The sequence below is a fragment of the Mesoplodon mirus genome (genome assembly GCF_964341445.2).
Source record: "Mesoplodon mirus genome assembly, chromosome: 10".
Classification (NCBI taxonomy): domain Eukaryota; kingdom Metazoa; phylum Chordata; class Mammalia; order Artiodactyla; family Ziphiidae; genus Mesoplodon; species Mesoplodon mirus.
In genome coordinates, this window is record NC_138986.1 from 98,711,713 (window position 1) to 98,855,891 (window position 144,179).

General features: G+C 40.2%; 1 protein-coding gene across 2 annotated transcripts; it reads left to right on the forward strand.

Moving 5' to 3' along the window:
• The first annotated feature begins 25,185 nt into the window (after positions 1 to 25,185).
• On the forward strand, positions 25,186 to 119,860 carry CYB5R4 (cytochrome b5 reductase 4). 2 transcript variants are annotated; one of them, XM_082634366.1, is made up of 16 exons: positions 25,187 to 25,537; positions 30,532 to 30,685; positions 60,942 to 61,042; positions 65,938 to 66,019; positions 79,196 to 79,225; positions 81,398 to 81,458; positions 82,858 to 82,915; positions 84,523 to 84,616; positions 86,427 to 86,459; positions 88,625 to 88,747; positions 101,642 to 101,782; positions 103,378 to 103,530; positions 106,526 to 106,676; positions 106,985 to 107,071; positions 116,020 to 116,184; positions 118,368 to 119,860. In XM_082634366.1, exons 1-16 carry the CDS (start codon positions 25,463 to 25,465, stop codon positions 118,420 to 118,422), a joined length of 1,563 nt encoding a protein of 520 aa, XP_082490492.1. In that variant the 5' UTR covers positions 25,187 to 25,462; the 3' UTR covers positions 118,423 to 119,860. The 2 variants fall into 2 exon arrangements, with proteins under 2 accessions (XP_082490493.1, XP_082490492.1); XM_082634367.1 differs by lacking the exon at positions 79,196 to 79,225 and having other exon boundaries at positions 25,186 to 25,537.
• Positions 119,861 to 144,179: the final 24,319 nt, after the last annotated feature.

Sequence of the window (144,179 nt, forward strand, 5' to 3'; positions counted from 1 at the left end):
CTCATTTTCTTTGCCCATTTTCCTTTTTCTATTAATTTAATTTCTTCTTCAGTTTTGGTTTTTAAATAAAAAGTAGATGCTGGTTATAAAAATTTAAACAAAATAGAATTATGAATAAAAATATGAAAATTACCTTCTACCCACCTCTCACTAGTATAGTTTATTTATATATTTCTTATAGAAATTTGCTTTTACAAAATACACAGGCATACATATACATCTATAGGGTGTTTTTTAAAAAAAACATAAATTAGATCATTTGCTTTTTCACTTAAAAGTATATTATAGAGTTACTTATCAGTGTTAATAGATATCCATTTTTAAAAACTCTATAGTATTCTGAAATTTGGGGGCTGTATTGCATAATTTATCTCATCATTTCATTATTTCTGTACACCCTTGTGCATATATTTTTATGCTTACTGTGAATGAGGCTCTGGCCCTTTCTATGTATCTTCCCTCTAAATGAATGCAAAATATGGATTTGATTTTCCATGTCTTTTTCTCAGGGAAGAGGCTTCTGTCCTACAGCTGAGAACATAGTTCTCATCAACTAGTCAGAAGAGCCAAGGGCAAAATACAGTGCTCTGATAGGCCCTTCTTTGTGCTCAGAAATGACAGCACAGGATTCCTGAAAAAACTGCAGAAGATGTCTGACAGACTTTTCGCATCCCTATTCCAAAATCAGAGAACAGGAGCACAGCTATTCATGGCTCCAGCAGGGAGGAGAGGGGTGAGTCACCATCTTGCAGCCTGTCCTCTGCTGAACTGGTGGCTTCATGCTTGTAGCTGTTGAGCAGGTTGCCACTGGCCACACCTAGAAGCCAGGCTGACCCCTAGGTACCTAGGATAGAGAACTCCAAGGACAGCCCCCAAAGCCTGTGCAGCCAGTAGGCTCTTGGTTTCTTCCTCCAGGAAATAGCCCAAGGACAGCTAGTGTCCAACAGCTGAGCATGGCCAGCCTAGTACCCAGGATTGCGGGTAGGCCTCCAGCCTATGCAGAAGGCTTCTTTACCACGAGACAACGAGGCAAGCCTAGGAACATAGTGTGATGTCTTAGGGTTGAAGACCAGACGCTCAGAAAGGCCATGGATTGAACCCACAGTGGAGATTCATTTGACCTTTGTCTTTGTTTACATTTCCCATAAGAAGACCCTGAGACAAAGCAAAGTTTTCTGCAGAGGCAGAATGAAAAGCAGATTTCTTGTATGTAATTTTGTGACATCATTATCTCCAGTTCCTCCCAGGTCAGGGGTACAAGTGGGGAGATCAGGATCCATACCCAGCTGTGGATTCAAAAGGCCTGGGTACCACTGCCAAGGCTAATAGTAAAGAGAGAACCAGCAAAGTGGTTTAGGACAAGAACCCAGTCAAGTTGAGGAATTTCTCAGAGGTAATACTTTACTGTTTCATTTTATGAGGAAACTACAGATATTAAGAATTTAAATAAGTTGGGTGTTCACTAATAAAATTCATCCTATGTTTAAAATTAAACTTCAGGTACTTCCCTGGTGGTCCAGTGGTTAGGACTCTGTGCTTCCACTGCAGGGGGCACGGGTTCAATCCTTGGTCAGGGAACTAAGATCCCTCAAGCCGTGCAGCATGGCCAAAAAATAAAGAAAGAAAATGAAACTTCAATCTATTAACAAATTAAATTTAAATAATTGAATCTAATATTATGGAGTGCAGAGAGCAGAGTGTGGAGCCTATTACTTCTCACAGAGGGAGGACTCCCACACACCACTCATTCATCTGGGGACACAAACCTCCCATTGTAAAGTCAGCATTGGAGGCAGAGAGACATTCCTGAGGGTCCTGGAGCCCCTAGAACTTGCGGCCAGACCTTCAACAGTGATTCTTACACTGTGGTTGGAGGGGATAGAAGAGGGAGGGGTTGAAGCTGAAGATGGAAAGAGCTTTGGGAACTGTAACAGTTTCCTATTGCTGCTGTAGTAAATTACCACATGCTTAGTGGCTCAAAACAACACACTTATTTTCTTACACTTCCGAAGGCCAGAAGTCCAAAATAAGTCTTATGGGGCTAAAATCAAGGTGTCTCAGGGCTGGCTCCTTTTAGAGGCTCCAGGAGAGAATACATTCGTTGGCTTATCCAGCTCCTAGAGGCCTCCTGCTTTCCTTGGCTCATGGCCCCTTCTTTATAGCACTCCGACCTCTTGCTTCCATCACCACGTCTCCTACTACTGATATCCTTCTGCCTTCCTCTTACAAAAATGCTTGCGATGATCCCGGGCCCACCCAGATAATCCAGGATAATCTCCCATCTCAAGATCCTTCATCACATCTGCAAAGTCCATTTTACCAAAACAGATTCACAGGTCCTGGGGATGAGGATGTAGACACCTTTACAGGGTGGGAGGATGCATTACTTTTCCTACCATGGGTATCATGCTGTTGAGTGCAAACATATCTATGAGATATTGAGAACTATTGTAAGTTTCTACTCTGTAGAATGACTTGGACAGATTTTCATGTTAGAAGATATCAGTGACTGTGTAGCATAGATGCAAAGACTCTGGACAGGTCCAGGTGGGAGATGGTGAGGCCCTGAATGGTGAAGGGATAATGTGGATGGAGAAAAGGGGACATGAAAGAGTCATAGCAGAATACAAATATTCAGTCACCCTGAAGGTGAAAATTTGACTGCTTTGTTCTTTTTCAGCCTTTTCTTTGCTGAATGAGAGGGATGGAATGTAATTACTTCTTACCCCTGGGAGGGTTCAAAGACTGAGCCTTCTGTTCTCTTGGAGAAACGGATTTGACTATTTTGGCTGCTTTTGATTTAGACTCTAGATTTAAAAAGTCTTTGAAGTCTGTTGTAAAAGAACATGGGGTATGGAGAGGAATAGAGGTTGTGGGGATGGGGAAACTGAAGAGAGGAGCAAGAGATGAGCAATACCAGCTGGGACCTGAGAAGTCTGGGAATTAAACTGGGGCAAGTGGCCCAAGAAGGGGAAAAGCCCGGTGCCATGAGAATGGGCCTGAAAAGGGATCTGAGTCCTCCTCCATGATGGCCCAGCAATCACTGAGCCAGAGCCTCCAGCCACAGGAGACAGAGACACTCCTTAGCTCACCAAGTCATTTTGTTTCCCTCCTGGGCACACAAGGAGTCTGCAGTCTCCAGCCCAGAGCATCTGGGTGGGACCATGTGACTGGTTCTGGCCAATGGGATTGGATGGAAGTAGCACGCACCACTTCCAGGCCTGGGATGCAAGACATCATCTACGCTTGATCCTGCTTTCCCTTTCACTACACCCTGTGAATCGACAGGATGGCGAGAACTTGGAGGACACCCGTCCTGGAAAGCTGCTGGAGTACGTGCATTGGACTTTGCAAAAGTAAGAAACAAACTTTCCTTGTGTTAAAAGCCACTGAAATCTGGGGCATGCGTGTTAATGCAGCACTGTCATGACTAAAACACCAACTGATTTTGCTGTTAGTCCCCAAGAGAACATCACTTAGGGGGCACTGGCACCAGACCCACGGAGTGTAGAGTAGGAGGGATATATTAGAAAGAAAGACTTTTCTGGGGTTCCCTCTGATTGTTCCCTGGTTACCTACCTCCCCACTGCGCCTCAGGATGCCTGTGAGTCCAAGAGGTGTCATATCCTGGACACCTAATAAGATAGTGCGGTGGTGAAAAGGTCTGGCTTGTACTAGGGGTACTGAACTGTACATGCAAGGTCTGTCCACAGCAGGGACCGCTGAGATGGGACCACAGTTACCGACACCTTGGACACACCGCGCAATTATTTTTCTAATATTTAAAATTAGAGTGACTAGGACCCACACAAATGCTGCTTGCTGTTTTCATGGATATAATCCCTGAAGCCAGCTTTGTTTTGGCTCCTTAGCGCTTGCTGTGTCTCAACCTGGCTTCCCTGAGAGCAGAGACTGAAACAAAGGCTTGTGTGCAGGCTGTTTATTTAGCATGTGATCTTGAGGGGCCAGAGGAAGGAACCAGAAAGTGTAAAACAGGGAAGAAGGAAAAACTACTACAAGGCTATTTTATCAAGTTATTCACCACGGTGGGCAACTGGGGCTTGATCCCATCAGGGCCTGCTGAGGAGTACATAGATAGTGTCAGAACTGTCTACTGAACAATTTGACCAGGAAAAATATTTCTCCATCACCCATTGGTTGAGGTTGGCCCCAGGAGAAAACGACCCTCCTGACTTCAGGGCTGAGTCGTCTGCCCTGGTCCTGGAACAGTGGCCCCGGGGGGCAGGCAGCAAAGGACGCTCAGAGTGTGCTGGAGGCCAGGGGCTCTCAGTGTGAAGCCACACAGTAATTTGCCAAAGTCACGGCTGTGAACAGTGTGAGGCTCAGGGGCTGTGATGCAGAGCCCAGCGGGTGTCTGACACACAGTCCCCTGCCTGCCAGCACCCTGAGCTCTTATGGGGAATTCTTGGGGGCAGGAACTCCTGGCTCTCACCTCCCGTTTCCTAGAAGCTGAAAGCCAAGAGTATTGATCTGTCCTCTGCCTGACCTAAGCGTGAATGACCTTCCTTGGATGGCATGCTAAAGAGGGAGTGGAGGCGAGGAGAAAAGCTCAAGGGCACTCAGCAGCTGCACCAGCCAGATCCAGTGACGCAAGTGGAATTGGGGGGATGTTTTAGATGACAAGTTTCCTTTCCTCTGCCCTGTAAGACACTTTGTGTCTTCTTTCTCTCCTGTTATGTTCCAGCTCTCTCTGGGGCCACACACATCCCTGGTATATCTTCTGCCTCTTTCATTGCTCTTCTATGTTTTAGGCGAAGAGCATAGAGTTGGGAGAAGTGTTGGGACCTTGTCACGGGACAGAGTCCCCAGGGTTCCTGTTCCTGCCTCCTTCCCGAGCCTCATGTGTGTATATCATTTCAGTATTTACTGCTAAGGGAGGGGGCTTACTTTTTTTAATGACTTAGTTTTTGAGCAATTTTTATTTATAAAATTTAGGTCCTTACCCTTCTTTAGGGCTGGAACAGAATTAAATTTGTTTGGAAAAAAAAAGTACCGTGTAGTTTGGCCTGCTTCATTCTCTCTAGGCTTGAATTCTTGAATCCATTAGAGTAATACCCCCTTCCCTGCTTTTTTCTTTAAACCAAAACATTTATTTCTCTCTCAGTTAAAAGAAATCTGGCAATAGGCAGCCCAGGGCAGGAATGGCAGTTCCACCACGTCGTTGGGAACCAGCTTCCTTCCAGTTCCCCATTCTGTCATCCTTAGGAGTGGCCCTTATCATAGTCCAACATGACAGCAATACTATTCTAATAGCGTTACTAGGCTAAAAGGCCAGAGAGAGCGAGATACTCAGTTCCACTCATGGGTGAGTGGACGGCTCTGGGAGGCAGGCTGTACATGCCCTGGAAGGTCCTAGCAGGATCAAGTTCAGTTTCCCATGGCTGTGAGCAACTTGATATCATCACCCTGTAGTGGCTTGGGTTAGACAGAGGCCATTCCCAGACCTTGAATCCTGAGAGGGTGTAGCAAGGATGGGGCTCTTTGACGATCATTCTTACACAGTGGCAGCTTCAACAGCAACATTCTGACCTGACTGTTCTGTGTGGGTGATAGTCCCTCTGAGCTTCCTTGTCCCTGTCATTCCCTCTCTTGAATTTCAGCCTCCTTTTGCATCTATGAATCCCTAGTAATCTTCCAGTAAATTCCCTTTTCCTTAAGTTAGCCACAGTCAGAACGATCACTGAATGAGACAGAAGACAAGGTGGGGAGTGGGAGGGCTGTGGAAGTAGTACCATCCCCCCCAAAAAAAACCCAGTCAATGTGAACTCATCGTGCGACCCTCCACTAATTTGTGTAATAAACTACTGGATTCAACATCGAGTATGCATTATGTGTATCATGGCACATTTTTAAATAGACTTAAATTGTCTATAGAAACCAGCTCTGGAACAATCTTGTTAGAATTCACATTCAGTAGGAAATTAACATTCAGTCAGAAATTAACATTCATGCAGCAGCTTGTCAGTAATAGTCTTATCAGAATAAGAGCATGTCCTTCTGAATTTATACTGACCTAGAGATTGTTCTTGGTCCTGTTTCAATCCCACTTACCTTTAATGACATAATTAAAGAGATATCTGGAAATGTGGATTGAATACACACATTTATCTCAGTTCTCTCCTAAAACCCTACTCAAAATGATGGTAAAGGAACCAAAAAAAGGCATCCATGCTCAAGGGCAAAGAGAGAGGGAGTGAAAGGAGGATTAGTAACTGACTCATCAGTCAGAAGAAAGCTGACACCTAAACCAGCAGTGGGAGAGAGCAACAACCTGACAACAGAAAAGCTGATTCATGCTACAGAACCCCAGAGGCATCAAGCATTGGAGGTACCAGGTCCCTTTGAAGATGGGAATGTAAAGAGACGCTGAACACAGAAGAATTAGTTGAAAGTCTGGATTTGCAGCAGCCAGACACTCCCTTCTCCAGCACATGCACCAGGCAAACACCTCTGCCCTGCCACAGCTGAAGACTGGGAAGGTCAACCCTGACAAGTTTTGGATCTGAGGACAACAGACGCAGCTGAAGCATGAGTGAGGAGGCACTATACTGAAACGACGGGGGATTAAATGGACCTGTTACAAAGGAGCGCCTGACACTCTACAAACTTTAGATAGACTGTAAATAATCAATTGCCATATAAGTTCCAAAAGTTTTAATATCTAAGTGTCTATTTTATTTTATTTTTTACATCTTTATTGTAGTATAATTGCTTTACAATGGTGTGTTAGTTTCTGCTTTACAACAAAGTGAATCAGCTATACGTATACATATATCCCCATATCCCCTCCCTCTTGCATCTCCCTCCCACCCTCCTTATCCCACTCCTCTAGGTGGTCACAAAGCACTGAGCTGATCTCCCTGTGCTATGCGGCTGCTTCCCACTAGCTATCTATTTTATATTTGGTAGTACGTATAAGTCCATGCCACTCTCTCACTTCATCCCAGCTTATAGCCAGGACATGGAAGCAACCTTAGTGTCCATCGACAGATGAATGGATAAAGAAGATGTGGTACATGTATACAATGGAATATTTATCACTCAGCCATAAAAAGAAACGAAACTGAGTTATCTGTAGTGAGGTGGATGGACCTAGAGTCTGTCATACAGAGTGAAGTAAGTCAGAAAGAGAAAAACAAATACCGTATGCTAACACATATATATGGAATCTAAAAAAAAAAAAAAGGTTATGAAGAACCTAAGGGCAGGACAGGAATAAAGACGCAGATGTAGAGAATGGACTTGAGGACACGGGGAGGGGGAAGGGTAAGCTAGGTGTCTATTTTAATGTAACCTTTCTTAGCTATCACGTAGAAATAAAACTTCGGGCCCTCCTAGGACTGAGGCCTGCCTTGCTCCTGATAATCCTCTGCTCTGCAAACATGATGAGTCCATGACCATAGACCCCGGCCCAGGAAAGGAAACCTACTCTTCATAGACCAGCCACCCAGCCTGTGCATTCTTCTAGTGAGTACTTCCAGTGGTCAGCTCTGATCTTTGACTCTTTATAACACAGGGGTTATAGAGCACAATCTCTGGAGTTGTGTTGCTTGGGTTCAAACTTTAGCTCTGTCAGTTACCTGCTAGGCGATTTTAGACAAGTTACTTCCCAGTGCCTCAGTTTCTTTATCTAAAATACATTTTTAGTTATATAATGATAGTTATAATACGCCTACGACTTACCTTGGTCACCTATAAAAAACCATCCATCAAAATTACTTTGTGCTCAAAGACAGAATTTCAAGACTTTCATGTTATGAAGTGAATGTTTATGTCTTCTGAAAATTCATATGTTGAAGTCCTAACCCTGGTGTGATCTTGCTGGGAAGTGGGGCTATGGGAGGTGAATAGGTCATGAGGGTGGGGCTCTCATGAATGGGATTAGTGTCCTTATAAAAAAGACCCCAGAGAGATCCTTAGCTCTCTCCTCCATGTGAGAACACAGCAAGAAGACAGTTGTCTACGTGCTAGGAAGAGAGCCCTCATTAGAAACTGACCATGCTGGCACCCTGATCTTGGTCTTCTAATCTCCAGAACTGTGAGAAATAAATTCTTATTTTTTCTAAGCCACCCAGTCTGTGGCAATTTGCTATAGAAGCCTAAACTAAGATACTTCATTTACAAAACCATAAATTACTTTGTTCTTTTCCATGCCTATAGACTTAAATATCAAACAGAATTCTGACTTCATAATTTCTATGAAGTTTTCAGGAATAATTTACTCCATGAGGCTGGATTCCACCGATGTATCTATCTAGAGCCTAGCATATGAATATTTTTAGAATGAATGAAGAGTTTTTTAATAAAATCAACTCCAAAATGTTGTCTACAACATTAGAAATTCACCTCAATTTGGTATTGTTTTGGTTATAATAATTTGCTTCAAAGGTCCCATTAAATATATTTCTTTCCTGGTAAACCTTTGGTCAAAAGCAATACAATTCTTATCTGGTCTTGCAGCTTGTTAAAACTAGAGAGAATGTTATGATTATACTGTTTGCTTCCTTGGCATTCTTCATTAATGGATCAAAAAGTAAAGTGAATCGGGCAGCACAGGCTGTGTTACATCACAGGAACAAACAACTCCAAAATCTTACTAGTTTAAAACCACAAAGGTTTACTTCTGGTCAGTGGGAGGTCCTGCTCCATATCTTCCTTATTCAGACCAATGGAATCTCCTCCATCCAGACAAGGGGGAAAGGAACATGACAAAGTGCTCATTGGTTCTTGAGGCTTCCATTCAGAAATGAGACATATCACTTCCACTCATATATCACAAGGCCACACCTGACTTCAGGGGACAGGCAGAAAGGGCACCTTGCCATGTACCTAGGGTGAGCATTCCAGAATTACTGGAGGACACTAATGACTACCAGATAAAACATTTCACAATTGATTCTGAGCTCAAAGACAGAATTTCAAGATTTTCATGTTATGAAGTGAATGTTTATGTCCTCTGATAATTCATATGTTGAAGTCCTAACCCCGGGGTGGGGGGGTTAGGTTCTCATCTCAGTCTTCTCCTGAATTTCCTTTCAATAATTTTTAAAGTTAAGACAGATTTGGTTGGTTAATAGAATGAGCCATTTATCATGATTATGGAGAGTGAAATTTTCCTGAAAAGACAGAGGATTGGATCTAATTCTAATCTACCATGTTTGCTTGTGACTACCTGATAATGGAAAACAAAACAACATGGAATCTCAAAGTCTTGTCAGTATAGTCTGACCATGATAGATCAGTGGGTTACGAAGTGTGCAGGACTTCTGTGGAATCTCTAGAATGCAGTTAAGGGTTCAAAAAATGCCTTCTTTTCCAAGCATATCTGTTTGGGACCAGATTTTCTTCATGTACTTTCACCAAGACAACATATTGCAACAGATTGAATACAGAGCAGACATGAGAATCCAATCATTTTTCATTAAGTCAGACATTAAAGAGATTTGCCAAAGAAATTAGTTCTGGAAAATGTAGTTATTTTTATAAAAATACATATTTTTACATTAATGTGCAACAGGTAATTGTTATTCTAAAGGAATTAATAAATATATATATAGTTTAAATTTTTCTCACTTTTGATTTTTAATATAGTAAATGTTGATAGATATAATCCACACAAACTAAAGGTCTTTGGGGCCCTCAATAATTTTTGTTTTAACTTTTTATTTTGAAATAATTATCTTCAATAATTTTTAAGAATTTAAAGGGGTCCTGAGACTAAAAGACTTAAGAACCACTGCCTCAGAAAATACCCTGCTTGGAAAATTTCAATTTAATCTTTCAAAAGAGAGAACTACTAAACAGCATTTTCTCTACAGTGAAGATTTTAAGGATCAATGAGATAATGGTAACAATTTGAATTTACCTACAAAAGGAGCAATTGCATGGTGAATACTCATCCCATTGCTGGGAAGCGTAGTTTGACCTGTCTGTATTGAAATACCAAGTCAACTGTATATCTGGATTACAAAAGAGTATATTCTGTTAATTTACTAAATATGACCTGAGAATAGAACTAGTCACTGAATGAAGATACACACAGCTGCAAATAACTAAAACTCATCTAAAAGAGGCTAAAATTAAAATAAGAAAATTCCTATTTTCATATAAGAAGTCCAGATGTTGGATATTTCCACAGATGATTATTTGATAACCTCAGCAGCATTAAAATGTTCCCAGGATCTTTATATCCTTCTAACCTGCTAGTTTCAGGATCCTGGTTCATATCAGTTCTTATGAGCCCCAAATCCTAATATCAAAGGTAAATATTATACAAGGTCAAGAGGTAGAAAATGGAGGAGTGGCATGCTTATTCCCATGCTTTTCTTTTAGGCAGCAAGAAAGACTTTTCCTGGAAGCACCCTGCCACCATAACACTGACTCCTTTTCACATATCATTGGTCAGAATTGGATCACATGACTGCTCAAACCAATCCCTGGCAAGTGGGATGGAGGTTACCATGATTAACTTAGACCAATCATGATTCTCCCTTTGTGGGTGACGAAGGGCTTAGCTTTTCCAAAATCATTTGACTTCTTGATATCTGCACAAAATTGGAGTTCTTTTAGCAAGAATGAGGGTGGGGATGGAGAATAGCTATGGACTAGGGAACCAGTAGGTTCCTGCAAAATCATGACAACTGAAATGTCTCATTGTGGTAACCAAGACTGTTATGAGATAATAGATAAAATTCAGAGACGTTTTATAAAGATCATAGTTGCCTGTTTTCCTTCTTTTAATTAATCAGTTGTCATTGAGAGCTTAATGAATGCCTAGCAGCATTAAACATACAGTCTCAATTTCATAAATTTTTATTGATAGTTCATTCTTAGCTTGTAGTCTATAATTTATTCAATAATAACAAAAAGTCAATTCTACTCAATTTAATACTACAACATTTTTGTTTCCTTACTTAAATTATTATGCATGTGTTATTGCTGATACATTATAGTATCACATCTTTTACACTTAATGTTTTCAGTTAAAATTTGGCTCCCCATTAAGCTGAGAACATTTATATATTTAAAGAATGTAAATTTCATTCCATAAGCCAAGTAATTCTCTAAGTAATTAGTAAAATTCAGAAACAAATACAGAGAAAATACTATTCAACATGTCCTTCCTTTTCTAGAGCAACCCACACACCAGCTGTCTGGTCTCCCACTAATAGTATGAACCAACAAGAGCAGGTAGATATTTTCTGCTACGATTCTGTATGGCCTGGCTATAGCAGGAATGATTTATAGATCATTTAGGAAATAGTCCTCTGTCATTTATCCTTCAAGCCTCAGCTTATATGTCATCTCTTCAGAGGCCTTCCCTGACCACCCTGTTTAAAAGAGGCCTCATCCAACTACTTTGTATTAAATCACTCTTCTAATTTCGCCTATAGCACTCTTGCAAATATCTGTCATTATCTTGTGCATGCATTTGTTTATTTTCTGTTTCCCAACTAGGATATAAGCCTCATGAGAGCTGGAAAACATGTTGGCCTTATTTTACACTGTATGCTCAAAGCTTAATACAGTTCTTGACACATAGTGGCTGATCAATAGATATTTAATTGAATCTAGTTTTCTTTCCTGAATCATCTATTTTATGTTATATTCTGAAAGCAAAATTTAAAATTAAATCTTGGTGCTTATCATATTTTGACCATTGATATGTAATAACATAGGATATTACAATTGTATAGTTAATGGATATTTAACATAAGGTGTCAGATGTGGTGAAACATTGTAAAACATAGTTATACAATGGGACAAATCAATCTTATGTCAAACGGATACTTTTTTATAGATTGTATTTTTATTTCATACAATTTATTAAGTATGAGAAATTAACCTATTTGGGGCTAACAGAGAAGTTTAGAAATGTCAAGAAATGAGGCCATCGAGAACTCACAGTACTCTATTTGTCCAAATCTAAACTTCAGCAAATATTTTGTATCTTCAGTATACTTTGGGGACCACCTCTCATGAACTCTCATTGTGGTTTTAATAATATACATCCAGCTGTAACTATAATACAAAGCATGGAATATTTTAGGCCATTAAATATTATACTTTTTTGTTATTAATGAAGTAAGCAAGTTACTGAAGGGGTACAATGGAATCTGGCTGTTTTCAATGGAGATATTCCCATGTATGAGTGTGATTAGCACAGACTTGCTAAATCTCTCTCTGAGCCATCTGTGAGCACCTTCTTGGTTTAAAACAACACACACTTGCTCTGCTCACTTCTTAAGTTTTTGCCAAAACTGTTATCTTTATCTTACACCTGGGAAGATTCTCAAATGCCTGAAGTTTGGAAACACCACCTTTCACTAAGCATCTGATCCTCAGACTGAAAAAAGACCTCTATTAAAGTCAACTATCTCAAATGAGATTTTATTGGCATAAAATGTTGACCACAGAAGTGCCAGTCCAACTGTAAGGGGAAGAAAAGAGAATTTTAGCTTACTGTTAGGTTGAGAACACATTTATGTGTTTAACTTCCTAATAACGCAAAATAAAATTCCTGGTCACTTGAGTACACTGGCTTGTTCTTTGGTTCCATCTCAAGTTAGGGTGATTCACATGCTCCTTTTTTAATGGCCTCAGTGTGAGGTCCTAGGTTCTGGCAAATCAGCAGTAGTGGAGACATTGCTGACAAAGGTCTGGCAGATAATTTGTCATTGCACTCGATGCTTTGGAGGCTGAGGTCCTTACTGCAGACCCAATACAATCTTTTTTAAAAAACTTGCTCTGATCGCCATGGAGCAGGGGTCCTCAACCCCCGGGCCACGGACTGGTGCTGGTGAGCGAGCGAAGCTTCATCTGCCACTCCCCATAGCATTACCACCTGACCCATCATCCCCGCCCCTAGAGGAAAAATTGTCTTCCACGAAACTGGTCCCTGGTGCCAAAAAGGTTGGGGTCCGCTGCCATGGAGGATCCATCCACATGGAGCCTCAGGGAGACTGCACTGCAATAAAACTACCTAGAACTGTCCAGAGACCTGTGTAAATACAAAATCTGCTTTAAAACAAATTCTAAAGTGATCATAGACATTATAGCAATCACTTTTTCTACCAAAGATGCATGTTTTTGAAAACCAGCCAATCAGAAACATCTAAAATAAGCTTCATTCTGACCGCGGTATTTAGTTCTTCAAGTCTAGACTGAGTATGGTTAGGAATCCGTCCTTTAAGGTCATATTTAAAGTGGGGGCTTTCTAGGCATTTCAAGGTATTTATTTCTCAGCGGAAGTTTAAGCATGTGTCATAATGATGGCATTTCCATCATAATATATGTTGCTTCATACCCATCTCTGCAAACCCATCAAAATCTGCACAAATGACTGTGGAATGGTAGAATAAGAAGAGTCTATCAAACACACTTCCCTCTGCTTCAATTCCAAAAGTTCAACTTTTATTATAAATCAAGCAACCAAAAATCAAAGTTCTGAAAACTTAATTGCCTTCCTTAAATCTTAGTTTTAGTTTAACCTTTAGAATGATCTAATATGCCATGACATAGGCATTTCCATTTTCTATTGTATTTGTACACAATTCACCCATTTTAACTGTGCAAGTTAATAATATTAGTAAATTACAGAGTTGTGCAACCATCACTACAATCCAGTTTTAAAACATTAACACCCCTTCAAAAAGAGCCCTCATATGTATTATGTTCAGGGTTTTATATTGCCTTTTTCGCAGCTTTTCTGTGTGAAAACATAATTACATCATTGAAATAAAATACCCAAAATGTTAATAAGTTTGATTCTGTTGGCATTCAGACACAAATGAATCCTTTTCCCAGAAAGGAACACATTTTATATGTACAATCTTTTAAAAAGGAGTCTAGCTAGGTAGGCAGCCATTATCATTTAAAAATAATAATATTCATAAGATCACGGATAAAAGGGGATGTACAGGAACTGAGACTGGCCCTGTTTTTGTACGAGCAAAACCAGCCTTATTCTGGAGGCACATGGTGGCAATAGCAGCTGTGAGTCACTCTCTTCCCTGCATCCCTTCACACTGCTGCTTCTCACCTCAGTCTCTAAGTGGAGAATAAGTCATGCCCGAGCTGAGGTTATCCTGTCCATGGAAAAGATCAGGGAAACATCAGGTCACATTCAAAATGGGAAACTAGTTGAAGCTCTAATTTTTCTTTTCATTGGTTATTATTTTCTGGATAAGATAGAAGCCCTTTTCCATTGTTTTTATGTGGTCTTGAGTTTTTCCATGCTTCCTCCTCAGGGACTTTCACCTAGCACCCTCTCTCCAGGACATGCTCCCTTTCTTTCATCCTGTAGTCATTCAAAAATCCAAAGATTAAAAATAAAGCATGTTGCGTACACATGCACCATGTGTAAGGTGAATTTATAATCCTTTCTTTTTAGTAAAATATAAAAGTTGGTGGCTTCAATGTCTGTTAGAATGTAAGCTCCATGAAGGTAGGGAGTTCTGTCTGTTTTGTTCACTGATGTATCCCAAGCTCCTAGAACAGTGCCTGGCACACAGTGGGTGTTCAATAAACACCTGTTGAAGGAATTAAGGTTTTTATATTTTTAATCTAATTTTAATCCTCATTGTTGTGCTATGGAAAGCATATTGATATGCTATATACAGCACATATTTTAGGAATGGATAATTTCCTAGAAACATACAACTTACCAAGACTGAATCATGAAGAAATAGAAAATCTGAGCAGACCAGCTACTAGTAAGGAGGATGAATCAGTAATCCAAAAACCTCCCAATGAACAGCTATGAAAATAAAGGTAATCCTTTGCAACATTTGCAACAACATGAATGGACCTTGAGGATGTTATGCTAAGTGAAATAAGTCAGACAGAGAAAGACGAAAGTACTGTATAATCTCACTTATATGTGGTATCTGAAAAAAACCCCAAAAGACAAAAAAACCAAACTCATAGATACAGAGAAGAGAATGGTGGTTGCCAGAGGTGGGGATTGGGGAGGGAGGTTGAAATGGATGAAGGTGGTGAAAAGGTACACATTTCCATTTATAAAATACATAAGTCCTGGGAATGTAATGTATAGCCCGGTGACTCCAGTTAATAACACTGTATTGTATATTTGAAAGTTTCTAAGAGAATAAATCTTAAAAGTTCTTATCACAAGAAAAAAATGTGTAATTACGTGTGATGATGGATGTTAACTAGACTTATTGTGATGCTCATTTCACAATATATACATACGTTGAATCATTACGTATGCCTGAAATGAATATAATATGTCAATTACATGTCAATTTAAAAAGCACATAATTTAAATGTACCAGTGATCTCATACAGACTTCTAAAATAAACTTAAAATGTAATAAGAATATTGATTGGCTTTTGCCACACGGGAAATCAGCTTCAACGTCTGTATAAATAGGTGGCAGAAGTGAAATAAATGTATAAATGGAAGATTTAGGATCTTCTATCTCTAATAGTCCATATTTCTATTTCTCAGTTTGTCTGAGTTTGACCAAGTATAAATCTTGCCCTATTTTCATTCATTGGTTCTCCCCTTTTTCCTTCTAGGAATTCATTCTTTTTTTTTTTCCTTCACAATTTTAAGACAACTGATGTTCTCTTGGATTTACGTCTCATCATCACAATACACCCATCCTTCCCCGCACCATTTCTAGTCCCCTTGATTAAAATTGTTTCTCGAGTGTTCCCAGACATGGATTACTATCATCACTGAGACACACTTACAGTCGCATGAGAATCCTCCCCAGGGCTATTGATCTCATTGCTTCCTTCCCCCCACAGCACCATGAGCCATTGTCCAGGTCCAGTGCCCTCTCTCTAGACGCTTCTCCTCCCCTGCTTCCTCTCTTCATCTTATCAACATTCTCCTGTCTCAGGACTTCCCTGATGGTGCAGTTGTTAAGACTCTGCGCTCCCAATGCAGCAGGACTGGGTTTGATCCCTGGTCAGGGAACTAGATTCCACATGTATGCTGCAACTAAGAGTTCGCATGCCACAACTAAGGAGGCTGCCAGCTGCAACTAAGACCTGGCACAGCCAAATTTAAAAGAACTATTTTGAGCTCTGGAAGACCATTAACTTCCCTTTAAAAAAAATTCTCCTGTCTCTTGCACACTAAAAACAAAACCCCTCTACTGACTCAGGCTTCCCCTTCTCTCTCTTTTCCTGTAAAATGTAGCATCATCTCACTGTTTTTATTTCTTTACCTCTATAGCTCAACTAACTGTAAAAAATCTTTCACTCCCATTCACTCAAGATGGTGTTTTAAAGTCACTTATAACCCCTTAACTGCCAAATTCAATTAACACATGTCCTTATCTTGTTTGACCCCTTGGTAGCATTTAATACCTTGGACCTTTCCTTCCTTGTTAGAATTCTTTCATCCCGTGTTTCCACCACCCCTGCTCTATAAATGCACCTTCTACCACCTTCACCATTCCTTTAAAGTGAGGGTTTTTCATTTGTTTTGTTTTTGTTTTATTTTATTTTTTGCGTACTCTCTCATTTTACAAGCAAATGTTGCTTTCCAGAGCTCTGTCCTTGCTCCTGTTCTCAAGCTTACAAAATTTCTGTGGGAAAATTATCAACTCCTATCGTTTTAATTTCTACTTTTTTTTAATGATTCCCACATTTAAATCTTTAGCTGTAAACTCTCTGATAAACGCCAGATCTCATATTTCTGGTTGTCCTCTGGATATCTTCTCAATATATGTTTTCCTAATCCTTCTAAAATCTATTAATTTTATTCCCTTCTCTGTGTTATGACAACCGGCCACGTTCTAGAGGAAAGAGGCTCCATCACCTTTTATCCTTAAGTGAAGATGATGTGCAGTAGATCCCCCACCAAACAAAAGTGAATATATGACCTGAGTGAGAAGTAAATGTCTATTATTTTAAGCCTGTGAGAGTTTGGAGTTATTTGTTATTGAAGTCTAGCCCAGCCCGACTTGACTGATTCAAGATCTAAAACCAAATTCATTTTTGCTTCCTTGAGCACTATTAACAGAATGAAAGAACATAAAAGCATCTCACTTGCTCTTCCTCCTATATTCCGTTCTCCTCATCTTTTTTGAGCCATCAACCTCAACCCACTTAAGCAGGCTAGAAACCTGGAAGCATATCTAAACTTCACGTTCATGTCCACCCACATTTTATGATTCAGGTAGTTCTGTAGATTCTATTTCTAAGTATCCGTCAAATATATTCTTTCATTCCCATTCTTAGTATACATCTTCTCATTATCTGTTGCCTGAACTATTGCAATGAGTTTGTAAATGATTTACTTGTCTCTAGTGTCAGACTTCCCCAAATCCATATGGCTGCCAGAGTAATTTCTATAAAATGAAAACTTTGATTATTCCACCCTCCTGCTTAAAATCTCTCACCAGGGCTTACAGAATAAAGCTTAAGTGCTTTATCATGGTATATTAGACTCTAAATAGTCCAAGCCTTTTCTCCCTTCTCAGCCACATCTCGGCTCCAGCAACACCTACTCCCTAGAAGCACTGCCCCTTCTCCCACTCCTGCACCCCCCCCACACACAGACTCCACTATTTTTGACTGATTCTTCTAGAAATCCCAATTTTGGTTTCTTTTGCTTTAAGAAGGCTTTCCTGGTTGCAACAAACAGACTTATCAATTCCCTCCCTTGTACTACTTCTTGGCTTAAAATGTGCTTTTGTTATTGAACGTGGCAATTTAAAAGAAATCTTTGCTCATGTGGCCACTGTGATGGCCATAGATGGCAATGACTGCGATCCTCTTGAGAATAGGGGGATATCTTATTCACAATTATATCTGGAAAGTGCAGACCTTAGCACATTACAGATACCCTAAAAGATGTTTACAAAATGGATACGATAAACCATTTCATCAGATAGCTTAGCATCTGTTAAGTGTTTAGATTTTTTATATAACAAAATTTACTGAGAGTTTACTATGTGTCAGGCACTGTAGCAAACATTCTATAAGTTTTATTTTATTTAGCCTAACAATACTTCTAGGGCATTGAGACATGTATTAGATACCCATCCTCACTGATTTCACTAACTGAAGCAAACCCTTTCTCACCTTCCTGATAGGTAGATCATTATAGGCCCTTGGGTATTAATTAGATGGATTTCTTTCCTACACAGTAATTGAATGGATAGCAGAAGACATTATAGCCTACATTTGGGGTTCTTCTCTACAACTTTCAAGAGGAAGTTCAGCTCTATTATTTAAAACATTTTGACAAAAATCATGACATTTATATATCATCTTTTCTTGGAAGCATAACTTTTTTTTTTTTTTACCAAGATTCATGGACCTCTGTGATAAGTAAGGGGTAACTTAAATAAAAGAAACAGGCACAGAGAGGTTGACTAAGTTATTCCACATCATAACTTTCCAGGATTTCATTATTATTCCACACATACCCAACACCCACAAAAGAAGTTTCTAATTATCACTGAGTGACAAAATGCCAAGAGTGACAGAATTGTATAGATGACACTCAAGACTTATCTTTGGAGGACACTGATAAGATGTTGTGGGAAATCGCAAAGACGAGAAGACAGAGTAGAACTCTATGCCAAAATCCTATGACTCCAGGCTCTGGTCCTCTAGGTTGGAACATTCAGTCTTTTACAATTAAACCCTTGTGAATCTTTAATCTTCAAATACTAATAGGCAGATGGAGGAACCTAGTCTGTCAACACATTAAAAAGCAAACAAGTCCTCCCCAAACCTATATTCCTTTCGTAAGGAGTGCACAACCAGTGGCATTTGCTGAAGGCGAAAAGCCGTGAGACTGTCGAGCAGTGATGACACGCCACTCGGCCTTTTTTTGCAGAAATACACAAAACGTGTAGAATCGCTTAAGTTTAACCCGTCCTAGCCTCTTCACTAGGAAACTGGCCGCTCGGGCGAATGTTGTTTTCCACCCCCCGCAGACAAGTGTGGAAGAGCGATTAACACTCGCTTGACAAACCCGCTCCCCGGGCCATTTGGGAGTTGCACGCGTTCGCCCCCGGGGTTCGGGCCGCTGCGCCTTCACGCGCAGCCTTTTTGTTTACGCGGCCGGCAGGGGAGAGAGGGGAGGAGAGGGAGAGGACGTGTAAAGATGTAGCGGGCCGCGGGGGCTATATAAGGCTTCGGTCTCGGGCCGGGTGGATGCCAGGGGCCAGCCTGCCCATGGAGATCGCGGAGACCACGGAGACCCCAGGCGGCCAGCGCGCGCGCTACCGCCTCCAGCTGCCCGCCGCTCCCGAACGCCAGACGCGGCGCGGGGGCGCGGACTCCGGGTACCGCGTCTCGGCCCCGCCCTACGCCTCCCCCGCTCCATCCCTCCCGCCTGCGCCTCCCCAGCTCCTCCCCTCCGCTCTCTCACCCCCGCACCCTCCAGGCCCTCCCTCAGATGCGGTCGGTTCTCCTGGGTCGGGGCTCACGGCTCCTCTGCGCGCCTTCCGCTGCCCACCTCGCAGATCCGCAGGCTTCTGGAGACCGTGGGTGGAAGACAGTGGCGAGGAGGAGGAGGCGCCGCACCACGCCGCGGAGGCGGTGAGTGAGCCGCGCCTCCCGGGGTCGCTGTTCATCGACCAACGCCGGCTACGCCGGGCCCCAGGGAGACGCGCGCCTGGCCTTCCCCTCGCTTAAGATCGCGCCTGCTGGTGGCCATACCGGTGGCCCTGTCGGTGCTGATGCGACGAGTGCGTCCTCCACAGCTACTGGCACGCACAGATCGGGCCGGGAGCGAGGCTACTGAGAGCCCGCGGTCACATTCCCTGCAGACGAGAGGAAAGCCTGGTCGCCAGGGTTTGCAGTTTTTTTAGAAGGTGAGTGCTAACTTCGATCCATTTCCTTACACCCCCAGATGCCAGATGGCCCCGGAATAACGGACGCCTCAGGAAAGCTTTCCCAATACAGACACCCAGTCAGGTGAGTGACAGGCCTCATCGAAGGTCTGTCTGCAGCCACAGGGAAGAGCCGGGGGCCTCGTCCAGCCCTGCTCAGCAGCTGGTCCTGAAGTTTTTCTCTTTTGGAAAATCTATCTTTAACGTTTCTTTATCTTCCTCGTCCCAGAGGTCCTTTACTCATCGAACTGGAAAATGTAGGAGCTCACGCTGTCCCCTAAAAGAACTGTTAGTCAGTGCACACTTAGTAAACGCTTAAAAACTATATTATGAAGAAGGAAAGTGGGCGGTGTTAGTAAAAGTAGAACGGTGACATCTTGTGCCTCCCAAAGAATTTCTTTTTAATGCCAAAGGGTTCAAGTGAAATTGACTTCACACCAGGCTTAGTGTGTATATTCTTATTCTCTTGCAAACCAGAAGGAAGAATGGTATTAACAATCATGGTTTACAGCAAACCGAACAAATCGAGCTTGACGTGTAAGAGAAAAAGGAAATATGATGAAAATCCTAAAGAGTGCTAAGGATCCCAAAAGGGACCAAAAGTTATTTGACCTAACAATTAGGAGCTGGTTTACTGTTCCTAGCTACTGGGAAGTCAGCCTTCCTGCAAGATTCTTTGTAGCTTTTAATCAGGTGGAAAGTTAATTCTGCTATTTGCCTGCCTTAGAGAGCTGTTAGATGAAGAGCTATATAATGTTTGTAGAATGTGTATATGTTTATAATAGCACATAGTAGTCGATACATGTTGATTAATTTCCTATCCTTTGCTAGAACTTGTGAAGGACAGAGAAAAAAATAATCACAGCCCTTTGGAAGTGTTTTAATAGTTTAGCTTGGTCAATTTTATGCCTAACTCTGTCAGAGGGGGTGGAGAAGGGTCAGGGAAGTGTGAATCATAGGTGTGATTACCTGGCTGAGTCTTGAAGTTAACCAGATGGATGGTAGGTCGGGAACGTAGGAGCAGAAGAAATAGCTTAGAAAAAGAGAACAGCATGGTTCCTTCTGGGAGCATCAAGGAACTGGCATTTGAGTGTGTGAAGCTGTGGTCATTTCACCAGGGAAGCCAGAGGCCAGGTACACCTTGGTACAAGAGTTTTGTCCCGATCCTGTATGTGGCATTGGGAACTCATGGACTTTATTCTGTAGGTAGTATTGGGGATTACTCAAAGGATTTTAACCAAAAGAGTAATGTGATCAGATTTATGTTTCAGAAAAATCACTAAGGAAATGGTATATAGCTTTAGTTAGAACACCAAAAGTGAAATTGGAAGTTATTGCAGTTCAGGCATTGGAAGCGAGGTTGGGACTGGGTGAATCTGGGGAATACTTAGTTGACACAGTAGATTAGGCTTATGATGTATTGGATATGGTAGGTAAAGTAGAAGTAAAAAGACAGAATGACGCCCGAGTTGGTGGAACTGTAGATCTGGGGAGCAAGATACTGAGTTGAATTTTCCATTTGTCATATTTAATGTGCCTGTGGTGCCTCCAAATAGATATTCCAGTAGAGAGCAGCATATACAGGTCAGTGGTCCAAAGTCAAGTTCTTAAGTGGAAATACAGACTTGGGAACCTTTGGTAAATGAACAATTGGGGAAATCATGGCAGTGGGTCAGGTCATCTGGAGGAGTGAGAGAGGAGAGATGATCACTCTTGATAAAATGGTGGGGGAAGGCCAGCCTCTAACCTGTCTACAGAGAAAGAGAGGTCCACAAAGGTGACTGGGAAGAATCACTCAGAACAGGGAAGAATTCAGTAAAGTATGAAGTCTCTGGAAGAAAAATGGCCAGTGAGAGATTCCGGGGGAGAGAGAGTGTGATAACAATTAAACAACGTTCTTTGGGTTTGGCAGTTTTACACATTAGATAATCAATTGCTTCCTATATAAGCACTTCCATTTTTGAACTACTGTGGCAGTTTCTTTGTATTTCTCTTAAGTTTATTGTATTTTTATTAAGTTCTATCTTGAGTAGTAATGTGTGTTCCTGATTCTTTTTACTCAGTTGTCAACTTCCTGAAGGTAGGGACCATGATTTATTCATCTTTGAATTATGAATTATGTTTGGCACAAGAGATCACTAAAATATTTATTGAATGACTGAATTACTGATGGTTGTTTATTTAGGCACCCAGTTTATAAGCTTAAAAAAAAACGATTTGGCTAGAAACGTTTATAAACTACACGGCCTACTTTTTTGCCTTTTATAATAGAGTATAGTGAACATATGTAACTTTCTCTTTGTTAGAATCAGTCTATTATATGGGTATGTGGGGCTATTTATTGTATACTAAAATACTGTGTACTGTAGCTGGTGATTCAGCCTTGTCCTTTTATTTTACTTGGATGAAAAATAATAGAAGATCAGATGGCAAGATTAATATTTGTTGGAGATTTGAAGTTTTGAGGTAATCACGTTTACATACACATTATTTGTTTAAAACCAGTCTAATTCTCAACATCTTAATATGGTGTTCCAAAATTTAGTTGGGTGGGGAAAGGGGAGAGTGATGGGCTCGAGGTTGGGGTCAGAGGTAGCCTTCTGAAAAGGTTGCTTTTTGTACTTTTCTAAACTTGCTTTGGTTCCATCTGTAACTAAGAGCTAAGTCTGAGTTTCAAGCAAAGTACTAGGTAATTTCTGCCTATGTGTAAGATGCATAATATTTTGACGTCTTTATAAAGTTGGCTATCGTCACAATTTTTAATGTCATGGTAGGATTCATTTTTTTTCCCAAAGGAATTTGGAAGACAAACCTTCTTCTGTATTTTGTAAGAATAAATATATCCATAATGCCTGAAGTAAGTTAAATATTGATCTTATGCTTACGAAGGGTTTAGTGTGAATTTGTTTGGTCCAATTTATAGCTTGGATAAAAATTTAAAGGAATTAACCAGTTATTGATACTTTGTCAGGTAGACTCCGTGAAAGCTGTGATAGTAGCATTTTAAACTATCTAAATGCATAAATCAGTTGTTAAATATATGGAGATTTTGAAATTTGAACGTTTCATGAGTAGAAGGATTCTGAATGTGAAAAAAATAAAGCATATTATGTTGTCTGCTTCTTTCAGACTATTTTGGCCAAAATCAAAGTGTTACGATTACTTATATCAAGAAGCAGAAGCTCTTCTGAAAAAATTTCCAATTCAAGCCACAATTTCATTTTATGAAGATTCTGATAGCGAAGAAGAAATTGAGGAGCTGATCTGTGAAAATTAATCTGATTACTTTTGATGACATTCAAAGCTTGTAGGTACAAATTAGATTAGTGTACAAATGTATCATAATCCTTTTAAATTAACTTATTTGTATATAAATTATTAATAAAATGAACTATTTAGTAATTACTATGGTAGTTTGGCCTTTTTTATCCCTACACTATAATTCAATGTTGGAATTTAAGAATGGTTTTTATTTATAATGGAACCTTGATTGTATTATAAACATTTGGGGCTTATAAAAGATAATTTGGTTCTCTTCATCAAATTACAAATTTATCTTCAGTTATAATTTTGAAAATAAAACGTTTCAAACAAAGACAATATTTAATTTTCAAGACTGAATCTTGTAACACCTGATAATTCCTACCGATCCCCATTGGATGTTGTAGTTACAGATGAATATTATCTTACTAGATAATGAGGACAATCCCCTTATGTTTCCAATCACACATTATTATTATGTATTAGCTAGCAGATGGTGAAAAATGTTGTAAATCATTGTGTATAACTGAGATTAGGAATCAATGTTAGGGCTATTAAATTGTAGGGATTTTAATGAATGATGAGTCAAGTAATTCTTACTTTAATACCCTTCTGCTGTCCTCAAATCCAGTAGTAAAATAGCATGGGTGTTTAGTATTTATGGCGCTACATTGAGGGATCCCCCGAATTAAAACAAAACATTTAAATGGATGTGACTTACATGGAGTCTAAAAAAGGGGAGACAAAAAGCCAGAATTTGATAGTATTGTTTTTCCATTTCTGTCCACGAGGGAGCTAAGAAGTTTGGCAGATAGGAGACATTCTCCAACAGCATCACCTTGCATCGCTGCTGTGGTTCCCTGCTCCTGATACTCATGTAACAATTTTCACATAGGAAGTGAAATAAGAAATTTTTAGAGATTAGCTTTTTTTTTTTTAAACATAGACTTATAGAAGAATACATCATCTTTTAATGAAAGAGAAAACAGGAGTACTTTGCATGGGAGAGGTAACATAGTAAACTATGATCATGAAGTTCTTTTAGCTCAAATACAGTCTTTGCAGTGGCAAGCAATTGAAATATAAGCATTGATTTCCAGGCACTTTAAGGACAAAGGAATTGAAATAGAGCAAGTTCAAACCATGTTTCAGAGTCAGGAAAAGTTAGTAATGGCAGGAGGATGGAGAGTTACTTAGAACTATATTTCTTTTCCTGAAAACTTCTTCTTTCACTGAGTTCTGCTCTCAGGATATGTGTGTTTCCCAAGAGATATGCAAAAAACCCACCAGGTCACCAATCTGGACCTTGAGCATTAGGGACTGGTGTTTACCTGCACAGTATTTGTGCTGCTATTATTAATATGGTAGAATAGTATGAAAAGCCACAGCCACATTTATTGAGTGCCTACTATTAGCCAGGCACTGTGCTAGGTAATTTGCACTTGACGTCTCACTTAGTTCTTACTAAAACCTAAATCCATGATGCAGATGGGAAATGAGGCATTGAGATACTAAAGTAACCTGCAGAAGGATGCTCATTTATTAACTGCAGGGGTGGCATCCAAACTAAACCTATCTGCCTCTTAAACGTGGCTAGCTGTTCAGAGCTACATTTGGACGTAGGCTGCATCAGTTCCCAGCCCCCTTTATCTTTCAGGGAAGAGAGGAAGTTAGATGAGGAGGAAGAACTTGTGAGTGGGTGAATGGAGCAGAAAGAGACTTTACTAATCTCTGCGACTCCTTCGTTAATCATTAGCGAGAGTTCTTAAAGGGGAAGTGTTCTCTTCACCTAGCAGGAGTGACTGTTTGCATTTGACATCTTAACTCTTAAAGGTTCTCTTTCCTGTACAGCGTGGTGCCTTAGAAGAGAGAGTTTCTGAGAAATCAAAATGCCTTAATTGTATTATTTTATTCCATATTTCAAGCAGTGTGATGGTAGTTCTTCAACAATGGGCAGACACGTGTTCTGGGTTAACAGGCGTCTCCAAGAATTTATTCTCAGATTCAGTCAGCACCAAGGCTTAGGAACAGCTTCACCCTTTAATCTTTCCACGGAATAGCTGTCACCTCTTTGCGGTGCTGAAATTCAGGGTGCGGGACGAAGGGAGCATGCGTACTTTGCCCTGATTCCACCCCCGCCGGCTCTCCGTTGGTCTCGTTGGCTCCGCCCCTCGCGTCCTCGACGTGCTGCGTCATGGCGCGCCTCACCCCGGGCGACCCCGGAAGTGGGTCGGGGGCTCGGCCTCTGCCCGGCCTCGGAGCCGGAGCCGGAGGTGTTACCTTAGAGGGGTCGCGCCGAGCTATCCCGTCGGGCGGCGTACCCCGGGCAGGGCCCGGGCCAAGAGTCCAGGATGCTGAACGTCCCTTCCCACTGTTTCCCGGGCGCCAGCTCGCAGCAGCGCGTCTCCTCCGGGGGGCGTAGCAAGGTAAGCGGGTGACTCCGGCGGTCTCGTGCCGCAGCCCTCACTTCCCGCCAGCGTTTCATGCTCCGGCACAGTCCGTTCTCTCCTTCCGTACCCTCTCCCACCTCCTGTCCCCACCTCTAGCTTTCGTTCCCTCCCGCCCTCGCTGGCGATCTCTCTCAGATCCCATGCCGTTTCCAGCCCTCGAACTCTCCTAACCTCCCTCCCTCTTACGTACTGGCCCCTTTTCTTTCCCATCCCTTTATCCCGTTCTGTCAGTTCCCTTCTTCCAACTCTTTTCCCATTAATTAAATTCAGATGTATGGTAGGGCCAGGCTCTGTGCGTCCCATATTGTAGGAACTCAGTATTAGCTTCCTTCCTTCAACATAACCTCCTCTCCGTTCTTTTGTTCACTTTCCGAAGGGGTTGTGAGCGATGTGAGTTCCCTAGAAGAGAGGAAAGGCTGAGCACTAGCGACAGAGACCAGTCATCATCCCGCCAAGGGTGGGGACTCCGGGAGCTAGGGAAGATTGGAGAAGCGAGAACAAGTGTCTGCAAACCTCCAGTTAGGTTTACGGACACTTCTCCAAGTCACACTGCCTTTCTCTCTTCCTCTGGTACCTGATTGTTTTATCAATGCCTTTTCTACTGATGTTATTTGCTGACTCTGAAGCTAATATAATACTCTTTAACTTTTTGTTGCACGTAGCTTCTGTTACCAACAGGTGGAACACAAATGTGTTTTATATTTGCAGAATTTAATAGAATTGTCTCCTGTGTTTATTGCAACATGAATGTTGCTTGCTTCTGTTGATTATTAGTTCCTCATTCAATAACCACATCTTCATGTTTTGTTTTCAAGACTTCCACCTACTCAGGCCACTCCTTTTTCATTTCTGGGCTCTTGAGCCTTAGCATTGACATCATTTGGGAACTTCACCAACTTTCTCTATGTTCTCCACATGGACCTGGAGTTTGACTTTAGATCACAATTATGGGTTCAGGGATCTGTAGCTTTCATTAGATTTTCAGAAGTCTATAACCCCAACTGTAATAATCATAAAGCTGAGATTTAGTGCTTGCTGAAGACCTCAGTGCTTTACATGTATTAACTGTTTACTCTTTCTAATGATCCTGTGAAGTGGGTGCTTTCGTTTTCTCCATTTCACAGAAAAGAAAACTGGTTAAGAAATGCTGCCTTGGACCCAGTAGGCTTGATGTGATGTGACTCTGACTGTGACTTTTCACTTATTGCTGCATATATTATGCAGCCATCCAGTCGTGTGTCCTCGTCTCCTTGGTGTTTGACCTGCTTCTCTCCTTAAGCTAAGTGCTTGGCTGAATAGTAGAGCCTTTTCAAAGGAAGCATCTCTGGATTAGAGTATGAGAGTTGCCGCCCTTCTCCATTAAAACTACCAGCCATGTGCTCGGTATCATTTAAAGGAGAAAACTTAGAGGCAAAGACGGATGTTTCCCCAGGTGGTGATGGAAAGGGTGAGTCTTTGGGTCCAGAAAGGGAATAAAATACGACTATTGTGCAATTCAAGAGAAAACTCAGACGATTTTTTCCCCCTTTGTGAAATTGTTGCCGAACCAAACTTGAGTTTGCTTTCTTGACGCGCAGTGAAGGCCATCTCCTGATACTGGGTTGTGGTGGAGGAAAGTGCAGCGTTTATTTGCAGGGTGCCAAGCAAGGAGAACGGGCAGCTAGTGCTCAGAACACCCGGACTCCCCGATGGCTTTCAGACAAGCGTTTTCAAAGGCAGCATTTGGGGTGAGGGTCCAGGGAGCATGATTAGCTTGTGGACATTCTTCTGTTTGGTTGGTGGTGAGGTAACAGGGTGATATTTTGGAAATCTCAATCTGCAACCTTCTTGTTCCAACCAGGCTGGGGCCTTTGTGTTTGTGGTCAGCAGTTTCTATCCCTTAGGGTCCTGGTTGCCGTAAAATAACTCAAGGATATGCATCATGTTGTTTTCTGTATCTCTTCAGGAGGGACTAGGAGTCCTGTGACTATTGTTCAAGTGTTAGTAGTTTTCTTGCTGGACTACTTTTCCTTGGTTTCTGCATTTTCTCACTTCTGTAGTCATTAGCTGTTTGATTCTGCTCTTTGGAACTCTGGGAAGGCCTAGGAGACTGAAGCTTTTTCTACAAATAAGAAGCAGAGACATGGAGACCCTACCATATTTGGGTCTCAATACCATATTTATTGAGACCCTACCATATGATGGAGATGTGATCTCTGTTGGGGAGGGGGAAACTTCTGCAAAATTGACACAAGACAGATTAGCAGGAGACAAAGAAACAAACTTAATTGGCATGCACAGAAGTCTTGTAGAAATGGGATCTAATGTTATGAGTCTAAGCTTGTACTGCTCGCAGCACGACAGGCCAATAAGGGGGAGACGAATTGCTGGGGCAAGGAATAATGACTTTATTTGAAAAGCTGGCAAATGGAGAAGCTGGTGGGCTCATCCCTCAAAGAACCATCTTGCCTGAGTTAGAATTCAGGCTTCTTTTATACTAGAAGGGGAGGAAGTAAGGTCAGGCATTCCCTGTTCCCCATCAGCCTCCAGAGAGGATGTGTTAATTTCTTCCTCTCTGCAGTCATTCGCAGGTGGGCCTGGTAGGGATGTTTCCTGTGAGCTAAACGAAGGTATTTTAGCTTAATGCTCATTACCCGGAGAGCCGGGTTCCCAGAGATGGGCCGTTACGTATAATTTAAACTTATAGGCGACATCCCTCTAGTGATTAACTTGTAATAGATTCTTCCCTATTACACTAAGGAGTGGCCAAAGCAGGCAGCTTTTATACTTTTTAGACAGACAGTACATTTGAGAGGAATTGATGGGACAAAGAAACTTAGGTCTGGATACTGAATTGGTAAGGAATTTGAGCAAAGTTTGGGCTTGGGTGGTAAATTAGTAAACAAATAACAAGATTTGTTTACAGGCTTCTTGGCCCTGAATTTCCTATCTCTGGTGAGAAGGATGTGTTTCTACCTCCCAGTACAGGGAGGGCGCCTTTCACATGGGAGATTTATTTGCTGCTTTCAGGGAGACAACGAGGACAGTCAAAGTGTTCCTCTTTCATGGCCTGCCCTGGGCCCCAACATCTCTGTTGTCAAAGAGTTTAGTCCCGCAGGCTTCACAGACGAGTAAAGAGGCAGTTATAAATGCCATAGGGACTGTAACGGTCTGTTATGACCTTGAAGGAGTCGGGGTCAGAAAAGGCTTCTGGAGGAAGTAATGTCTGCGGGGGAGAGAGCGGAATCAGTTTCCATTTACCTAAAAGCATAGAATGGGAAGGGGCAAAAGTTAAAACGTGGAGCTAGTGAGGTAAACTATGACCAGATTATGAAGGGCCTAGTAAACCACTCGAGGGCATTTAGAGACATTATTATGAGGAATATGAGGAGCCACTGAAGGAGGGAGGGTCCTAGCTTAGATGTGCATTTCCAGAAGATTACTTTTAACTACGCTGCAGGTGATAGAATGGTGAAAGAAGTGGTTTGGGGTGGGGAAGGTCATATGTATTCTCACACTTTACTTCATTTATGAAGACCGAGAGACCTAGAGAGTTTTAGCGACGGCAAGAATGGGATGATGTGGACTGGTAAGAAGGAATGTGAAGTTGGAAAGGCACCACACACCTATTAACTTGGTTATTTTGGGGGCAATTGAATATCTAAAATAGATAGGATTCAGGAAAGTGAGATGTGTGTTTTAGTACTTTCGGGCTGCTCTAACCGAATATCATAGGTGGCTTATAAACAACAGAAACTTATTTCTCGCACTTCTGGCGACTGGGAAGTCCAAGATCAATGCACTGGCCAATTCTGTGTCTGGTGAGACCCCGATTCCTGGTTTGTAGCCATCTTTTTAGTGTCCTTACTTGGTGGAAGGGGTGAGGGAACTCTCTAGTGCCTGTTTTATAAGGGCACTAATCCCAACAACTTCATCACCTACCAGAGGCCCTATTTCCTAGTACCATCACATTGAGGATTAGGATTTCAGTCTGTTTTGGGGGGACACAAATAGCAATAAACTTCCTTGGATATGACTGCTTTTATGTTCAACAGTTATCTGGTACTATGTTACAAACTAGTTATACAGGTTAGATGTCTTGAAAAATTTCCACTAGGGTGTCTTAACTGGTTAAAACACTAATTGTACCTCTTATCTAAAAGCTTTGAAAATGTATTTTGTAAAAAAACCCCAAACCCACAAAATCCCAAACATACTGTTTTTAAACCCTCTAGGCAGGAGAAAGCAAAGTTTTGTGCAAAGTCCAGGTAATAAATAGCTTAGGCTTTGAGGGCTTCAGAAGGATTCAGTCTCTTCACCACCACCACCACCACCATGGGTGGAAATTACTCGTAGCTCAAGGGCTATACAGAAACGGGCATAGGCCAGTTTGCCAACCCCTTCCCTAGAGTGTGACAGTTTAGAGACATTATTATAAGGAACATGGGGAGCCACAGTTTTATTATTTTCCATTATTTGATAACCTTTGTTTCTCGGTGGATTCTTAGAAAACATATTACCATCTCATGTGATTTCTAATATTCTGTGTACGTTCAAAATCCGGAAAATCAGCTTTAGCCAGTTGTTTCTGTTTTCTTCTCTCAAATCCCTTGATTTTTAAGGCAAAGAAGTTTTGGTCCAAATTGGTAAGTGACTAGAACATATTAGCCATAGAGCCAGGACCAAAATTTGTTTTCTGACTCTGGGTTCAGTACTGTCCTTGTACTGTGATACCATTTGGGTGCGCATTTGTGTGCCAGACTTTCTAAGACCCACCTCGTGGCTCAGGTACTTTATATAGGGTTCCATTTATAATTCTAATACCACCTCCTAAAGCTGAAGAAGATTTTTAGAATTGTTATATTTGAGTTTTCTTACCTTTTGGAGTGGGAATCAATAATGAAGTGGCCTGAGGACCAGCAGCAGGAAGGGGAAGGGAAAGCAGCTTATTGGAAAAAGCCACATTGAATTCTTCCCTTTTCCTTTTTGAGGTCCCTCTGAAACAGGGCAGAAGTCTTATGGATTGGATTCGACTGACCAAAAGTGGAAAGGACCTAACAGGATTAAAAGGAAGATTAATTGAAGTAACTGAAGAAGAACTTAAAAAACACAACAAGAAAGATGATTGTTGGATATGCATAAGAGGTAGGTGGTATTTATTATGTACTGCAAAACATTTTGGCTAGGATTTCCAGTTGTAATGCTATACAACCCCTTGGTCCTGTTATTTGGTGATATGATATGCAATTAGATAACAAAAATATGCCTTACACTGGGCAATAAATTCTCTAATTCTGAATTTGGGTCTGAATTAGGGCAGTATTTCTTCTCTAAGTCACTGTTCACATAGCATCCCCGTACTGTATTCCCTTTGAAAGAAAACAAGTGTTTACCAGGCAATTTAATCCCAAAGTAATAAAATTATTCAGTAACACCTAGTTTATATGGAATAATGTTCCACCTTTGTGCCGTGTAACAGAATTCTGTAGGAAAAAATGTCTCTGAGAATCTAAAGTAAATCAGAAAACCCACATTAAAGCCAAATCTTTAGTTCTCACTTGCAGCACTCTTTATTACTTAATCCACGCTTGTTAGCAATATGAGTTACCTGATTTTCTAGCCCACAGCAAATTAGAAGCCCCAGGCTAGACATGGACAGATGGGGGGAGAGTGAGCAGAGAAAGAATGATAGTTGATGGAAGTAGATCTCATGGTGTCCTACAACCTGGTGTCTGAGAGAGAAGCAAAAACAATAAAGGGCTTGCAGCTGTGCACTGGGTCTCCATAGCAATGTCCTGAGTCATCCAGACGGGGTTCAGTATACCCACTATCCTCAGTTTAAAGAAGAAAGGAAGTGTGTCATTTATGGCTGTTATCGCGGTTGTAATTTTATCATTGTATAATTTTGGTTTGTTGTCAGTTATCCTGATGACACTGTCACCTGTATGGGGGCAGGGACCATGTCAGTCACCTGCTGTGTCCTCGGTGCCTGGCACCTAGAGGTCATCAGCATGTGTTTGTTGAACTAGTGCAACACATGTCATTCTTTTTTTTTTTTTTTTTTTTTTTAGTTTCCGCTTTGTAACAAAGTGAATCAGTCATACATATACATCTGTTCCCACATCCCTTCCCTCTTGCGTCTCCCTCCCTCCCACTCTCCCCATCCCACCCCTCCAGGCGGTCACAAAGCACCGAGCTGATCTCCCTGTGCTCTGCGGCTGCTTCCCACTAGCTATCTACCTCACGTTTGGTACTGTATATATGTCCATGCCTCTCTGTCGCTTTGTCACAGCTTACCCTTCCCCCTCCCCATATCCTCAAGTCCATTCTCAAGTAGGTCTGTGTCTTTATTCCTGTCTTACCCCTAGGTTCTTCATGACATTTTTTTTTTAAATTCCGTATATATGTGTTAGCATACGGTATTTGTCTTTCTTTTTCTGACTTACTTCACTCTGTATGACAGACTCTAGGTCTATCCACCTCATTACAAATAGCTCAGTTTCGTTTCTTTTTATGGCTGAGTAATATTCCATTGTATATATGTGCCACATCTTCTTTATCCATTCATCCGATGATGGACACTTAGGTTGTTTCCAGCTCCGGGCTATTGTAAATAGAGCTGCAATGAACATTTTGGTACATGACTCTTTTTGAATTATGGTTTTCTCAGGGTATATGCCCAGTAGTGGGATTGCTGGGTCATATGGCAGTTCTATTTGTAGTTTTTTAAGGAACCTCCATACTGTTCTCCATAGTGGCTGTACCAATTCACATTCCCACCAGCAGTGCAAGAGTGTTCCCTTTTCTCCACACCCTCTCCAGCATTTATTGTTTCTAGATTTCTTGATGATGGCCATTCTGACTGGTGTGAGATGATATCTCATTGTAGTTTTGATTTGCATTTCTCTAATGAGCAAAGATGTTGAGCATCCTTTCATGTGTTTGTTGGCAGTCTGTATATCTTCTTTGGAGAAATGCCTATTTAAGTCTTCTGCCCATTTTTGGATTGGGTTGTTTGTTTTTTTGCTATTGAGCTGCATGAGCTGTTTATAAATTTTGGAGATTAATCCTTTGTCAGTTGCTTCATTTGCAAATATTTTCTCCCATTCTGAGGGTTGTCTTTTGGTCTTGTTTATGGTTTCCTTTGCTGTGCAAAAGCTTTTAAGTTTCATTAGGTCCCATGTGTTTATCTTTGTTTTTATTTCCATTTCTCTAGGAGGTGGGTCCAAAAGGATCTTGCTGTGATTTATGTCATAGAGTGTTTTACCTATGTTTTCCTCTAAGAGTTTGATAGTTTCTTGTCTTACATTTAGGTCTTTAATCCATTTTGAGCTTATTTTTGTGTATGGTGTTAGAGAATGATCTAATCTCAAACTTTTACATGTCCCTGTCCAGTTTTCCCAGCACCACTTATTGAAGAGGCTGTCCTTTCTCCACTGTACATTCCTGCCTCCTTTATCAAAGATAAGTTGGCCATATGTGCGTGGGTTTATCTCTGGGCTTTCTATCCTGATCCACTGATCTATCTTTCTGTTTTTATGCCAGTACCATACTGTCTTGATTACTGTAGCTTTGTAGTATAGTCTGAAGTCAGGGAACCTGATTCCTCCAGCTCCGTTTTTCGTTCTCAAGATTGCTTTGGCTATTCGGGGACTTTTGTTTTTCCAAACAAATTTTGAAATTTTTTGTTCTAGTTCTGTGAAAAATGCCAGTGGTAGTTTGATAGGGATTGCATTGAATCTGTAGATTGCTTTGGGTAGTAGAGTCATTTTCACAATATTGATTCTTCCAATCCAGGAGCATGGTATATCTCTCCATCTATTTGTATCATCTTTAATTTCTTTCATCAGTGTCTTATAATTTTCTGTATACAGGTCTTTTGTCTCCTTACGTAGGTTTATTCCTAGATATTTTATTCTTTTTTTTTTTTTGCTGTACGCGGGCCTCTCACTGTTGTGGCCTCTCCCGTTGCGGAGCACAGGCTCCGGACGCACAGGCTCAGCGGCCATGGCTCACGGGCCCAGCTGCTCCGCGGCATATGGGATCCTCCCAGACCGGGGCACGAACCCGTATCCCCTGCATCGGCAGGCGGACTCTCAACCACTGCGCCACCAGGGAGGCCCTTTTATTCTTTTTGTTGCGATGGTAAATGGGAGTGTTTCCTTGATTTCACTTTCAGATTTTTTATCATTAGTATATAGGAATGCCAGAGATTTCTGTGCATTAATTTTGTATCCTGCAACTTTACCAAATTCATTGATTAACTCTAGTAGTTTTCTGGTTGCATCTTTAGGATTCTCTATGTATAGTATCATGTCATCTGCAAACAGTGACAGCTTTACTTCTTCTTTTCCGATTTGGATTCCTTTTATTTCCTTTTCTTCTCTGATTGCTGTGGCTAAAACTTCCAAAACTAGGTTGAATAAGAGTGGTGAGAGTGGGCAGCCTTGTCTTGTTCCTGATCTTAGTGGAAATGGTTTCAGTTTTTCACCATTGAGGACAATGTTGGCTGTGGGTTTGTCATATATGGCCTTTATTATGTTGAGGAAAGATCCCTCTATGCCTACTTTCTGCAGGGTTTTTATCATAAATGGGTGTTGAATTTTGTCAAAAGCTTTCTCTGCATCTACTGAGATGATCATATGGTTTTTCTCCTTCAACTTGTTAATATGGTGTATCACATTGATTGATTTGCGTGTATTGAAGAATCCTTGCATTCCTGGAATAAACCCCACTTGATCATGGTGTATGATCCTTTTAATGTGCTGTTGGATTCTGTTTGCTAGTATTTTGTTGAGGATTTTTGCATCTATGTTCATCAGTGATATTGGCCTGTAGTTTTCTTTCTTTGTGACATCCTTGCCTGGTTTTGGTATCGAGGCGATGGTGGCCTTGTAGAATGAGTTTGGGAGTGTTCCTTCCTCTGATTTTGTTTGGAAGAGTTTGAGAAGGATGGGTGTTAGCTCTTCTCTAATTGTTTGATAGAATTCGCCTGTGAAGCCATCTGGTCCTGGGCTTTTGTTTGACGGAAGATTTTTAATCACAGTTTCAATTTCAGTGCTTGTGACTGGTCTATTCATATTTTCTATTTCTTCCTGAGTCAGTCTTGGCAGGTTGTGCATTTCTAAGAATTTGTCCATTTCTTCCAGGTTGTCCATTTTATTGGCATAGAGTTGCTTATAGTAATCTCTCATGATCTTTTGTATTTCTGCAGTGTCAGTTGTTACTTCTCCTTTTTTATTTCTAATTCTATTGATTTGAGTCTTCTCCCTTCTTTTCTTGATGAGTCTGGCTAATGGTTTGTCAATTTTGTTTATCTTCTCAAAGAACCAGCTTTTAGTTTGGTTGATCTTTGCTATCGTTTCCTTCATTTCTTTTTCATTTATTTCTGATCTGATCTTTATGATTTCTTTCCTTCTGCTAGCTTTGGGGGTTTTTTGTTCTTCTTTCTCTAATTGCTTTAGGTGCACGGTCAGGTTGTTTACTCGAAATGTTTCCTGTTTCTTAAGGTGGGATTGTATTGCTATAAACTTCCCCCTTAGAACTGCTTTTGCTGCGTCCCATAGGTTTTGGGTCATCGTGTCTCCATTGTCATTTGTTTCTAGGTATTTTTTAATTTCCTCTTTGATTTCTTCAGTGATCACTTTGTTATTGAGTAGTGTATTGTTTAGCCTCCATGTGTTTGTATTTTTTACAGATCTTTTCCTGTAATTGATGTCTAGTCTCATAGCATTGTGGTCGGAAAAGATACTTGATACAATTTCAATTTTCTTAAATTTACCAAGGCTTGATTTGTGACCCAAGATATGATCTATCCTGGAGAATGTTCCATGAGCACTTGAGAAAAATGTGTATTCTGTTGTTTTTGGATGGAATGTCCTATAAATATCAACTAAGTCCATCTTGTTTAATGTATCATTTAAAGCTTGTGTCTCCTTATTTATTTTCATTTTGGATGATCTGTCCATTGGTGAAAGTGGGGTGTTAAAGTCCCCTACTATGATTGTGTTACTGTCGATTTCCCCTTTTATGGCTGTTAGTATTTGCCTTATGTATTGAGGTGCTCCTATGTTGGGTGCATAAATATTTACAATTGTTATATCTTCTTCTTGGATTGATCCCTTTATCGTTATGTAGTGTCCTTCTTTGTCTCTTCTAATAGTCTTTATTTTAAAGTCTATTTTGTCTGATATAAGAATTGCTACTCCAGCTTTCTTTTATTTTATTTTATTTTATTTTTTATTTATTTTTTTTTTTTTTTGCTGTACGCGGGCCTCTCACTGCTGTGGCCTCTCCCGTTGCGGAGCACAGGCTCCGGACACACAGGCTCCGCGGCCATGGCTCGCGGGCCCAGCCGCTCCGCGGCATGTGGGATCTTCCGGGATCGGGGCACGAACCCGTGTCCCCTGCATCGGCAGGCGGACTCTCAATCACTGCGCCACCAGGGAAGCCCTCCAGCTTTCTTTTGATTTCCATTTGCATGGAATATCTTTTTCCATCCCCTTACTTTCAATCTGTATGTGTCTCTAGGTCTGAAGTGGGTCTCTTGTAGACAGCATATATATGGGTCTTGTTTTTGTATCCATTCAGCCACTCTGTGTCTTTTGGTGGGAGCATTTAGTCCATTTACATTTAAGGTAATTATTGATATGTATGTTCCTATTCCCATTTCCTTAATGGCTTTGGGTTCGTTATTGTAGGTATATTCCTTCTGTTGTGTTTCTTGCCTAGAGAAGTTCCTTTAGCATTTGTTGTAAAGCTGCTTTGGTGGTGCTGAACTCTCTCAGCTTTTGCTTACTTTGTAAAGGTTTTAATTTCTCCATCAAATCTGAATGAGATCCTTGCTGGGTAGAGTAATCTTGGTTGCAGGTTTCTCTCCTTCATCACTTTAATTATGTCCTGCCACTCCCTTCTGGCTTGTAGAGTTTCTGCTGAGAGATCAGCTGTTAACCTGATGGGGATTCCCTTGTGTGTTATTTGTTGTTTTTGCCTTGCTGCTTTTAATATGATTTCTTTGTGTTTAATTTTTGACAGTTTGATTAATATGTGTCTTGGTGTATTTCTCCTTGGATTTATTCTGTATGGGACTCTCTGTGCCTCCTGGACTTGATTAACTATTTCCTTTCCCATATTGGGGAAGTTTTCAACTATAATCTCTTCAAATATTTTCTCAGTCCCTTTCTTTTTCTCTTCTTCTTCTGGAACCCCTATAATTCGAATGTTGGTGCGTTTAATGTTGTCCCAGAGGTCTCTGAGACTGTCCTCTGTTCTTTTCATTCTTTTTTCTTTATTTTGCTCTGCATCAGTTATTTCCACTATTTTATCTTCCACCTCACTTATCCGTTCTTCTGCCTCAGTTATTCTGCTATTGATCCCATCTAGAGTATTTTTCATTTCATTTATTGTGTTTTTAATCGATGCTTGATTCATCTTTAGTTCTTCTAGGTCCTTGTTAACTGTTTCTTGCATTTTGTCTATTCTATTTCCAAGATTATGGATCTTGGAAATAGAATCTTGGATCAGCTTTACTATCATTATTCTGAATTCTTTTTCAGGTAGACTGCCTATTACCTCTTCATTTGTTAGGTCTGGTAGGTTTTTATCTTGCTCCTTCACCTGCTGTGTGCTTTTCTGTCTTCTCATTTTGCTTATGTTACTGTGTTTGGGGTCTCCTTTTTGCAGGCTGCAGATTCGTAGTTCCCGTTGTTTTTGGTGTCTGACCCCAGTGGCTAAGGTTGTTTCAGTAGGTTGTGTAGGCTTCCTGGTGGGGGGGACTAATGCCTGTGTTCTGGTGGTTGAGGCTCGATCTTGTCTTTCTGGTGGACAGGTCCACGTCTGGTGGTGTGTTTTGGGGTGCCTATGGCCTTATTATGTTTTTAGGTAGCCTCTCTGCTAATGGGTGGGGTGGTGTTCCTGCCTTGCTAGTTGCTTGGCATAGGGTGACCAGCACTGTAGCTTGCTGGTCGTTGACTGAAGCTGGGTGCTGGTGTTGGGATGGAGATCTCTGGGAGATTTTCGCTGCTTGATATTATGTGGAGCTGGGAGGTCTCTTGTGGACCCGTGTCCTGAAGTTGGCTCTCCCACTTCAGAGGCACAGCACTGGCTCCTGGCTGCAGCACCAAGAGCCTTTCATCCACCCGGCGCAGAGTAACAGGGAGAAAAAGTAGAAAGAAAGAATTAGTAGAAGAAAGAAAGAGAGAGAAAGAAAGGAAGAAGGGAAGGAAGAAAGGAAGGAAGGAAGAAAGAAAGAAAGGAGGGAGGGAGGGAGGAAGGATGGAAAGAGAGAAGGAAAGAAAGGAGGGAGGGAAGGAGGAAGGAAAGAAAAAGAAAGTGGAAAGAAGAAGGGTGGGAGGGAGGGAGGGAGGAAAGAAAAAGAAAGGAAAGGAGGAGCGGAGGGAGGGAGGGAGGAAGGGAAGGTAGGAAAAAAAGAAAGAGCAGGTAAAGTAAAATAGAATAAAGTATGAAATATAGTAGCGTTATTAAAATTAGAAAGTAATTATTGAAAAAAAAAAAACGGACCGATAGTACCCTGGGACATATGGTGGAAGCAAAGCTATACAGAGAGAATCTTACACAGAAGATTACACATACACATTCACAAAAAGAGAGCAGGGGGAAAAATCAAAAATCTTGCTCTCCAAGTCCACCTCCTCAATTTGGGATAATTCGTTGTAAAAAGAGGAAAAGGGCGAGAAGTCTGAAATCTTGCTCTCTAAGTCCACCTCCTTAATTTGGGATAATTCGTTGTAAAAAGAGGAAAAGGGGGGAAAGTCTTAAATCTTGTCCTCAAAGTCCACTTCCTCAATTTGGGATGATTCGCTGTCCATTCATGCACTCCACAGACGCAGGGCACATCATATGGACCGTGGAGCTTTAATCCGCTGCCTCCGAGGCTGCACAGAGAGATTTCCCTGTCTCTGCTCTGCTCTCACAGCTCCCGGGTCTCAGCCTTGGACCTGGCCCCACCTCTGCGCGTAGGTCACCGGAGGGCGTCCGTTCTTCGCTCAGACAGGATGGGTTTAAAGGAGCCGCTGATTCGGGGGCTCTGGCTCACTCAGGCAGAGGGGAGGGAGGGGCGCGCAGTGTGGGGCGGGCCTGCGGCGGCAGAGGCCGGCGTGACGTTGCAGCAGCCCGTGGCGCTCCGTGCGCTTTCCCGGGAAAGCCGTCCCCGGGTCTCGGGACCCCGGCAGTGGCGGGGTGCACAGGCCCCCTGGAAGGCGGGGCGGACCGTGACCCGCGCTCGCACACAGGCCCCGCGGCGGCGGCGGCGGGCGGCGGCGGCGGGCGGCGGCGGCCCACGCCCGTCTCCGAGGTCCGCGCCTTACCCGCGGCTGGCGCCTGTCTCCGGCGCTTCCCCAAGCAGCCCTCTTAATGCCCTCTCCTCGCGCACCAGGAAACAAAAGGGAAAAAAGTCTCTTGCCTCTTCGGCAGCTCCAGACCCTTTCCCGGACTCCCTCCGGGCTAGCCGTGGTGCACTAACCCCTTCAGGCTCTCTTCCTGCCGCCAGCCCCAGTCCTCTCCCTGCGCTCCGACTGAAAGCCGATACCCGAGCCTCAGCTCCCAGCCCCGCCCGCCACGGCTGGCCGAGCAGACAAGCCTCTCGGGCTGGTGTATGCCTGAGGGCACCGGTCCTCTGTGCGGGAATCTCTCCGCTTTGCCCTCCGCACCCCTGTGGCTGTGCTCTCCTCCACTACTCCGAAGCTTTCCCCCTCCGCCACCTGCAGTCTCCGCCCGCGAAGGGGCTTGTAGTGTGTAGAAACCTTCCCTCCTTCACGGCTCCCTCCCACTGGTGCAGGTCCCGTCCCTATCCTATTGTCTCTGTTTATTCTTTTTTTCTTTTGTCCTACCCAGGTATGTGGGGAATTTCTTGCCTTTTGGGGGGTCTGAGGTCTTCTGTCAGCGTTCAGTAGGTGTTCTGTAGGAGTTGTTCCACGTGTAGATGAATTTCTGATGTATCTGTGGGGAGGAAGGTGATCTCCGCGTCTTACTATTCCGCCATCTTCCTCCGGGCCCCCACATGTCATTCTTAAGAAATTTGATTACTTGAAGAGGTGTGTGGTTGTCACAGTAGATCAGTAGTATAGTAAATGGAAAGACACCAGTCTCACTGTTAGTTTGCTAGGGATACCCAAACAGAATTCAACAAACCGGGCGGCGTAAACAACAGAAATGTATTATCTCACAGTTCTGGAGGCTGAACTTTAAGATCAGGACATCTTCTTTGGGCTTGAAGAAGAATCCGTTCCATGCCTCTCGCCTCTCTTCTGCTGGTCTGCTGGCAATCTTTGGAGTTGCTTGGCTTGTGGTATCATCACTCTGATCTCTGACTTCATCTTTATATGGCATTCTTCCTGTGTGATTGTCTGGGTCCAAATTTGCTGTTTTTATAAGGACATGGGTCATATTGGAGGAGGGGCCTGCCCTACTCTAATATGACCTCATCTAATTACATCTGCATTGACGCTGTATCCACATAAGGTCATGTTCTGAAGTATTGCAAGTTAGGATTTCAATGTATGAATTTGGGGGTATACAATTCAATCCATAATAGATATAATTAGAGTGTGGAATGCTTTTCAGTGGCAGAGGGTATGGAATCTTCCAGGAGGGGATGACTTAGCTTGTTCTGAGACAGAAGAACAGATGCTCAACGTTTCAAAGTTTCTCAGGGAAATACACTGTGGATAGACCAGTAACTTGGAATGAGGATTCTGCCAGACACAAAAAGCTCCTTTGGCCATTTGATAGGGTTTTTAATACCCTCCTTGCTTTCTCTCTGTGCTGCGTACCTGTTTACCAGGTGCAGGTAACTGGCACAAAATGACCTCCCCACTGTGCCCAAGTGTCTTCTGCTGGCCCTCCTTGCTTTCTCTCTGTGCTGTGTACCTGTTTACCAGGTGCAGGTAACTGGCACAAAATGACCTCCCCACTGTGCCCAAGTGTCTTCTGCTGGCCTGGGTGAAGTGGAGGTCAGTTTCCCTCAAGGATTTCTCAGCTGGTCCAGGCTACGGGCGTGTCTGAGCTGTTTCTGCAGTAGGAAGCCACTTTTTCAGAAACCTCTCTCATGTGAACCCTCACATCCTAGCGCTATTAGATAAATGAGGCATCGTTACAATACAGTCATACTTTATTATTCATTTGATGTACTGATGGAGGTCAGGGACGGGTTTGCTATGTTTGAAAAGTAATACATGTTGCTCCCAGTTACATATCTCCTGTAATGATTTGAATGGATGATACTCTTCTGGTAAGGATGTTGATTTAAGGATAAATTCTTTTAAAGTTTCTGTTGGAGAATGTATTCTACCCTAGTAATAATTAGGCTTTCCCCCGCCGGTTGCAAAGTAAGATGTGTCTTTTTTTTTTTTTTCCCTTTTGACAGAGTTTGGTTTTTAATTTTAATAAAGAAACATTTGATTTAGGCCCTGCCCTGGGACCCTCCACTCTAGGAGGAGAAGATAAATAACTGCTAGACAAGTCTGAGTGAAGTGCCCTACGAGGGCTATAAAGAAAGTGATGTCAGATTGCAGGGAGGGAGACATGTGGGTTAGGAAAATCAGAGACGCTTTTGTGATAGAGATAAGCCTTGAAAGGGTGGACAGGATTTCAACCGGAAGGGAGGGGGAAGTACACCCAAGCGGAGGGAAATGCTAACCAAGGGTCTAGACACAGAAAAGCTGGAGGTATGTTCTGGAGCTTAGGCTGCCTGTTGGAGAATTATAAGAAAGAAAACTCTGAAGGCATGTTAGGGCAGATTAGGGAGGACCTTGAAAGCCAAGCTGAGAAATGTGTTCTTAATTTTGATGGCAGTGTGAACTGTTCGAGGTGCTTGAATGTGGGGACAGAGAAGGCCTTGGAAAAGGTAGTCTGCTGGTGGGCATAGTGAACTGAAATGAGACTAGGAAAGCATTTAGTGGCTGGGCCCGGGAGCCATGGCCGCTGAGCCTGCGCATCCGGAGCCTGTGCTCCACAACGGGAGAGGCCACAGCAGTGAGAGGCCCGCGTACTGCAAAAAAAAGAAAAAGAAACAAAAATTTAGTGAATTCAGTTCCCCAAGTGGGATTTAATGGATTTCATTTCTAACTTGGAAATGAACATACTTTGATTTCTTCTAATGCTGATTGTCATATGCTAGTAAATTGAAGAGGCCTGCTTGAGACCATTGTAAAAGTGACTTTTAATGGGTTTGTATTTTCCATGTTTCAATAACTAAAAAACCTTGGCAGATTGATTCCAAGAAATGGTATTTTTCCATTACCGTTTCCTAGATTTCTAGGTTCATTTACAGTAAACTTTAAAAAACTTTACTCACATGACTGTAGTGTAAATTTTTGAGTGCATCAATCCTCATTGTTCCTGGGTTTCAAACTGGCCTACTCACTGACATTGATTTGTAGCCCCCAAATCAGCGCTCATAGTGCTTTCATAGTAATTTGAAGACGTGCACAGTGCAGTGAAAACTTGCTGCTGCCCGAGCACATGTTCCTAGCCGAGGCCCGACAAGGCAATGCTCTGCCTTCTTGTTCCAGCTCTCTTACAGTAACAAGCGTCTTTTTTGCCGTTCTCTTAGTGCGACATTTTTCACATCCTGTGCTTTTCGTTGGTGATTTCACTGTATACCTGCCCCCCGCCCCGCAAGGAGAGTGCTGAAGGGCTGTCCCAAGAATGCGGTCACGTGCCTTCTAGAGAAAATATCTGTTAGATGAACTTTGCTCGGCCATGAGTCATAGTGCTGTCGGCTGTGAATTCAGCGTTCATGAATCTGCAGTATGCATTGAATAAGATGTCAAGCAGAACATACATTAAACAAGGTTATGTTTTGATTGGTTGACAAAAATGTGACCAGAAGCTTACAGGAACCTCACCTTGTATTAATATTTTCCCTTAGGAGCAGTGGTTCAATGTTGGCTAATTCAGTGTTTGAAGTGAGTTTGTAGAACGTAACTGCCTAGAGTAATGAGAACTGACTGTAGTTCTTTAGGTTATCTTTTATTTATACTTCAGTAATAATAAAGTAAAATAAGTTTTATACTTTCTAGGTTAGATTCAAACCCACCAAGAAGAGAGCTGACTTTTTTTAACACCAAGTTCTTCTCTCCAGGTTTCCTTAGCTCCCTGCTTCAATGCTGTTTTGAGAAACTGTAGTATTGGTCTCTAGCTGAGAAACTTTTTCTATCTGAAAATTTTCTTCTAGAAGCAGTTTTTCAAGTTTGGAACTAATGCTTTAATATATAATAGAAGGTATTATTACAGTAATATAGAGCACCTCTAAACAATACTGTATTGTTATTCCAGTTAGCTCAACCATTCTGTACATTGTCTGCTTTGTGTAACAGCCTCCTTACTTGCTTCTTGACAGTTTGCAGATTCTCGAACAACTCCCTTCTGCTATTACTTGCTTGTTTAGCAAATACAAGCCAACATTTTTTCAGGTCTATTTCCCTTTATTCATCCATTTCTAATCTAATCTGTAGGTTCTCAGGTTGCCTATTATACACCATTAATGCAGGTAATCTAGTCTGTTGATTTTATTCTGTCCTACTGACATGTGAGACCATTCGATTTCTTTTACTCTGTCTTTATCTCCTTAATTGTTATTCAATCTCTTCTTTCGTTTTTTTGACTCTTCCTCTCTCTGTACCACTCTTCCATTCACTAAAAATCCACTAGAGGGGAAAAAACTGGTGTTCTGGGCGAGGGCTGGGGGTGGGGGAGGGCCTCATCTAACCCTCAGGTGTTTTGCTTGATTGACACAGTGGTTTACAGACTTCAGCCAACATTTAGAAATTTCCTTTGTAAGAAAGGTTTTTTTTTTTTTTTTTTGCGGTATGTGGGCCTCGCGCTGTTGTGGCCTCTCCCGTTGCGGAGCACAGGCTCTGGACTCGCAGGCTCAATGGCTCACAGGCCCAGCCGCTCCGCGGCATGTGGGATCTTCCTGGACTGGGGCACGAACCCGTGTCCCCTGCGTCGGCAGGCGGGCTCTCAACCACTGCGCCACCAGGGAAGCCCTGTAAGAAAGTTTTTGATTACAAATTCAATTTTAAAGAAATTTATAGGGCAATTCAGATTTTCTCTTTTTCTTGTGTCAGTTTTTATAAGTTACGTTTCTCAGTATATTTGTTAATTTCATCTCTGTTATTTACCATATTGGCATAAAGTTGTTTATAACATTCTCTTATTATCTCTTTAATGTCTTTAGGTTCTATAGTGATAGACCCTTTTTCATTCCTAATATTGATAGTCTTTGGTTTTTTTGTTTTTTTCTTTATCGGTCTTACTGGAAGTTTATCAGTCTTAACTTCTGGCTTTGATTTTCTCTGTTCCTTGTCCATTTTCTATTCACTGATTTCTACTCTTGTTGTTACTGGGGAGGTGACAGTTTTAATTTCTCTTCTTCAACATTGGCATCTATACTTCTGTGGTGATAATTTGCTTGCAATAACTCTTGTTATAGTCTTAGTTAATGTCTGAATTACCTGGTAGCAGGAAACTCAGTGTTGGGATTTTTATCCCAATTTACATTTTAGCTGTTGCCATTATCTTCTTACCAGAGGTTTTTGCTCACTTAAACTTATTATCCAGTCACATAATTCTCAGATTTTTAATTAAAATCACATATATAGCTCAGTATTCTTTATAAGAAGTGTTTTCTGTTTTTAAACATCTCAGCAGGTTGATGATGTGTGAGATCTGTGCTATGTGCTAAGTGTTTACTTTTCCCAACAAACCTATGAAGTAGGTATTCTGCTTCACGGATGAGGGCACAGAAGCTTAGCAAATCCTCATTTCCCAAACGATGAAACTGCAGCTGAGAAAGTATATTAGTGGGGACTCATGGATGTAAGTGGCAGAAACTCCAGCCTAACTTGGTTTAAGCAGAAGGCTAACAAGTTGCGGGTGGAGCTGACTTGAGGTGAGGATTGGTACAGGGGCTCATGTGGTGTCCTCAGGATCTGCCTTCACACTGTCTGTCAGCTTCCCTTCTGGGCTTGCTCCATTTAGGACTAACTCTTCATAGCAGCCGCAAGATGACCACAGCAACTGTAACCCCAGTTATGTTCAGGTTCTCTTCCTTTTATCTAATAGCTAAAAGAAAAGTCTTGGAATTGGCCCTGATTGGCACAGTTTTGATCATACTCTCGTTGCTGGAATTGTAGTTCTGTTTAGGGGGAAGTGGTGTACTTAATCCCTTGTTCATCCTGTAGCCTAGAGAGGGGCCACACTGAAGAGTCAGGGAGGAGGATGTGCCTCCTTGAAGAAAAACTGCTGCTGTTGCCGTAAGGGGAGTGGACGCTGCGTAGGGAAAACATTAATGCCCACTGCAGAGCATAGAGTAACTTGCCAAAGCCATAGCTGATGAGAGCAGAGCCAGTATTTTAACCTAGGCAACCTGATTCTGAGCTGTTATGCTTAAACTGCACCGTACTGCTTCCTGTTTTATCATATTCAACTCTAGATTGGATCCTGGCTTAGCCTTTATGTATAACTCAATTTGAGTGCCGTTCATGAATTAATTTATTATGAAATTACGATGGAGTGCCTATTACTTGTAGCTCTTCCCTTGTGCTAAATAGCATTGCTAATTAACAGTCATACAGGATAGCCTTCTAAGACAATTTTTATTTTTAGTAATTTAATGAAATATAGCTTTTGCTTTCTGTGTGACTTTGTGTGTAGTTGTCATTCATAAAAAATAGAGACTATAGGTTTTAACTTTCTCTTTCTCTATATTGGTTCACTCGTTTAATCAGTATTTCTTAGGGTCTGCTATGTTTCATGCATGATACCAGGTTCTGGGGAGTGACATGGAAATTTAAAACAGAGCTGGCCCCTGCTCATGGCATTCACAATCTGGCAGGGAACACAAAGTGCTACTCAAGTCTGAGGAGTATTGTGAAGGAGAGGTCTGCTGTGCTAAGAGTGAAGATTCCAGGAGATTGAGTAGAGATGAAAGGTAAATGGGCATTAACCAGGCAGAGAGGAAGGGGAACAATATTACAGGTTCCGGAAAAAGCACGTGCGAAGTCTGGGTGGTGTGATCGTGTGAGAGAAAGAGCCCAAGTGCAACACATAGGTGTTCACTGTGAATATGAGGAACTTCAAGTTAGTGATACCTGTATTCTTTCTTCTCAGTTTCTTGTATTGGAAAGTCAAAGACATCATTCTTTCTAAGGCACACTCTTTTCTAAGGCTTGACCCTTTATGTGCTCTTATCAGTCCTCTCCAGTGTCTTCTGTGACCTCAGGTAGTTGTTTATCCTACATTGTTGAAACACCCTCAGTGCTTTCCTTTCTTTCTTCCAACAGCTTCTTCCTTTCAGTCTCCTCATTTTTTCTGGTCCTCTTTTGACTTTTCTTCTTCCCCTGGACTTTCTTACTCAGTATTTGATGTATGTCCTCTGTTAGAACATCTATAATGTTTTTGGGCCATTTCTTCTATTTTTGTCTTTTTATTTAAATTAAGTTTCAGGGTATTAATATGCAGCTTCTCTCCCTACCCCTAGCATCTAGTACAGGGCATGGCTCATGGGCAGTGTTCAGTAAATATCCTTTGAATCACATGTAGGACTTTTAAACCACATATGGTAGGGATATTTTAATGATTTCACAAAATAGTGACCAGTTGAGAGACTTTCATTTTTGCCATTTCCAGGTTATTGGCTCTTAGAGTTAGGGAATATATCAATTCCTTAATCAAAAAGTTTGTTATTTCTGGACAGTTTTCTGATATATACTCATGGTCAGTTATTCATTTTTGAGCTCATAGAATGTGAGCTGCAGCCTGATGGGTATCCTATGTTCTCTCTCCTTTGTACAGCTTCATATTTCCTTTTGCAGACTTTGCACACTGTAGGGGTTAAGTAAATATTGGAGATTTCTTCAGAGCCATTTTTTGCCATTAATATTTTCAATTAAACCTTTTATTTTGAAAAAGCTTCAGACTTTCAAAAAAAGTTGCAAAAGTGATGCAGTGAACTCTAGAAACCCTTTGCGTGGCTAGATTCACCCATTGTCGACATAGTCATCATTATAATTTAATGAATCCATTTTATCTTCACTATTAACTTATTCTTTATACCTTTTTGTCATCTTTGTTTTAGTCATTGCTGTAATTTTAATTTATCACAGTCTACCTTCAAATCATATTATACCATTTTACATACAGTGTAAGAATGTACTTCCATTTCCTTCTCCAGTGTCTTGTGCTATTATTGTTCTTCATTCTGCATATGCTATAAATCCTGCGACATGTCACTATTTTTGCTTTAGACAGTCACTTATCTTTTAAAGAGATTAAGAAAATAAAAAAAATTACCCACATTTTTACCATTTTCAGTGCTTGGTATTTCTTTGTGTTGATCCAGATTTCCCTTAAAGAACTGACTTTCACATTTCTTGCACTACAGATTTGCTGGCAATGAATTCTCAGCTTTTGTTCATCTGAAAACATCTTTATTTTGCCTTCATTTTGAGGATATGTTGTAATTGGGTATACAATTCTAGGTTGACAGTTTATTTTCCTCAGCACTTTAAAAATCTCTCTCCATCTTCTAGTTTGCATAGATGAGAACTCTGTTGTCATTCTTTTTTTTTTTTTTTTTTTTTTTTTTTTTTTTACGGTAAGCGGGCCTCTCACTGTTGTGGCCTCTCCCGTTGCGGAGCACAGGCTCCGGATGCGCAGGCTCAGTTACCATGGCTCACGGGCCCAGCCGGTCCGCGGCACATGGGATCCTCCCAGACCGGGGCACAAACCCATGTCCCCTGCATCGGCAGGCGGACTCTCAACCACTGTGCCACCAGGGAAGCCCTTGTTGTCATTCTTAACTGTTTTCCTGTAGAATGTAAGGCTTCTTTCTTCTCTGACTGCCTTTAAAATTTTACTTTGCTTTTCAGCAGTTTGACTATGATGTGGTTTTCCTTTTATTTTTTCTGCTTGGGGTTCTCTAAATTAATTTTAGGAAGTTTTGGGCCATTATCTCTTCAAATACTTCTACTCTTCTTTTGGGATTCCAGTTCCATATATGTTAGCCTGTATTGTCCCACAGCTCTTAGATGCACCATTCTGTTTTTTCACTCATTTTTTTCTTTGTGTTTCAGTTTGATCATTTTTGTTGACTTTTCTACAAGTTTACTTATTTTTTCCTTTTTTATGTCTAGTCTGCTGATTAACTCATCAGAGGAATTGTTCATTCTGATAATCATGTTTTTCATTTTTAGTGTTTTCATTAGGCTTCTTTGTATAGCTTTCATCTCTGTGCTGAAATTTCCTATTTATTAAGTGTCAACCTTATTTTCTACTAGATCTTTTAATATATTAATTAGAGCTATTTTAATGTCTCTGTCCTATAAGTTCCAGTATATGCACTATCTCTAAGTCTGGTTGTATTGCTGTTTTTCTCTGTTGACAGTGGGTTTTATCATTTTGAAAAACGTGTCTTACAATTTTTTGATTGTGTGTTACACATTGAATATAGACGAACAGTAGAACTTGAGGTGTTTATACTCAGAGATGGTACACTTTTGGATGTGAGGGTGATCTGGCTGAGACATCTGTCACCCCATTGATCACCAGGGTTGATTTGGCTGATCTGGATGGCTAGGCGGGTCTCCCCTTTCTCCCTCACCACTCCATGTGCGTCCCTCTTGAAGCTGCATGCTTGGTTGAAGAGGATGACCTTGCCCGATAGAGGGGGACTGTTCTTCCGTCAAGGGTATATGAGTAGCTGCGCTCCCCTACTAGAACCTGCAAACAAGCTCTCAAGGTCATTTGTAGGAGAACGTAGGGTAGTCAAGCTTCTAGTACTCCACACACATCCAAATGAGCTGCTGCATGTGGCAGTCTGCCTTTCTTTAACAGAAGGGAAAAAAAAAGAAATGGTACACTTTTTCTGGCAATTAGGTTGAGTCAGCTTAGTTAGTAGTTGGTCTGGGTTTGGGGTGGTTGTTATTGTTATCATCGGTGCACCACTGACTTCAGATTCCTCCAACAGTAGGTGACTACTGCCTTGTTTTTGATGCGGGGCCTTAGTGTTGGAGGGTTTTTTCATTGTCCCTATTCTGCTCTTCTTAGCTGACAGCTTGCCCTGTATGCTTGCATAGGGTCTCTCACCATGTTCTTGCCCCTCTCCCACTGGCAGACTGCTCTTACTTGTTGTTTGATGTAAGTCTTGTGGTGGTAGAAGGGGTTTTGCAGTTTTCCTGTTTCAGCCTCAGTCTTAGGCAGGTCCTGTTACCTGAGCCCCATGGGCTGAGCTTTCTCAGCGATCCTGTCGCTTTCCCACTGCCTCTTACTCAGTGCAGGGTTTAGAATGCAGGCAGCTTTCTTGCCCATGGCAGCTGAACTTTGCCTTATGTCAGTAGGGGAGGAGGAGGACAGGGCAGAGGGCATGGGGTGTGAGCAATTACTCTGCCTGCCTTCCAGTCCTAGAAGTCATCTGTTTCATATCAGTGTAGGATCTCGGCCTGAGTGGGCTTTCTGTCCCTCCTCTAGTACTTAGCTTCCATTTGCCTCATGTCAGTGCAGAGTGAAGGAGGATGTGTGTTTCCTGCCCTATCCAGCAGCAGCTAACCTTTGCCTGATATCAGTGCAGGGACTTGAGGGTGGGAGGCTTTACTAGCCCTTCCCAGCAACAGACTGCGTTTGCCGCGTGTCAGGGTTGATCTGCAGCATGGGTGAATTTCTTGCTCCTTCCTCAGCAGTAGCTGATCCCCACCTTGTACTCCCGCAGGCCCAAAGTATAGATGGCCTTTTCTTGGTACTCCCACTCTACCCTCAAGTCTTGGAGCAGGTACTACACACCTGGGCCACCTATGGACCTTTCTCAGGTCTGCCCTGCTCACGCTGTCTCCCATGAGCATCTCATGAGGTGCAAGACTATGAAAAAAGAATTGACTGGATGCAGAATCCCTTTGTACGTGAGCCTCTTAGCCTTCTAAATTGGCACTAGTGCACACTGGGCCCTAAAAGAGTTTGTTAAACTTTCAGTTGCTTTATAGCAACATCTCTTTTGCCTGTGCTCTGTCAAAGGTGAAGTTGGTTCATATGTCCCATTTCCTCAGAGGGGCTTGTCACGCTGTGGAATTTAGATATTTGGTTGCCTTACCACGTCACCTCACGGATGGACTCAGAAACTTGCAGCGTTTTGGGACTTCACTGGTGGCGCAGTGTTTAAGAATCCACCTGCCAATTCAGGGGACACGGGTTCGAGCCCTGGTCCGGGAAGATCCCACATGCTACGCAGCTACGGAAGCCCACGTGCCTAGAGCCCGTGCTCCGCAACAAGAGAAGCCACCGCAATGAGAAGCCCGTGCACCACAAAGAAGAGTAGCCCCAGCTCGTGGCAACTAGAGAAAGTCTGCGCGTGGCAAGGAAGACCCAACACAGCCAAAAACAAATAAATAAAATAAATCAATTTATATATAAAAAAAATCCTCAAAAAAAACTTAACAGTGTTTTTGGATTATCTGGCTTTTTTCTTTTTGTTAAGGGTGGGAGCAATTTTTTCTTGGGGCTTTCTACTTCTTAAGTTCATCATTACACCTTTGTTTTTTTTCTTTTCCCAGCCATGCCGCTCAGCTTGCAGATCTTAGTTCCCCGACCAGAGAATGAACCTGGGCCCTCAGCAGTGAAATCGCAGAGTCCTAACCAGTGGACTGCCAGGGAATTCCCCATCATTACATCTTAATTAATCTTTGCAGCTGGCTTGTTTTGGAAAATAGGAAATAACTCAAAGCTTAAGGACATATTTGGGTTTTTTTTTCCAGGTAACTAATAGCAAGGCAGTTCAGTGTTGGTAGCTGGCATTGGTAGCCCTAAGGCACAGGCAAACAGAGGGAAATGCTCCCACGGTATAGGAAAGAGTGGGGTAGTTGGAAAACTGATCTTTTAGAGATAGAGTGTCTTGTTTATTACTGGTGTAAGTTGTAAATCCAGTTTAAGAATAGTAAGGTGTCTGGTGCTAGTAATGTTTGGTCATTATTCTTTCTAGGAGAAGTTTGTGGATTTTTTTCAAAATACTCAGAGTGTAACTGACTGCTCAGACCGTTGGTTAATTTTTCATGCTTTTACAGGTCAGTTTCCTTTTAATGAAACTGTTAAATGTCACGGCTCTTTTTCCTAATACTAATAATGTAACATAAGATGACCTTTGATAATTATGGCCAGTCAACCTTCTGAAGTGCTTGGAGGCCTTTATTACATTCCATTTAAATTTTCCTGGGCAAACTGAGGCATTCAGACCAGATTCTTTTAGCTCTTTTGTTAATTAGACTGGCCATCATTGAAGTCATTTGGTGCAGTTTGAAGCTCGAAGTTATATTCAGGACAGTTGCTGTCTGGTTCTCATTTCTCTGAGGTAGCGCTTGTCTCATTTCTAGTCTTTTTTTTTTTGTTTCCTCTTAAAAACTGCACCAGAACTAGGCAATTAATAAGTACTTAAGATACTAATTTTAATTTTAGAGACTCTTGTCAAACGTTCTGCCTCTTCATGGTGAGTGATGGCCCAGAAGGGTGAATGGAAGTCCCACGAGTATGGGCAGAACATTTTTCTATGAATTGACTGGGGGCAGTGGCAGGGATCCCCAGCCTACTATATGGAAATCTTTGCTTTTAGGCTACAGTCTTCCAATCACCTGCAAGTAACTGTTCTGCTGCGATGGGTGGTAGGAGGTGGATCTTAGTGTTCTGACACGTAGACTTTTACTTCTCATTTTTAGTTCAAGCCCCTCCTCCACTAATTGCCGCTTCCCCGAGTATAACGTGTCTGTGGTTCCTTGTCTCTGGAGAGTAAACCTACACTTCTTGTGGGTTGGGAAAGGGGCTTATTACTTGGTTGCCTCCTGTACCCTCACTTTCAGAACTACCTGGATTACTGATTACTGCACCTTTTGGGGGTTCTGCTGCACATATTGGCTTTTTTATAGGTTCCCCTCCAATTTACACATAGGCCTTATTTCACCTTTCTTCACTCTGCTAAGTAAATTATTGCTTATCATTTGGCTTTCAGTCTTCCAAAACTTTACTGCACTCATGTCCTCTTCTGATTTCTGTGTCTCTGTGGTTTTATGTCTTATTTATTCTTTGTAGTCATTAGGAAGATTGCAGGAATGTGAGAGGCAAATGTGTGCTTTTAATCCCAAAGTCCTGAGATACTCTATTATCCAACACCTTGCAAGCCTACATTCTATTATATTATTCTTAAATACCAAGGCCACATTTACTTTAAATCATTATAAAATCCATTTATCTTTCATTAATATCTTTTCCATTTGTCTCTATTGAAATTAGCAAGATAATTGCCTAGTTTTCTAAAATATTAGGCAGAATTCTGCTCTTAGGTGTAACTGATTAACTAACTCCTTTTGGACTAAAACTCCAGCAAATACTGAGTATAAATTGAGGACAACATACTAAAAAAAAAAAAACTATCTAAAAACACTGGTGAGCAACCAAAAGCAGACAGAAACTAGAGGGTAAGGGTCATCTATATTTAGAAGAAGGAACTGTCACTGGGTGAATTGCCATTTCCTGTGGCATTTGACTTGAAGTCATGCCCAAGTTGGTACTGTGAACAGTGGCTAAAATTCAGATGGAGACGCCCAGTCTTGAGTTGAAGAACTAGATGACAGGATTGGGCTGGCCTGAAGAACTAGATGACCGAGTTTGGGGCATTTGTACTAACTGAAAAATGAAGAAAATCCGGAAAAAGAGATCCAGAGAGGGATATAAACTGTCTAAATCTTGCATACGGACAAACTCTAGGCAGCCTAACTAAGGCTAAAAGGATTGATCAGAGGTTTTAGTTTTCATTCCGCCAAAGGGGAAACAGAGTTTAGAGTTTAAGTCCAGTCAAGTTAATTGCCTACTAAAACAGTCAGTACTCTTTGGAGGAATGTAACAGAATCCAGAATTTCTACAACATACTATTTACAGTGGCCAGAATATAATCCAAAGTTTCTAGACATGCTCAAGAGAAAAGGCAGTTATTAGAGACTGACCCGGAAATGATCCAGATGTTGAATTTAGTTCACAAGGATTTTAAAGCACCTATTACAGCAATACTCAAGGAAGTAGAGAAACATAGGTATATAATGAATGAACAAATAGGAAATCTCATCATTGTTCATAATGAATCAACAAATAGGAGACTATAAAAAATGGGAATGTACAACTGAGAAATACAATATATGAAGTAAAACATTTTACCAAATGGGCCTAATAACAAACTGGACCTAATAAAAAGGAAGCTTAGTGAACTTGCGGATAGATTAATAGAAATTATCTGTAGAACAGAGAGGAAAATGACCCAAAGTAAAATGAATGGAGGCTCAGGGACCTCTGGGATAAAATTAAAATGTCTAATATATATTTATTTGGAATTCCAGAAGGAGAGGAATGGCAGAATGGAACAGAAAAATATTTGAAGAAATACTGGCCAAAAATTTTCCAAATTTGGTGAAAGACATAAAATTGTCAATTCAAAAGCTTAGCAAATCCACACATGATCAATGCAAAGAAAATCACATAGGGACACATGATATTCAGACTGCTGAAAGCCAAAGATAAAATCTTGAGAACAGCCAGAAGCAAAACACCTGGACGCTATAAGAAGGACTGCTGAAGAGAATAAAATAACACCATCAACTCTGAATTCTATATCATTAAAGATACTTTAAGGATGCAGATGAAATAAAGACTTTTTCGGATAAATGAAAACTATGAATTTAGTATCAGCAGACCTATACTACAAGGAGCCCTAAAGGAAATCCATCAGGTTAAAGGGTAATGATACCAGATGGAAACTCAGATGTTTAGGAAATAGTAAATATGTGAGGAAAGAGACAGGATTACTTTTTTTCCTCTTATCTTTTAAAAAATACATGACTTTCTAAAGCAAAACTATAACATTGTATTGTGGGGTTACATAAAGTATCAGAGATGGAGGGTGGTAAATTGTTCTTATATTACATATGAAGCGGTACAACATTAACTCAAGTAAACTGGTTAAACTTAGGGATATATATTGTAACCCCTAGAACAGTCACTTAAAATATAATGCAGATAGGTATACTAAAAAGCCAATAGATAAAATAAAATGAAATTTTCAAAAAATATTTGGTTAGCCCAAAAGAAGTCAGAGAAAGAGGAATAGAGACACAAACAGAAAACTTGGAGGAAAAAAAAAGAAAAAAGAAAACTTGGGGCTGAGGAGGGAGACTAATAAGATGGTAGCTCTGAATTCAATCACATCAGTAACTAATTTAAGTGTAAATGGACTAGTTATTCTAATTGAAAGATAAGAGATTTTCTGTGTGTATATGTATCAAGACCTAACTACGTGGTATCTGTGAGAGATACACTTTAAATATAAAGACACAGGTTGAAAATAAATGTGTAGGAAAAAGTATACTATCTAAATAGTAAATATAGGGAATTCCCTGTTGGTCCAGTGGTTAGGACTTGGTGCTTTCCCTGCCCTGGGCCTGGGTTCAATCCTTGGTCGGGGAATTAAGATCCCACAAGGCACATGGCATGGCCAAAAAAAAAAAAAAAAAAAAAAAGGGCTATATTAATAGCAGATAAAAAAACTATTACCAAAGAAAAGCCTCTTACTAGAGATAAAGACATTTTATAATGTTGAAAGGGTTATTAGGAACACTGTTCATGCCTGATAACAAAGATTCAAAATACATGAAGCAGGGCTTCCCTGTGGCACAGTGGTTGAGGGTCCGCCTGCTGATGCAGGGTACATGGGTTCGTGCCCCAGTCCAGGCAGATCCCGGGAAGATCCCACATGCTGCGGAGCGGCTGGGCCCGTGAGCCATGGCCACTGAGCCTGCGCGTCCGGAGCCTGTGCTCCACAATGGGAGAGGCCACAACAGTGAGAGGCCCGCGTACCGCAAAAAAAAACAGAACAAAAACATGAAGCAAACATTAATAGAATTGAAAGGAAAAATTCAAATCCATAACCATTGTGTATTTTAACACCCTTTTCTCAGCAGTTGTTAGAACTAGATAAACATCAGACGTAAAATAATGAAAACAATATGCAGTTTCTTTACTGAACACAAGATGGCAAAGTAGTCGCAGTACTTGCAAAAATGGATCTGTGTATTTGAATACAGTGAAATATGCCATGATTTTACTATGTGAGCACACCCTTTTCCTTCATTTATTGTAGAGCCAACAAAACGAACAGTGGTGATTAGTGAAATAAACAGGAACACTGCAGTATGGCAGCATAATACTTTGTGTATACATGATAGACGTTAAATAAACTTGTTGAATTAATGTAATGTGGGGCTTTGGAGTTACATTTGTGTTTGAATTTTAAAACAAATTATTTTAAAGGCTAATTATAAAAATACCACTTTTACTTATAGCAGTAGTTCTCAAACTTTTTGGTTTTAAGATCCCTTTACTCCTTTAAAAATTACTGAGGACCCCAAAGAACTTCTATTTATGATGGTCATATCTATTGATGTTTACCCTTCAGAAATTAAAATTGAGAAATTGAAAGAATTTTAAAAATTGATTTAAAAGTAAACTCTCTATGTTATCATAAATAATAATATTTTCATGAAAAATAACTATATTTTCCAAAACAAAACATAGTGAGAAAGTGACATTGTTTTACATGTTGGCAAATATCTTTAATGTATGGCTTAATAGATAACAACCATATTCTCATATCACCTTCTGCATTTAATCTTATACACTTGTGAAAGAATTTTTTAAAAAAGGCAGGCAGCATCTTAGTATTGTTATGAAAAAGTTTTGGCCTTGGACCACCAAAAGAGTCTTGAGCTTTGCAGGAGCCCCTGGACCATACTTTGAAACTCTGACTTACAACATAGAACAAAGAAAAAGTGAAAAATTACTAGTTAGTGGGTGTGTGGCCTGAACCATGGGGATGCCCTTACCTCCTTATTAGTGGGCTGTCAGGGTTCACATATATGGGTACCTAACCTGAAAAATTGTGGGAGCCCCATCTGGGAGCTAGATTAATAGATATAAAAAGTCCACTTGAGTCTTCCACTGTCCTGTGTCATCTAGAGCTGGGGGTTTAGAATAGTTTGGGTCATGCTGCAATCCAGTTCTGAGTTCAGTTATCTGAGATATGAGGTGTGATTCAGGTTCCACAGGTGGCAAAAGGCTTTTCCTCTCTAAGGGGAGTTGGAGTAGTGACTAAAAAATGAGCGGTCTGGAATTGGAACCTTCACATATTACTGCAGAGAATGGAAAAAGTTCCTCAAAAGGTTAAACATACATTGCTGTGTGACCCAGGAAGTTCACTCCTTGGTATATACTTAACAGAAATACAAATATATGCCCACACAAAGCCATGTGCACAAATGTTCATAGCAGCATTATTCATAAAAGCTAAAAAGTGGAAACAACCTAAATGTCTCCGAGCTGATGGATGGATAACTAAAATGTAGCCCATCCATACATGAAATATTATTCAGCTGCAAAAAGGAATGAAGTACTGATAGATGCAGTACCATGGATGAACCTTGAAAATAGTGAGATATCTAAGATATCTCATATCTAATATCTAAGTGAGAGAAGGCAAACACAAGAGACCACAAATTGTGTGATTCCATTTATGTGAAATGCCCAAAATATATACGTCTGAAGAGACAGAAAGTAAGTACCTTTGTGGTTACCTGAGGCTGGAGAGGATGGGAGGAATGCTACCTGAAGAATGTTTCTGCATGTTGTTAAATTGTACTATATGTTATGTGGTCCACGGCCCCTGTATAGGGGCTCAGATCTTTGCAATATCAATATCAAAAACTCGAAGGGAGTCTTCTGCCTTTAAAGAACTAATGAGTCTCTGTTTGTCTGTTGTTCCGTTTTAATACTTTTTAAGATCTGGTAATGAGACCACTGTAACTAGTATCTCCTTTGGCCTTAGCTGCTAGGAAGTTCAGGACCACATTTAATTGCTCTATCGTAGTAACACTGTTAGCTAGGCTAGGCAACCGGTATATTTTCTTTTCTTTTACACGTTTCAGTGTGTGTTTTTAAAATTTGTACGCACAATCTTACACAAACTTAAAGTTAATATATTACTGTAAGATGCCCATAGTCTTTATCAGTAGCAGTTGGGGTTTAAATTACAACAAATAAAAATATTTGTGAAAATATTTGTGAAAAACTAGAGGCAGCGTTTGCCAAGATGGAAGAGTTCTTTGTGTGTAAAATGGCAACATTAGTTTTCAGGTTATATCTGAAATGATATTGATCCTTGAACTAAGCTTTTCAACAAGCAGTTTTAAACTAGACGTTGGTACTGGATGGATCCAAGCAGATGCTGGATGATCCTATACGCTGTGTGCACATGCTGTCTATACATCCTGTAGAGGTGAATCCTGTACTGGATGCAAGATCAGACTAAAAATTGCCTGTAGAATTCTCCCAGTTTTAAGACTGTCATTCTGTGATTGAACTGGTAATTTTGAAGTGGCTGATTTTTATTCTAGGAACTTATTGGAGAACTCCAGAGTTCCAGACATATAACAGAAACAAGATAATTTAGTGTGAAAATGTTAGAACAGGTTCTACCAGTACATTGCCTACAGAGCTCAGTTTAGCTGTTGTTCTGACTGTGTGCTTTCCATTGCACTGCAGCTCTGCTAGGATGAATTAGCTATAAAATATACCCCTGAATATTGCTAGGACATTTTAAAATAATGTATCGATATTTTAACACTAGAGTATATATTCTTAATAGAACTGCCGTATTTCGGTTTCAGTAAGTTGCTCCTCCTCTTTTTTTTTTTTTTTTGCGGTACGCGGGCCTCTCACTGTTGTGGCCTCTCCCGTTGCGGAGCACAGGCTCCGGACGCGCAGGCTCAGCGGCCATGGCTCATGGGCCCAGCCGCTCCGCGGCATGTGGGATCTTCCCGGACCGGGGCACGAACCCGTGTCCCCTGCATCGGCAGGCGGACTCTCAACCACTGCACCACCAGGGAAGCCCCTCCTCCTCTTTTTTTTTTACCCCAGCTTCATTGAGATATAATTGACCTATAACATGGTATAAGTTTATGGTGTATAACATTATGATTTGGTGTATGTATATATTGTGAAATTAAGTTGCTTTTCGTCACAGTACTCAGTCAGTCCTTTTCTTGTATCTACTCCTGATTAGAGTTTAAAGAAAAAAACTACAAAAAATAAAATATAAGCACAAAGGAGGAGATAGATAGATGGGTAGGTAGGTAGGTATCCTCCCTAAGTCCCCCTCTGCCACTGAAAGTCATCCATGTAAATGATCTAAAAGCAGCAGTTGGGCTGTGACCAGAGGATCTTGGTCCCAGCCTAGTTTTGCACCATTTAGGATTGATGTTTCATGAATCCATTCCTGCCCATTTTTGTTCTTAATGTCATTATTAACATTTAGGTTTTGCAGAATTTATTAATAGCCTAGCATCAAATTGAGATTATGTCTGTTGGTTCATAAATACTATTTGTTTATATTTAATGGGCAATCAGTTGTGCAAATCTGCCACACCTGAGCAATTAGAGCTGTAGGAAGAAGTTAATTGAATCACTGCAAAATTTGGAACGTTGTAAAATTAGTTTCTAAAAATCAGGTGGTAAGAACTCATAGGAGGCTGGAAACTTGCATGTGAGAAATTACTATCTAAAAGCCATGTATCAGGGCTTCCCTGGTGGCGCAGTGGTTGAGAATCTACCTGCCAATGCAGGGGACACGGGTTCGAGCCCTGGTCTGGGAAGATCCCAGAGGCCACGGAGCAACTAGGCCCGTGAGCCACAGCTACTAAGCCTGCGCATCTGGAGCCTGTGCTCCGCAACAAGAGAGGCTGCGACAGTGAGAGGCCCGCACACCGCGACGAAGAGGGGCCCCCGCTCGCTGCAACTAGAGAAAGCCCTCGCACGAAACGAAGACCCAACACAGCCAAAAATAAATAAATAAATTTAAAAGCCATGTATCGTACAAATAGAATACAGTAAAGCATGAGGGAAAAGCATAAAGCTAGGTTCTTGTTTTCTTCAGCTACAATCAGAGGTGCAAATTTTAGTTGTTAGGAAATGCTTTTGAAAAGGCAAAAAGGAAGGAGATAGGGGAGGAAGAAAAAGAGGGAATAGCGAGCCTCTGGACCAGAGGAAATGCACCTGTTGCATCTTGGGGCTGGGTTTAAAGTCTCATAATTAGCAAATTACTGACACTGCCAAGTGTGGTTGGAGCTAACATTTCTTGGGCTGAGACACTAACAATCTTAATTCCTTAAAGTGAGGGATTTTATAGGCATTCCTGACTTCGTGCATTTGAAGAGGATGGGAAATTCTTCAGGTCCAGAGTGATCCTAGTCCATCAGAAGGAAGATACGAGAGGACAAGGGTTGATCTAAAGGATTGGCGGGCAGCAGAGAACACCCGTGGGATGTCTCAGGCTTTCTCTGGTGATCAGGGTTAGTTGTTAAGCTGCCTGGTCATCTTTCAACTGGTTGCTGAAATACATGGGATTCCATCACAGAAAGTTAGATGATCGTGTGTTATAGATTTCACATTCCTGAGAAACTCTAGAACCCAAGTCAAGGTTTGGTTGCGGAGAAAGTTTGGAATTCTTTTGTTTGGAACGCATTCTGTATCTTTAAAAGCCTATTGGGAATAATTCTGATCCTAATCATTACTTCAGACATTTGTGGTCTCTGGAATTTGGAGCATTAAACAATAGCAACAATTCCTTCTAAATTTGGTGGGGAAAGGTGAATGGGGAAGGAGAGACAGGGGAACTCTGCCAGTTTTTTTTTTTTTTTTTTTTCTTTTCCTGACTTTTTTGGAGGACTGCTGGAAGAGAGATTTTGTGAATTTATTTCTTTTTGTGAATTGCCTTTAAGCAATTTTATAAAGAAACCTGGACTGCTTGGTTATTTTCCAAATTAAACTGGTGGAAAAATTATAGTACCTTTCTTGAGTCTGAAATTCAACTACTTTCCTTCCAAGATTATTATATAGGATGAACATTTTAAATTATATGAGGTTATTTAAATTCATGGAAGTCATTACATAAGGAATAGTTTTGGATATAAGAAAATCAGTTGTCCTCCTTTCACTCTTGAGGAGTCTTGAGGGCTGGATTTGTCTGCTCTCTAGTTTACTACAAGTGAAGGATTAAAAAGGAATTCACTTCCTTGGGTAGGCTATTCATTGAGCTATTCTCCTGTATTTCTTTTTTTTGTGTGTGTGGTACGCGGGCCTCTCACTGTCGTGGCCTCTCCCGTTGCGGAGCACAGGCTCCGGATGCACAGGCCCAGCGGCCATGGCTCATGGGCCCAGCCGCTCCGCGGCATGTGGGATCTTCCCGGACCGGGGAACGAACCTGTGTCCCCTGCATCGGCAGGCGGACTCTCAACCACTGCGCCACCAGGGAAGCCCTCTCCTGTATTTCTTGTTCCCTATCCCTCCTTCTTAAAAGATAAAAACATAGTTAAATATATGAACAGATAAAGTAAATATTGGGGAAGATGAAAGGATTATTAAGATCTAAATAATAATCTTGGTTCCTTGGGCAACTGCAGAAAAGAATTGTGCTTGCTTTCGCAGACCGTGCCTCAGTGGCCCAGTCACCATCTCAGCCTTTGCTGAGATGATCAACATATGGGTGACGGCTCCATTCTTTTTCATCAGATTCTCGTGCCAGGGCAGTAGAGGACGATAAAGTGGTAATATGAGAGAGAGAGGTGAGGGGAGAGAGAACTGTTAAATATTATATATGGTGTTTCATTATTTCTTTGCCTTAGGAGGCAGTTCTCTATAGGTCTTGGCACACCTGCATGGCTTGCGAGCAGACGCGCGGACGCCCGTTGTTCTAGGCAGTCTTTTCAGGGATGTTTGCGCAGTGCACAACCTCAGATGGTACAGCTCGTGTCTCCCTCTAGAGCAAAGGACAGCTTTGCTTACTGTTCAGTATAGTAGAGATCATGTCTCTCTCCAGAGCAAAGGGCCAGGTGTATTTACTGCCCTTTAGAAAAGATTCGAGCTTCCTAAGCTCAAGGTTGCCCTTCCGTCATGAAGCACATCGAGTTTACAGGTGTTATCTGGCCCTCTTCACATAGCTCTGTGGGAATCGGGGTTCAGGGAACTCATGCAGTTGCTGATATTCTAGTTGCCGCTACTGATGTAAGTACTAAGCTGTCCTTTGTTTCTAACCTGGGAGTCTCGTGTTTTCTGTCAGAACCCATGAAACTGGCCGGCTAACTTGTTAGCTTGCAAGTACGGTGAAATCTCAGAGCCCTCATGTTCTTAATACTTCTAAATAATGGTTTGTTAAATGGAATGTATTTGGGAAAAATTATTGAAACTTCGATTTCTAATTTGTACAGTTTGTAAGAAGTTCACTTAGGGTGTTATTTCTCCTTATTTGATGTAGGGTTTGTTTATAATGTCAGCCCGTACATGGAGTATCACCCTGGTGGCGAAGAGGAACTCATGAGAGCAGCGGGTTCAGATGGTACTGACCTTTTTGACCAGGTAAGGGGCCAAGAGTGACTGTCCCCTCACAGCGGAGGAGTGCTCTTAGGTTCAGCAGTGCGACAGTGGTAGAAAGAAAGAAAATAGTGGCATACATTTCAGATGTGTGGCTTGAATTTTGAAGGGTGGGAAGATGCTCATAAGTAACAACTGTTCATTTAATTTGCCTTTGAATTATTTTACGAACATTTTAGAGTTGCACTCAGATCTGTATCTGGGAGTTTACTCTTAAGTGTTTGCTGTTCCTCTGCTGGCAACTGTTTACTCAGTTTTGATCCATCTTGATAATGGTGATGACTGACTTATAGGAGGCGGTGACCATTAGAGGAAATAACAAGTCCCTTAGCTTCTTTGCTCTTAGTCTTTGCTCATTTGGGGATTGTGATGTAATCAGCCTGTCTTGCTGTACTAAGTCTGCATATTATGTAGAAAGATCATCAATGAATAGAAAACATATTTTTCCTAGAGATAGCAGAGACTCTGTAGTATGTGTCAAAAGATATTTAAATTAGTCACTTTTCCCCCTTATATTTATTAAAAACAATGATTAGCTCTTATACTGTTTAAAAATCATGTAGAATATGATAATTACTATCAATTGGCTGAACTGCTATTTTGAAACAACTATCCTGAGAAGAATAGAAATTTGCCTTTGTCTCACAAATGCTTTATTTTGTATTTTAGCGATGATTAACCATGTTGTAGTATTGGGTTTTTACCATCTGAGATACCTGAATCAGATTGGGTTATTTTTAGAGTTGCATTCTGAACAAATGAAATTTGATTTCTGTTCCTCTTACCTTCTCATCCGTTGTAGGATTTATTTTTTGACCAGGATACCAGAAATATAATTTGTTTTGTATTTTAATGTACTTACATGCATCTGCTTAAATAACCGAATCTCATTTGCTGTTAATGTTTTTCCTGGGTTGGAGAAAAGTCATTTTTACCCATTGGTGATAATAGGATTCTCCTTGGGAGGTCCTCATTGCTGATTTAAATTCCCGTGGTCATTTGATATTTGTTATTGGCTAGCAGTGCAAGCCAAATAGAAAGTTTGGGAACATTTGCCGGAAAACTTGTCTACCATACTTTTATCTGTCCTGTGTCACCTGAAAAAAAAATTCACAATGTGAGAGTTGTGAGTTAAGTTTTATTTGGGGCGAAATGAGGACTATAGCCTGGGAGACAGCATTTCAGAGAGCTCTGAGGAGCTGCTTCCAAGAGGTAGAGGGAGAGGTCAGTGTTGTATGATTTCAGTGAAGAGGGGTACGTGGAGTCAAGCACCCGTTTTGGCAGGTGCTTACTGCTCGTTACGAGGAGCAGATGTCACCTTAAATGATCTTAGTGCTTTTCTAGATATGAGAAGATGCAGGAATTTGGGCTTATAAAATCATCTCCTGAAAATACCTAACTCTCTGAAGGGCTGTTCTGCCAGTTTTTCCCAGAGTACAGAGTGCGTCTTTCCTGATCTCCACCCTGCACTCCTTTCAGGGGGTGTTGAGGGTCAGCAGCTGCAGTGGCTCGTGACTTAGTCCTTGAAGGGGCAAGATGGCAAGTACCAGTTTTTAGCTGGCACCTATAACCTCTTGATGATGAATGTACGCTTCCACAAGAAGAATTTCCGGTAACATCTAGTCCTTTTCATATTTCTTAGCGTTGTGCGATTATATGGACCTTATTGAAATAAGCTTGTTTTGGGGAAGTCACAAGAACTGCTATATTGTTAAATTCTTTAGCAGTTTCAACAGTACTTTTGTTGACCAAAAATAAAAAATGCACAACCTAAAAGTTGAGAATTATGTTTTATTTGAGGCATTACTGAGGACTGTTGTCCGGAAACAGCCTCTCAGATAGCGCTGAGAAACTGTTCCAAAGAGGTAAGAGAGAAACCAGGATATATAGGAGCTTTTGCTGGGAAAAAAAACATATAGTAGAACATCAAAACATAACTACTAATCACAAAAAGCAGGCATCTCAGTTAATTATTTTAGTGCTTTTCTGTGTATGGGAAGATGCAAGAGTCTGGGCTTGCTGAAATTGTTCCTTTAATATGCACCTTAACTCTCTAGGGCCAGTGTCCTCTTTTTCTCCATCCTGAATTCCTCTTAGGCCACACCATAGGGGCCGGCTGCAGTGGCTTGATGGCTTTATGGCTGCAACATCCTTTATTACTGAAATGTCAGGCTACACTCTTTGTCCACACTTGAGTTACCAGATTGCTGCATTCCCCTTGGCTTTAATAAGACCAGTGATGTTTATTTATGACTTTTACTCACCACAGAAGTAAACAACCTCATAAAATTCTAGAAACAGTGGTGAAGCTTCTTATATCTTTAATATCTAGTATTTGAGTTGTACAAAGAATATTAAGTAATCTCTTTATTGTCACACTTCTGTCTCTAGTTTTCATCTCACTTCTGACTTCTCGTTTCGTATTTCCAGTTGGCTGATGGGCAGTTTGAAAACCTGTTGGCAGTTGAACTCAGTGTGCCCTCAAATAATATCAACTCATCTTCTTCCCTTGTTTTTTACTACTGTTTCCTGTTTCTGGAAATGGGAACTTGAAACCACTTGAGTAATCTTTGCCTTCTCTCATTATGTTATTGAAGTGGTCACCTGGACCTGTGCCAGGGTCTTGGCCCAGGTCGAGATCCCTTGTCTCAGCCTGGGAGGTTCTTTTTCTGCTTGGATTCGTATAGCCAATAACAAAACCAGTGCTGGGACTGGAACAGCACAAGCTTTATTCGGTGGCCAAAGAATGGAGAAGCAAGAACTGGTTCGCAGATTAACTTTTCAACCTGACTCAGGCTGAGACACCATATGTATAGGAAGGTTGAGGTAAAATGGAGGGAATTGAGTAAAGGGTGGGAGGAATATTCATGACTTATCCTAGAACTGGGGTGTGGTTTGGACCAGGAACTGAGGCAACACTCCTTTTCAGTCCTTTTTTGGGCTCTTCTGGTTGTTGTCATGGCAGTTGTCAACTGTCATGGCGCTGGTGGGTGTGTCACTTATAGCATGCTAATGTATTACAGTGAGTGTATAATGAGGCTCAAGGTCTTCTGCCATTTTGGGCCAATTAGTTCTAACCAGTTGTTTAGAAATTTCTTTAGGAGCAGCTTCCTCCTTTTGTATTTGGCCTGAAACTCGATAAGGGCAGTTAGTTTCCGTCTGAGGGAGGGGCAGGAGTATGGTTCTGGGGCAACAGTCTTGGTAACATATGTGCCTCAACATTTAATCACTGGTGAACTTCTGTGATGCTGTCTTTAAACATTGCACCTTTTCTTTCTTCCCACTGCCTTGGGTCAAGTCATAATCACCCTCTCTAGCCCTAATATTTTAATACTGTCCTGGTATCTTTACCTTCAGTACCAATTTAGATAACATGACAGCTAGAATAGTATTCTTAAAGACAGTCATCTTAGCACCTTGCTCTACAAGTTTCAGAGGCTCACCAATGACAGTGTAATAAATTCAACGTCATTAGTCTGGCATTTGAGGGCCTAAAAATAATGTATCAAGGTAAATATTCTCAACATGCAACTTGCTTTGGAACTGAAGTGCTTTGAGCAAATCACCAGTTCCATGATTGACAAACCCCATACCTTTGTCTCTTTGAATATCCTTCTCCTTCAACTATCTGTTAAAATTCAACCCAACCCCATAACCCCAGAGGTGGTGCTTTACACATTACTGGAGACTCCATAACTATTTGGTAAATAAAATTTCAATTTATATTAATTAGTGTGCATTTATAATTACATATATTTTTTTTTACATATTTGCTATTTTATTTGTATATTTATTTACTCAGGAACATAAAGATTCTGGTCTCAGTATTATTTGACCTGATTATTTAGTGATTATATAGCATTTAAGGAATAATATATTATGATTTTCCTTTACTGGTCTTTTACAATTGGACTTTTAGGTTGTTCCCAATATTTTGCTAATATAACTAGTGCTATGATGAGTATCCTGGTGCCTGCATCTTTGTGTATATGCAAATATTTTCTCAGGTAAATTCCTGAATTACTGAGGGGAAGAGCTGCATATTTTAAGGCTCTTAATATATATCGAGAAGATGCCCTCCAGAAAGGTTGTTTAAATTTAATTCCCACTAGTAATTCTGGCCACAAATACTGTCAGTTGTTTCCCTTGAAGTGACAGTCTCACTTTGTTCATTTAGAAGAAAATGTCTATCAGATACCCAAGTCTGAGTAACTAGTTTATAGGTCATTCTTTTTCTTTCACGGATAAATAGCCTTTCAAGAAAAAACACAGTTTAATAGGCAAATCAAACAGTTGCCTAAGTGTTTTTCCTCGCAGCAACCATCTTACTTAGCAGCAGAAGTGTTTTTGAGAACTTCCCATTTTGTCACACAGCATATAAAAAAGACCTGTAACCAAGGGTTGAGGTTTAAGAAAATTAATTGTTTTTTTCTACTTCATGAAGGATATTCTTAAATGGAACCAACTCCCTCCAGCCCCGTGGGTCTGTGGTGGTAAGCAATGTAATGTTGAGACCACTGCCTTGATTTGTGCTAAGATGCAAACTGGTTTACCCACCATTGCTGTTTCAACATCACTGCAAATGTCAATACAATGAAAAAGGCAAATAAAATCTTAGTATTATTATGAAACTAATTGAGACCTCGTGGGTATCTGAAAGGGCGTCAGTAACCTCCAGAAGTCTGTAGACAACACTTTGAGAACATTGTTCTAAGGTCCCTATATATGCTCCCATTTTGTCACTCCCTTGTTGGCTAACTGAATCTGCTTCTTAGTTTTTCAGAGCCATGTAAGAATATTTAGTTTTCATCAGAAAAAAATTAGGGCATCTCATGGAGTTAGAGTCATGTTGCTTTTCTGCTATTTTTCTCCCACACCAGGTTCATCGTTGGGTCAACTATGAATCCATGCTGAAAGAATGCCTGCTTGGCAGGATGGCCATTAAACCTGCTTTTCCTAAAGGTACGTGGAGCCAGAGCTAAACTGGCATTGATGTGTGATACACGTGGACTGTCTTTTAGGTGGGTTTCAGAAAATAGATTTAAAGAAATCACTAAATTGTTCTCATTTCACTGGCCTCCTGTTCTAGCCACTGTAAAGATTTTACTTTAGTTCTTTAGAATGAAACAATAACTTTACCTTAAAAATTTGGCATGTTTTGAGAGAACATTCATAGTGTGGAGAATAAGCATAACGGAAGTGAAAAAACTTTACTTAGTTTTCATTAGTCTTTTATTCTCTTGTTACATAGAGTAGCTCGAACAGTTGGTTAGAGGTGACTTTTAGACTAGTTTCCTAAAATTTAATTTTTTGAATATGTAATTGTATTCACATGGCTCAAAAATCAGAAAATATAAAAAGTTATACAGTAAAATTTCCCGTCAGCTTTGTCTCCCATTTGCCTTGAACTTTTCCACTCCTTGACTCTTTACCATAAAAACTGATTTTAAAGTATTCAAAAAAAACAATTGCTTGGGACTTCCCTGGTGGTCCAGCAGTTAAGACTCCGTGCTCCCAATGCAGGGGGCCTGGGTTCGATCCCTGGTCAGGGAACTAGATCCTGCACGCATGCCACAACTGAGATCCCGCATGCCGCAACTAAAGATCCCATACACTGGAATGAAGATCCCACGTGCTGCAACTAAGACCTGGTGCAGCCAAATAAATAAATAAATGTTAAAAAAACAAAACAAACAAAAAAAGGACGATTTCTTTCCCTTACCTTCCAAACTGCCACTCTACAATCAGCATGGTGTTGGAGATCATCTTTTTCCTCCTAAGCTTCTTTTGGAAGAGCACCCTTTGAAAAGTTTAGACAGGCAATTGGAGTAGCAGGAGTACTTTGATTAAATCCTTTACTGTGGATGGAACGGAGTCGTTTCTTTTGAACAACTCCTGATTTTGGCATCCAAATTAGGAATACATTGGCTTGTTTGAGCTGACTCTGCTACTATTCATTTAGTTCAGTGAGTTTTGTATTTCAAGGCCTTATTGTTAGAGGCCTGTGTCAACTGTGTAGAACAAGCACAGGCGTACCTAGATTTGAACCCTAGCTCCGTGACCTGTTGGCTGTGCCATAAAGATGGCAGTTTCTGTCTCTGAGCCTCAAGTTTTTTTGTCTGTACACAGATTCATAGGGCTAAGAATTAATGTGAGTAAATTAGCATGAATGTAACAGAGGCTCAAAAAGGATTTTTTCTTTCTATTGCTATAAAACAAATAAGCAGTACATGCATACAGGCATACTTCGGAAGTATTGCAGGTTCAGTTCCAGACCACTGCTATAAAGCAAATATTGCAGTAAAGCAAGTCACATGAATTTTTTGGTTTCCTAGTGCACATAAAAGTTATGTTTACACCCTACTCCAGTCTATTAAATGTGCAATAGCAGTATGTCTGGAAAAAACAATGTACATACCTTAATTTAAAGACACATTGTTACTGAGAAAAGGTAACCATCATCTGAGCCTTCAGAGAGTCAATCTTTTTGCTGGTGGAGGGTCTTGCCTTGATGCTGATGGCTGCTGACTGAGCAGGGTGGTGGCTGCTGAAATTGGGGTAGCCATGGCAACTTCTTAAGATAAGACAGCAGTGAAGTTTGCCATGTTGATTGATTCTTCCTTTCATGATGATTTTTCTGTAGAATGCAGGCCTGTTTGGTAGCATTTTACCCACAGTAGAACTTCTTTCAAAATCAGTCAGTCCCCTCAGATGCTGCTGCTGCTTTATCAGCTAAGTTTCTGTAGTATTCTAAATTCTTTGTTGTCATTTCAACAATCTTAACAGCGTCTGCACCAGGAGTAGTTTCCATCTCAGGAACCACTTTCTTTGCTCATCCATAAGAAGCAACTCCTCATCTGTTCAAGTTTTATCATGAAATTGTAGCAAGTCAGTCACATCTTCAGGCTCCACCTCTAATTCCAGTTCTCGTGCTGTTTCTACCATGACTGCAGTTACTTCCTCCACTGAAGTCTTGAACCCCTCAAAGTCATCCAGGAGGGTTAGAATCAACTTCTTCCAATCTCCTGTTAATGTTGATATTTTGACCTGTTCCCATGAATCAGGAATGTTCTTGATGGCATCTAGAATAGTGACTGTTTTCCAGAAGGTTTTCAATTGACTTTGCCCAGATCCATCAGAGGAGTCTCTATCTGTGGGAGCTATAGCCTTACAAAATGTATTTTTTAAATAATAAGACTGCAAAGTCTAAATGACTCTTTGATCCACAGGGCACAGAATGGATGTCGTGTCAGCAGGCGTGAAAACAACATGAATCTCATTGAACATCTCCATCAGACATCCTGGGTGACCAGGTGCATTGTCAGTGAGCAGTAATATTTTGAAAGGAATCTTTCTTTTATGAGCAGTAGTTTTTAACAGTGGGGTGAAAATATTCAATAAACCATATTATAAACAGATGTGCTTTATTATTCCATTTATAGAGAACAGGCAGAGTATTTTAGCATAGTTCTTAAGGGCCCTAGGATTTTCAGAATGGTTAAGTGAGCCCTGGCTTCATCTTCAAGTCAGTAGCTGCATCAGACCCTAACAAGAGAGTCAGCCTGTCCTTTGAAGCATTGAAGCCAGGCATTGACTTCTCCTCTCTAGCTATGAAGGTCCTAGATGGCATCTTCTTCCAGTAGAAGGCTGTTTCATCTACACTGAAAATCTGTTGTTTAGTGTAGCCACCTTCATTAATTATCTTCCTAGATCTTCTGGATAACATGCTACAGCTTCTACATCAGCTCTTGCTGCGTCACTCTGAACTTTTATGTTATAGAGACGGCTTCTCTCCCTAAACTTCATGCACCAACCTCTGCTAGCTTCATACTTTTCTTCTGTACCTTCCTCTCCTCTCTCGACCTTCATAGAATTGAAGAGATTAGGGGCTTGCTCTGAATTAGGCTTTGGCTGAAGGGAATGTCTTGTCTGGTTTAATCTTCTATCCAGATCACTAAAACTTTCCCCATGTCAGCAGTAAGACTGTTTTGCTTTCCTGGAGTAGCACTTTTGATTTCCTTCAAGATCTTTCCCTTTGCATTCACACTTTGGCCGACTGTTTAGTATAAGAGGCTTAGCTTTCAGACTGTCTTGGGTTTTGACATGCCTCCCTCACAAAGCCTAATCATTTCTAGTTTTTTATTTAAAGAGAGAGTCGTGGGACTCTTCCATTCATTGAACACTTAGAGGCCATTGTAGGGTTATATTAATGGGCCTAATTTTAGATTGTTGTGTCTCAGGGAATAAGGAGGCCCAAGGAGAGGAAGAGAGATGGAGAAATGGCCAGTCGATGGAGCAGTCAGATCACACATATTTATAGATTAAATTTGCAGTCTTATGTGGGTGCAGTTTGTGGTGTTTCAAAATAATTACAATGGTAACATCAGATCACTGCTCACAGATCACCATAACAAATACAATAATGATGAAAAAGTTTGAAATATTGCCAGAATTACCAAAACGTGCCCTAGAATCATGAAGCGAGCAAATGCAGTTGGAAAAATGGCAGCAATAGACTTGCTCAATGCAGGTTGTCCCAAACCTTCAATTTTTAAAAACGCAGTATCCGTGAAGTGCAGTAAAGCAAAGCACAATAAAACGAGGTCTGCGTGTATACCAAAAGCAAACTAGTTTGAACTTTAGTGTCTGGCAGTTCTTCCAAACCAGTTTACTTTTGTAAACAAATCCTGTTCTTCTCTTAATTGCTCCTGAGTTCACCTATTCACTGCCAGCAGGGGCCATGTTCTTAAGGAAAGCTTCTAACTGACTAATTTTACCTCATCCTGAACATTACATATCTTGTTTACACAGTCCGGTACTAAAGGTCATGTGCTTCTCTGTAATACTGTTCAGTGTGGTCAGAAAGTGTGCCAGCTCCTTAGGCTTCTGTGTCATAGGAGACATGAAATTAATAAAAGGATTTTTCTGGTTTCCTTCCTTCCTCCCTGGAAATGAAAGACATAATCTTCAAAATGTTTCATCAAATACAGCAAACACCATTTAAAATGAGCAGATTCCACAAGGAAGTCCCCAGATATTTAATTTAAAAAAAAGGGGGGTGGTGCTAGAAGCGGCGGTCCAGGATGATAAGCTAGTTCTGATGCCTCCATTTCCCCACAGCACTTATCAGATACTTAGAACGTAGAGCCACATGGGAATTTTAATGGTCACATAGGAAATGGGAGACCGGATCTTGGGTCTGTAAAGGCCAGGAGTTGGAGCTGAGATCCCTGCCTGTGGTTTGACTCTTGAAGTCTTTATGATCAGTGAAATGGGAAGGCTTGAAAAGAAATCTGTGCAACAACAAAGGGAGTTGTCAGGATAGTCTGCCTTGACCTTGTTTATGAGGTGATGGAGGAGAGGAAAGAGAAATCTCCTTTGAGAATTTGTAACCACAGTCTTGCCCATGTAAGAGTTGGGAATTCAAATATACATACCACCTATGTAGTCTTAGAAATCTCAAACCGAGAAATAAAGTGGTTTCCCATTACTGGTTTCCCTGCCTGCTTGGCAGATTTATGTACACATTTTTAACAGTGGAACAAACTTTCAACCTAAAACCCTTAAAATTCCCACAGGGACATATCACCAGTTATTAGTGTACAGTAGAAAAATTAAACACACTTGAGGAAGCAAGTCAGCAGAAACAAAAGCAGAATTTCACCCCTTGGACTTTATTATTTGTATACAAGTAATTATAAAAATAATTATGAATAAAAATAATTATGTTTGAAGTGATTAGGAAAATAAGAATGAATCGGTAACATGAGTAAAGCAAGAGACTGCTAAAATAATCATGTAAAATTGAAAAAAAATAGAACTCCTAGAAATGAAAAATGGAGCTGGTGAGATTAAAAAGTGCATAGCATGAATAGTTAGAATTTAGACATAGTAGAAGAGTTGAGTGAACTGCCAGACTGAGCAGCAGACGTGGAACAGAACGTGGTGCATAGAAACAAAATGATAGAAAAATATGCAAGAGACGCGGAGGATAGAGCAATAAGATCTAACACTTGTCATCAGATTTCCAGAAGGAAGTAGTAGTGAGAATGAGGAAGAGGCAGCATCTGAATGGCCGAGACTTTTCCAGAATTGGTAAATCACAAATCTCAGATTTAGCAAGTTCAGCAAATCCTCAATCAAGATAAATAAAAAGAAATCCACACATAGACTATTCATGGTAAAACTGCAGAACACCAAAGACAACAGCCAGAGAGAGATAGGTTTACTAACAAACCAGTGATTAGTAAATTGACAGCTAATTTACTAGTGTAATTTACTTGCTGTTACTGCTGATTTACTAGAACATCAATAGGAGACAAAGAGAGCAGTATCTTGGAAGTTCTGAGGGAAAACAACTGACAGCCTAAAGTCATTCAGTAACAAGGCTGAAATAAAGATAGTTAAGACTAACAAAAACAAACAGATTTATGAAACCAAAATCAGAAGGGTTGAGGAAACTGGGATTTCTGACTAAATTCTAATGGTGAAGAACTAAACCACAATGAATATTCCTTCTCCTCCTCACCACCTGGTTCAGGGAAGTGCAAACATATTTCTTATCCAGAATGAGAAATGGACTCTGAGATACTGTGTATTCATAAATTAACAGTTTCCTTTTTCACACTGTCTCTGGCCCTGGGATTGGCTCCTGAGGCTGCATGATCTGTAGAAAGAGCACAAGTTTCATAGAAACTAACATGGCTTCAGATCTCATCTCCACCTCAAATTACACTCATGAGCTGTTGATCTTCAGCATCAGTTAACAGATCCGAGTGTTTTTGCTCAGCAGTGAAATGGGGTCTAAGAATGAAACATCCCAAAGTCATTGTGAGGATTAAACGATGTTTGCTGACCACCGGATGCATTAGAAGCAAGAGGTGGTGGGAATAGTAGAAGTGGTTATTGCTGTGGTGGCTACTTTTGCTCTTTTGCTCCTACAATACTGAGGCTGCTTACGTTTTCTATTCCTTTGTATCCCTATAATTATCAGCATGTGTCTTACCATGGCTCTGCTTCTGGGAAAAATTAAGTATTATCATTATTATTGACAGGGCATGTGAGAACGTGTTTATGAATCTCTGTTTCACTATAAAGCCTTTTTGGATTATAAGTGTTTTGCTAGGATGAGGCCAGTAGCAGGTAGTGATGTGAGAGAACTTGCAAGGCATTAGGAAGCAAAGACAAGAATTTTACACATCAGGAAAGTTGTTGACTGCAAGTAAATGGATCGGGTTTTTGGAACAGTAGAGACTTAAGATCCAGCAAGATACAGTCTGAACTCCAAGCTAACCAGAACTAGGAGATCATAGAGAAGGGACAAAGTAAAGAGAAAGGTTTAATGTGTCAAGAATGTTCATGATAATTAGAGTGAATGTTGTTTTAACAGTACCTCCTATGCCTTTCGTCTGTAGGCAGAGATTGATCCTTGAAGTCTGCTGGCTTGAGACTTAAGGACAGAGACTATATTAGATGGGGTGACCATGTAATTGTCCAAACTGGGGCAGATTGGAGAATGAATGGAGCCTCTATTAGTAGTTACACTGAGATAACAGGGGGCAGGCAGTAAACTGTTAACTGTAGCAAACTAGAGACTATGTTCACTCCACAACTAGAGCTTCTAGATGAAATGGGAACAGAAGTGCAAACAGAGATGAAGTGGGAATAGAGGATGAAAACAGATTAAGTAGGAATAGAGGGTGAAAACAGAGACGAAGTGGAAACAGTAGGTGGAGACTTGCTGACATGCGGATTTATAGGGGGTTGGGGGGGTGATGGATATACTGAAGAGAAATGTTATATATGGGCTTCTTTCAATACGAGATCCTTGACCCCATCTTTTAGGTGGGGTGATCTTCCAGACCCCAGTGCAGGGAGGAGCCAGAAGTAGCATTTTGTAGGCATCCCCACAGCTGAGCAGTCCTGGGAGGACAGTTTTCCATTTATCTCCTGGCTTCTAGGGTAGGAGTGATATCTGGGAAGAACACAGAAGAGCTAACAGTGTCAGAATATAAAACACATAATACTAGTGGGACCTTATCAAGAGAAGAATCAGTGGGTTTTTTATAATCCTTTGTTTAAAAAGTATTGTGGTTTGTATTGTGCTTTAGAAAGATATCAATAATGAATAAAGGGAGAAATTTTGCTTGAAAAGGTGAGCTTCAGTTATTGATTATTTATGTGGAACACTTCACTCTCTGGCAAAGATGACAAATGTTCTTTTTTGCCCTTTTTTGAGTCCTTTGCTGTCGTTATTATAGCCACTGGCCACGTGTGGCCGCTGTTAAGTATGGAAATACTCTCCAAATTGAGATGTGCTACAAGCGTAAAATACTGCATTTCAAGACTTAGGATGAAAAAAAGAATGTAAAATATCTAACAACTTTACATTGATTACATGTTGAAATGACAAGATTCTGGATATATTGCATTAAGAGAAAATATATTGTTAAAAATAATTTGACCTGTTTCTTTGTACATTGTTAATGTGGTTATTAGAAAATTTTAAATTATATTTGTGGCTTGCATTATGTTTCTTCTGGACAGCACACTGTTCCAGATCATAAATGCACTCTTAAAATTTTAATATATTTTTTAAATAGTCACATTTTCTTTATATATATATTTTTATTGAAATATAGTTGATTTACAATATTGTGTTAATTTCTGCTGTACAGAAAAGTGATTTAGTTATATATACACACACACACACATTCTTTTTTTTAATATTCTTTTCCATTATGATTTATCATAGGATATTGAATATAGTTCTCTGTGCTGTACAGTAGGACCTTGTGGTTTATCCAGTTCTATATATAAAAGCTTCCATCTGCTAAACCCAATCTCCCACTCCATCCCTCCCCCACCCCCTCCCCCTTGGCAACCACCAGTCTGTTCTCTATGAGTCTTTTTCTGTTTCATAGATAGGTTCATTTGTGTCATATTTTAGATTCCACATATAAGCGATATCATATGGTTTTTGTCTTTCTCTGTCTGACTTACTTCACTTAGTATGATCATCTCTAGGTCCATCCATGTTGCTGCAAATGGCATTATTTCATTCGTTTTTATGGCTGAGTAATATTCCATTGTATATATGTACCACATCTTCTTTATCCACTCATCTCTTGATGGATATTTAGGTTGTTTCCATGTCTTGGCTATTGTGAATAGTGCTGCTGTGAACATAGGGGTGCATGTATCTTTTTGAATTAGAGTTTTTTCCAGATATATGCCCAAGAGTGAGATTGCTGGATCATATGGTAGCTCTACTGTTAGTTTTCTGAGGAACCTCCATACTGTTTTCCACAGTGGCTGCACCAGTTTACATTCCTACCCACAGTATAGGAGGGTTCCCTTTTCTCCACATCCTCTCCTCTCCAGCATTCGTTATTTGTAGAGTTTTTAATCATGGCCATTCTGTAAAATAGTCACATTTTCTAATGGCATAGCCCAGTGTCAGGAATGTTTCTTCTTAATTTCTCATTGTTTTATCATGGTTTCTAATACTTTATGTTTTTAGTTTTCACAAGCACTTGCTGACTATAAAGCACTTAGAACCATAGATCAGTAGAATACTTTTGAGGTGGAAGAGGGATTTAGAGCTGTTCTAACACCCTCAGTTTAAAAGGGAAGATCCTGAGGCTTGTAGATATATGTACTTTCCTTAAAGACTACAGTTATTTAATAGGAGAAGCCCACCATTGAGAGAAATCCTGGGTGCTTCCTTTTGTAAGGCAGAAAATCACCTCATTAAAGTTATCCTCTTTCAAATAATTTATCTCTCTTTGGTATATGCCAGTGGTTCTTAACCTGGGTTGAGTTTGCTCCCCAGTGGACATTTGGCAATGTCTGGAGATGATGTGGTTGTCACAGCTGAACTAGATGCTACTGGCATTCCCATGGGTAGAGGAGAGGCCAGGAGTGCTGCTAAATACCCTACAAGGCACAGGATACACTCCCACGATGAAGAATCATCCAGCCCCAAATGTTCCTAGTGCTGACATGGAGAAACCCTCATATATGAATTAGTTTTTTATTCTTAAAAATGATGGTATTAGTGGCATCACTAATTGGGTGGGCTGGCTGCCAGCTGGGAGGTCAGCTTCTGTATAGTCAGTCAAAGTTCCCTCTTCTAGGAGCTACCGTTTCCTCATTGATAAAATGGGGACAGTTCAGGGCTCAAGTGGGTGGACAGAGCACAAGCTCAGAGGCTCAGTATGGGGGAAGCAAGACAGTTACTAGTGGAGAGAAAGGGGCGGGTGTCATGATGAAGTGGACTTTACTGGCCGAGCAGATTTGCTTTCTCAGCCAGGCTGCCTTCATTTGCTTTTGTGCTATAGGTCCCACTGTCTGAGTGATTCCTGCCAGAAAGATATAAGGGACGGGTAATTAAAAATGGGGGGTGAGAAGTCCCTGGTCAGGGGGCAGATGCAGGCCTGAGCAGGAAGTGGGTCTTGCTGTATGATTGTGACTGGCCAGTGTTTGGTTTAAGTTAGTATTTGTTTGGTTTTCAGAGAGAAATGATTGTTTTTAACAAGCTTTTAAAAAAATATTTATGTATTTATTTGGCCATGTCGGGTCTTAGTTGCAGCACGCGGGACCTTTAGTTGCGGCATGTGGGATCGAACCCGGGCCCCCTGCATTGGGAGCGTGGAATCTTAGCCACTGGACCACCAGGGAAGTCCTGAAAAATGATTTTTGAATGTGTGTATATTTGTGTATAGGTCATACCAAATAAGGAGGAGTGGTTAATCCCTCTGAGGATAGGACAAGAGTAGAAAATAACTAATACATTGGAGAATTGAATAAAAAATGACAAGTACAGACTTGAAAACAGAAAATACAAACTTCTAAAAATGCAGTATTTGTTGTGATTAGTTAAATGAATCGTGGAGAGAAAAACTGACCAGGAATAAGTAACTATATACTCTGGTACTTTTAGAACTTTTTAATCCTGGAATTTTTCAGAGTATGTGTTTGAACTATTAAACCTTTATTTTAATTCTGCTAGTAGACTACTTCTAGGATAAGGACTAAACTTCTGGGCCTTGAAGTTTGAGAGATGTACAAAACTTGAAGATGATTCAGAAGATACTGACAAAGATATATTAAGGAGAGTAAAAGAGAAGGATAATAATACATAAATTATTATTTATGTATTATTTAATAATGTATTTAATAATACATAAATTATTAAATTTTATAGAATTTGAGAAATGAGTTTATGACTTCGGAAACAAAACCAAGAATTAGGCCTCAGTTGTGTTATGAAGAGTTAGTTCTCTTTAGAGATGAGGAAGAATTTCTAGAGAAAAATGGTTATTAAACACATTGTAGAGAACCAGGGAGTCTTCTGGCCAGGCAAAGCAGTAAAGGGAACATGGAATGGTACACTTTCGATTTTGTGACTAAGATCCCTGGTAATAAGACGGAGCTCCTATCTGATGGTTACGTGACGTCGGCCTTTTGGAGTGAGAAAGGAAGATGGGGTATGTAGCTCCGGATAAATATGACATTCAGGTATAAAAGTGCAGCATTTGTCTTCCTAGAATGTCTTTGTTCAGGGCCTCCTGACAAATGCTTACATATTTTCAAAATGTGGCTAAAATATTATTTCCTCAATGAAGTCCTTTCAAATTCCAAGTAGCAATGCCCTCCCTCATCCCTGTGCTTCCATGCCACCTTCTATATATCTCTTTTAAAACACTTACCATATCATATTGAAAAGACCATATTGAAGTTTCCAATTTAGTTTATTTAATTTTTTCAGTAATACATTCACATGATTCCAGAATGAGAAGTGCCATGGTCATACCTTTGTCTCCCACCTACCCTTTTCCCTCCTGTGCACAGATGCAGGTAACCGTGTTATTGTGTATCCTTCCAAATCATCTTTACGCATGTATAAGCAAACTGAACATGTAGCCGTATTTTCCTAACTTTTTATCCAAAGGGTTTCATATTGTGTCACTGTCCCTATTAAGATGATGATCAACAGGTATTTGTTAAATGAATGAGTATACTAGTAAGACAGGGTTTGTTTGTTTGTTTGTTTGCTTGTTTTTTAACTTTCCCCATCCCAGGGGATCCTTCTGTGGCTCCACTTAGAAGAGGTAAACTAGATTGGGGTCACAATTAAAAATTGTCACCAACCCTCTTACCAAAGAAGACTTGAGTGCTGATAGATCACAGCTCCAGCCTTCTAAAGGACTCTGACCTTTCCAGAAAGCAGAAGCTCTGATCAGAGTAATGCAGTCTAACCAATATTATAAGAATGCAAATTTTCTTGGCCATGGAGCCAACCGAATGATGGAATTAGTTATCAAGACAGAATGTTAGATTTCTTGTTAGAGAGGAAAGTATCTCATGTGCCTAGAGTAACTCTGATGTAAATGTGCTTAACAATAAAAAAAAAAAATAGCCTCTCTTATTTCTGTGACTCAGTTTTCAAAAAGAGTTGCAAAAGTACACTAGTGGAGTTTTAAAGATATTTTAGATCATTTAGGTAGATGTTCTCTTCCTACTGATACTTCTTGTATTAAAGAAAAAAAGACTCAGAAAAAAATGAATGACTTAGCAGGATCCATAAAGTTCTGGCAGGTTCAAATCAATTCACATCAGACAGGAAGTAATCATATGAGATGACATATTTTTTCCCTAGAAACAAATACCCTGGGGACAAGTTTTCAAAATCTGAGCCTCTTAGATAAAAACAAGTTGTTTTACGTGATAAATGAGATTCATCAAACTGCCAACCATGTTGTACACTGAAACTAGGTTTAATTTACTTATGTTACTGTGAGTTTGCTATTTGTTCTAAGATATTGATAAAACAAATGATCACAACTGCAGCAGCAAAGACAGATGCAATTGTATGAAAGTAAGTCAGCAAGCAGGGACATCAGTGATCCCTTGCAAACTAATGACTAGACTTTCATCTGGCAGTTGAAAAACAAAGCTCATTTTGAGGCATAATTTAAATGGTTTTTAGGTCCTGTGTCTTTTCAGAAAGTATTATCTCTCACAATGACATGTTAAGGAAAATGGTGCTTAGTTTCAGGGGAGATGAAGTTTAATCTTGGCTTTGCTGCTAAAGAGCTGTGGGGTTCATTCAAGTCCTGACCTCTGATTTTCAGCCTTTAATGAGGGGAGCGGATGCTAATTTGGTGTATGTTGTTGAGATCCCTTTCAGCTATGAACTTATTTCGGTAAAAAGGGGAAAATAAAAAGAATGGTTATCTGACCTCCTTAATCATGGGTATTTTATGGCATGTGAGTGAAGTGGTAGTAATTATGGGATCTCCGGTTGATTGAAAATCAGAACATAAAAAAATTTGAAAGCTTTGATATACATACTTTGGTTTCTTTTTCTACAAAACAAGATGATGCCACCTTAACAAGTAATGTCTGTCAATTTAGTTTACTACTTGAATATTTTGTGTTAGCTTGGCATTCTTTTTTTTTTTTTTTTAAACTCTGGTAACTTGCTGAGGGTTTTATTTTGACATATGGTTATAAAACTTGTGGTGATCAAAATATAATATAGATTTGTGAGCTGGCTGCCATCCTGAAAGAAGACACCCATTAAGTTTTTTTCTGGCTTGTACCCCTAATGATTGATTGCACTGATATACAAGTGAAAGTCTTAACATATTTTCAGCATTTTGGCCATTTAAATTTGGAGTAATAATAATCATTTTAACTGCTCACCTAGATAGGAAAGATAATAAGGAGTCTTTCTTTGGGTTAATATGTGTGTTTCATATATAAAGTGTAATCTAATAAACTTTGGATAGTTTTAACTAATTTAGAATATGATGACCAGGACAAAACTTGGGTCTTTATGTGCTTTCTCAAGAAATTAACCAAGATATTAGAACAAAAATGTCCAAAGAAGGAGGAAAAATCCCAGTGAAATGGGAGACAAACACCCGCAGAAATGGCCTGCAGTCTTCAGAGATGAAATTTCTTACTTAAAGCATAGGCCATCTGTTTATCAGCCTTATTTCTCTCCTCAGGCCTTGGAAGAAAGCCCTTCAAGAAGAGGGCTGTTACCTTTAACTCAATAATATTAACCGATCTTCTCTCTAATGTTACAATATTCTTACCTAACTTTTTTTCTAAACCACTGTACAGACTATCATGCGGAAAAGAAACTCTTAAACGGTAAGTCATATACATTTATAGTAAAAAATGAATCATGTTCACATGACTGTGTACAATATTGCCTCACAGAATTATTTGGGGTATTTAGATATTTTTTATACAAAGGATGTGTTTACTTGCCTAAGCTTAGAGGATTTGGCAGAGAACTTTGTAGATCCCTTATTGCAGCCCTCCTTTTTTTTAAATCTTTTTTTTTATATTGATGTTTTTATTTTATAGGATAGATTTTTTTCAGGAGTGTAACTACTGTTTACATTCTTTTTTTATATATATCTTTATTGGAGTATAATTGCTTTACAGTGTTACTAGTTTCTGCTGTACAACAAAGTGAATAAGCCATATGCATACATATATCTCCCCATATCCCCTCCCTCTTGAGCCTCCCTCCCACCCTTCCTTTCCCACCTCTCTAGGGGGTCACAAAGCATCGAACAGCCCTGACTCTTACCATAATCCCTTCTATAACATCCCTGAACATGTGTTCATCTGCCCTCAGCTTGAATACTCATGGTGACTAGGAGCTCCACCCTCAGAGGCCAGGCTGAACATGTCCCTCCCTCAGGCACGGGGTGCTCTTCCAGTGTATACACAGATGCTGAGCAGCCAGCCTATTAATCTCCCCTCCTCTGGGCTCGGCGGCTCTGGCTTCCTCAGCCATTCAGTATGACTTGGAATTATGACTGACACTGCTGCTAACCCCCCAAAAAAGTTTGGTATGACACTTACGAAATGCACGGGGCTACTCTGACTGAACCGTATTACTAATGTATGTTTAAAAATTGGGTGTTTTTTTCTCCCTATTTGCACAAGAAAGTTATAGAAATTCAGCTAATAAGCTGGATTGCCAGATGAATTACCTTTTCTTTTTTAACTAGAAAAGATTGTCTTATTGTAGACTACTTTATGCAATTTGTGATGTAACACCTGAAGTTGTTTGTCTGATAGTATCACTGATAGTATCTTTGGAGCTCTTCCGTGTTCTCAGAGTTTTTGAAAACAATGAGAAAACCAGAGCCTTGAAAATGCGATGTTGAGGACTTCCCTGGTGGCTCAGTGGTTAAGAATCCGTCTGCCAATGCAGGGGACACTGGTTCGAGCCCTGGTCCGGGAAGATCCCACATGCTGCAGAGCAACTAAGCCCGTGAGCCACAACTACTGAGCCTGTGCTCTAGAGCTCATGAGCCACAGCTACCGAAGCCTGTGTGCCTAGAGCCCGTGCTCCGCAACAAGAGAAGCCACCGCAATGAGAAGCCCGCGCACCACAACAAAGAGTAGCCCCAGCTCGCCACAACTAGAGAAAGCCTGAATGCAGCAATGAAGACCCAATGCAGCCAAAAATAAATTAAAAATTAAACCTTAAAAAAAGTAAAAATAAAAAATAAAATTTGATGCTGGGGCACATCCACAAGAATGTCTAAAATGAAAAAAGACAGAATACCACGTGTCAGCAAGGTGGTGGAGCAACAGGGCTCCCATACACCTCTGGTAGAAAGTATAAATTGGTATGACCACTTTGGAAAACTGTTTAGCAGTATTTACTAAAGCTAAACATATACATGTCCTATATACCTACCAGAAATGTAGATGGATGTTCTTTAAGAATGTATATGTACATGTACAAGAACATTTATAACAGCACTATAAGTAATAGCTAAAAACTGCCCAAATGTCCATCAACAGGAGAATGAATAGATTCTGGTATATGGTATGTTTGTACAGTGTAGTAATACTCAGTAATAAAAAGGAACAAACTACTGATGTATTCAGCATCCTGGATAAAATCTCAGAAAGCTCCAGACCTGATTTATTGTTTACTGTTAATCATGCTGATTTGACATTAACTGAAATATCTATGGAGCTGGACCAAAAAAGCCAGACCAAAAGAGAACATATTTTATGATTCCATTTTTTATAAAGGCCAAATGCAGGGAAAAACTAATCATGATGTTAAAAGAAAAGTGATGACCCTTGGGGGAGGGGCCCTGAGTGGAAAGGGGCACAGGGAGGTGCTGGATACAAGAGTATGTTTATGCAACTTCATTGAGTAGTACATTTATGACTTGTGTCCCTTTATAATATTTCAATAAGAAGTTTACTGAAAAGATGGGGGAAAGAAAAGAAAAATGCTACATAGATGAACTGTAGCTATTTTGTTTGTTTTTCTTTGTCAAGGCATGCTTCCCAAGAGCCAAGCGACAGATCCACTTGCCAAAGAAGGGCCGAGTTCTCCGAGGTATGCATTCTTGTTTTACTTTTTTTAAGCGTAATCAGTTCTACACCAAAATATACATGTTACAAAAATGGCTCTAAGTTTGATTTATTGCTTATTATATTAATTATGCTTCTTTGACACAAGAACTGTAGTGCCTCGTTTATCAGGCATTGTTGGAGAATGAGCTGTTCCATAAATATGAATTTTTAACATAACTGAAGTTTAACCCATTTTAAACACCACAACTTTAAAAAAGAGCTATTTTTTCTGATTATAAAATTTACACTCATGGTAGAAAACTTGGAAAATACAGAGAAATACAAAAGAAAGTGATAAAATCAGTTGTAATCCCATCAACCCTGGATATAGACTCTTAATATTTGGTTTATTCTACACAGTTTATTCATGTCATACCTATTTCCATACTATCCTATTTTGATAATACAGTATTACAGTATATTCTATGATCAATTTCCTATGTCATGAAAGATTCTGCAACAGCATTTTTTGTCTGTATTCTATCATATGATGGAAATTGATCATAGAATATCCATAATTTATTCAACTATTCTACTTTTTGTGTGTCTAGTTTGCTTTATCAGTTTTTAATGGAAATCCTTCAGAATGCATTGTACCCTGTCTTGTAAATTAAGCAATCCATGTATATTTTTGTTAATGATATTTCAGATGCCCTTAGGGTTATGTGTGTTATTTGTAGTCTTTCTCTTACCACCTTTCTCCCTATTGTGAGTCTATAAGAGCAGCTTCCGGCTCTACTTGCTATACCTGTTAAATTATTTCATATTCAATTTTAAGTTAAGGGCCTCAGGATACCTCCTAGCATTCACATTGGGGGCCTGTATACAGGTAGTAAGTGCAAAAACAGAATCAATTTGATCAATAGCTATTACAAAACCGAAGACTTAGTTTCTCCTTAAGTTTTTACTGTTGACCATTAAGCATCCTTGGTGAGTTAATTTCTTGAGGAGTAATAATATATTTGTGACAGGGAGGAGTGAAGGTAATAAGCATGTAGATTTTGTCATGCTCCTTCAGAAAACATGTTGTGTTACTGCTCTGATAAAAGGAATTTTAGATGTGTAACCTTTATAAAAAGTGCTTTGTGAAGGATGTTGTTTGTTTTTATCCAAGTTGGAATACATGGGAGTATAAGTATTTTAAATTGAGAAATAATTGCTTTATTATTTATTTCATGGTAACACCACTGATTACTTAGAAAAAAAACTTTACCTAGAGAAATATATTTCTCACTGTAGATTTTGAACTGTATGTTTTAAATCATGTATTTATTGTGTCATATTTTATATTTTTAAATTGTATATATTTTAAAATTATATATTTAATTATTTAATATATGTTACTGCACATGATTATTTATTCTTTTTAAAATATTTTACAGCTATGACTGGTTCCAAACAGACGCTTTAGTCACCATTGTCATATATACTAAACAGAAGGTAAACACATTTTTAAGATCAGAAAAAAACAAAAAAGTAAATAATAAATGTTAGTTATGCGCAGGTGTACTTTTCTAAGAGCTCTTCTTTTATTAACTTACAGCCACTCTGTGAGGTAGATCCTTTCGTTACCCCCAGTTTACAGATGAGGAAACAGAAATTAAGTAATTTACCCAAAGTCACACAGTAAGCGGCAGATCTAGCATTTTGAACCCAGGCAGGCTGGCTCCATAGTATATGCTCTTAACAACCATGCCATAGCATCTTAGGGAAAAAATAGACTAGGAAGAAGCATATTTTATGTGCTCTTCTGTGATTTTTTTTTGTTTAAGCATGGATAACGGCGGTGAGAGTCCAAGTTTAACTTCACCATACAAACTAATTTCCTGCACTTAAATTGGAATTCAAGAGGCAGGAGAGACTGTACTGCTGGAGCTTAGTATGCCTAAGCTACTAACAGGGTTCAGTTAATGCCCTCTGAAAACTAAAATTAAGGAGTTAATTCATTCACTAAGTATTTATTGAATCCCTGCTTCATTTTCAACACCATCGTAGAATTCAGGAATCTAATGATGGGCCAGATTCATAGAGACTGAACTCTCACCAGGCTTACAGTCCAGCTGGGAAATCAGATAAATAAGCAGGCAACTTACAACATCTCCAGACACATCCTCCAGCAACTGGCAAGGTTCCCACACTTGAGGAACTGTGGAGATTTAAAGACAAGTTCTGGCAGCTAGGAATTTCTGAGAAATGCTACTTCTGTAGTAACAGAACCACATCTGAGCTGGTGAGTGCCTCCTACTCCTGCAGCAGGATTTGATGGCTCCACAGGAGTGACCAGCCTCTGCCTGAAAGAGCCAAGAGGCCCAGAGAGGCACTGCTTGTCCCGCCTTCCACTGCCTTTCGGTATTGTCTCCTAACCAAACAGTCCTGAACCAAGAGGACAGGGCCTGGCGAGGCTGGGGTCTGTGTGCTCTCATTGGTGATATCAGTGAAGTGCAGAGGATGGATGATTAAGGGAAGGGGGAAGGTTTCCACGTGGAACAATGTATTCAGTGTATGGTGTAAACGATAGGCACCAAAATAACTTGCACCAAAGCTATGTAGAAATTAGAGACATCTAAAAATTTGTTAGTGAATTTATTATTATTATTATTATTTTGATAAGCCGAGCCCAAGAGGTTGTGTTATTTGCGCAGTGTCACATAATAGTGGAAAGATAAAAATGAACACAAATATCTTGGCTTCTTGTCTGATTCTAATTTTTTTTCCAAATTATTTATTCAACAAATATTTGAGCACCTACTCGGTGCTGAGCAATATTCTGAAGACAATATTCTGCCCCTTACACTTAGAGCTTAAAGACGAGCGTGTAAGGTAGACATTAAGCATAGACAAAGGCATAGTTAAAATTGTGATATATACTTTGAAGGAGAAGAACTGGGTTGTATGAGAGAGCAAAAAACAGGAATAATGTGTATTTAGCTTGTGGGTTCTGTAAATAAGTACCATATGAACTTCCACTGATCAGCTTAAAAGTAGAGTAATAGGAGTTTGGTGAAAAGTTTACTTTTTAATCTTTCTCTTTTCGATTTCCATTTAAGGATATCAATTTAGACTCGGTAATAGCTGATCACCGGGATGATTCCTTTAGAGTAGAAACAGTTATCAAGGATTATTCATATCTTATACATATTGGTAAGTACCTTATTCTGTATTAGTGGAAACAACTTTTGTTTCCTTTAGGTATAGTAGTTACTGGTGTAGAGTCTCAGTACCTATAATATTTTATGTGCCATTGTCATTTTGGTTTGTCATTTTTGATCTTTTTTTCCTGTTATTTCTTTATACTAAGGAAAGCGCTAGCAAATGGCAGTACAACCTCACTTTTCCCAAGTTTAAACAATTAGGTGCGATCAAAATCAATAATCATATGAAATACTTGTTGGCCCAGCTTTGTAAGACTCTGTAACTTAATACCTACAAGTAAATCTCCGGAGGCCTGCCTGTCATGTGCTCCCTCTGAGTAGACATCACCAGGCGCTGTTCTATCGGCCTGTCTCTTGCCAGCCGCAAGGTTATACTGTACCCCTCAGCTGCCTGTCCCTTCATGGGCAAAGACCTACCATACAATTCACTTCTGTCTGTTTTGAGAGGTTACAGATCTATCAGGGGAAAGAAATCAGGACTAAAATCTAGAATCAAGGTAGCAGATTCTTAATCCATTTCTCACCCATGATGACTCTAGGAGTTCATCCTTTTCTCCTTTAAAGAAGGTAATGTTATTCTAGTTAGAAAGTAGAAATGAAACAAACCAAAACAGCAAGAAGAAAACTGTATTTTAAGCACACATTCTTATGTAAAGAACGTTTCATTTACTTTTTCGAAACAGAATGAAATTCTCCAGGCCTCAGATGACTTGCGATTCAGCTCATGGCTTTACCATATTAATGAAGGACCTTTAGTCCTGAATTGGATTGGAGTTGATAAATGTTTTTTCTTTCTTATTTTCCCCCCATTCATTAATCAACCTCAAATCTTAAACATTTCTTCTAGAAATACATGCTACCCTATTTTTTGCTAGCATAAGATCTAATATATATTGCCTCTTAGGGAGAGTTTTAATCAAAAACTCAGATGTCTAGAAAAGTATACATTATTCATTAGCTCTGTCATGATTTTTCTTTAAGGAAGACCTCTGTGTCAGCATTTATTATGTTTCAAATACTTCATGGCTAGTTCTGTTCACACTGTAGCTAACTGTATCTTGCACACATATAAACAACAAACAAAAATTCCACAGTCAAAAATGTGAAACCCCTGGTTGCTAATATTAGATCGAAAGGACTAAAATAATGCCGAATCTTAAGTTCCACGTAACTGTATTAACACAGTGAACTTTAGAGTAGATGTTTGTAAAAATACTTCTTGTATCTCCCCCTTCTGGAATGAGGTTCCATAATAGCAGGGATTTTTCTCTTTTACTCACTGTGATAACTGTAACACCTGGAAAGTGCATAACACGCATAGATGCCCAATAATTTTCTTTTTCAATAACTGAATGAATATTCAACTTAGAGAACAGTAAGAAAGGAAACGCTGGACTAGACCCAGTCCCGGCCTGTATTCACACATGCACGTGCACACCCTGGAGTATGTGTGTTTCACGTGCTATCTCTCCCTGCCTTGCTCCCTTCTTGGTTTGTAGCATTGTCAATCTGGGACTATCCTTGCACCAGTGTGGGTTATCCACCTGTGGGCAATTGAGTATTTACTCCTTAATTAATAGGGAGAGAAATGGAAAAATTGAAGATACATATTTAAGTAATTTGTCTCAAAACATTGTATACAGTATTTTGGTTGTGTTCAGTTTCTTTCTTTTGATTTCTCAGGATTTGTTTGAGAGATGTGAAATGGTGCATGAAAGAACCATTTAAATGATCTTATATGGTGTTTGTAGACCATAGGAACTGAAGTTGGATCTTAACTGAAATTTTTTTTTCTCCAGCCCTAAGTCATGAGATTCAGGAAGATTTTTCTGGTAAGCTACCCAAAATAATTTATCTATGTACATATACACACACACGGGGGGCGTGGACACCATTTGTCTTATTATTCATTTGTATATTTTCATGTTGCAGACAAGGACATGATGTTTTCTATATAAGCAAGTACATTAATTTTTAATGTACTCTTTTCCCTCTGGTTTCAGGTCCCCCCACGCCTTTTTTCTTTCCCCCTTTTTTTTTTTTTTTTTTTTTTTTTTTTTTTTGCGTTACGCGGGCCTTTCACTGTTGTGGCCTCTCCCGTTGCGGAGCACAGGCTCCGGACGTGCAGGCTCAGCGGCCATGGCTCATGGGCCCAGCCGCTCCGTGGCATGTGGGATCTTCCCGGACCGGGGCACGAACCCATGTCCCCTGCATCGGCAGGCGGACTCTCAACCACTGCGCCACCAGGGAAGCCCTCTTTCCCCTTTTTCATCTCATCTCTTTGCCCTTTCCTTTTCCTCTCCTTAGAAAAAAAAATCCTGTCCCCATTCTTCCTTCTGGCCCTACTCCTGACATGCAGCTTGTAAAAATATACTTGACCAGACCAGACAAATTTTTCTTAGGTGTATATATTCACATATTTAATATTGACAGAGCACATTAAATTATGACTATTTCTGCATGTAAATACACAAAGTGGATTTTACACAGCTGTTTAGCAATAGAAGACTCATCAAAGAATGGTGGTTTCTTGTTTTTTGTGTTTAGCTTTATTGAAATATAATTGACAAAATTACAATATATTTAAAGATTTAAAGTGTACAATGTTATGACTTGATAAAGGTATATGCTGTGAAAAGATTCACACAATCAAATTAATTAACACATCTGTCACCTCACATATTTACCTTTGTGTGTGTGTGTGTGTGTGTGTGTCTATGCGTATGAACACAAGTTCTGTTGTCTTAGCAAATTTCAATTATACAAGACAGTGTCATCAACTGTCGTCACCATGTTATTTATTAGATCCTCAGACTTTATGCATCTTGTAGCTAGAAGTTTGTACCCTTTTATCAAGCTCTCTCTATTCCCCCCTCCCCCCGCCCCAACTCCTGGCACTATTTTGCTACTCTCTGTTTCTATGTGTGACTTTTTTTTTTAATTCCACATATAAGTGATACCATGCACTATTTGTCTTCTCTGTCTTATTTATTTCACTTAATATAATGCCCGCTAGATTTATCATATGTTGTTGCAAGTGGCAGGATTCCTTCCTTTTTTTAAGGCTGAATGATGTTCCATTCTATATTCATATATACATGTGGTTTCTTGTTTTAAAGTACTGTCAGGGTACCTTACAGCGGTTCTATACCTTCCCTTTTCTTTATACCATAGTAAGTTCTGTAAATTGTATAAATTAAGCTCTTTAAAGTCAAGGACTTCTTATGTTTGTTAAGCTTCAAATCAGTGCTCATTGAATTGAATTTATTTGATTAACCTGTGTTTAAAAGTTGTTAAATTGCTACTGAATTATGTGTTTACAGTGAGGAAGGACATTGTTTCTAAAGACAAAAGGAAATATACTTTAGATCTTTAAAAGTACATTCAATTCATAAAATTTAATCAGTTTTAAAAGTTTATTTTATTATTGTACTCATGTATTCTAAACTATTTTAAACATTCAAAAATAAAAAGAGAAACTAAAAGATTTTTAATTATCAAAGATTGACGTGCACTTTACTGGGATTCATTCTCCTGAAGCTTTTTCTATGTTTATTAGACTCAATATTGGTTTACTGAATTCACTCATAAGAACCCCTCAGATCCCAAGAAAAGTTAAAAGAGTATAAATTAAATTTGCTTCTGTGGATCCATTCAATGGCTAATTTGTATATTTAAGTTTTTTTTTTAAGCTATGTGTTAATTAGTTGCCATGGCTCTATTTGAGCTTGTATGAAAACTAGCATTGTGTATTAGTTTGGCCCTTGATAAATTAATTTGAAAGAAGTTAATCTGAATCTAACATAAACTGGATTTAACACCATATAAGGCATAAACAATTTTGATGAACATGTACACAAAATTTTATTTATCTCACAAATGCTCAGTGTCATTCATATCTGATTGGGACATTTGGGTTGTTTGAGAAAGATTGGTTTAAAAGTAAAACCTTATATTTAATATCAATTAATACAAATGCCATTTATCATCTTTTCAGTGCGAGTTGTTGAGAATGTGGGAAAAATAGAGATTGTCCTGAAGAAAAAAGAGACTGCTTCTTGGAAATGCCTTGGTCATCCCCTGGAGAATCATAATTCACTTATTCCAAAGAAAGGTACAGGTAGGCTGTGCTACTTCCTGTTTTGAGTCCTGGGTTAACGAAAATGTTGTGTCAGTGGTTCAGTTGTATCAGAGTTTGCGTGGCCACTTGCAGTGAGCCAAAGGGTCCTTGTATCTCTCCGTATGGAGTTGAAAGGGACATTGTGTCTGTTATCCTCTTTTTTTTTTTTAAGCAGAAATTAAATTTCTGACTCTGCTATCTAATGTTTAGACATAACAAAGGTCATTAGGTAATGATACCTAAATGTAGAAACCCACTCAAACTCTTGTCCAACCATTCACTCCTTGAGGTTTTTTTTTTTTTATAAAAGGTGCAGAAACAAGTTAAGTTTGTGCCTTGTAGGCACATCTAGTTTTTTTCTGTTAGAGAAGGCACATTTACTGTCTCTCTGCTCACCTAAACCAGTTTCTGAGTTTATTCCTAAAGGATGATGCCATTCATTTCCTTCCTTTCTTTCTTTTTTAAAGCTTTTTATGTAACTATAACATTTATAGGCAAAGGTGCATATTACAAGTGTTCTACTTGATGAATTTTCACAAAGTGAACGCACTCCCTATTTTCTCTTTGGAAACTGGTAGGATTTGCCTCTTCCAAGTGTTTTGAAATTTCACGGTTTGATATACCTTAATGGGGGGTCTGCTTTCAACTTCTGTGGCGAATGTTCATCCTCTTTGCTAATATTTCCATTATGGAAACTTAAGACCCTCAGGCCTGGGGAATACTGATATTTCTTCCCTCCATGGTCTGTTCTACTTTCTAGAAATAGTCTTACTTTAAGCCTTCTTAACCAGTTCTCTAATTAGCTTGTCCTTTCTCTCTCATTTTCAGTTTTGTCCTGTTCTTCTACTTTTTGGGAGATTTCTTCGGCTGTGTCTTCCAGCTCTGCTGTTGTGTTGCTCATTTCTACTCTCATATTTTTAACTTTGGAGAACTCTTTTGATTTTTGTTCCTTTGTTTTAGCATCCTATTTTCTGTCTTCTCTTTTTAAGAATTATAGTGTTTGAGAGTTTTTGTCTCCCTGTGTAGCCTCTGTTCCTACAGTTTGTTTAATTTGGTCTGTCTTTCATATTAGATGCTTTCTTTGAAGGTCTGCTGATCCTTGCCCATCTGCTCGTACTTCAGGGTGGAACTCTAAAAGCTGACTGGAAACTCTGTGCCTGTGGGTGTGGCTTGTTGACAGTAGTATTTACTATGTGGCTGGATGGTTTCTTCGGGAAAAGTCTGATGCCCATATTTTGTCAGAGTCTCTAGGGTAAACAGTCTTCTACCTTGCATCCAGCATTTCAGAAGTTATAAGGGAAAAGAAGGCTGGGATATCTGTAAACTTAATTTCCTTTTCTTTTTTTTTTTTGCCTAGTATACTATATTAGTCTACTAAGGCTGCTGTGAAAAAGTACCACAGACTTGGTGGCCTAACAACAGAAAGTTATTTTCTCACAGTCTGAAGGCTAGAAGTCTGAGACTAAGGTGCTGGCAGGGTCGACTTCTCCTGAGGCCCCTCCTTGGCTTACAGATGGCTGTGTTCACATGGTCTTCCATCTGCGTCCCTACTGCCTCTTCTTATAAGAACGTCAGTCACATCGGATTAGGGGCCACCCTAATGACCTCATTTTAACTTACTTTTTAAAAGACCCTGTCTCCAAATATAGTCACTTTCTGGGGTACTGGGGGCTATGACTTTAACGTTGAAAATTGAGGGGGACACAGTTCAGCCTATAACATATACCCAATCTAGAGACCCTTTGTTTTGCCCTCTACGGAGAGAGCAAAATTATGATACTTTGCCAGAATAGGAGAGAATCAGTCCTGTGGCCATGTGAAGTAGGGGAGGACTTCAGAAAGCGGGGGAGGTGGTATCTAGGCTTCTTCAATGAACTTTCTTCCAGAAAATGGTTTTAGCTCTGCCTTCACTCTGATTCTAGATACTTGGTCCTGCCAATTTCTGAGCCTCAAAGGGATCTCATATTACAGATGGGTTGATTCTTGGCTTTTTGTTTGTCTAGCTTAGGATTTAGCTTTATGGAGTCTACTGAGTCAGTTACCAGTCGTCTCTTTGCTTTGTCAGCTCCCAAACTTCTGTTGCTTTTTTATTTCTGTTCTTATTGTCCTTGCAGGCTAGGCCTTAAAAAAAGAACCACACACACAGAAAAAAAACCATCTTTGCTGTTATTTTAGGGAGGGGTTAGAAGAAACTAACTGCATGTATTCAGTTTAGCATCTTTAAATATTTAAAATTATAAAAATATATTTGTGGATAGTATTTTAATTTTCAGAAAAATATCACATAGCTGTATTTTGAGTACATACTGTGTGTAGAAGGCTATTTTAGGTATTGTGGTACGAAACAAATAAAAGGCATCAGAAATTATTTTCCCAGGCGGAAGAAAGAACATACACAAACATGAGACTGAAGAATACTTGTATCAAGAAATAGGCCAGTAAGAGCAAGTTACATAGTGCAAACTTGAATGTATTGTAAGGTTACCTTAAGTGAACAAACAGATGCAGATGAATTTGACCTTAAATGACTCTCCATCAATGAAGGAGGTGAATATCAAGCAATGTTTTGAAAGTGGCTTTAAAGAAACCCAAAAAAACTATGAAGGGCTTTCCAGGTATCATTACTGGGTACTTATTGTGCCAGACCTTTTGCAGGTGGTAGAGAAAGAAAATGTAAGCTAAATGTGGGAAAGTTCAAATAGAGCCATTTTCCCAGAGCAGGAGGTCTCAATTGTGTGGTATAAGGTAGGGAGAGAGAACATAGAGGAATAACTGAGTGATGTAGCAGATCAGAAGAGAATAGGTAAAAGACAGTGAAAATGAAAAGAGATATTATTAAAGTGAAATCTGTTGCCCTGAAATTATCCGACTCTCTAGTGATTGGAAAATCATAGCAAACCAGGTAAAAGCTAAGTCCTGGAAATAAATGAGACTGAGAACCCAGGCTGACCTCCATTTGGAAATAGAATGAACATTGCTCAAGTATTCTTTTCTATAATTTCCTGAGGCTTTCCATGAACTCTTTCATCCCTGCCATAAATTTTGGCTTGAATCATGAACCATCGTAGTTCGCTTTAGCTTTCTTGTCTGAAATCAGAGCCATGCATGTATTTTTCAGTGAATTAGATTTTCCACTTTGGAAAATGACTCAAAGTTTAGGGGATTTTTTTTTTATTTGTTTGACAGAATTAGCATAGATAATTTCATGTTCGTCCTTTCTCTTCCTTAAATCATGACAAAAACTATAGGTTATTTTCCACACTAGCAAAGCTGAATACTTACATGATCAGAGTATTATGATTAACTTGTTGTCAGTAGCTTCAAATGTTCAGTCTATCACGTAGCTCCTTGGTTTTCAAGGAGGTTTTCATGCTGGCTTCCTCTTACTGAAATTTCTTAGTTTAAAAATTTAAGTTTGAAAATAAGCATGTAAGTTGTGTGTAAGTGCACTACCTTCTCATGTCAAATCTAAAATTTACTTACACAAAAGATTCAAATGTAGCAAAGAACATAATCAGAGAAGAGAAACTACTTCATTTTTACCTTTAATCCAGCTGTAATAGTTAGTAAATTAAATTATATGACTGGAACCAAACTACCATTTGTAACTTGGGTGCTTCCAATTATTTTCTTCTTCCCAAAGATGAATAGATGAAGATTATGAGTGTGTAGTTGTGTGTGTGTGTGTGTGTGTGTGTGTGTGTGTGATGACTAACAAACGTGTCTATTAAGAGTCAGAAGCTAATAGATAATTGGATTGCTACTTCTGTATCCAACCTAAAGTTTATTTTAATTGTGATTGCCTTTAATATGGGAACTTAGATCACCAGACAAAGGCAGTTATACAGATTTGCCAACAAACAACTCAGTAAATGAATATTGGGATCCAAAATTATAAACAAGATTTTTAAAAATTGTGTCATAATTGTGATATGTCAGCAGCTGTTTATAAACCTCTAGGTTAAATATATATAGAATCTATAACTGTCTTTATAATTCAAGTTGAACTGTATGAAGTCACTGATATTTATTTTTCAACCTAGAAAAATGGCAGTTTCTCATTATTTGAACTATACTTTCATCAGGGCTTCCTAACTGCTCACACCATATGCGCGCGCATGCACACACACTGAACTACTGTCTGTAGGTGTAAATGTGCTTGTCAGCACTCTGTGAGCAGTCACTTAATGGAGGCTTTCTGTGGAGCCTGTGATTCTGCAGGCAAGCTGTTCGCCGCCACAGTGAACCACAGCTCTTGTTGCAGGGGTAGAAAGAACTGCCCTCACCCCTCCCCTCCCCTTCCTTGCCTGCGCATCCGTGTTTCTTTGCTGCCTAAAACAAGCTTCAGAATTACTGGAAAAGAAGAAAATACTGGGGATAGCAAATAGAAACTTCATTGTGCTTTGTTCTCTTAAATTGTCTGCTCAGTCCCACAGGTGTAGAGTTGTTGCTTGCACAGTAACTATAAGATACTTTGGCATTTTGCTGTCTTCTTCTTATTTCTAGCGGAATGGCCTGAATATGAAGAGACACAGAATAGATGGGGCAGGCTGTAAATGAGTAAGAAATTATTTACTATATTAAAAGGTAGAATAGAAGAAGTTTAAAAACTTAGAATTCAGGCAGTTCAGGCACTTCAGTGTATAATGTTGGCTGAATTATTAGTTATGGAACTGAGGAAAAGTGATAAGCACAGAAATGTTCAAATCTAGTGACAACCTTGCTATGATGTGGACCCCATTGTCTAAGGGCCCCATTGAATCTAGTCTTGGAGAAAGAGCTTCCTTTCTCCTAATTTAATGCTAATATTTAACTCTATAAAATCCTCACTTTGAAAGAAGGATTCAACTCACATCTGTCTAGGTGAGGTAGTAAAAGACCTGAATACACTTTAGGTGTATATATATTTTTACAATAATTTTTTATGTCTTTTTTAATAAATTTATTTATTTAACTTATTTATTTTTGGCTGTGTTGGGTCTTCGTTGCTGTGTGCGGGCTTTCTCTAGTTGCGGCGAGCAGGGGCCACTCTTCGTTGAGGTGCGCAGGCTTCTCATTGCGGTGGCTTCTCGTTGCGGAGCATGGGCTCTAGGCACGTGGGCTTCAGTAGTTGTGGCACGTGGGCTCAGTAGCTGTGGCTTGCGGGCTGTAGAGTGCACGCTCTGTAGTTGTGGCACACGGGCTTAGTTGCTCCATGGCATGTGGGATCTTCCTGGACCAGGGCTCAAACCTGTGTCCCCTGCATTGGCAGGCGGATTCCTAACCACTGTGCCACCAGGGAAGCCCACTTTAGGTATATTTTTAACAGTAATAGTTAAAACAGAAAGGAATCTATGCTTTATTGTCAACTTACTAATACTGCTTCATTAGGTTGTACCCCAGTATATGGAAAAATGTGTGCCCTTACACATTTATCATCCTAGTGTTTGAAGCTGTGTTATGAGCGTATTCTTATTCATATATTCAGGAGTGGTTTGGGTGAGGATGATAAAACTATACTACTAGAGTTTAAGTGGAAGTCTTACCAAAGTTAGTGAAAAGGCTGAATAATTTTTAAAAACAGCAAAATAAATGCAATTACATAATACTTTTAAAAGTATATAATAACTAAAACTTTGTTGTTTCTTCAGCATAGGAAGGTATTCTAGTGACTTCATGGGTTTGAGTTATTTTATCCATAGTCAGAAATGTTAGATATTTGTACAGTTCTTGAAAATAGTTTGTTCTCAAGTGTTCTGCAGACCTCTGCTCTACCAACTGAGCTATTGAAAGCTCCGCTTGTTCGCAGGTGTTCTGAACATCATCCCTGCGCACAAGTTCATTGCTCATCAAGCTCACTGTCTTGGCAGAAACAGCCAGCCAGCAAGGCTAAATCAGGATGACCCCTGCTGTATGAACTGTGACATTCTGTAAAGGAAAAACTCAGATTTTTCTTTCCTGTGTAGGAAGAAAACGCCCTCCCTCCCTACTGTCTTTGTCTCCTATGTGTCTCCTTTACTAGAACGCTTCACTCCTGACACTTCTGGTCCCAAATACATGGAGATTTTCCTCCACAGCAAGCAGTTCTTTGCAGTACCAGCTGGTGTCTTACAAGTTAACTCAGTTCTGACACTGTCTACCTGGAGACACCATCGGATCCCACAGGTTAAGGGCTCAGTCCCACATGATCCCTACCCCCGTCCCCCAACACACACACACACTTCAGACGCCAGTGGCAAGCCCAGGTTACCACCTGTCCTTCTGACCAACTGGCTATAGATGGGAGGTTCCAAAGACCCCTTCCCTGGGCTTGATCAGTTTGCTAGAGTAGATCACATATGATAAAGGATACAGGTGAATATCCAGATGGAAGAGATGCAGAGGGTGAGAGAAGGTCTGGGAGGGTCCTGAGCACAGGAACGTCTGTCCGTGGGGAGTTGAGGTCTGCCACCCTCCCAGTGTTGATGTGTTTGCCCACCTGGAAGCTCTTTAAACCCCGTGCTATTGGGAGTTTATGGAGGTTCCTCACGTAGGCATGGTCAGTTATTAACTTCATTTCCAGCCCCTCTCCCCTCTCCAGAGGGTGGGACGTGGGGCTGGAAATTCCAAACTTCTATCAGAGCTGAGTCTTTCTGGTGACCGGCGCTCATCCAGGAGCCCAGCCAGAGTCACCTCATGAGGACAAAAATGTTCCTGGTTCTCTTATTACGTAGGAATTTACAAGGGATAAACTATGAAATTAGAGCCATGCATGTATTTTTTTAGGAATCCCGTGTGAGAGATGAGGGTCAAAGACAAATACAGTGCTTCCCCCTTTATTTGTGGTGTTGCTTTCAGAGGTTTCACTTACCACAGTCAGTCGTGGTCCAGAAATATTAAATGAAAAATTCCAGAAATAAACAATTCATAAGTTTTAAATTGTGCACCGTTCTAAGTAGTGTAATGAAATCTCAAGGCGTCCCGCTGGGGACGTGAATCATCCCTTTGTCCAGCGCATCCCACCCGTTAGTCACTTGGTAGCCTTCCGGGTTATCAGATCAACTGTCGCGGGATCACACAGTGCTTGTGTTCAGGTCACCTTTATTTTACTTAGTCATGGCCCCAAAGCACAAGGGGAGTGATGCTGGCAATTCCAGAATGCCAAAGAGAAGCCATAAATTGCTTCCTTTAAGTGAAAGGGTGAAAGTTCTTGTCTTAACAAGGAAAGGAAAAGAAAAATCAAATTATGAGGTTGCTAAGATCTACCATGAGAACAAATCTTCTCTGTGAAATTGTGAAGAAGGAAAAAGGAATCCGTGCTAGATTTTTTCTTTTTTTTTGTGGTTCGCGGACCTCTCACTGCTGTGGCCTCTCCCGTTGTGGAGCACAGGCTCCGGACGCGCAGGCTCAGCGGCCATGGCTCACGGGCCCAGCCGCTCCGCGGCACATGGGATCTTCCCAGACCGGGGCACGAACTGCGTCCCCTGCATCGGCAGGCGGACTCTCAACCACTGCGCCACCAGGGAAGCCCCCATGCTAGTTCTGCTGTTGTACTTTAAACTGCAAAAGTTACTGCCACAGTTCATGATAAGTACTTAGTTAAGGTGAAAATGGCATTAAGTTTGTACAGTAAGATATTTTGAGGGAGACAGACCACATTCACATAACTTTTATTATGGCATATTGTTATAATTGTTCTATTTTATTATCAGTTATTGTTGTTAATCTCTTACCATGCCTAATTTATAAATTACAACTGTATAATATGTACATATATATAGGAAACCCCAGAAGTTTCAGGCATCCACTGGGGGCCTTGGGATGTATCCCCCATGGATAAGGGGGAACTACTGTGTGAAGGACAAGAGATGCTCCTTCTGTTCTTATCACGTAAGATATTATAAGAGTTTTAGGAACTCTGTGCCAGGAACCGGGGGCAGAGGCCAATATGTAGATTTTCTCTTATCTCACAGCCCAGCCCTGGTCTCTGGCCGTGAACCATGTATATCAAATGATACACAGCTAAGAAGAAACCGGCGCTTTACTAGAATCTCATTCAGTCATTAATAGCTCTCCAGTCCATCAGCACATCATATGAAAAATGTCTCCCAGGGCAAGGCCCCTCAAGTGTGCAGCCTTTCTATTCAACCTTAATAGGTTCCAGAAACCGGAGTGGTCTCAGCAACATATGGCTTCACCCTTTCAGGCATCTGATAAAATTGAGCTAAGAGACAATATCATGTCTTGCTCTGAGCCTCTTCCAAGGTGTTAATGTAATATTGGATTTCCCTCCTTACATAACCCAGTTTCTAAATGGAATGTCTATTGAATTGAATGGCTGTAGGTTGTGGGTTTTTCTGCGTGGACATATCTAGGTATGTATATCAATACATCTTAAAGTATTGTAGATGTTAGTATTGATGTTTGGGGTTATTTATTTTCCATTGGAGCATTTTTTAAGTGTGTAGTTGCACTAACTGGTTGCTCTATGTTGGTTCAGGAAGATCTTAGAGGAAGACATGAGCAAAGGTAGATTGCAAATTAGGAGGTAAGTAAATCATACAGGTTTCCCCACTATCCAAAAGTAGAGCCTTCCTATGGAATCTTTCCTAAGTGGAAATGGTGTAAAGGGAAGAAGCAGTTACCCTAGGACACATCTAGCTCACGGAGGCACAAGGTAAACTGAGACGAAGCGCAGATGCTCACAGGCACAGTTCAAAGTTATGGCGGCTTGATGCTGAGATGCTGAGTGTAGCTCCTGGGGAAGGAGCTTGGGGTGCTACTCTCTCTGCTCGGGGTGCACGCTGCCTCCGTAACAGCTCACTGCAAAACAAATGCTGAATGCTATTTTCCCTTTTCACCGTTTTTCATAAAAGTGAAAATCCTCTTTGGATTTCTTCCAGTTAGGAAAAACAGGTACTAATGTAGATTTTTCATAAAAGATAAGCGGCGTAAAGGGAAATTTCGAAAAGCGGGGGACACCTGTATTTAGTTAATTGAAAGTAGTAAAGAGTGCTAAGAAAACCTGTGGTTGATCAGAACGGTAGGAATTGGGGATGTTGAAGAAGAGATGTACCTGGGATGGATGGTGACTTGTTGAACTGGTTCCTTAATTTGGACATTAAATAGTTAGTAGGGAGTTGTAAAGGGTGGAGGGATAATCTATAAACATTTATGCTTGAACCGATGGGGTCAAAATTAGGAGGAAGATGCTAAAGAACGATGTACTGTTCTAGAACGATGATTCTCAAACTTTTTGAACAAGGCCTATGAGTTGGGGCGAGAAACTCTCATAACTTGTTGCCTCATCCCACATCTCAAGCGACTCTGTGATCTTGGGCAAGCCATTTAACTTCTGTAAGCCCCTGCTTCCAGCAGGGAAAATGAGAGTGGATAGGTGCTTTAAAAGTGTACTGGGGGAATTCCAGTGGTTAGGACTCTGAACTTCCACTGCAGCGGGCACAGGTTCCATCCCTGGTGTGGGAACTGAGGTCCCGCATGCCGCGTAGCATGGCCAGAAAAACAAAAAGTATACTAGGAGCAAGAAGGATCTGAAGGACAGGTTGAAGGCAGTATGTACTCCCAGTCCAGTGCTCTCTTTCACGTCTCTCTCCCACTGAGCTTTGTCTTTATTTTAGCCTGTGAAAGTCTACTCTTTAGAAGGAAAGCTATAGTGTCTTTTCAACAAGAAGAAAAAAGGATACCCAAATTATCATATTATCCTCAGCATTTCAGTGTTACGCTGAATGTCTCAATATTATATGTATGTTATTAAAAGAAGTTAATGTAGGATTAACATATACACACCACTGTATATAAAATAGGTAAACAGCAAGGACCTCTACTACATAGCATAGGGAAATATATTCAATATCTTGTAATAACCTATAATGGAAAAGAACCTGAAAAAGAAAGAATGTGTGTTTTGTGTGTGTGTGTGTGTGTGTGTGTGTGTGTGTATTTATAACTGAATCACTTTGCTGTACACCTGAAACATTGAAGAACAAGTATACTTCAATAAAAAAATAAAGATTAAAAAAGAACTGAGGTTTCTGGGCAGACAGTTTTCTGTCTTATGTTTTTGTTTCACCATCTCATATTTATTTTCAGTTTCTCATTTTCTTGTATAATTATGCTTATAAAACCAAAAACCTGACACTTCAATACAGGCATTATCCAGACTGAAGTTGTCAGTGTATCTGCTTTATACTCCTTTTCCCCCATTTTTCAGGTCCATGCCTGTGACACTTCTCTCCTCAGTGCAACTGAAAGACAAAACCATTCTTAAAATTTCCGTAAGACTTTTAGAACCTATTGTTAGCACGTCCTTGTGAAATTATGGCAGTTTTATTGGTAAAATGTTGAAATTATCTCAGTGGTGTTAAACAGCAGGAATACGGTGTTAATTCTCTAACAAGGAAAGCCAGTCAGTCACTGGAACCCAGAGTTTCCTTGTGTTTTAAGTATAGTCAAAGAGGTGCATACTTACTGTAGAAAATCCTTTCTGGTAAAGGCTAGAAGTGAAACTGTCAGGAGGGGCACCTGCCCTGGACTCCGTGCTTGTAGGAAAACACAAGGGCTCTCCTCCGGCCGCACTGCTCCCACGGGATGAGGAGTGAGCAAGGTGAAGAATTATCCACCTGGAGTTCAGGCTCTTTCCTTCACCACTGCCCTCCAGGTATCTGGAGCCCCAGAATTCCCTGCCCAAATGGCCCCAAATCCGCTTCTATCCAAGAAGTAGCCAAGGCTGTTTATGGAGAGAGCATGTAGATGAGCCTTAACATATGGGCTGGTGCACCCACACCTGCACAAGGCTCCACTCAGGGTCAGACAGTGGGGCTGAGAAGAGGGGGGTCAGGCCATAGGCAGTCAAGGGAGTGCGGCTCTCATCCCTCCGCCATCTTCCTGCATGGAACTCTGAGGAGTTGAAGAATCCTGAATTCGAACCTAGCCTTCTAGGACATTATCAAAGTATATTTCAAGGTACAACATAGAACATATTTTATTTAGCAGTTATTTGTCTGATATATAACTTTCATGTATTTAGACATATAGATGGGGGTCTCATATTGTATTACCACTCTGGGTCCCAGGAAGGTCTAGAGGAAGGGATAAGGAGATCGTTTGAACCTCCATTTCTTTTCTTTTCTTTCTTTCTTTTTTTTTTTTTAGGGCTGAAAGGTTTTATTTTCAGCTTTGTCGTCTTTGACTTTCAGGCTTCTCTTATTTTCTTTCTTTTTTTTTTCACATCTTTATTGGACTATAATTGCTTAACAATGATGTGTTAGTTTCTGCTTTATAACAAAATGAATCAGTTATACATATACATATGTTCCCATATCCCCTCCCTCTTGCGTCTCCCTCCCACCCTCCCTATCCCACCCCTCCAGGCAGTCACAAAGCACCGAGCTGATCTCCCTGTGCTATGCGGCTGCTTCCCACTAGCTATCTACCTTACGTTTGGTAGTGTATATATGTCCATGCCTCTCTTTCGCTTTGTCACAGCTTACCTTCATTTCTTCTTGGGGGTGAGCCTAGGTCCTCTGATCCTTCGTCGGTCCAGTAAGGCCTTCTGGGATAACTCTGGGGCGGTACCCTTAGCTGTAACCTGGTCTAAGCTTTGCCCTGGCAATGATGCACTCTTAAGTTTATGTGCATACCGAGCTACCATGGTGACAGATGGTAAGATTTAGTGACCAGGATCTTTGGGAGCAAAAGGGACAAGGGAAGAAAAGAATTGGATGACACTGTGGCCAAAATGATTTCTTAGGATTCTATGTGAATTTTAGTTTTCCAGTAACCATTCCATTATTCGATGTAGGACCTTCACATCCTGAGGTCTGGAGTAAATCTTTTTGCACCTACTTAAATATTTTTAGGTTAAAAAAAAGAGCATAATTAGGGTAATAAGATGCTTTATTAGGATTAATTCCTGACATCTCTGTAAATGCTGTTTTATAAAAGAGAGGAAATTATGAAACAAAGTCTACTCTGGCATGCTGTTTACATCCGAAAGAAAATTTACAAGTGAAAATATTCATGCTTTCAGAACTTCTGTAACAAGATCTTCCAATCCAAGTGGTATTATTTTGCTCTGTATACAAATAATATTTCCTGAGCTTAGGGTATTAATTTCAAATATTTCCCATATTTATAGAAATACTTGATTCCTTTTGTTTATTTGTATTTTAGTACCACAAACTTGGCATCTTCAGTTTTTCACTTAAATTAATTTTCCAGATAATCAGAACTTACACCCTTAAACCTAAGCTTATTTTTTGTTTTAGTCATTTTTTGACCATTGAAATGTTGTATAATTCATATATATATATATGAATTTTGTTTGTGTATATATAATACACATGTACAGAGACACAAGAATGTATATTTTTCCTGCCTTTATCAAAGAAATATTTCTAAGTTATTGAATAGTGCTGATATTGTTAAACCTTAAATATTTGAGTTTCAGGACTTTTCCATTCTGTAAGAAAAGAATTTAGAATGAGTTTGTTGATTATCAAATATTTTTCACATCTACAATTTAATTATATAGCTGTTATAGGCTTAAAGGATGGAATTATTTTAAAAAGTAAATTTAAGAAGAAATAAACTAGACTTTAATTTCTTAGACTATAATGGTTTTAACATGCTATAACAACAAACATGAGAAAATAACACTCATTTTGTAGAGCTTATTTTTCAAATTACAGAAGTACTTACAGGTTTTAGAAAATGGATATTACAGGAAATAAAATGGAAAAAACTAACACTATGAGATTTTCAAAATACTGACGAATGTTTAAAATGTCATAGGCCTGTTCGTGAAACTCAAGCTCACTGAAGAGCAAAAGCTGAGCCTGTGTTTTTGCGTGGTAGGTCTGAGGGTACTTCTTATTTAATTTATTCATCACTAAGAGAAAATGACTCACTTTCTAGGTTTGTACTACAGAAAGTGCCAGTTAATTTCCAAGGAAGATGTGACTCACGGTACGAAGCTTTTCTGCTTGATGCTTCCACCAAGCACACATCTTCAGGTGCCAGCTGGGCATCATGTTTACTTCAAGCTAACTATTACAGGTAAGGCAAGCAGAGGCTTTGCGGAAACATTTTCTTCTTTTATAAGCAGTTCGGAATCAGTACTAATCTCTCGAGGAAGTGCCCATTTAGGTTATAAATAAAATGTTTCTGGGCAGCTAGACTTCGTGATAGCCAGATTCTAGGTTTGTGGATGCAGTGATCCTACATGTGGGAACTATAGCTGTGCTGCATCACTGTATGAACAAAGAAATTATCACTAGTCACAGAGATAATGCCACCAGCATTGTAATTTATTACTAACAAAGCCTTAAAGGAAAGAGGTGAGGGAGCACACAGATGGTCTTCCGTGAAGACAGCTGCCAGAAACACACACTAACGTCTCTATTTAGCCACTTTCGGGTCTGTCATTTATGAAGTTGAATTTATAAAACTGAAAATGAGTGGAGGATTATAAATGATTTCCTTGCATGTACCACTAGTATAAGAAGCTCTCTAAACATACTCCTTACTGTGTAAATTCTTTTTCCCTCATTTTCGTCCTGAAATTACCTCATTTACTTGTTTTAAATACCTTTCTTACCGATGTCTGACATCTTCTTAGTCTTTTGAAACTGCAGAAGGTAACACTCCTAGCCTTTCCAGCAATCAGCCTCACAGACTACCAGCCAGGATTTGGTGACTATGGTTTATTATGATGGCGCTGTTCAGTTTTTCTCTTCATCGTCACTAATGCCAAGTTATCATTCAATAGCTGGTATCTTCCCCAGTGTGGTTATTGTCAATGTATTATAATTTACACATAGATTAATTTTTGTATATGTGATGGAACCGTGTATAAAATTTTGGTCTTTCAAACATGTGGTGACTCCTCTTTCTTTGGAATTTGGCTAGCTAAAATATGACTTCTTATTTACCCTGTTTTTTATTATTATATTCTTAGAAGTAGTTGGATTAACATTCTTTTCAGTTACCAAAGTAATATATAAAATATTAAATTGTTAAAACAATTTGAAATATATAAAGTAAAAAGTGAAATTCTTCCCTTCCTGGAACTCAAATGATCCCACTGGCCATCGGAATCCATTGTTAAAAATTTGGTGTATGGGGACTTCCCTGGCGGTCCAGTGGCTAAGACTGCGTGCTTCCACTTCAGGGGACATGGGTTTGATCCCTGATCAGAGAACTAAGATCCCGCGTGCCGTGTGGTGAGGCAAAAAATAAATAAAATAAAATAAAATCTTTAAAAAATTTGGTGTATAATTAAAATTATTATGTAAGTACCTTCTTGCATCTCTGTTAACTTTTAATGCCATTTTTGTTGTGGCCTATTACAAAGCTTACATGCTGATGGTGTAGATGGTTGTCTAAGTTTATTAACATAAAACCCCATCACCTTATGCCACGCTTAATAAAAACAGATTATTTATATTATGGGTAGATTACTGATTTGCTAAAATTATCTCAGCACACATAGGTTTAGGGTACATATACATGTACTACATACATATAGAACATAGAATTAAGTTTACATTAAGTGCACAGTTTTAAATATATACTGATAGCATCATAAAATTTGTATGCTTCATCTTCATTTAGATTTTAGATTTGAATTTCTTTGTTGTGACTTTTTCCAGGTACTGAAATTGTGAAGCCATATACACCCGTATCTGATTCCTTATTCTCAGAGTTCAAGGAACCAGTTTTTCCCAACAATAAATACATCTACTTTTTGATCAAAATCTACCCTGCTGGACTCTTTACACCAGAGCTTGATCATCTTCAGATTGGTTAGTATATATTTTTTTAACCTAGATTGTGTTCTGGATTGGATCACATGTTACACTTTCTCTTAGTTATTTCCCTGTGGGAGTCTGTCAGATATCTTAAACTCATCATGTCTGCCACCAAAGTCATGTTCTCTTAGTCCCACCAACCTATCCTTGCTTCCATATTCCTCATCTGCTATTTGCAGCATCACTGTACATCTTCGACCCAATCTGGAGACTCGAGTCATCCCTGAGTCTTCCCATTTTCTCCCTCCCAATCCAGTCAGTCACTAAGTTTTATTGAGTCTACCTCTCAGTGACTTTTTAATCTTTCTTTTCTATCCCTTCTGCCACCTTCTTAGATCAAGCCTTCATCATTTCTCTCTTAATCTGTAATTGGTCTCTCTCAGTTGCCTCTAACTGGTATCTTGCTATTAATCTGCATTTTCCAGTTCTTTTTCCATACTGACTTGATGATAGCTTTAATCATGTTGCTCTGCAGCTTTGACGCCTTGGATGGGTCTCCATTACCTGAGTAGCACTAGTATTTTGTACAGTGAGAGGTGAAGCTGGAAAAAGCATCCAAGTCTTTGCAGGCCATGAAGAGGACTTAATCAGTTAGTCCAGAAGTTTGTCATCCTCATTCTTAGGTGCTTGAGTTTTTTAGAATGCCTCTCTCTACCTGTCAAGTACCTTTTTAAAAATATTTTTTAAAAATATCGCTTACTTTATGAAGCCTCCCTCCTCTTCTGCACCCCTCGGTAACTAACACTTTGTTCATTGATCTAGGATAAGAATAAATAATATTCCTTCTTTACAGGACTTTGAGTTTAAGGATAGATATGTCTTATCTTCGTATTTTCCATACCCAGCAAGGCAGTTAGCGCCTAACAGGCGCTCAATAAAAGTACTTTGAAAGAATTAATAAAGGGACTATAATGAAACCTACTAATATTTAGAGACCGCCCCCCTTCCTGTTTCTACTCCTTTTTCTGTCTTCAACTTTTCACTGCCTTTTGCCTAACAATAAAAGAGCTCCTCCCCTTTTAAGACAGTATTAGCAGTAATATTGAGTGAAGTAGATCAATAAAATTTGGAAATAGAGGAAATTTGCTGCTGTCTGAAAGTTAAGCTCAGCAGTCTACATATAATAGATGTGATGAGTCATCTTTGGTTACATAAATCAAAATATTGAACATAAATGTGAACCTAAAGAATTCTGGAATACCTACAGATCTAGTGAAGGTGATATCACCTTGTGAAGGGCTGACAACATGATTGTAATATAGCAGCTGGAAACTTAACTGATGGTATTATAACCTATCCATAGAGATTGTGTAGCAGAGAGCAGGGTGGAGAGTCAGCACAGAGCATGGAAAGGAAAGCCAGAATAGCAAGATCAGTGTTTTTTTCATCTTCATCTAGGGGAACTAGTCATGGCACAGATACTGGTGCCACTTAGAGGGTTGTACACTGGCATGGCAGTGGTAGCTCATGAAGTCTCATGATGGCCTATGTGAGCTACCCTATAAAATTATCCACTTCTTTGTTTCAATTCCATGTTCATCAAGCAACTTTTAAAGGATTATTTTGCCCTTCCAAATGTTCCAAATGTTTGGTCTTCCAATACTGGGAATGAGACACCCTGGAGATGCCCTTCCAATACTGGGAATGAGATGCCTTCATGAGAGCAGTGATAACTCATGAAGCCTCATTATGGCCTATGTGAGCTACCCTATAAAATTATCCACTTCTTTGTTTCAATTCCATGTTCATCAAGTAACTTTTAAACGATTATTTTGCCCTTCTAAATGTTCCAAATATTTGGTCTTCCAATACTGGGAATGAGATGCCCTGGATGGGGGCGGGTAATGCGCAGGTCACTAGATGCAGGTAGTCAGGCTGAAAATCCATTGCCATTCTGGAATGTGTGCTTTAATCTCTTGTGAACTTCATTAGCATCAAGTCCTTGCCTGAGTGTAATCAATTTTATGGCATTGGAAGGACTGGACTGTGGACAGAAGTTATCAAGTTAATATCATTCTGTGAGGCTGCTTTAGTAAACAACCAGCTGACTTTTTCCTGAGGATGTTCTGATCTTATGGTCCCTTTCAAACTATAACAAGGAGCTTCTGTTACTTTCTAATGTTTAACTCATCAATTACTACAACAGTCTTACTATCCTGCCATTGACAAAAAAGGGAAAAATTATGAGCATCCAAACATTTTAAAATAAACCAGAGCATTTGAAATTGTTTTTAAAATATGGTCAGCTTTATTTTGTATTTTTAAAGTTACATTGAAAATTTCTGAAATGTCCTAAAGACATTATATGAGTGGTACATAGTGATTATACCAACTGCATAGCAGAAAAGGGTTGATTCAACTGTTTTGATTGAAAATTTGGAAGTAGCATGCCCCAAGTACGGTTTCTGATCTTGATTTGTCTTTATGGGAATTAAACGCAGAACAGCTCTTGTTTTAATTGATAGGTATTTTCAGAGATTTGATGGAGGCAAAGTTAGCACACTTACAACATAAGATATTAGAATACATTTCCATTTCAATTTTCTCTCCTACTACGCTTATTACTGTGGTTAAGAATCAGTATGTAAGTAGTGAATGTGTATTTTCTGCCCTATACTGTGCAAGACAGGTATACTCGGACTCTGCTTTTGAAGTGCCTAGTTTTAGTTTAGCAATCAAGCCTTTATTGATAATTTGTAGTTAAATGTTTGGCAGTAGTTTGTATGTTAGAGACTCCAGCTGATTTGGGAAAATAATATTGGGAAATGAGTATAATGAAATCTCATTATTAATTTGATTATAATGATACTTTGAGTATAATGACATACTTGGGAGCCTAGTGAGTATTCTCAAAACCCCTTACATTCCTTAAAAACTGAGATGTAGTCTGATAATTATGCAACCTGTTCCTCCTAGTGTTCTTAATTCAGCTAGGTTAACGGTCTCAGTTTTTTCTTTTTCCTAATTTTATGTATATTTCATTGTTTAGGAGATTATGTTTCTGTAAGCAATCCCGAGGGCAATTTTAAAATATCCCAGTTCCAAGACTTGGAAGATCTCTTTTTATTGGCAGCGGGAACAGGCTTCACACCAATGGTTAAAGTACTGAGTTATGCTTTGACTAATATACCCAGTCTCAGGTATGTCATTTTGTCTTTAATTACTACCCCTTGTAAGACTGCTAGATTAGTAGAAGGTATTCTAAATCGATTAAATACTTAGTGGACCTCAACAGACATGTTATCCCTCAGTCGTCATTTCTCACTCTTCTTTCTCCCTTCCAAGCTGTTTTATTTACTTGATTCCTTTATTTTTGGTATTTTTGGTTACCTAGTTGGCACGAAAAAACATTCATGCTAGTTCACTTTTAGACTTTCCATTCATGCATATTTTTAATTCTATAATCGAAATAGTACTTTTTGAGTTGTTTTTGTTTTTTTCTTTTAAGGAAAGTGAAGCTGATGTTCTTCAATAAAACAGAGGATGACATAATTTGGAGAAGCCAATTGGAGAAATTAGCATTTAAGGATAAAAGGTATAAAAGTGGTATTAGCTCTGTTTTTAAATATTCATACAGGTTTAGTCCGTTGATACTCTGCCTCCTTTGGTTGGAGTTTTTAACTGACCAGGAAACTCCTTCAAACAAAAATAATCACTAATTCTCTTAAAAAAAAAAACTAAAAAACTAAATGTAAGTAATGTTAAATAATGTTAGTACACCTCCCCCAAAGAAACAGTTTGATAAGGTCAATGTGACATCAAATATGTATCAATAAAATATATACCGGGCTTTATGTTTATGTTATGTTGTTTATACTCAGGTTTCGTTGAAAATGATCCAGTGTAGCCAATTTGGTAATTCAAGATTTTCTTGTTATAATGGGGACAGATCAAATAAATCTGGTGAGATAGGTTAAGCAAAAATAAACATGTTTTTTTACTGCAGGATTTCTTAGAGCCTTTGCTATGCCAATGTCCACTGTGACTTTCCAAGAAGGGGATTCCTTCTGCATTGTTTAGCAAGATTCTCTTCATTTTTGTTCGTTTACATTAACACGTATTAAATATCACTAGTGGTCCTCAGTACACACTTTGGGAAATGCTGGTTTAGGTAATAGAAAAGAGTCTGAATCAGGCTGAATTCAGTGGTAAAACGAGGCAGCAAGGACAGCAAGGCGGCAATTTGTTTCATTGAAAAAAGAGCCCTAGGACAGTCCAAGGAAGTGAGATAATTTAAACACACATATGCCCCATCTCCCCTAAGGAGATATGAAAGCAGTTGGAAATTCAAGACAAAATTTTCAGAAGAAGAATGAGTTGGCCAAGCTGTCATATTTCTGAAGCATTTTTGTAATCATTAAAAACTGTTTCTAAGAATTGCAAAACTTCATAAGTCATACAGAATATCTGACGTAAGTATTTATGTTTATGACAGTATGGTGGAGATGAAGTTCTAGACATTTTAAAAGTTAAAGACCTCATTAATTCAGCTGTCCCAGGGGCTCCAGGTTCTTCTGAATATTTTCTGAACATCCTCACTAAGGTGATGCCGTGGTTCCTTCTAGTCTTTTCCTCCCTGTTGTCTCCCATCCTCCCCCTCTTTCTCTTTTAGTAAATAATTTGCACAAATGAAGGACGACCTGAATTTAATTATCAGAGTGTTTTCTTACATACTTAAAACATAAACCTAAGAATATGTACTAAAGTAGTTGCACGGCAATTTAGAGCATCATTTAAAGAAATAGAAATTCCTGGGTTTTCCACGTGTCGTTTTCACTGATTTTCAAAGTCGAAAATCAGAAGCAGCATTTATCAAAAAGCCTAAAGACCTAAATTCTGTTTTTCAGTCTACCCTTTACTAGCTTGAAACTGTATTCAAAAATTACGTAGCTCTGTGGGCCTGTCCCTTTATTTTCAAAATAGAATAATGACATCTTTCCTACTTACTTCATAAGCCTGTTGTGAGGACTAGAGAAGATAGTACAGATGCTTGGAAATTGTGAAGGCCTGCCTCAGATATTTGGGTTGCTGTTATGAAGGACCTCTGTCTGTATACATGTGTTCTTGTATTGACTGTTTGAGCTCCTGCTTCCTAAGCAAGCATTTAAAAGACTTTAAGCAGACATAGCTACACTTTTTTAGCTAGGTTTTTTTTAAAAAGTATTTCTGGCAGTTTTGGGACATGGTATTCTTCAAGGTAGTTTGCTTGTACAAGAAAAATTCATTTACTATTATTTCAGCAAACAGACATTGTACTCTTAGTCTATCCATTGATGTTAAACTCAACATAAGAAGTAACGTGTATATGTATAACTGAATCACTTTGTTTTACACCTGAAACTAATACAACGTTGTTAATCAACTATACTCCAATATAAAATAAAAAGGTAAAAAAAATTTTAAAAAAGAAAGAATTGGTAGAAAGGCATGTGTTGACAGCTTCTGAACATGAAGTGCCCTTTAACAATGTCCTCTGTGTGTTTTCTTTTGTCTCACTTGGTCCAAGTAATTTGGGTTGGTGGAATTGCATAGGCTGCAGGATTGAGGATGAGGAAAGGCCCCTTTTTTTCACTTCTGGATGACTGGCTCTAAGTGAGTGAGACGCTCCAGTTTGCTGGGAGAAGTGAGTGTTTGCCTCTGGCCGGCCTTTATCCTCTCTCTTCTGCTCGCTCGCTCTCTCCCGGCTCTCACCTGCCTGCTCCCCCTACTGTGCGCTCTCTGCTCCCTCCTTTTCCTTCCACTTTCCGGAGGTAGAGGGCTGGGGGCCCTCTACTGGCACTGACTTCCATCATCGGATAATCTGTGCCCCCCCGGAGACTCGGGGTCAGACCCTCACTGGAAAACACAAAGGCCTTGGGGTCAGACCCTCAATGGGAAACACAGAGGCCTTATGTATGTACGTGGCTTTGGAACATTTGTCAGGAACCTTCCATATTCTCAGGTTTTATGCAGATAGAGGAGAAACCTAGCCTTAAAGGTTTACTGATGGCTGTCGGTAGTACTGTTCATTCAGAGCGTAATTGTTGAGTCCCATACATAGAAGGAAAGTGAAAGTTCAAATTTAATATAAGGTAGTTTTAATTTGTCACATCTGTCATTTAGTTAACATTTAAGGCTTAATTTTTTTTATCTGTTAAACCACCCTTTCCTACGTCTTGACTCTCCTATGTCACTGCTCGTTTTAGTAGTAAAGGTTCTGATGGCAGAATGTGAAACTTGAACACATCTCCTTGGTTAAATTATTATTGGATTGTGACTAATAAAAACAATAAGTTCTATAGTTAAAACAAATGAAATACCTTACTCTCTGTAGGATTAGGACACAGCTTTCCATTCAATCCTTTGCGGAACAAGGAGGGATAGGAAAAATGTATACTGAGACTGGTGTATTATCTAATATTTTCATTTTCAGCAAGCATGCTGTGCTTGTCCTCAGAGTTTATCCAAATAATATAGTTAGCAAAGGAAATTCTTCGAAACATTGTTGTATGATGGAAACTTATTAACCTGTGACCTCGGGCAAGTCACTTGATCTGACGGAGCTTCAGTTTTTCCTTCTGTAGAACAGGGACATCAATATCTCCGTCATAGGGTTGTTTGGGAGTGGGGGCCATGAGATAGCGGACGTGGGTGCCTCGCCCAGAATTAGCATATTTGTAACATTCATTTACTCATGAATTTCCTGTGAGCGTCTCCCAGGTGCCTGTATGGGCAGGATATTGTGTTGGCTTATCTTCTCATGCAGTCCAAGGGATGGATCTCTTCATTTTCCCATGTGGCTGAACTTAACAGAATTGCCGAAAATAGGTAGACCATTTGTACTCTTTCAGGATGTTTCTGTTTCAAATCAGTTTTCATGTCATTAAGCATAAAATTTCAATGGAAAAAAAAAGTTAGCTTGCCTGAATTTTATCCAAATATTTTATTACACTTGACTGTTAACTTCAGTAGAAGGTAAATAGGTACAGCAGCAGGTATAGCTAATTACTATGTAAACTGAAATCCAAATTAAATTTCACTTATCTCTGTCTCGACTACTGAGCAGTGTTATGAGGCCTGGTTGACTCAGTCTTACATGCTGGTACTCCCCCCTCCCCCAGTAGAATGCGCCCGCTCTGAGTTCTCTGCTTTTGCAGAATTCTTTTTGAGGTGCAGGACAGTTTGACAGCGAGATTGACTTCTGGATGGCATTTTGTAATATATAAATATAAGAAGTATTTTCCTTCTCTTTCAAAGCAGTCATGTTTGAAGATAATAACCTTATTTTAGTAAAGTTATTAGCACATTCTTTTCTATAAATAGTAGAATTTGATGATTTGCTGATTTTCCCCGTTTATAAAGTTAATACGTATTTGTATAGAAAAATATATAAGGGAAAAGATCACCCATAATCTTACCATCCAAGGAACAACATTATGGTTTGTATCTTTCCGTCCTCTTTCTCTCTCTTTCTCTACCTCTCTCTCTCACAGACACATACACACACACGCGCACACACGCACTTATATGCTTAAATGCACACATTATTTTTTTGTATTTTTAAATAATGTGGCCATACTGACTATACTTTTTATAACTACATTTTTAGTGAATTGTGTGTATTCTATGCAAAGAATACTTTCAACCTGTGGCTCTCGACCTGGAGTGATTCTGTTTCTCCCCGCCCGACACCCTGACACCCTAGGGGACATTTATGTCTCGAAACGTTTTTGATCGTAACAGCTGATGGAAGGGGCTCCCCTGGCACCTCGTGGGTAGAGACTGTTAAGAGCCTCCAGTGCACAAGACAGCACAGGACAGCAAAGAATTATCCTGCCCAAACCGCCAGTGCTGCTAGTTGGGAAAACTCACACTACACCATGAGTTTTAATAGCTGCACTGTACGTGGTCATTGAGTTCATACCACCGTTTGTTTAACCGACCCTCTACTGTTTGACATAGTGAGTACAGATTTTTCGGTACCTCTCTAACTATGCAGGATAAAGATTCACCAGAAGAATCACTAAGTCAAAGTGTACCAAGGCCTATTGATCCATTTTGACAATAGCCTCTCGAAAGGTAAAATGTTTCTATATTCTGGTGTCCGTTTGGGGACCAGCAATGTGTAAGTCCCATTTAAGACAGCAAAATCCAGTGATTCCAGAAGCACAAGTAAGTTAAACAAGGTGCTTGAACGCCTTTCCTTTGCCCCAGCCTGTGAGGCAACTCAAGTTATGTGGGCCCCTAATCTGGACCCTGTACCACTCTTCTTCCCAGATGTTCCTCCAGGGGTGGTGTTTTTTTGTTTTTTTTGTTTTTTTTTACTGAAGTATAGTTGATTTACAATATTGTGTTAGTTTTAGATGAACAGCAAATTGATTCAGATATATATTTTTTAGATTATTTTCCATTATAGGTTATTACAAGGCATTGAATACAGTTCCCAATGTTTTTTGGTATTCTTTTAAATTTATTTATGTTTTGGCTGCATTGGGTCTTCGTTGCTGCGTGTGACCTTTCTCTAGTTGCGGCGAGCGGAGGCTATTCTTCATTGTGGTGCGGGGGCTTCTCATTGCAGTGGCTTCTCTTGTTGTGGAGCATGGGCTGTAGGCGCGTGGGCTTCGGTAGTTGCAGCACCCAGGCTCACTAGTTGCGGCACACAGGTCCTAGGGCACGTGGCCTTCAGCACTTGTGGCTCGCGGGCTGTAGAGCGCAGGCCCAGTAGTTGTGGCGCACGGGCTTAGTTGCTCCGTGGCATGTGGGCTCTTCCCGGACCAGGGATTAAACCCACGTCCCCTGCATTGGCAGGCAGATTCTTAACCACTGCGCCACCAGGGAAGTCCCAGGGTGTGTTTCTTGGAATGTGTTCCTTGAAATATTCATGTGTTCCCCCTAAAGGGCTCTGTGCTTAAATAAGTTTGAGAAATAACGTATACTATGTTATCTTCTTGAAGTTTAATATGAACTTAGCATATTCAAGGCTTTGAGAAATTCTAAACAAATCTATTTAACTTCTCTTAACCCAGTAGTCCCAAACTTATTTGACAGGTTAACCTTTTGTTTTCATGGACGACCACTAACATTTGGAGGAGCACAAGTGTTTAATCAGTTTTTGAGATTATTTTTTTGAGAAATAATTTTAACCCCTAGCTGTTTATTTTGTGAGCTGTTTTTCCCATGAGCAAATAGCAAGTTTTTCTGCAGATTCTAGTATTTTTCTTTAGCTAGAGAAACCAGGAAAAGCTGGGGCCCCAAATACTACTTTGTGGGCAGTGACAAGCCATTGAAGCTTTAGCAAAGAAGTTGTGAGATTGGATCTGGGTTTTTAGGAGAACTAGTATAACAAGGATATGCCAGATAGATGAGGGTAAGCTTATTAGAGCAGCATCTTAGACAAGAGATAGAAGGGCCGGACCTGGAGTTGTGGCAGTAAAAATGGGAAGGCAGGAATATGTATGTGTAAGAAATAGGAAGGAGTGGGTCTGGGAAGCTGATTGCCTGGAGGAGGAGGGAATACGCTGTTGAATGACTTCAGGCTCTGCGTATGGTTTAGACTGGATGCATACGTTTATATTTCAAGATTTTTTTAATCTCAGGTCATTTATCAGCCTACTTTAAAGTAATTTTTTTGGACAAGGTTGTTTACTTCCATTGACATTTAGACCTCATAGGCATTCATCAGAAGCAGGCCTCTCCCTCTCTCTCTCTCTCTCTCTCTCTCTCTCTCTCTCTCTCTCTCTCTCCCTTTTTCATGTTGCTTTGCACTTTATGGATTCTCGAAATTTATTTTCAGGTAACCTTTTCAAGAGTCCCAGTCCTTTCTGGCACTTCTGAAATCATAGGGCAGAAAGGAGTTTCAGGATGTTTGCCAGTGCATCCCCTCATGCCTCAAGGCTATAAATGCTTCAGACAGTAAGTTGCCCTTCAGAAAAATTCAGAAGCAACCATCCACAGTAACCATCTGTGTCCTGATATGGTGTAAGAAGTCCTTCATTCATGTATTCTTGAGTCTTACCTTGGGATTGCTCCCGCTCCAGTGAAGGCTCTTTTCCAGGGCTGTGAAGGAGAAGAGAAACAGGATGTCAGCCTCCTTACAATCCCCTGAAAATCGCATCCGTGCCACCTGGTCACATTTTCCACTGAGAGACCCAAAGGTATACCCAGGGGACCAATATGTGAATAAATACAAAATACATGAGGAATTTATACCATTTATGTAAGGATCACAGTTATTTTTCACCCTTTAGTAGATGCCTGCAGAAAGCATGCCACTGATTAGGCTTTTTTTTTCTTTTTTTCTTTTTAAAGCATCTCACTAAAGGAAAATTAAGATTTTTATTCAGATGACAAAGGACGCCAGTATTGATTTATATATCTTAGCAGTTTTATTCCAGTGACAGGCTGATTGGAAATAGAGGCAGAGAAGACTATCTTTTATTTGTAATTTAACAAAGCAGTTGCTATATTTTATTGAGTTGTCTATGTATAATTAGAAATGTCTTAAGATAGTGGTTCCACAGCTGCTTTTGGGTCCCCTTTGATAATCTGATGAAAGGTTATAGACCTTCTTCCCAGAAAAATGCCCTTACAAATTCACGTACATTTTTATATGTAATTTCATAGATGCCAGCATATGGCTTTGTTCTTCTGAGTATAGTGTTTATTTTTAACCAATATGACTTCTTGTTAAATAAATTCCTTTTTTCATTCATCAAGTATTTTTTGCACACTTGCCTCAAGCCAGGCCTGGATACAGTATGAACAAGACAGGCCAGGACTCTGGCTTCACGGAGCAGCAAACAAACATCACATTCCAGAATTACGTAATGCTATCTTAATGATAAGTGCTGGGAAGGAAAACATGCTAGTGAAAGAGAGTATTTGGGGTACTGTTTTGTATAGGGTGGATTCCTATTGCTGCTAAAGTGAAATGGGAACCTTGAAGGCAAGAAATAAATCACGTCTCTGTTGGGTTTTTAAATATAAAATCAGAATATTAGAATGGTAACAGAGCATGTAGTTTCCCACCCTGTTCCACAGATGAACCTATAAGCCCTAGAGGCTGGGGCTGCTGAGAGCTGGGTCGGGTTCTGTAGCCCCGGCGGGCGCCCTGAGCTGCTCTGTATGCTTCTGCTGGCCCGTCCGCACTTGGGAGCGTTCACCCAGCTGCAGCCCAGCCAGGCGGGGACCACAGCTCCAGCCATGTCTTGCTTCTGTTCTGATGTTTGGCTCCCAGGGCCACCTCACAAGAGAAATTATTCGCTTCAGCCTTTTTTTAAGATTGAGATTAACATATTACTCAAGTGGAAAATGTAGAAACACATTCGATCTGATGCTACTGAAAATGATAAGAACTAATTGTGTTTGCAGAAATGGAGCAAAGGAAGCAGGTAGAGCTTAGAATTTTGAATTTGCTATGGCTGTTCATCAGCAGTTCACTTAACATTACAGAGCTGTGGGAAGAAATGGTCTGTGGTTCCCTTGTGAGGCTTGGTGTGAGGTGCTTCTTTCTGATTGTAATTCTGTACCCTTTCTTTTCTTTGAAGTGTTTCACTCCATAGTGTTTGCGTGCCTCCTGTGTGATGGCCACTAGGGGTGCAGTGATGACCCAAGCCAACATGGTCCCTGCGCTCACGGAGTTTCTGGTCTAATGGGGAAGGTAGACGTTACTAGAGTAATCACCTTGGTGGCCACATACTTACAGCGTGATAGAAAGGCTATAAAGAAGAGGAAAAGGGAAACATTTCTACAACACATGTAATTACGGAAGGACTCCAGACTGGTGGGGCTGCAGTGCTTCCCTGGAAATGATGCTTGAGCTAAGAAACTGAACAGTGGGGTGCGGTAGAAACATTACAGAAGGAGAAAGAGAACAGGCAGGGTGTGGCAGTGAAGGCTGAGAGAAGCAGAGCACAGAGCTAGGAGCCAGGATTGGGGAGAATTTGGACGTGGAGGGTGAGGCAGATCAGTCCTGGGTTTCGGGTTTGTGCAACCAAACGGACTGTGGTGCCATTCACAGCAGTGACATCGGGTGTGGCACAGGGATACTGTAAGTCAAGGTTGAAGCCATGAAGAGAGTAACAGTAAGAAGTCGGATAGGCCGTTGGTTATCGGGGTCAAGGACTCTTTGGAGGGGTTTGAGTCAGATGAAAATGCACATGTCACTGGTTGCTGCTCTTTATTGTGCTTTATACAAGCAAATTATTAATAAAAATGTGGAGTTCTCTGAGATCCTTTGGAGCTCTCTTTCTAATGAGTTCAATAGATAAATGTCAAATTATTCTCTTATCTGTAGCAAAAGTTTATCTTTAGTAAATGTGGATATACCTGTATGTTTCTGCAAAATGTTTGTTTACATTCTGTTCTAGTGCTTTGCTAGCAAGCGTGTCAGCCTTCATATATTCATTTGTTCTGCAGGGGAGAAAAAGATGCGTTAGTGAACTGGAAACATGTTCATAATATATTTAATGTAATAGACTTTAAAAAAATGTTTCTTTTCTCCAGATTTGACCTTGAATTTGTTCTCTCAGCACCTACTTCTGAATGGAACGGCAAACGGGGACACATTTCACCAGCTCTGCTTTCTGAATTTTTGAAAAGAAGCTTAGACACGTCCAAAGTCCTCATCTGCATTTGTGGACCAATGCCATTTACAGAACAAGGAATGAAGTGAGTAGCAACGTGGTAGGAGAGAGAATCCCAGCACCGTGAAATGATGACCTCCTATAAACAGCAGCTGACGTGGCTCTCATTTCTTCCTATTCATATGAACCTGCACCTCAGTAGTATGTCACAGCATAAGAAAATAATAACAAAGTGTTTAATCTGTGTGCAGGTGAAGCGTCGGAGGCCCGGATTATGCACAGAGTTAGACGTGAACACAAAAGTCAGACACAGCCAGCTCTTGACGGCTTCTGGTAGTGGCTGGTAGTGTGGACGCTTTCACAAGATTGGTGCCAGATAGTTTTGGGGACACTAGATTCAACCTCCTCTTCCACCAAAGCTTCATAATATATAATAATTTTTTAAAAATGTATCATAATAAGCGGTGTTCATCTCATTGTAGCTTTTGATCTTCCATCATTCTCTGCAACTGGGTGAGCATTAATAACACAGTGAGAGAAAGCCAAACAGCAAGACAAAAACCAGAGACTAGAACATAAATAAGCCAAGACCGAGAGTTGAACTCCGCACAAAGAACAACCAGTGGTAGTGATCGTCTTATTTAAAAATCACCTTGATCTGATTTAACTCTAACATGACACTTTAAAATATTGGGTTAGATATAGCCACTACTGGGTTTCTAGATGATTTTAAAATATGACTGCCTTAAATGCCCCACATTTCCTTGTTTGGTATATGACTGAACCTAACATTTGCTAGGTAATTTTCTCTCTTGCTATTTTATTTTTAATTTTAATTATGAAAAAGACAGGCGGTATGGCCGGAAAGGTAGGTTGGGTTCAGATAGCGAGAGGCTTGCCTGCCGCACCACATTGGCCCTCATAACTCCTGTGCCGACCTGTCCGTTTGTCTGAATGTGTGTGTCAGCTCTGGAAACTGCCACTTTGGGTTGGAGTCCCAGCTCCACCACTTAGAGTCGTCCTACAATCATCAGCTAAGTGTCCTAGGGCCAAAACCTTCTTCTAAGCTTTAATGCACTCACCTATCCAAGGGAATAAATGATAATATTTATGCATGTGAAATGCTTAGCACAGTGACTACAAAGAGTGAGTACGAAGTAAATGTTTATTATTTTCAGCAGCATTTTATTTTATTTTTTTCACCTCCTTTTGTTTTTTTTGGCCATGCCACGTGGCTTGCAGGATCTTAGTTCCCCAACCAGGGGTCGAACCCATGCTTCCTGCAGTGGAAACGTGGAGTCCTAACCACTGGACCGCCAGGGAAGTCCCCTTCAGCACTATTTTAAACAGAGCTACTTTTAAGATTTCAGTCTCCATTTACAGCATTCTCCAAGTTGAATTATACTTAAGCAGTATTTCTGCTTCTCCTGTTCAGTGGGGGAAAATTACGATAGAATGCTAGGGGATCAAGTCCTTACTTCAAAAACTGGTGAATAAAGAGGAAGAAAACCAGCATTTATTCTGCCTTTTCTGTATGAGTTATACTACTGGATAACCACATAATAGATGAGCAGAAGTTATTCTTTATAGAATTCCTCGGCTGATAAACGAATAAAGAGTGATAGGAGTAGAATATCACCAACTTCGGTCCCTAATGAAACCAGTAGATCTGTACGTAGATCACCAGTGGTGGTTAGCATGCAAACAGAGAGGCAACCCAGTATTATGTGCCTCCTGATGAAAGAGCACTATGAAGTAGTCTCGTCAAAAAGAATTGAACCTGTATCTGATTAAGCCTCTCAATCCAATTATTAAATTTTGGGAGATAAAAGGAAAAAGGAACATATTATTAAAGTAAACCACAGGGATGCAGCAAAATGAGAACCGTGGGAGACTCAACACTTAAAAATCTGATTTTGTCAACAAATAAATTGCAGGACAGAGAGAGGGGGTGGGGGGAGAGATCAAAAAATACCCAAAAGACATATAAACCAATCACAGTAAGTAGACTTTAATTGGATCTTGATTCAAACAAACTTTAAAAAATTATGGCATTTATGAGACAATTGAAAATGTGAACACTTACTAGATATTAGATGATATTAAGGAATTATTATTAGTTTTTTAGAAGTGATAATTGTGGAGTTTTTTAGAAAACATGCTAAATGGGAAAAATGAAAAAATACGATGATTATGATGGTAAACTCTGATCTTCTTTATTTTTAAACATCTTCCCTAAGAAACATGTGCTTTTTATTTGTTTTTCAGGTTGCTGCATGATTTGAACTTTTCCAAAGATGAGATCCATAGTTTCACAGCATAATGAAGAGCCGTCATTCAGCTGTTTTAGCTAAATTTGTGATTACTTAGGGTTTTTTAAAAGAACATTTTTGTATATAGGTTAACTAGAATCCAGGTTTTAGTTTCTTAAATGCAATCAAATGTTTCTTCACTATAGATACCTTATTGGCTTTATTTTGTACCATAACTTATTTTACTACTGATATTTGTCCTGGAAGGTCAATCGTGGCAACAAGTATATACAGGATTCTTTGTTATGAATCACAAAGTTCCTTACCATTTAAACTGTATCACTGTTCTACAGTAAGCTCTTGTGTTTTATGACATGATAAAGCAAATGATCATTTTGATCACATTTCTATGCTGTAAGATGTCTGATTAGCAATACAGATTAAATTTTACATTGCACTGTAAACTCAGGAAATGATCATTTATGTCCTTGTTCTTACTATGAAAACATGGAATGTTATAACTTATTAAGTGATCCAAACATTTTGTGTGTCTATGGCCTTGATACAGAGTAGAATAAAAAATATTCTTAAGTACTTTTTTTTTTTTTTTTTTTTTTTGCGGTACGCAGGCCTCTCACTGTTGTGGCCTCTTCCGTTGCGGAGCACAGGCTCCGGACGTGCAGGCTCAGTGGCCACGGCTCACAGGCCCAGCCGCTCCGCGGCATGTGGGATCTTCCCGGACCGGGGCATGAATCCGCGTCCCCTGCATCGGCAGGTGGACTCTAAACCACTGCGCCACCAGGGAAGCCCTTAAGTACTTTTTAATCTTTGTGGTAGAAATGTATTTGAGTGCAACAGTATAGGTTAGTGTCTACGGGGAATTTTAAAAGCAGCAATAAAAGATTCTGGAGACACTTCACACACACAGCTTTGGATTATATGTGTTTAGAAAGTTTAAGACAACCTTGACAGCTATTTTGATTCTTAGCCAAAACTAGAGGCATCAGGAAAGATAAAGTATAGCATCTGGTCTCATGGTCTAAAATAATCATTTGGTGCTTTGGAATGGGTTAAATTTAAATTCTTTTTGAGCCCATCTAGACCAGCTGGGAAAATGAGGAACACTCCATCCTAAATGGTACCTTCCCTGGCTGGCTGCTTGCCCCACAGCTGGCGGTTCAGCAGGGAGCCCTCCTAAGCTTTGCTGTGTGGGCATCTTATTCTCTCTCCCTGCTGCTGTGTGCAGCCTTCAGAAGCTTTCACGGTTTGGGATTCTGCAAAGGGTATCAAGAAAAGCCATTGTATATACTACCAAATGTAAAATAGATAGCTAGTGGGAAGCAGCTGCATAGCACAGGGAGATCAGCTCCAATGATTTGTGACCACCTAGAGAGGTGGGATAGGGAGGGTGGGAGGGAGACGCAAGAGGGAAGAGATATGGGAACATATGTTTATGTATAACTGATTCACTTGTTATAAAGCAGAAACTAACACAACACTGTAAAGCAATTAGACTCCAATAAAGTTAAAAAAAAAAGCCATCGTGAGATTTTCATGAGGAAACTGTGTTGGATGCATAGGTGGCTATGCATAAGCTAACTTAGATTTTTCAGTCGTATTCAGGACAGCAGCATTGCTTTTACAGAAATCGGGGTGTGGGGAGTCTCCAACTCCCTGAAACGATTTTGTAAATAGCTAAGTCTTCACTGAATGAATGGTGTGCTCAGGAGGAACACAATATTAACATTCCTCAAATTACAGATCCCCAGCCCAGGAAGCTCCCCAGGTGCAAGTGGCTGGATCAACACCGTCTTCTTTCCCTGCGTCTCCCTCTTCCATGCATCGTCATTCACCCAGGCCAGAGGTGGCCGTGCTCCCTGTGGCTATCAGGAATATTTTCTACCTCTGCCCTCCCACCACCTCTTTTTTTCTCCCCTAAGATCATGAACTTTCCGGGCACACCTTTTCTTGTAGTTTATTAGTAATATATCAGCTAACTCTGCCTTAGCCAGCTCTCATCTTTTCTACCCTCCTTTTTCCTCTTTCCTCCAAACCCATTTCTAATTACCTCCAGATTACTCCCTGTTTGTATCTCTTCCTCAGGCTTCTTACTGTATTTTAAAGCAAAAGAAAACCCATGAGCATCTTCTGAACGTGTATGTTAATAATTCCCAAATTGGCATCTCTGAGAATCAGCTGAGCTTCAGTTTTCAATATCCAGTTACCACCTGGATGTACCACAAGCCCCTCAAATTCAACAGATCCCCAACTAAGCTTTTGCCGTGACCATCTTGTAACCAAACCGGGTTAATGTTTGGCTGACGCTCAGCAAGCCGAAACGCTGAGACGCCAAGGATTGCAGCAAAGAGAGGGTTTATTTAAAAGGCAGCTAGGTGAGAAGACGGGAAAACAAGTCTCAGATCCGCAAGGGGCTCAGGGGAATTATGGGATAATGAACGAAGAAGCAGGGCCCTCTGAGGCGTGGGGAGCGTGGGGAAAGGTGACCGGGAAAAGGCGGGGTGGTGGTGGTTCTGCGCAGGCGTAACGAGGCTACAGGCTTCTGCACGTTCAAGAGTGGAGGCGCTTAGCCCGAGTTGAGGGTGGAGTTTTCGACCCTCTGGCGTCAGAAGGTCCCTTCGCGGCCACTCATGTGTGCCCATTTGGAGGGTCAGTGGTCCTATCCAGTGTTAACCAGCTGAGCTCCAACTAGACACAGCTGACTCCAAGTCCCTGGAAAATAACTCGGGCAGATAGATAGATACCTTATTGTTTAGGCTACATGCCGCTTGGAGGACATACAAAACCACCTTGATCAGTGAAGGCAGCTGAAGTGGATTTCAGCAAACCCATGGTTTCAGTCTCTCCCAGGTCTGTTCCTCCTCTTGAATTCTCTGATTTACTGGTGCTACCTTCCTCCTAGCCAGCCCTTCTAGAACTCTTCGGGATCAGTGTCTCCCTCTCCAATCTGATTCCTCCATACCAACCTTGCCCTGTGGTCCCTCAATCACCTCAGTACAACAGCCTGACAACTGGTCTTCCTATTGCAGGTTTTTTTTTTGTTTTGTTTTGTTTTGTTTTCCTATTGCACTCTTGACCTCACTGAAATCCATTCTCCATTCCAGTGTTGCTAGAGGGCCTTAGAAACTCCCCTAAATAGAGCCTCAGTCTCCCATTTAATACAGCCATATACTGAGGAGTGCAGAAGGGAGTATGGATTGTAACTATCATTCTTGAGCAAAGAGCTCCAAGGCTCCTACATCCTGTATTTGCAATAAGAAAATTGGAATTATACTCAGTCACTTCTCCTTGAGAATTCTGCTTGCTTACTTCCTTTTTAAAAATGTGTTTATGTGTCAGTTTTGTATCAGTTTTCTATCTCTGCAAGGACAAATTACTGTGAACTTCGAGGCTTAAAACAACACCCATTTATTCCATGGCTCAGAGGTCTGGGCCCAATGGGGCACAGCTGGGTCCTCTGCTGAAGACCTCGTAAGGCTGAAATCGGGTTGTCAGCTGGGCTGGACTCTTCTCGGGAGGTGCTGGAGAATGTTTAGCTTCCAGGCTGCTTCAGGTTGTTCGTAGAATTCAGTTCCTTGAGGTTGGAGTTCCCCATTTCCTTGCTAGCAGTCAGCTGGGGGCCAGTCTGCTTGTATAGCTGCCCATGTCCCTTCTCATGCTATCTACGTGGTTCCCCCCAGCACTGGTAGATCCAGCGCGTCTCGTGCTTTAGATCTCTCTGCATTTCCCTTCTGCTGCAGTCTTTCTTCCCCCTGCTGGAGAAAGTTCACTGCGTTTAGGGGCTCATGCAATTAGACAGGGCCCGCCCAGGACTACCTGGATAATCTCCTGATCTTAAAACCTGTAGCGTTACAGCTGCAGAGTCCCTTTTGCCATTTAATATAGCATATTCAAAGTCTTCAGGCATTAGGGTGTCGACGTCTCTGGGGGACCATTCTGCCTACCACAGTCTGAAGAGAACAGAGAAACTTGTCCAAGGTAAGATAATTGTATTTTGTCTAGAGCTCACTATGGGCCCTCAGTTTTCACCTTAATGTGATGGAGGAGTGAGAGACGCTTTCCACTCCAGAATACTTAACTCCATTATGCTGGTGAAGGCTTGGCTACAGCTTCCTCTGTGGGCTACCTTCTCTGCCACATAAACTTGTCCTAAACTAGTTTGGGGCTGTTTCTGTTGATAGCTGCAGACTCCCACCTTTGGGCAGATGACCCAGTCTCTGTTTGGTCTACGATATTTAGAATGGCGGCTAATTGGTTAAAAAGGAAAAGTGAAACCTCAGCCAGCCCCAGACTCTTGGTGTCTTTCTGCTTTGGTTTTTGGGGTTTCTTTTCTTTTTTTTTTTTTTTTTGGTACGCGGGCCTCTCACTGTTGTGGCCTCTCCCGTTGCAGAGCACAGGCTCCGGACGCGCAGGCCCAGCGGCCATGGCTCACAGGCCTAGCCGCTCCGTGGCATGTGGGATCTTCCCGGACCGGGGCTCGAACCCGTGTCCCCTGCATCGGTAGGCAGACTCTCAACCACTGCGCCACCAGGGAAGCCCTTTTGGGGTTTTGTGTGTGTGTGTTTTTAATTGAAGTGTAGTTGATTTACAATGTTGTGTTAATTTCTGCTGTACAGCAGAGTGATTGAGTTATATATACATTCTTTTTCATACCCATTATGGTTTATCCCAGGATATTGAATATAGTTCCCTGTGCTCTACAGTAGGACCTTGTTGTTTATCCATCTATATATACTAGTTTGCGTCTGCTAATCCCAAACTCCCAGTCCATCCCTCCCACACCCTCCCTCCCCCTTGGCAATCCCAAGTCTGTTCTCTCTGTCTGCCAGAATGCCAGAATCACCTATCTGAAATACAAAAAACATGTTTTCTTTCCTGGTTAAAGTTCTCTTCTGCTGCCCAGTCCCCACTCATGGAATGGAGGCTCCATCTTGGGGGGCAGCACACTGAGCTCGGGGCCCTGGTAATGAGGCACTGGTTCCACACCCAGAGAGCAAGCCGAGGGGACCTCAGGCCACTTCCCCCAGCCCTCCAGCAAGTGCTCAGCTCTTAGGAAGGGTGTCACCCCGAGAGAAGCTTCTATTGTCCCCAGAACATTCACGCCCAAGTCTTTCTGTGGACGTACTTTTTCATTTCTCTTGGATGGGTACCTACAAGTGAAATTGCTGAGTCATGTGGTAACTGTACATTTAACTGTTTTTTAAACCCTATTTTATTCTCTGTATATTTCTAGATCTAATGCTGAGACATATACTAGTTAGATAATCATGCTTTTGAATGTAGAGTTTCAAACCTAAGAAAATGCCAGGTTTTTCTTTTTTCCAAATTGGTTGTACCATTTTACATTCCTCCCAGCAAGCACTGTATCAGAATTTCAATCCTTCCACATCATCAGCAACCTGGAATTATTAATCTTTTAACAGTTAGTGTGTAGTGGTATCTTATTGTGATTTTAATTTGCATTTGTCTGATGTCTGTTGATGATGAACTTGTTATCATGTGCTTATTGGCCACTGATATATTGTCTTTTGTAGGGTTTTAATCTTTTGCCCTTTTTTTTTTTTAAATGTTGGTTCATTGGTTTGTTTATTTATTTATTTTTGGCTGTGTTGGGTCTTCGTTTCTGTGCGAAGGCTTTCTCCAGTTGGGGCAAGCGGGGGCCACTCTTCATCGCGGTGCGCGGGCCTCTCACTATCGTGGCCTCTCTTGTTGCGGAGCACAGGCTCCAGATGCACAGGCTCAGTAGTTGTGGCTCACGGGCCTAGTTGCTCCACGGCATGTGGGATCTTCCCAGACCAGGGCTCGAACCCATGTCCCCTGCATCGGCAGTCAGACTCGCAACCACTGCACCACCAGGGAAGCCTTTGCCCGTTTTTAATTGGATTGTTTTTCTTATTGTTATTAAATTGGAAGCATTCTTTATACATCTAGATACAAGTCCCTTTTCAGATATGTTTCACGAATATTTTCTTCCATTGTGTGACAGCAAATCATATGGAGTGCTAAGGGCAAGAATAAGCTTGGGTATAAATCAATTTAAATTAAGAGTGTAAACCAAATAACAGTGCAGAAGGCAGCTGTGAAGTTGATAAATGAATGACTAACATTCTAGGAAGAGAACTCTGGTGATAGCGTGGGGAGAACATTCTGGAAGGGACAGGTCTGAGAGGCAGGCAGCTAATGACAAATAGGGCCATGATGAGACATCTTTAATTCTGGTACAATGGCAAACACGTTAAACAATGCAAATCATCACTGTAGCCGTGGAGGCAAATACAAACCACACAGGCTTTGTGTAAGCTTGTCTCTTTGGAAGGAACAGCCATTTCCATGTTACAGTACATTTTGTCCATATGTCTCTTAGCAACTGGACACTTGGAGGTAAATCTGAAAATGATGCTGGCAACTCTCTTCCTCGAATTTGAAGAGCTTATGTTCTGACTCAGGATTAGCCATCATCTCAACCCGCGGTGATCAGAACAGTGAGGGAAGTGTTTTTATTGTAGTGTTTGCTGAGGTGGCCTGTGTTGACTTCATTACAATTCTATTTCCTCTCATTTCGAACATGCTGAGAAACGTAGGTATTTGTGTTCGATACAAATAACTCTGGCTTGTAAACATGTCTAAGGGAGAAGCTGCTGAAATTCTTAGTAAAATACATTCAGGTGTTTGATATGCTGAGGATTTCTCACTTTCTGAGCAAGTTAATATTTTACTAATATAAGAAGTCTCACAAGGCAAGTCTCAGAATAGCCACATTCTTGCACAGTTTAGAGAAGAAAGATCACAGAAATCATTATACATCTAGATTTTCCTCATTGCCTTTCATATATTGTCTGGTGTATTTTAATATATATACTTTCATATTTTAAAATCTTGAATTAATTGTTCTAAACCTTCAGTGAGATGGGAGTCCTGTGCAGTAAACCATTAGAACAAGGGGCATTCTCCCTCACCCAGTTAGGAAGTGGCAAAGGCAACCAAATACAGGGTTCCCGGTACTTACTGGGGTTTCAGGAAAAGCACAATGCTGGTCAGATTAGAGAGTAACACGTGAAGATACCACCTGCTCACTCAGTAATGAAGCCGTGGAGCTCGGCCCCTTTGTGCTGGACCAGCTGTGGAAAAACTGCTGTTTCCCTGGCACCCCACCATCCCAGCTTGGGCACGGAGGAAGGCCTTACCTGTGTGTGCTGCACAGGTGTTCTGTGAGATGGAGGACCATATTCTTGTGGGAGCTGTTTTCACCCCTAAACATTCTCCATTTTGTCCTCTTGGTCATGAAATCTTAAACAATAATAGCTAATATTTATATAGTTGACAAACCAATTCCAACAGTGCCGCAGGGGTTGCTGGTAAAACGTTTAACAACCAGCTCTTAGAAAAATAAATAAATAAAGCCCTGATTTGTAGAATTTGTCCATTTTTGTGGTTTAAGTCCTTTTGCTGCTGTTACCGACCAGGACTCTTAGCCTCCTTAATCAATAGAAATTGATAAGAGGCCAGACAAGAAATTCAGGCAAAGCTTTACTGCAGTTCCTGCTGCAGCAGGCGGGAGCGAGAAGAAGCCACAGTTTCACTGGCTTGAGCCCCGAGGCAGGGGCTGAGCTGCTTCCTTCTATGGGGCGAGGGTAGGGCTGTGTCCAGGGGTCTGGCCGGAGGAGTGGCTTCGATGCTTTACCCACTTCTTTGGTGGTGCTGTGTGCAGGGGGCATGCGCAGTGTCCTGCTTTTGCTCCTAGCTCTTCAGAAGTGGCAGTTGGGTTTTTTTTGGTCTTTTTGCATCTTGTTGTCTATAATGTGCCCCAACCTCACATGCACACAGTTGTTTTTAGTCCCTTAGAGTTTCTTTGTATTTTGTTGCTTGGGGAGATGTTTGCCCAGGTGCAAGCACTGCAGCAAAGGGTCCCAGGTCCCAGCCTGTCTCACTATGGCCAATGTCAACGTGAGGTGACTGAATGTGGAGTTGGGAAGGGATGGGCACTGTTGGCTCTGCCCCGTGGGTAACCATCGCAGGTCACGGGGCAGGCAGGGTGCAAGAACTTCTGACGTGCTTTCACTTCGCACCCTCAGACCAACTCAACGAGGAAGGTATTAAATACTCTGTTTTCTGGATGAGGCTTCAAGAAGCTAAGTGACGGGTCAGAAAGTGGTAGAACCGGGACTGGAATGCACTTGGTTTGATTAACTTGCCCAGGTAACACGCTGGTGGGAGCTGTCACATGGCCTCAGAACCAGGGGTGCCAATAGGGAGGGCTCGCTTCTCCCCAGAGAGCCCTCTGAATTTTGTTTTCTATTCCGTGACGTTAGAAAGCTCCACGTTACGGTCAGGCCTAGAGATTGCCAGAAGCACCCTTATTTCATCTACCCTGGTTTAAAAATTACTCCGAGGTAAGACAGAAACACAAGGGCTGACCTGGGTGGGGCAGAAGAGGGAGTGTGGGAAAGGCTGTGTCCCCGATCAGCAGGTGGCTTTGGGGAATCGACGTCCTCTCTTGGTGCCCTGTTTTTCTCATACATACGGTGGGGATGATAGGTGCCTGAAGCAGAGGACGTACTTAATACATATTAGCCACTAATACTATCTCCAAGTGTTCTGGGTTTTGTTTTCTGTTTTTGCGGTACGCGGGCCTCTCACTGCCGTGGCCTCTCCCGTTGCGGAGCACAGGCTCTGGACGCGCAGGCTCAGCGGCCATGGCTCACGGGCCCAGCCGCTTCGCGGCATATGGGATCTTCCCGGACCGGGGCACGAACCCGCGTCCCCTGCATCGGCAGGCGGACTCTCAACCACTGTGCCACCAGGGAAGCCCTGTTCTGGGTTTTTATATATTTGATGGAACGAAGGAGCTGAGCTTTTTGGAGGAAAGATCACAAGTTCTTTGTAAGTCCAAAAACATAGGGAGTAATTAACAGGCCATTTATGAACCATTTCTATTTCTCACACCAGCTTTGTGTTATGAATTCTTATAAACACATTTCAGAGTTTTGACCAATATGAGGATTGATATATATAGGTGAGTAATAAAGTAATTTGATGCCAGTCCTTCCATATCTTTTTAATAAAAATCAAACATTTCAGACATATAAAAAGGTGGAAAGAAAACGTCAGGAACAGGCAGGTATTGCCCATCTAACCTGAGAAGCAAAGCACTTACATATTGATGAAGACTCCTAAGGGCCCTTCCATGATGCCATTTTCCTCGAGATCACTCCCAGGGTTACCATTATCCTGCATTTTGTGTTTATCTTTCTCTTGCATGTTTCTTATACTTTATCCTCTGTATGTGGTCCTAAGCAGTATCCCCGTGCAAAACACAGAATTGTCTTTTATGTTTTTAAACTTTATATGAATGATACTGTATATGGTCTCCTGCTCCTTGCTTTGTTTTAATGGCATGGTTTGAGGGATAAATCCATGTTAATACATGTAGCAGTAGTTCCTTCGTTTTAACTGTGGTATAGTATTCCATTATTATATGAATATATAACATTAAAAAATTAATTCTCCTATTGATGGACATTGAAATGATTTCCACTTTTGGAACCATCTCCAAATGGTTAATATTCTTGTACATGTCTCCTTGTGCATATATGTGAGAATTTTCTCTGGAATTTATACCTAGGAGTAGAATTTTTAGGTCACAGATGTGTGCATCTTCCATTTTACTAGAGAAAAAAGCCTCTATTTTCAAAATTGGTTGTGTCAGTTTCCTCGTTCACTACCAGTGTATTAGATTTCTGATACATTCACATCCTTAAAATGCTTTTTATTGTTTGACTTTAGAAATATTCCAGATCTAATGGATACGGAGTGGTCTCAGTGCAGCCCCTGATGTGTTGGGCATTTACATGTTTTCTCTCAGATCTTTCCTTTCTCCTATCCTGGAGGGAGCCCATCTCTAAAAGGACAGTTCCCAGGGTCCCTTGCCTGCTGGCTTCCGTTTTCATTCAGCTAATGTGAAGCACTGGTGGAAGGTTAAATGGGAGAAGCCAAGGTCTTTTTCCCCATCCACTCTGCCTCCAATGGGGTCTCCATGGTCCCAGCTCAACTTGGCCAGCCCCTGCCATGGCTCTGACTCAGCTGGATGGCCCCTTCTCCACTCAGGGCTTGCTGGGCAGCCCCAGGTCCTGGATTCTGAAAACACCATGTCTTCTCTTTCCTTTCCAGTCTAGGGGTTCCTGCAGTTATGTCTCTTGGTTGCCTTGCCTTTTGGGTTTCCAAAGTCTCTGAATTAAATTTCCTCTGAATTGAAAGACTGGGTGTGAATGTTGCTTTCCAGTCTGAACCCAGCTGATACATCTAACCCAAGTGGGATTGAGCTTTTCTTTTTCTTTCTTCTTCCCCCCATTCCTCTTTCCCTCTCTTCCTTTTTCTTCTGCCATTTAGATCATCTCTGCTGTAAGTTAATTGCACGTGTCTTTGTGTATTTTTCTATAGGGTTTTTTTTCTTATTGATTTATAAGAATTCCTATAAAATTCTGAATGTATATGAGTTGCAAATGTTGTATCCTGGTCTGTGGCTTGTTTTTTCACTTTTTAAGTGATGAATTTTAATGCTCAGGAATGTCTATTTTAAATGTAATCAGATGTATCAAGCTTTCCCTTTGTGGCTTGTGATTTTAACATCATTTAAGAATCCTTTCCTACCCAGGAGTTAAAAAGACATACTACTGTTTTTTGTTTTGCACTTTTCTAACTTTTGCTTTTCACATTTCACATTCACATCTTTGTTTTTCATGTGTCAGGTATTTAGTTCACCTGAAATTAACATTCATATATGGTGTGGTGTACAGGTCTGATTATTTATTCCTTTCATATGGGTAACCAGTTATCCTCGAATCAGCAGCGTGCTGCAGCTACCTCGTACCAGCTCATGAAAGTTCATTGTTAATTCTCAGGCGTCGCGTTAGCTGGTTGTTAAACACATTGCTAGCTCATATGGGCCACGGCAGGAATTTTTATACCACAGTTATGGGCAAACACTACAAATCAACTCCCTCTGCAACCCCTGGGGAACCATACTAGCATGCCCACTGCACAGAACTCTCTATCAAGAACCTTGTTGCACGGTGCAGTTTTTCAAATTGAAGGTTACAACTCTGTAGTGCTTATGGAATCAACTGTATGGGTTGCAAAAATTGTGTGTGTGTGTGTGTGTGTGTTTTAAATAAAACAGGGCTGAATAGAAAAATACCAGAATGCACTGCACATAGTAATTGTAACTATTTTCCTTGAATCTTCTGTTTTCATTTTATGTATACATTTACCTACATACACATGACTATGGTTTGAGTTGCAGTGTTAAATGCATTTCTCACTGTGGGTAATTGATAAAACAAAATGTGAAAAACACTGGACTATTCTGTCCTTTCCTTTCTGATTTCCAAAGCCACTTCTGTCACGTGTCAGGTTTTTGTCTATGAATATGTCAATGCCTGAGTTTCCCAGCTGTTCATAGGTTTCTTTGTCCCTTCCCTGTACCATGTTGCTTCATTCTTCAAGCTTTAGGAAGACCTTCATAGCTGCCAGAATGAGGGTCCTCACCCACCTTGAAGTTCTTCAGAATTGTCATGTCTGTTCTTGGTTCTTTGCTCTTCTACATAAATTTTAAGACAAAGTTGTCAAAGTCCATGAACTATACTGTTGGGATTATAACTGAAGCTTTATAGCTTATTTGGAGGAGATTAAAAACCTTATCATATTCATACTTATCCTTGAAGGGGATATATCTCCACTTACATAGAACTTCTTTAATGTCTTTCAATAAATGTTTATAATTTCCTTCATAAAGATATGTACATTTTCATTAGATTTACTTCTAGTAACTTACATTTTGTTGCTATTATATGTGATATGCTTTAAAATGTTATGCATATGTATATTTTTGTGTGTAGGAATGCAACCTATTTATATATATTTGTCTTATTCTGACCTCAATTTGTAATTCTAATAATTGGTCTGTTTTTCTCTTGAGTTTTCTCACGTTTGAGTTAGATAATGAATACTAGCTGTGAATGATTGTTTTATTTCTTCCTTTAAAATAATTATTAAATTATTTAAAACTAATGTTTCACCATTAAATAGGATATTTGCTATAGTTTTACAGATTTTACCAGGTTAAGGAAGTGCCTTTTTATTCCTAGTTTGCACAGCACTTTTGTTTTGTTGTTTTTTTAAATTTATTGAATTATAGTTGATTTACAATGTTGTGCTAATTTCTGCTGTACAACAAAGTGATTCAGTTATATATATGTGTGTGTGTGTATATATATATGTACATTCTTTTTCATATTCTTTTCCATTGTGGTTTATCACAGGATATTGAATATAGTTCCCTGTGCTGTACAGTAGGACCTTGTTGTTTATCTATTCTATATGTAATAGTTTACATCTGCTAATCCCAAACTCCCAATCCAACCCTCCCCCAACCCCCTCCCCCTTGGCAACCACAAGTCTGTTCTCTATGTCTGTGAGTCTGCTTCTGTTTCATAGATAAGTTCATTTGTGTCATATTTTAGATTCCACATATCAGTGATAGCGTATGGTATTTGTCTTCCTTTTTATGACTTATTTCACTTAGTATGATAATCTCTAGTTGCATCCATGTTGCTGCAAATGGCATTTCATTCTTTTTTATGGCTGAGTAGTATTCCATTGTGTGTGTGTGTGTGTGTGTGTGTGTGTGTGTGTGTATCACATCTTCTTTATCCATTCATCTGTTGATGGACCCAGGTTGTTTCCATGTCTTGGCTATTGTAAGTTGTGCTGCAATGAACACTGGGGTGTGTATATCTTTATGAATTACAGTTTTCTCCAAATATATATGCATGGCATTTGTTTTTAATTTTCTTTAATTGAAGTATAGTTGCTGTACAATATTATATGTTACAGGTATACAATATAGTGATTCACAACTTTTAAAGGTTATACTCCATTCATAGTTATTATATAATATTGGCTATATTCCCTGTGTTGTACAATATATCCTTGTAACTTATTTTATACCTAATAGTTTGTACCTTTTAATCCTCTACCTCTCTCTTGCCCCTCCCCACTTCCTTCTCCCCACTGGTAACCACTAGTTTGTTGTCTATATCTGTGAACCTGTGTTTTTAATTTTTAATGGTGTTAATTTTATCAAATGTTTTTCTTATTCTATTTTCTATATTAAGTATGATTTTTTATTGTGTTAAAATTTTTATTAAGTTGAGGAAATTTCCTTCTAATTTTCCTAACAAATATGCTCTGTTTTTAAAATCATAAATTCAAAAAAAGTTTTTCTCTATCTACTGAGATGATTTTATTTTTCTCTTTTATTCAGCTAATGTGATAATAGATAAAATATAGATCTAAAAAACAGTAGGTTTTTCTAAACTTAACTCATATTCTTGGGATAAAACCAGTTACCCAGTTGGGTCATAATTTTTATTTTGTTTTCTAATCACTGAATCTTCTTTGCTAATATTTTATTAAGGAGGTTTTTATCAGTGTTTATGAGATTAGTGTTGTTATTTTCATTCTTTAAATCATTCTAACCTGGTTTTGATATTGGAGTAATACTGGTCATGTAATGTGTGTTTTGGGGTGGACAATTCTTCCTCTTTTTCTATTTTATGGTAAAATTCCTACATGGCAGGGATCTGTTCCTTCACTTTTTGGTAGATCTCATTTGTAAAACTGTTTCATCAGTTTCCCCCTGATCCCATGGGCAGATTTTTATATTCTTGATCGTCTTTAATATTTTAAAGTCTATTTGGAGTTGTCTTAGTCCATTTGAGTTGCTGTAACAAAATGCCACAGACTGGGTAGCTTATAAACAACAGAAATTTATTTCTCACAGTCTTGGGGACTGAAAAGCCCAAGATCAAGGTGCCAGCATGGTGCTATTCTGGTGAAAGGCCTCTTCCTGATTCATAGCTGGCACTTTCTTTCCGTGTCTTCACATGGTGCAAGGAGCTAGAGATCTTTCTTTTATAGGGCACTAACGTTACTCATGAGGGCTCCACTCCCATGGCTTAAGCATCCCCCAAAGTCCCCACCCACTAATACCATCACCTTTGGGGTTAGGATTTCAATATATGAGTTTGAGGGGACATAAACATTTAGACTACAGCAGGGATTCTGTGCTTTTTTTTCCCCTTTGAGTCAGTTTTGCTAACATATTCATCTAGAATATGGTTTGTTTTATCTAACTTTTCTAATTCACTGGGAAAAAATTGTTCATAGTATTTTCTTGTTTTGGGTATTGCATATTCATTTGTAGTTAAAGGCAGTTTCTTCATTCCTGCTATTTGCTAGTTATCTCTCTCATCAATCTTTACAAAGCTTTAGCTATTTTATTAGTGTTTTTAAATAATGAATTTCTGGTTTTGTCCATCCTCCCAAATGTATTTTTGTTGTCAGTCTCATTGTTTTGCTCTTCCTTTCTTCATCTATTAACTGTGGCTGCTTTACCATGACTCCTTTTCTTCCTGGGACTAGGCAGTGGAGCTTAATTGGAGAAAGAAAAAAAAAAAGTACTATTCTTGAAATGAAATTAAGCCGAGAAAAATTGAGGCTGGCATTTCTTCTGAGAAGTGCTAGCCTCAAGTTGTTCTTTACAGGAAAAGTTTTGAAACCCTTCTTTTGAGCTATTTGGAAATCCCTAGAAGGTATGTTCTAGGGGAACATTTTCAGAGAATGTTAGTGCTGTTTTTATTGCATAACAAATTTCTATGCAATCTTAGAGGCCAACTGAAAAGGATCACTATTTTCTTTCTTGTTGTGATTCGTTGCAGAGCTCATAAATGATACATTACAGCATGATAGGAAAGGGAGGAGAATATAAGAAAGTGATGACTATCTATATAATTTATTCGATGACTATCTGTATAATTTATTTCTAAGTCACAGTTCCCAGGCTGAGCTCTGACATTTTGCCTTGCTGATACATGCCTACCCACATGGAACCAAGGCCCACACAAACAGCAGGAGTTTCCCTATACTCCCAGCATCTGCAAGCACCCAAGTGATACGCAATTGTTAGGAAGTTTGTTCGTTTAGATCATTATTGTCACCCACCCATCTTGTCCCTTTGTTAACTCAGAATTTCTGATGTCCTCTGAGCCCACTTTGGGCAGACACTTCCATCTCTCAATATAACAGAATTTTTTTTTTTAATCCAGACGCTCCTAATTTAGTGGGTACAAATAAGTAAACAAACAATTGTGGTGCGTTACAATAAATGCTGCATTAGAAATGTGCAAAGGGTACCACGAGAGCTAGAGACAGAATCCTTCCCTAGTCTTAAGTAATCATAACAGGTTTCCTGGAGGAAGGCTGGTGGAATCCCTTTCAGAATGGGCATGGAGGAGTAAGAGCAGTTAAGGCCAGAGGGATGAAGGGATTGGTGGACCGTATAAAGGCAGTGAGGCCAGGCCACAGAGGAGCCAGTGTCGCATCTGCTGAAACGCTCCAGGAATAAGAAAGGAGGGAGGAGTGGAGGAGGCAGTAGTGGAGCATCCCTTTCTTATTGGATTGGCGGTGTTGCTGTCCAGCACAGAAGATGGGTACCAACTCTCCGGTTTCACCTAAAGGAGGACGGTGCCACTCACTCAACTAGAGCCCCTCCAAGGCTGAGCTACAGGCTCCCGTCTCACCTGGCTTGTCTGCCACCTGCATGTGCCCTCAGATAACTAGACCCTGCCACTTGCTGACCTTTTCTCCTACCTTGTCACTTCTAGAAGAGAGTATCAGCTAAGCCAACCCAGGGTGGTCAGGAACTGGGGCCCAGATTGATCCAGTCAAAAAAAGCCATGCCTTAGGACATGAAAACTGGATGAAAACCGTGGTGGTTGACCAGCAGGCTGACCCCACCATATGGGAAGGGGCAGCAAATAGAGGACCTAAACGTTCTTAGAGAATGTTCTATTTCAAAAATAACTTCAAAGTTATTGCCATAAGAAACATAAGAAAATTGTGTTCGAATTTCTTACACTTACATCAGTTGACATAAAGATCTTAATCTTTATATCCGGCTCTTGAGTCTACATGGAAGAATGTCAGATAAGACTGTAGGGGCCATCAAGTTGTTGGGGGCGGAATGTGCATAACTGACACTATCTTGGGCCCTTACTGTTTCGCCTGTCCTTCTGCTGACCCTACCCAAGACTGTACTGTGCAGTAAACCACTTCTCTGTCATCAAGGGCTTTGTAGTTAATAGGTGTTATTTAATAGTCATTAGGACCAGGTAACCTGTATACTGAGTTAGTCCACAAACAATGATGAAAATCTTTGGTGACATATTCCCGGTGCCCATGAAACTGGTTATCCGTTCATGAATCTTGACTTAAAAATGTACTTCCTGTTTCTAAGCACCTACCCCCGCCCCCCTCATACCCTAGGTTAACTATAAAATTGTCCCAATGGCCCCTTGGCGGTGCAGAATGCAGCTGCAAATGCCACATCCTTCCAGATCATTTTCTTCCCCCCCTCCTCCCATCCAACCCCACTCTCTGAGTAAGTTACCCTATAATAAATGGATTCATTGATTATAGGGAGCTGCCCCTCTCGCTTTTCTGTCTCAAGAGGTCTTCTCAACTCACTGAGCATTTTTCCTTCCCTCTGTCCTCCCACGTGACCCCACATGAAAGGCTGGTAAATTGGGGTAAGTCCCTGATCCCAAGTGTTTCCGGGGCAGAGGGGCTGCGATGAGCCCCAGTCAAGGGAATAACTGAGATCTGTAGCAAATGTTGCAGAGCGTTTTCATGAGCTGCATCTCACCTATTCCTCACCAAACCCTGTGCCCTGCGCATTGCACTGTATCGATAATGCTCACTTTGCAGACGGGGAAGACGTGCTGCGGGAAGTTACATAACTAACCAAGCTGGTGAGTGGAACATTCAGGACGCACACCCAGGTCTTTAGCCTCAGCCCACGCTTCTCTCCCTAACCACAGCTGCGGCCTTGGGTAACTCTTGGTTAGCTATGAGAGGATGGACATGTGCAGGAGTCTAGTCCTTTAAGGTCTGGCGGATTGAGTGGGTCTCAGTCCTGGGGAAGCACAGTGGGAGTCTGAAGTGAGAGCAGGGTCAACGATTAGAGGAATTGATCTCGTACGCCTTACATTCCTTCCTCCAAGGCCATGGTTGGGGCAGCTGGAATGTACAGGTGGGGCTGAAGTGGCCTCAGAGCGCAGTGTGCAGGAGGAGGGAGGGGGCAGGTGGTTACAGCAGGACTTTGCTTTTTTCACCTCAAAGTAAAGATTATTCTCACACTGCTCGGTAACCTTGAGAACACTGTTCTACTCCCTTATTTCTCAGACTCTGAAATTATTTGGATATCTGAACGCCTGTTCTGTGAGGATGTCGAGATGATCCTTGTCCTCAGGATGCTTACATTCCAAAGGGATATAGTGAATTTGAAAGGTCTCTTTAGAAGGCAGAACATTAAAAATAAAAGTTTTAAAGAACCTATTCTGCGGGACCTCCCTTGTGGTCCAGTGGTTAAGGCTCCACGCTTCCACTGCAGGGGGCATGGTTCCATCCCTGGTCGGGGAACTAAAATCCCGTATGCCACATGGCCAAAAAAAAAAAGAAAAAGAAAAAAAAAAAAAGGACCTATATTTTGAAAACATAGAAGAGGGAGATTTTTTTCAGTTGAGCAACAGATAAGATTTTTGAACGGATTTGGTCTTTGAGCTGACCTTCCTCAGGCAGTAGGATTTTGATGGGCAGGGCTGGAGGCAGCCTAGGGAGCAAGTATCAGAGCCTGGAAGAACCAGGGGTACAGGTTGGCTGCCTGCATGGGGGTGAGTGATGGCAGGTGATGTGTGTGGCCAGGTCATAGGTTTTATGTGTCAGAATAAGGAGTTTGTATATAATTATAGTGGCAGTGGAGACCCTCTGAACATTTTCCCGTAGGGAAATGGCACAGTGAGAGGATAATTAAGAATCAGTGATACTCTTCCAGAGAGGAACCAGTGATTTAGGGCATAAGGGAGGTAATCAATGTATTAAAAAATCAAGTTTGCTAGAGTATGATGCCCAGCTGTTTGATCAAACATTAATGCAGATGTTGCTGTGAAGGTATTTCTAAGATGTGACTAACCAGTAGACTGTAAGCAATGCAGATGACCCTCCATAATGTGGGTGGGCCTCATCCAATCAGTTCAAGGCCTTAAGAGTAAAGACTGAGGTTTCCTGAGGAAGGAATTCTGCCTCAAGACATAGAAACCCTGCTGAGTGTCCAGCCTGCCAACTGCCCTGTCCTGCAGGTTTTGGACTCAAGACACGGCATCAACTCTCACCTGACTTTCTAGCCACTGATTTTGGACTTAGAAGTCCCCAACAGTCACATGAGCCAGTTCCTTAAAACGAATGTTGGCAAAGACAGTGTCATGTGCACAGTATTTTCACACCAATCTGGCAGAATAAGAACGGGCCTTGGGCCTTAGAGATAAAGAGCCCATACAGCCTGTGCAGGTTATCACCTAGTGTGGGAATGGTTTTCCCAGATGAATTGTCCCTTTGTTCTGTTTAAGCAGGTATGTCAACGGCCCTCAGGCACAACCGCAGCTTTCGGTATGTCAGACCTGGTCAGGGTCCTTCTATTGCCGCTGGGGAGGGGTGCTCAGGAGCTTGGGGGTTCATAGGCCAATTGCCTTGCGTTGGCCATGGTGGAGGTGGACCCACCAGCCATGAGGACCACGGCTTCCTATTGGAGCTAATCCTGCTCTGCCCCTTCTCTGTGTGAGTAAAGACTTGTTCTGTCTAGTGCTTGACTGCATGGTGTCTTCCTTGGTCATCCAATACCAAGATGCAATGGGCATAAGTGTGTGGAGTCCTTTCCTGAGGTTGGTAATCAATACAGCATACTCTGCTTGACAATAAATCTCTCTCTCTGTCAGTCAATCAATTAATCCTCTTTCTATATATATTCCTATATATAGATAGATGTATCTAACTACCTACCTATCTGTTATATATATCTTCTTTTGGTTCTGTTTCTCTGGAGAACCCTAATACTTACCCCACCTTTTCCTAGAAGTGTTTCCAGATGGCTAGGCAGCCACATTCAGTGCAACCTGGCTTTACATTTTGTAGGTTTAAGCAGTTTTTTAGGGCAAGGAATGTGCCTGCAGTAGATTTTGAAGCATCTCCTTTATTTCCTCTCAATCCCTTGCTCACTTTTCCAGACCATTGCCCTGCTGGCTGATGATCTTTACAGTACATACATTAAAGGAATAAAAATGATGGGTTCAGCAGAGACTGAACTCTGGAATCTGGAAATAAGATTCAGTCAGCAACTGATAGTAATAAACATTAACAGCCGACTCATTAATGCATTAAGACTGCTTATTCTGCCGTAAGACTTCAATATCATATGTTTATGAGGATGAGGTGGCAACTCTGAAGAAAGCAGGAAGATTGTAGAGTAAATGTAATTAGACCATGATAAGAAGACATCTTGGAGCCATGACAAGATGCTTATGGGAAGTCTTGGTGATGTTGATAAGGGAGAGATGGAGAGTCAGGGCTGGGACACACTTTCTCCAGGGCTGATAAATCAGGGCTCTATGAGGACATAATCTCAGGCCTCCCAAATGGCACTGGTCCTCACCACACACACACTCTGAGATTTCTCCGTGACCTGGAAGATGTACTTCCTCCTCTTGGAGCCCAGTATTCTTGTCTGTAACATGACAGGGTTGGGCCAGATGATCTCTAAAATTTCTTTCTTGTTCTGGCCTTCTATGACTCCATAATTTGTTTTCTCCCATCGGCACTGTGATTTGGAAAAGAATGAGATGATATTCTGGTGGAATTTGATAGCTATAGTTCTCTCAGTAAATCAAGTAAAAGTATTCATGTTTTGGTGTTCAAATACAACTTTGCGAGCTCTGATTATCATGGACAAGTTCTCTTTCCCAGATTAGTTTTGGGCAGATTAATCAATCAAACCTTCTGACTAGTCCCACTCATCTTTTCCACAGCATGTCACACAGCAGTATCCAAGGTTGGGAACGGGTACCCTCCCTGCAACAAACAAGGAAAATAGCTTTTAAAAACTATTTTAAAAACACAGCAAAAATTTAGGCAATGCGTGAAAATATAAAGGAAAAAGCAAAAATGGATAAAATCCCACCACTCAAGAGATGATCGTCATTAACATGTCTGTGGCCATTCTTGCATGTATTTTTTATATTTAGATATACACACATATGTATTTTTGTTTAAGTGAGATCATACTATATACACAAATTTGCAATGTTTTTAAAAGTTGATTGAAAACATTTGAAAATTTTGAGTTCAATAATTTTATTGTAAAATTTAAAATTATAATATATTTTTCTTATATTTAAAGAAGGGATCTTGGCATAAAAAGGAAAGATTAGAGGATTTGCTTTCTCAACCCACAGTTGTACCATCCATGTCTAAAGATGCTGAAGAATTTGGAAACTGACACAACAGAATTCTGTGACTCTCAAAAGAGACTGTGCAAAACTCTAAATGAAACAAATGACAAAAGTTCTGTTTCCTTCACTTTGTGGATGTTGATAATTTGCCACCTGGGTCTTATGCAACAGAAAAATTTCAGATAATATAGAGTATCAATTAAATTGTCATTCTATATTGCCAATTTAGATTTGCCAATTTTGAGACCAATAACTCAGAGTTTAAAGAATAAATAATCGAGTATTTTAAACATAGACTTGATGAGCTCTTTAAATGCTAAAAATGATTTGTTCCAACTTTTTGAACTAGAAATGAAAACTCTTTGAAGCATGTTCTAGGATAAGTTATGTGACTGAAGGAGCACAAATAACTCAGAGACAAATAAATCCTGTAACGATTTTGTAATCAGATGTTGCTTACTGCCTGCTGGACAGAGAGTTAAGTAAAGGAAATCCCAGCAGTACCTCTTTCCAAGGTTACAGCAACTCAGTGAATTCAAGATTTAGCTACAAATGTGAAGATGGAGTCACATCTCTTCTGCAGAATTGCACTTTTCACCTTACAAATGGATTGGTCTATAGACATGGCTGTACTGACTTTTTGCTGAAGTTCATCGCATATCAGCACTAACTAAGCACAAAGAAGAGGTTCCTATACATGAATGTTCCGCAGTAAGCTCCAGCTGCACTGGAAAATTCAAAGCGTTGAATCACTTTTTCTGAATCTTATAGTTTATCCTTGGGACAAATGTGTTGACATTTTACTGAAGACGCAAAAGCAGTGGTGGGTAAAAACGCTGGTGCCATAATACAAATTAAGGCAATTGCACTGTACCAGTGGTGTTTGTATTCTTCCAACATCACTCACGCCCTGAAGAAACAAATGCCAGTTTCACTTAACAATGACCTTGATGCAACAGGAAAATATTATGTGAGACAAAACAGTGAGGACACATAAGACGTTTCTGCTGTAGACTGAAGACAGTTGTTTTAAGGAAAAGCTCTTTAAATTGCAAGCTGAGCTGGCTGCTTTATATGTAGGAGACCATTTTTACTTGATAGAACAAATGACATACAAACCATGATTATTCAGACTGGTGGATTTGGCGGGCATTTTTTTTGAAAACTAACAAAGTAGACTGTCACTGCCAGGACTGACATTTTTGGCTAATTTTGTATTTTTTGCTAATGATAAAGTTTTGACTTTCAAAGGATTAGAATTTTGGAAAACCTGTGTCTTCTACTATGAGTTTGACAGCTTCCCAATACTTAAAGATATTTTTGGGACTTTCCTGGTGGTCCAGTGAGTAAGACTCTGCCCTTCCAATACAGGGGGCTCGAGTCCAATCCCTGGTCAGGGAACTAGATCCCGCATGCCGCAACTAAGAAGTCCACATGCTGCAACTAAGACCCAAATTTTAAAAAATTTAAAAAGATAATTTTTGATGAGATCAATGGAGATATTGATAAATGTGATTTTTTTGGATATTGTACAATTTGTTGATATCAACATTTGGAAGATCTGCACAGTGTTATGAGTGGCTATTTACCAAAATGTGATCTAGTAAAAAAATATATGCATAAGTAAGAGATCGACTTGAAGTACAAGATAGACCAGTGGATTTTAATGTTACAAAGTACAAAAGGTTCATTGATATTTCAGGTTCCACAATGCAGTTTACCTGTAAGAAAGTACTGCTGTTGAGTTTAGGTATTGTACCAAAGAAGGTTATCCACAGTTATTTAAAGGCCATTTAAATGCTCCTCTCATGTGGAGAAAAGGGAATCCTTGAGCATTGCTGGTAGGAATGGAAATTGGTACAGCCATTGTAGAAAACAGTATGGAGGGTCCTCAAAAAATTAAAAATAGAACTACCATATGATCCATGAGCACCAATTCAGAGTATATATCCAAAGGAAACAAAAGACAGGATCTTGAAGAGGTATCTGCATTCTCATGTTTATTGTAGTATTATTCACAAGAGCCAAGATATGAAAACAACCTAAGTGTCAGCAGATAAAGATGTGTCACATATACACATACACACACACACACACACACGTATATATACACACACACACACACACAGTGGAATATTATTTAGCCATGAGAAAGAAGGAAATCCTGCTGTTTGTAACAATGGGAATGGAATTTGAGGACATTATACTAAGTTAATTAACTAGATGGGAAGAATCCTTTCACAATCTATTCATGGATCTGGTCACCAGGATGTACACTTTAAATATTTAAAAATTCTATTTGTCAATTATACCTCAATAGTAAAGCTTTTAAAAATGCTCCTCTCCTTTCCAACTAAATATCTCTGTGAAGTTTGATTTTTTTCTACCAAAACTGTGTATTGCAACAGATTGAATGCAAAAGAGAATATGAGAATCTCTTAAGCTAGGCAGTAGAGATGTGCAAAAATGTAAAACAATGTCACTCTTGTCCCTAAACATTACTGTTTTAGAAAATATATTTTTCATAAACATGTTAACTTGAAATGGGTTTATTGTTATCTTTAAATCAATTAATATATATTTTCATTCTTAGCTTTAATTTCTAAAATGATAAATATTGATAAATATAATCCACATAAACAAAAGCTTTTTAGGGTCTTCAATGATTTTTAAGAGCATAAAAGAATTCTGAGGACAAAATACTTGAGAACCACTGGTCTAAAGTAAACCCTATTTCACCCAATTTATTTAATTAATGCCTTAATTGAAATTACCTATTATATTTACATTGTTTATTGAAAAGCTATACTCTGCTAATGAAGTAAAATGTAGCTTATGCCTTATAAAATTGTTCGTAAAAGAACAGCTGCTCAAACAATAACATTGATTTAGCATTTAAATGTATGGTTCAATAGTACCTAAATATTTTTTTTCTTTTTAGTGAATTTGAAGTCAAAACTTATATTTTCACCTCCTATTACCCTTTCTTTAATTTTAATATTAGCTTACCCAAGGGGGGAAAATTGACTCATTTGACCAAAATGGTTCAATGACTAAGCTCCACATTAAATGTGTACTACTGTTGACTCATGGGCAAACTTATTCCTTTCTATCTCAATTTAAATTAGCCTTCATTTTTAAATAAGTCTAAATGTAAATTATTCCCTGGGCTTCTCAAGCAGGGATTATTTTAATTTAGGGATATTATTAAATCTTAAATTAGTTAGTGTACAGTCTGTGGTTTATTGCTATGTTTTCTCCTTGGCATTTAGCAAAGTTCCTGGCAGTATGACACATTCAGTAAATGTTTTTTGAATGACTGACTGATTGACCAAATAAACGCTGAATAAATGAGTGAATGAATGTGCAAAGGGATGGATGAATAGATTCCTTAATCAAACCATCAGGTTTAGCTATACGACAAATTAGAAGCAAGGCTGAGGCTTTGAATGCGGGTGCCACATTTGGCATTTCTCGTTCAGAGCTTCCTTCCTCACCCACATGTGGGCTGGTCTGAGAGCCTGAGTCCTGGCTGTATCGTCCCACAGACTTCCTTTATACCCTCCCTTGGCCTGCACTCCTGAGTGCCACCTGCTCCCATCTGACTCTTCCATGACTGCTGCCATGGCCCATTGTCCATGTCGGGCTTTTCTTGGAAGCAGCACAGGTAGGGATAAAGGGAGTGGACTCAGACACCCACTGTCAGGCTCTACCACCTCCTGGCTTTGGGGTCAAGCTTCTTAACCTGCCAGTGACTTTGTTCCTTACCCTGTATAGTGAGGATCAAAACAGTATCACCCTCACAGAGCAATAATGAAAATTTCATGAGTGAATCTGTGTAAAGTGATTAGAATGATGCCTGGCCACAGTAAGCTCTTTATAAATGTTTATTAAATACATTTTTAAATAAGTGGAGTAGGGCTTGGTCAACCTTTAGAAGTGAGTCAGACTCATGATGGCAGTGGGGGTCTCCAGTTCCAGAGCCCCTTCCTCTAGCACCCACCTGCCCCAGCGAGCAGTTCTCTGGACCCAAGTCCTGGCTCATGACAGACTGCCTCACCCTCCCCTACTGGGTTGTGTCTGGCTTCATCTTGAGACGGACCATCCTACCCGCAGAACAAAATTTCCACGTCTAGGACAAGTGAAAGGATTATCTTTCAAACACAACTGTTTCACGGGGTATCCTTCTGCTGTGTATAAATATCAAATTCCATCAGAAGGAGGTGGAGAAGAGCATTCTCTTAGAGCAGAAGTTACTCAGGGGGAAAAAAAACAGAGGAAGGGAAGAAAAATAAGTTCCAGCTGGGAATAAACATCTCTGGATTATGTTACAAATCCTGTGTAGTTGGAAAAAGCCATCTTGACTAAAAGGATCAATAAATCTTCCTTTCACAGAAACAGAAATATAGATCAATGGAACAGGATAGAGAGCCCAGAGATAAACCCATGCACATATGGTCACCTTATCTTTGATAAAGGAGGCAAGAATATGCAATGAAGAAAAGACAGCCTCTTCAATAAGTGGTGCTGGGAAAACTGGACAGCTACATGTAAAAGAATGAAATTAGAACACTCCCTAACACCATACACAAAAATAAACTCAAAATGGATTAAGGCCTAAATGTAAGGCCAGATATTATAAAACTCTTATAGGAAAACATAGGCAGAACACTCTATGACATACATTACAGCAAGATCCTTTTTGTCCCACCTCCCAGAGAAATGGAAATAAATAAATAAATAAATACAAAATAAAAACAAAAATAAACAAATGGGACCTAATGAAACTTAAAAGCTTTTGCACAGCAAAGGAAACCATAAACAAGACCAAAAGACAACCCTCAGAATGGGAGAAAATATTTGCCAATGAAGCAACTGACAAAGGTTTAATCTCCAAAATATACAAACAGCTCATGCAGCTCAATATCAAAAAAGCAACCCAATCCAAAAATGGGCAGAACACCTAAATAGACATTTCTCCAAAGAAGATATGCAGATTGCCAACAAACACATGAAAGGATACTCAACAACACTAATCATTAGAGAAATGCAACTCAAAACCACAATGAGGTATCACTTCACACTGGTCAGAATGGCCAACATCAACAAATCTACCAACAATAAATGCTGGAGAGGGGGTGGAGAAAAAGGAAGGCTCCTGCACTGTTGGTGGGAATGTAAATTGACACAGCCACTATGGAGAACAGTATGGAAGTTCCTTAAAAACCTAAAAATAGAACCACCATATGACCCAGCAATCCCACTACTGGGCATATACCCTGAGAAAACCATAATTCAAAAATACACATGTACCACCGTGTTTATTGCAGCACTATTTACAATAGCCAGGACATGGAAACAACCTAGGTGTCCATTGACAGATGAATGGATAAAGAAGATGTGGCATGTATATA

What these genes read in the sequence shown, in the direction of transcription:
- CYB5R4 (XM_082634366.1), top strand. Translation starts at nt 25,463, where the DNA reads ATGCTGAACGTCCCTTCCCACTGTTTCCCGGGCGCCAGCTCGCAGCAG. An exon ending in GATTCAGGAAGATTTTTCTG is followed by an intron (nt 86,460 to 88,624) that starts GTAAGCTACCCA and finishes TCATCTTTTCAG; the next exon opens with TGCGAGTTGTTGAGAATGTG. An exon ending in TTAGCATTTAAGGATAAAAG is followed by an intron (nt 107,072 to 116,019) that starts GTATAAAAGTGG and finishes TCTTTTCTCCAG; the next exon opens with ATTTGACCTTGAATTTGTTC.